The 112,908-nt window shown below is 35.0% G+C and overlaps 16 protein-coding genes and 1 long non-coding RNA gene across 27 annotated transcripts; 9 read left to right on the forward strand and 8 right to left on the reverse strand.

The window, feature by feature from the left end:
* Positions 1-284: 284 nt before the first annotated feature.
* Positions 285-5,130, reverse strand: LOC108216728 (uncharacterized). 2 transcript variants are annotated; one of them, XM_064091813.1, is made up of 7 exons: positions 4,997-5,130; positions 3,762-3,949; positions 3,544-3,667; positions 3,308-3,419; positions 1,971-2,007; positions 1,512-1,818; positions 285-603 (listed from the first exon to the last, which is right to left on the reverse strand). In XM_064091813.1, exons 2-7 carry the CDS (start codon positions 3,942-3,944, stop codon positions 521-523), a joined length of 846 nt encoding a protein of 281 aa, XP_063947883.1. In that variant the 5' UTR covers positions 3,945-3,949; positions 4,997-5,130; the 3' UTR covers positions 285-520. The 2 variants fall into 2 exon arrangements, with proteins under 2 accessions (XP_063947883.1, XP_063947882.1); XM_064091812.1 differs by lacking the exon at positions 4,997-5,130 and having other exon boundaries at positions 3,762-4,170.
* Positions 5,131-6,716: 1,586 nt separating this feature from the next.
* LOC108215594 (probable cinnamyl alcohol dehydrogenase 1) lies at positions 6,717-9,887 on the forward strand. The gene is made up of 8 exons (XM_017388100.2): positions 6,717-6,854; positions 7,217-7,316; positions 7,601-7,714; positions 7,798-8,028; positions 8,371-8,656; positions 8,723-8,873; positions 8,963-9,182; positions 9,581-9,887. Exons 2-7 carry the CDS (start codon positions 7,222-7,224, stop codon positions 9,157-9,159), a joined length of 1,074 nt encoding a protein of 357 aa, XP_017243589.1. The 5' UTR covers positions 6,717-6,854; positions 7,217-7,221; the 3' UTR covers positions 9,160-9,182; positions 9,581-9,887.
* A 5,086-nt stretch (positions 9,888-14,973) lies between these two features.
* On the forward strand, positions 14,974-20,892 carry LOC108219221 (probable pectin methyltransferase QUA2). Its single transcript, XM_017392545.2, has 9 exons — positions 14,974-15,236; positions 15,722-16,443; positions 16,522-16,654; positions 17,406-17,646; positions 18,144-18,369; positions 18,487-18,662; positions 18,939-19,248; positions 19,930-20,068; positions 20,313-20,892. Exons 2-9 carry the CDS (start codon positions 15,731-15,733, stop codon positions 20,469-20,471), a joined length of 2,097 nt encoding a protein of 698 aa, XP_017248034.1. The 5' UTR covers positions 14,974-15,236; positions 15,722-15,730; the 3' UTR covers positions 20,472-20,892.
* A 620-nt stretch (positions 20,893-21,512) lies between these two features.
* On the reverse strand, positions 21,513-34,730 carry LOC108218702 (probable UDP-N-acetylglucosamine--peptide N-acetylglucosaminyltransferase SPINDLY). 3 transcript variants are annotated; one of them, XR_010291170.1, is made up of 18 exons: positions 34,451-34,728; positions 33,542-33,955; positions 31,959-32,120; positions 31,640-31,815; positions 31,432-31,507; positions 30,072-30,200; positions 29,757-29,876; positions 29,598-29,666; positions 29,432-29,513; positions 28,283-28,377; positions 27,484-27,548; positions 26,627-26,825; positions 26,218-26,412; positions 25,807-25,901; positions 25,579-25,725; positions 25,265-25,482; positions 23,559-23,686; positions 21,513-22,238 (listed from the first exon to the last, which is right to left on the reverse strand). XR_010291170.1 is itself a non-coding variant. In XM_017391774.2 (18 exons), exons 2-18 carry the CDS (start codon positions 33,953-33,955, stop codon positions 21,817-21,819), a joined length of 2,781 nt encoding a protein of 926 aa, XP_017247263.1. In that variant the 5' UTR covers positions 34,451-34,730; the 3' UTR covers positions 21,513-21,816. The 3 variants fall into 3 exon arrangements, 2 of the variants coding, with proteins under 2 accessions (XP_017247263.1, XP_017247264.1); XM_017391774.2 differs by having other exon boundaries at positions 25,590-25,725; positions 34,451-34,730; XM_017391775.2 differs by having other exon boundaries at positions 25,590-25,725; positions 33,542-33,965; positions 34,451-34,573.
* An 806-nt stretch (positions 34,731-35,536) lies between these two features.
* On the reverse strand, positions 35,537-38,740 carry LOC108216698 (protein NOI4). 3 transcript variants are annotated; one of them, XM_017389530.2, is made up of 4 exons: positions 38,600-38,672; positions 37,808-37,923; positions 37,146-37,328; positions 35,537-35,837 (listed from the first exon to the last, which is right to left on the reverse strand). In XM_017389530.2, the coding sequence occupies exons 2-4, from the start codon at positions 37,868-37,870 to the stop codon at positions 35,793-35,795; spliced, it is 291 nt and encodes a 96-aa protein (XP_017245019.1). In that variant the 5' UTR covers positions 37,871-37,923; positions 38,600-38,672; the 3' UTR covers positions 35,537-35,792. The 3 variants fall into 3 exon arrangements, with proteins under 3 accessions (XP_017245019.1, XP_017245020.1, XP_017245018.1); XM_017389531.2 differs by lacking the exon at positions 37,808-37,923 and having other exon boundaries at positions 38,600-38,740; XM_017389529.2 differs by lacking the exon at positions 38,600-38,672 and having other exon boundaries at positions 37,808-38,579.
* Positions 38,741-41,970: 3,230 nt separating this feature from the next.
* On the reverse strand, positions 41,971-43,460 carry LOC108217834 (uncharacterized). Its single transcript, XR_010291585.1, has 2 exons — positions 42,592-43,460; positions 41,971-42,353 (listed from the first exon to the last, which is right to left on the reverse strand). It is a non-coding gene; the product is annotated as an uncharacterized LOC108217834 (long non-coding RNA).
* Positions 43,461-46,059: 2,599 nt separating this feature from the next.
* On the forward strand, positions 46,060-52,602 carry LOC108218730 (phytochrome C). 3 transcript variants are annotated; one of them, XM_017391813.2, is made up of 6 exons: positions 46,060-46,302; positions 46,697-46,790; positions 46,872-49,265; positions 49,702-50,518; positions 50,962-51,258; positions 52,119-52,602. In XM_017391813.2, exons 3-6 carry the CDS (start codon positions 47,225-47,227, stop codon positions 52,372-52,374), a joined length of 3,411 nt encoding a protein of 1,136 aa, XP_017247302.1. In that variant the 5' UTR covers positions 46,060-46,302; positions 46,697-46,790; positions 46,872-47,224; the 3' UTR covers positions 52,375-52,602. The 3 variants fall into 3 exon arrangements, with proteins under 3 accessions (XP_017247302.1, XP_017247303.1, XP_063947381.1); XM_017391814.2 differs by lacking the exon at positions 46,697-46,790; XM_064091311.1 differs by lacking the exon at positions 46,060-46,302 and having other exon boundaries at positions 46,309-49,265.
* A 3,793-nt stretch (positions 52,603-56,395) lies between these two features.
* LOC108219506 (putative protein FAR1-RELATED SEQUENCE 10) lies at positions 56,396-62,198 on the forward strand. 2 transcript variants are annotated; one of them, XM_017392985.2, is made up of 8 exons: positions 56,396-56,564; positions 56,731-57,827; positions 57,918-58,361; positions 58,447-59,125; positions 59,331-59,372; positions 59,819-59,884; positions 61,505-61,787; positions 61,901-62,198. In XM_017392985.2, the coding sequence occupies exons 2-4, from the start codon at positions 56,799-56,801 to the stop codon at positions 59,050-59,052; spliced, it is 2,079 nt and encodes a 692-aa protein (XP_017248474.1). In that variant the 5' UTR covers positions 56,396-56,564; positions 56,731-56,798; the 3' UTR covers positions 59,053-59,125; positions 59,331-59,372; positions 59,819-59,884; positions 61,505-61,787; positions 61,901-62,198. The 2 variants fall into 2 exon arrangements, with proteins under 2 accessions (XP_017248474.1, XP_017248476.1); XM_017392987.2 differs by lacking the exon at positions 59,331-59,372.
* Positions 61,053-61,766, reverse strand: LOC108217536 (uncharacterized). The gene has a single exon (XM_017390364.1). The coding sequence runs from the start codon at positions 61,764-61,766 to the stop codon at positions 61,053-61,055; it is 714 nt and encodes a 237-aa protein (XP_017245853.1).
* Positions 62,199-63,229: 1,031 nt separating the features above from the next.
* LOC108217537 (omega-hydroxypalmitate O-feruloyl transferase) lies at positions 63,230-65,456 on the reverse strand. The gene is made up of 2 exons (XM_017390365.2): positions 64,504-65,456; positions 63,230-64,179 (listed from the first exon to the last, which is right to left on the reverse strand). Exons 1-2 carry the CDS (start codon positions 64,957-64,959, stop codon positions 63,322-63,324), a joined length of 1,314 nt encoding a protein of 437 aa, XP_017245854.1. The 5' UTR covers positions 64,960-65,456; the 3' UTR covers positions 63,230-63,321.
* Positions 65,457-66,308: 852 nt separating this feature from the next.
* Positions 66,309-68,170, forward strand: LOC108219477 (desmethyl-deoxy-podophyllotoxin synthase-like). The gene is made up of 2 exons (XM_017392950.2): positions 66,309-67,325; positions 67,426-68,170. Exons 1-2 carry the CDS (start codon positions 66,438-66,440, stop codon positions 68,035-68,037), a joined length of 1,500 nt encoding a protein of 499 aa, XP_017248439.1. The 5' UTR covers positions 66,309-66,437; the 3' UTR covers positions 68,038-68,170.
* A 687-nt stretch (positions 68,171-68,857) lies between these two features.
* LOC108217538 (receptor-like protein 7) lies at positions 68,858-71,626 on the forward strand. The gene has a single exon (XM_017390366.1). It carries the CDS (start codon positions 68,858-68,860, stop codon positions 71,624-71,626), a length of 2,769 nt encoding a protein of 922 aa, XP_017245855.1.
* A 4,422-nt stretch (positions 71,627-76,048) lies between these two features.
* On the forward strand, positions 76,049-78,808 carry LOC108218211 (receptor-like protein 7). The gene has a single exon (XM_017391127.2). The coding sequence runs from the start codon at positions 76,049-76,051 to the stop codon at positions 78,806-78,808; it is 2,760 nt and encodes a 919-aa protein (XP_017246616.2).
* Positions 78,809-82,146: 3,338 nt separating this feature from the next.
* LOC108217539 (receptor-like protein 7) lies at positions 82,147-85,522 on the forward strand. The gene has a single exon (XM_017390368.2). The coding sequence runs from the start codon at positions 82,408-82,410 to the stop codon at positions 85,312-85,314; it is 2,907 nt and encodes a 968-aa protein (XP_017245857.2). The 5' UTR covers positions 82,147-82,407; the 3' UTR covers positions 85,315-85,522.
* Positions 85,523-88,427: 2,905 nt separating this feature from the next.
* LOC108217540 (VQ motif-containing protein 9) lies at positions 88,428-89,624 on the forward strand. The gene has a single exon (XM_017390369.2). The coding sequence runs from the start codon at positions 88,545-88,547 to the stop codon at positions 89,328-89,330; it is 786 nt and encodes a 261-aa protein (XP_017245858.1). The 5' UTR covers positions 88,428-88,544; the 3' UTR covers positions 89,331-89,624.
* A 3,788-nt stretch (positions 89,625-93,412) lies between these two features.
* LOC108219534 (thylakoid lumenal 29 kDa protein, chloroplastic) lies at positions 93,413-104,445 on the reverse strand. The gene is made up of 11 exons (XM_017393028.2): positions 104,227-104,445; positions 103,937-104,035; positions 103,691-103,775; positions 103,566-103,600; positions 103,411-103,476; positions 103,290-103,330; positions 102,913-103,043; positions 101,919-102,025; positions 95,417-95,554; positions 94,001-94,135; positions 93,413-93,779 (listed from the first exon to the last, which is right to left on the reverse strand). Exons 1-11 carry the CDS (start codon positions 104,305-104,307, stop codon positions 93,669-93,671), a joined length of 1,029 nt encoding a protein of 342 aa, XP_017248517.1. The 5' UTR covers positions 104,308-104,445; the 3' UTR covers positions 93,413-93,668.
* A 461-nt stretch (positions 104,446-104,906) lies between these two features.
* On the reverse strand, positions 104,907-111,311 carry LOC108219586 (O-fucosyltransferase 7). 3 transcript variants are annotated; one of them, XM_064091369.1, is made up of 12 exons: positions 110,978-111,311; positions 110,496-110,594; positions 110,236-110,344; positions 110,086-110,153; positions 108,398-108,486; positions 108,094-108,274; positions 107,752-107,880; positions 107,538-107,671; positions 107,199-107,412; positions 106,484-106,668; positions 106,312-106,407; positions 104,907-105,437 (listed from the first exon to the last, which is right to left on the reverse strand). In XM_064091369.1, the coding sequence occupies exons 3-12, from the start codon at positions 110,255-110,257 to the stop codon at positions 105,293-105,295; spliced, it is 1,263 nt and encodes a 420-aa protein (XP_063947439.1). In that variant the 5' UTR covers positions 110,258-110,344; positions 110,496-110,594; positions 110,978-111,311; the 3' UTR covers positions 104,907-105,292. The 3 variants fall into 3 exon arrangements, with proteins under 3 accessions (XP_063947439.1, XP_063947437.1, XP_063947438.1); XM_064091367.1 differs by having other exon boundaries at positions 110,236-110,335; positions 110,978-111,281; XM_064091368.1 differs by lacking the exon at positions 110,496-110,594 and having other exon boundaries at positions 105,285-105,437; positions 110,236-110,335; positions 110,978-111,281.
* Between the last annotated feature and the right edge of the window lie 1,597 nt (positions 111,312-112,908).

Consider the following 112,908-nt stretch of genomic DNA (forward strand, 5'->3'; position numbering starts at 1 on the left):
CACTATTTATTGAGACGAAGATCCAGTCTTTCTGCCAGCCTTTGGCATGCATGTCTACTGGACCACCCCACCGGCCACCATTACAATTTACAACTACCAAAATTATCAGCCACACTATTTATTTGATATATTTATTAATAAAAAAAACCCTTTTTATTTAAATACTACCTTCTTATTTGATTTTATAATTAAAAATATGAAAAATATTATTGATTCTGATCCGAACTCCTGATTCTATAATTATTTCTTTTCTAATTTTTTAAATAAAATTATACAATCAAATATTAACTGATGATAAATTAATTAATTTTTTTATTTTACGGTCAAAATATTTAAAATTGTACGTCGAAAGTTAAATTTCAACTAAAAAAAGGAGGGGTAGGGTAAAGAGCAACAGGTGACAACCATTTTGGATGAGGAAAACAATAAGGAATGAATGTTGAAGAAAAACTGATATGTCAGGAATGTGGATTAGGAATGGTGTGACTGGGAGAGGTAGCTTCTTCTTCATTGGCAATGATCATGTATTTGGACTCTCCGAAATAACCACTTCTGCACCACCTTCTGTTTCATCGCTTGAGGTATGTTGCGTAGTCCGTGGATCTGAAACAACTATCATAGTTTAGAAAATGTTGCATGGCATTCAAATATATGACTCAGACTCAAACTCTCGACATCTCGTAAATCATAACCAACATGGACAAAATTTCGGAATAATGAAATTTCTAATCCATTTTTCGACTCATAAATGGGCTTTTAAGCTAAGGGATCAAGTGCCTGTTTGGCTGACATTACTTATGCCTTTTTTTATAGGAAGCCGACCCATTTGTGTAAAATGTCAGAAACACTTATAAAAAATTAAGAATGCTAACTTTTGTTTCAGAATTTCTACTTCACCTTCCCAAACAATTTAATCACTTATAAGTCTAAATTAACTTTTCACTTTTAATCGATTTCTTTATTTTAAATAAGAAACATTTTTTTAAGTTTAGCCGAACGGTACCCAAATAGGCCTTGCTGACTAGATTGGTTATAAACAAGAGGGCCATGGACTATACAGGTCACATGAGCAGAGCATAAGCAAGACAGCTCATAGCACATGTTTAGCCCTTATCAACAACTGTCTCCCCACTTCCTCTAACAATTTTTCTTTTTAACCAGCTGAATCTATTACTTTACTCTACTAGTATCACGTAACATAAAGATCCTCAGCAAATAATAGCATTAACATTATCATTTAACCTGAGGACTACAATTGCAGGACAGCATGTGCTAATGTTCACAGTCCACTGCTTGCAGTGCTCAGAATATGTCCTCAAGACCACTAACTGCTGACCTTACATATTAACATGGCCCACTGATCCGGTGGCGGAATCTGGATTCTAAAATAGTCGACTAAATAAATCGATCCTAATTTTTGAATGTCTTGGCCACTTTTTTTTTTGCATGCATTTCAGGGCAGGGGAAATAAATTTATTTTGAGACGAAGAGAGAATGCGAGAAAAATGTACCTGGACTAGGAGGGGGGAACGGGTGCTGGGGTGGTTGAAGTAGAAGAGGGGCCGGAGGATAGCTAGGGAAAGAGGGCAATTCCTGTTGCTGCTGGTGGTGCTGCATTTGTGTAAGCTGAGGATAGTAAGGATAAGACTGTGGTGGGGGAATTCTCTGAGAACCTGAATAAAATGTTCCCCTTGTAGCGTGCATCGGGTATCCATAATAATAGGGTGAGCTTATTGCTGATGGAGATGACACTCCCACTCCATATGCCTGTTGATAATATTGTGCCTGCTGCTGCTGAACTTGCGGATTGTACATGCCCTGCAATTACCTAAGCTTTCAGTAATAATTCTCATCGCTTAATTTTCTGGCGTCGTAAATATGTATTTTATTTAAATATTGTAGACAAAATGTTCGCGATGGACCACTTATTATGTGGAAAGATAGATCGATCCAGAGAGGAGGGAACTAACTTGGTGGTAGCCGTAATCAGAAGGGTAGGGTCCGAACCTGCAAATCCATACATATGGCAATGTAAGATTTTTCTTAATGATCCCGTCTTCACTTAACAGGGGACAAACAATAAACAACTTATCTATATTTCAACATAGACATTCTAATGACAACTGTCACTGTCAGTCCAGCTTGTAATGCCGAGCTGTTACTTAGAATTTCTAGTAATGATAATAATACTCATTCTATCTAAGAAATACGAACAATTATTGTGGAAATTGTCGATAAAAGGTCTGTATAAAATCAAGGAAAATATACTATATACCAGTGTCAGAGTGTCATATGGTCAGGGTCAAACTATGGTGTGGATGATTTATTAATAGAGAAGAACACGAAGATTGCCAGATTGGTTTAAAAACACAGAACTGCACTCTGCACATATATAATGCCCATAGTGCAGATAAATGACAAGATAGTGTTCTCGATCTTGTTATTTCTGATGATGAAGTTTGGAGTTCTGCAGATTACTGATGTTAAAATAATACTAGCAAAACTGTGGGAGGGATATACCAGTGACTTATAAGTCGTTGCCAGATATGCACGTTCGTAAGTCTGGTAAGTTTCGGAGTAGTGGTAAAAAACACAACCTAACTCCACAACTGTTGCAAAAAATTCAAGCCAGCTTTGATGGAGTATAAATTTATAGTACTAATTTCAAAATATTATCAAGACTATTAAAATAAATTACAACACTTTGTACAAACAAACGCGCTTACTGAATTCTCATCTGCCAGTGTCCAAACTGCATTAATAAGAATTAACAGACTTTAAATTTCTTAAATATCAACCAAGATGCTAGCTATCATCCATGATAATTAATGTGCTTTAACATTTTACCAGACGGTCGATCAATCCAACACCTAATTATACCTATTTATTATAAAACTCAAATGACATGCAAAAGGGGACGGAGTCGCTGAGGTTCAAAGAGCATGTTTGTCTCAGCAAGTTAGGGATTTAAAGTTGTTGCTGACTTTAAGTTGAAAACTGTTTGTTTGTATAATAATTCAGAAACCGACTTAAATTCAGGAACAAGCCAAAAATTGACTCAAATTCTCGAATCCTCAATACTACCATTAAAAAAAGAGGTAATCACGCAAAGTAATTGCATATCGTTGACAACCGGATATTTCCAGTCATTCTGCATAGTTCTCAAATATGATCAGTAGTGCCAGAGACATCTCCCTATCAGTATTTATCATTGACAGAATGGTAATAGTAATAACAAAAACTATTCACATACAAAGAAGAGATTTATATAACTGAAAAAATATTTATAAATGAAGAAGGCACTTACCCGTAAGGTGGATAAATGACAGGTGGTGGTGGGGGTACTGGTGGAGCTAATGCCACTCCCGGCACTCCACTATAGGATGATGATGATGATGATGGTCCATCTTGTGTTCTTCCTGCACTACAATTTTCTCAGTAACATTTCTTCATTAACTAGAATATACTATCTCTTCTGTAAACACGTTCGGTGAACAAAAATTTGAGAGGGAGGGAGTAGTATTGGAGTAAAATTGCACAAACCTCGAGGCGTGGAAGGTCTAGGCCGGCCAAGGGAAGCAATATTGCAATTTGCTTTTCTTCCATCAATCACAGGGTTCGGTTCTGCACAAGATCTCCTAGCTGATTCAGCATCGCGGAAAGTTACCTGTAATCTCAACATTATTGTCTGTCATTAAAATTATGAGTTGGTAAACTTATTAAAATTCTTAGTAATGACAATTGACAATACATTAACTTACAAATCCATATCCTTTAGATTTTCCTGTAATTTTATCAGTGATGATAACCGCTTCAAGAATTTCCCCGAATTGCTCAAAATATTCTTGCAGTACATTTGTAGGCGTCTCCCAAGCAAGTCCGCCAACAAACACTTTGGTAAACGTAGTGTCCCCGAAAGGTGATCGATAATGCTGGTACGCCATCGCATCTATTCAAGAATCAGACAGATGCATTCGCTTGACAAACATAAGTACATCATGTGAACTGACTACAGAAGCAATTGCAACAATGTGAAATCTATACGAGGTGTTTTGTAGGAGTTTTAGAACGGGAAATTTGGAAAAAGAAAGGGAGAAAGTCGAATCCGACAGCTGCAAACTATGATTTGCTGTAAGCGAGAAGGAGGGATTGAGTGGCCTTTTTTGTATAAACGAATGACAGCTAGCTAGCTCCTTGCCTGCATGAATAGCTTAACTGACAGGGGTGTTTTTGGTATTAAAATTCTTTTCTTTATTTATTCTTTATACAAATGGATGGCCTTAATTAATTCCAACAACAAACTTTTCTAACTAAAAACTTACAAATTTTAGCTCGGCAGCTGTTGTGAGACTGTGGGCCGTTTGGGTGGGCTTAAAATAAGTGCTTCTGGCTTAAAATAAAAAAAAGTGAAGTAGAAGTTAGAAGCAAGTTAAGACCTATAAGTGATTAAAGTGTTTGGAAAATAAGTAGAAGTCCTAAAACAAAAGCTAGCATTCTCAACTCTTTTTAAGTGCTTTTGAACTTTTTACACAAACGGGTCAAGAAAAACAGAAGCTGGATTCTCGGAAAAAAAAAAAAAACTTAAATGTAGTAGCCAAACAGGCACTGTGTAAGTACGCAATACAAATTTAAGGCGATCATGACAGTATTCTTCAAGATTAGTCGAGTTATACCACACATAATAGTTCCGTATATAACAAAAAGGATATAGTGGAACTCTTACAACTTCGAGATTGGTCGAATTACACTGCACATAATAGTTTTGAAACTCGGTATAACACAAAGAATAGAGTGAAACTCTTACGATTTCGAGATTAGTCGAATCACAGTTAAACTAGTTCTGAAACTCTGTACACTATCTGGTACACTATTTGATACATAAGTCGTTCGATTTTGAGACGATACCGTGGCAAAAACATGTTCATTAGGAAACCTCAACCAGTTGAAGCATATTTGATCAGCCAGAGTGATAGTTATTATGTCTAAGGTGTCATACCTGTCTGATTTGCATTAATAAATCCACCCGCTCTCCAATCAGTTGCTAAACAATAATCTTCCTCCTCATGCTTGGTTGTCTTCTTGGTCTTTTCTCCTTTGTTTCCTCTGGCTTCTGCTTAGATCTTAAATACCCTTCTAAATTATTACTAGTAACTTTAGTCCTGTATGAAAATTAGCATGAATTAGTTTCTTGCTAACGGATTGAAATAATTAGTTCGACTAGCCGATTGCATGGGTTCAATTGAACCGTCTGTGGAGCACCATCTTCAAAGTGTTAGAATAAAATGACGATTGAAAATACCAGTTACGACGTCCGTTTTTAAAATAGAGGTCGTTTGACTTTTTGACACATATTTTAAAGTCTTTGACCGCATAATTAAAATTATTATTTTTGAAATTTTCTTTTTTTTGAAAAAAAATATATGATTATAATTTTATTAAAAAAAACAGTCAAAAGACTTAAAAGTGTGTATAAAAGTTAATGGACTTATATTTCAAAACGAAGGGAGTATGATCATATGGTATCGACTAAAATGATCAATATATTTTAAAAATAAAATATCATTATTACGATTTTTTAATAGTTCGATCGATATTGAACATCAACAGGTTTGCTAGAATTTTAACCCCAAAAATGTCTTTTTAGAATTGATGGCTTTTTACATATTTCTATAAATTTTATTTAATCATGATATTTTTGAACGACTTTCCAGGTCTAGAACATCTATGATCATACAAAATCTTTATTTAAAAATAGTTCAAAAATATTAAAAAAAAAATATATGGAGAATATGTGAAAAATTTAGTGAACAATCCTCTTAACTAAGAAGTTAGCTATCTCGTAATATTTTTTAGGGGGCTGTTTGGGAATCGGAAGTAATTTCTGCTTCTGCCTTCTGCTTTTCTTGACCCGCTTGTGTAAAGAAGTAGAAGCACTTTTAAGAGCTTCCCTCTCACAGTTTCTGTTTCTTTTCCATACACTTTATTAACTTACTTACTTCTCAATTCTACTCCACTTTTTTATTTTAAGCATGGAATCACTTTTTTTAAATTTGGCCAAACGGCCCCCTATATTTGTGGAATATTTTCACACATCATTTCTTAACATATTAAAATAATATATTTCATTTGAAATTTAAAATTATCGAATATATTGTTAAAATATAGTCAAATCGTTATTGCTAGCCATTACAATCTAATCATGTATAACAAATTTTATATATTTCTCTGGCTCATTTTAATAATTTCAAATTTTTACACGTATTTTAAGATACTGAAAAATCAAAATTATCATTTTTATAAAGTTTATTTCAAAATTTAGAATCTAAACTTAATTTGATATGCCAATTAAATATTTTTATTGAATGGAACTATAATTTTTTTATACCTTAATTTTAATTTCGTATAGTCAGTATTTTATATTTTTATAAAATGTATTTATTTAATCATAAAATGCATTATTAATTATTATTTGTTTGAAATTTGGTTCTGTTGGTAAGGGAAATCGATATTTCAACAGAGCGTTGGACAGATTAAATTACATAAAAATAGTATGAGAGTTCAAATTCGATTTTAATGCTTGATCAAAAGAAATGGTACTATTTGACATAAAATTCGTTTTCAAATACTGGAACGGTCAAATAAATTGATTACGGTAAGAAAAGATAAATTATTTTAATGATAAAATAAATTGACGGTAATCTATCATATTTGACTAAATCCAATATTAAATAGTAAATACTCACCAGAAACCTGAATTCGAGTTTGCTTTGAGGACTGAACTGGGGGAGGCCGTAAAGACCAAAACATAAGACATTCGACAAGTACTCTCATCTCAGCTTCTGTCTGAATCTCCGGTAAGAAATCAAAAATTCATATATTATTACACATTCTAGTTTTGATATTGTCGAGGTTAGCATGATTTTGTCTGTGTCTGTTTATGAGAGCGTAATAAATTTGGAAAATATAGATTAATAATTAATCCTGAAATTAATGATTAATCTGTAAGATGTGTTGAGCTTAATTATATGGTTATTGATACAAGTATTATTTCCGGAGGGAGACTCTTGGTAATTATTGATAATATTGTGATAAGATTAACAACTTGTTTGTGGAGTGGATAGAGTTTTATTGGAATGATTTGTAAAGCTAACATGTTTAGTATCTCTTAATCACGTTGTAATAACTAATAACTAGCTTGTTGTTTTCGATGAAGCAGATAGAATGGCTACGACAGGTTATGTGGATGATGAGAATTGCCTTGGATATGCAGCTAGGGATCCTTCGGGATTCTTATCGCCTTACAAGTTCAACCGCAGGTTTTAAATTTGTGTGTCGTGTTTAGCGATGATAGTCTAATTACCTAAAGATTGACATTCTAATTGTAAAGATTTGTAGAATGCTCGATTATAATCATGCATCTATGTGATGATATTGAAACATTTTACCAGGCCTTGATATTTGATCCGCAGTTCTTACCTGATTGTTAATAAATATGTATCAAATGAAAAAAATCACTTTATTTTTGTTGTTTAGTAGGGTTTTCACTTTTCAGATGGTTATTTAAGCGTTTAAGCAAATAGAATATTCATTATTTGAACAGGGCAGTGGGGAATTGCGATGTATCATTGAAAATTACACACTGTGGTGTTTGTTATGCGGATGTCATGTGGACAAGAAATATGTCTAAACATTCAAAGTATCCACTTGTTCCTGGGTATGAGACTTGATTATGTTCAATAAAGAATTTTGGTGGTTGTGTGTTCTTTACTAATGGATCTTAGTTTTAATTTTTGCTAGCCATGAGATAGTTGGAATTGTAAGAGAAGTTGGTTCCGGTGTCCAACGTTTCAAAGTTGGTGACTGTGTTGGAGTTGGAACATATGTGAACTCCTGCAGAGACTGCGAGTACTGTGACGACGGCTTAGAAGTTCACTGCTCTAAGGGTTCTGTCTTCACATTTGATGGTATCGATCATGATGGTACCATCACTAAAGGAGGGTATTCCACCCATATAGTTGTCCATGAAAGGTGATTGTAAAATATATCCCCAATTTCAATGTCTATGTTTTATCTTGAGTTGTTGAGGTCAAGTTCAGATTATTTTCATGTTCTATACAGGTGTTATTGTTTGCATTAGATTTTCTATATATATAGCATGTCTACTTTTAGGACACTTCACGATACTTAAGAATATATAGAATAAAATGAATCAACGTGTATCATATGTCCGCTGAAAATGGGTTTGTAAGGAACTAATTGAAAATTGATCTTATACCCCAGAACTTTGTTATATTAAAGTCTGCTTTCCTTTGGAAGTCATGAGTTAAAAGGAAACTGGTTATATGTAGTCTGTATTATTGTATTGTGCAGGTACTGTTTTAGGATACCTGAGAACTACCCTCCGGCATCAGCAGCGCCTTTGCTGTGTGCTGGTATAACTGTTTACACTCCCATGATTCGCCATAACATGAATAAGCCTGGTAAGTCTCTAGGGGTGATAGGACTAGGTGGATTAGGTCATTTGGCCGTCAAATTTGGGAAAGCTTTTGGGATGATTGTAACAGTATTCAGCACAAGTTTATCCAAAAAGGAGGAAGCTTTAAATCTTCTTGGTGCTGACAATTTCGTGTTATCTTCCAATGAAAAGGAGATGAAGGTAAGCGATCATCAGCTTGGCGATTATAAGTGTTACAGTTTTAATTTGGGATTAATCTTATTGCAGGGTCTGCTTAATTCACTAGACTTTATAATTAACACTGCATCCGGAGATATTCCTTTCGATCAGTACTTATCTCTTCTCAAGACAGGGGGTGTCCTTTCCTTAGTGGGTTTCCCTAGCGAAGTTAAATTTGTTCCAGCAAGTCTTAATCTAGGTATGTTGTGTATACTTAATTTTCATCCTTCAAAATTTTCCATGCATTGCATTTGGTGGACTTTGTCTAATTTGGGGTTACTCTTGTAGGCATGAAAACCATTTCTGGGAGTCTCACCGGTGGTACAAAACAGACGCAAGAAATGCTGGATTTCTGTGCTGCCAAAGGAATTCACCCAAATATAGAATCTATTCCGATTCAAGATATAAATGACGCGCTTGAGAGGTTGATAAACAGGGATGTGAAGTACCGATTTGTGATTGATATCGAGAACTCCCTCAAGTGACACGGTGGTAGAAAAAAATCAAGGTGTCCTTTCAAACTTCCATCACCAACTGATTAATTCTCTTTTGTGTTTGTGGTGCATCAGCCATCAGCTCCCATTCAAAAAGTTCAAATTAGACATTTAGCTGTCCTCATTTGCATATAGGAGCACAACATTTCTCAGACCGTTTTATATTGCTGTTAATTACAAATTTTTAGGTAGTATTCTTACTTGAACAGTCACAAATCTATATATCATGTGAACTTTATACACCAATTGTAAACCACATTAAAGTTAGTTAATGCTTAGCTCATTATGCTTTATCTATTTTATTTTCATTGTTGTTATGTTTGTGATATTTTTTGCATTAAAAGAACAGTTCTGTATTTTATTTATAAGTTGTTGAGATGATGATTGTACTTGCTTTCATCTGCCTTTTCAGAGAGTGATGTATTACATGCCCTGGATCGAAGCAGCATTCTCAGTTCTCCTGATCTTCAGTTCTCCGATGACTCTTGCCAGTCTCCAAACTCCCTTTGATATGATATTTTTCTACATAATAATCTATGAAGTTTATGCTTAGTTAGACAGATGGTTTTATTTTCATGACGATAAAAAGCATACAGAGTACTAAGCGTGTAAAGAAAAATCCTAGTGTGTTCTATTGCCAGAATAAAATAATTAAAAATCGGGATTACAATAATGAATATGTATTTTCTTTGGAAATAAATAAAATGAAGCTATAGGTTCATGGATTGTTGTGCTCCATGGTTGATCAATTACTATTTATTATTTCAAATTTCAAATATCAATACATTCTTTTTTGTCTTCGTTTTTATTAAGACCTGAGAAGCTGATGGCAAAGATAAAGATTCTGTGACGTTCCTATAAATCATTTGAAGTGCTATTGGTCAATTGTTTTCTAATAAAAATGTCTATTTTGTCAATCAATCGCCATTGGTTTCGGAACAAAATCAAGCAAACCAAAAACAAAAATTGTATAAGAACGATTCTCATGTTGTGATTTAGCTCGACTGCTAATACACAATCACACCTTCTCGTTCATTTTTATGATTTTCTGCAGTAACTTAGTTTCGATGTTTCGTTATGTTCTTGTGATGTATTCTTTTCTGTTTGTTTTGTTAGTTCTTGCTATCTGCTCCATGTTCTTGTATTCGGTTATTTATGAATTTACAAATGAGTATCTGTTCTATTCGGTTATACACGACTTTGGCGCCCTTGTCGTTTCCCCGAAACTCAAAAACACAGAAAAATTTAACATTAAAGATGAAATTTTTCTGAAGCAGACCGACACACATTGTTAGATTCATGTGGTCACTCAAATTTAGTTCATGTCATTCATAGACCATAGTTGTGGTTCATGTGATTGCTCAAATTTTTTCAGTAGCACACCGACACATTTGTTTTGTTTTCTGGATATAAAACAAGTGTTTGATTGATAAGTTCTGAAAAACTGACATTGTATGCGTATTTATTTTCGTTTGTCTTTTCAGACCGAAAGGATAATAGTTAGATGATAATCAAAATTTGGTTAATATTTTTGAAGCATGGGCTTGGGCTGTGCAAATCTGTTTTTTGAGCTAAAACCCAGCTGCCCAGTACAGGCAGCACACAGGCTCCTTCCCTCATATTAGATTATTATTACTCGTATGTTTCTTTGATTTTGGGCACGTGTTTTTAAGTTTTTGATCGAGTAGTTAAAAATATTATTTTTTAAATTTTTTTTTTCAAAATAAAAATATACAGTATAATTAAGATTTTAATTCACAAAAAAAAGCAATTAAAAATAATAATTTTTACTATACAGTCAACTCACTAAAGATATGTGCCAAAAGTCAAAACGTCAAATAATAAAAAAATAGAAGGAGTAGTATTTTTGAAGTTTTTTTTTTGAAATAAACTATTTTTGAAGTTTTAGATTGATCTTCGTTAGAAAAAAAAAATAGGCCTGTGTTACGATGATGTCATACAAGTTTATAGGAGTAAAAATTGTTAAGAGGGGTCTGATTCAGAAATTGTGAACATGCCTATTTTAAAAATACTCCCTCTATCCCTCTCATTTGTTTACAGTTACTATTTTGGGATGTCCCTCTCATTTCTTTACATTACCATAAATAGTAAATTTTTCTCATCATTACACCCACTATCTTCCCCCACTATCTCATATTTAACAATAAAAACTACTATTACACCCACTACTTTCCTCCACTATCTCAAATCTATTATTAAATATTGATAGGTCCCACCACTTTACCCACTTTTCATCTAACTTTACTCATTTTTCATACATTGCCTTGGTCTCCGTGTCCCCCTCCAATGTAAACAATTGAGGGGACGGAGGGAGTAGTATTTTTAAGAGTTTATATAATCATCAATAAACTGTAAAATTTATTTAATAAGAAACTGTATTACAATAAACTGTAAACTTCAATCTAAAAGTTTTAAATTGTTAAGAGGCCTGTATAAACTGCGGATTTAAATATTTGTTCACAATTTCTGAATCAGACCCCTCTTAAAAAGTCTTAAGCTAGATAATTGATTTACATACTAATGAGACGCACATGGTCAACTCAAGATTACAGCAAATAACACGGTACCATAAAAATGATACACCGACAAGGGAACGCGGCTCTCTGGACCCCACGCTTCGAATAAATTTATAATATTTCTTTAATAAAACACGAATTTCAAGTTATATTTGCATGTACCTTCAAAAAAAAAAAAAAAAGTTATATTTGCATGTGACCTATATTTTTTAATTCCGAATATTAACATGTCAATTAAAGGATTAAGAAATTGGAGCAACCAATCAAACAACATACTCCCTCTGTTTTTTTTTATATGACGCTTTGACTTTTGACACACATTTTTAAGTGTTTTGACTGGGTAGTTAAAAATATTATTTTTAAATTTTTTTTTTTCTGAATAAAAATTTTGATTATATATTATTATTCAGAAAAAGAAAATTCAAAAAATAATATTTTTAACTACCCGGTCAAAGCACTTAAAAGTGTGTGCCAAAAGTCAAAGCGTCATATAAAAAAAAACAGAGGGAGTATTAGACTACAATAATAGTACAATATGAAATTATCGATACATCTAAGATTTCATTTTCCAAGATAGGCTATTGCTTTGGATTTATTCTATTAAATATAATATTTATATTATCGCATTTGGATTTGAGACAAGACGAGCAAGAGGTTAAAAACTTGCTATTTAGTATTTACCCAGACATCCGATCGCGTATGCTTTGAATTATTGGAGCTGGAGCTACCCTAGAGTTTGCATATTAAATTTTTTATTACATAAATTATACTCCTAATAATATATTATTATATCTATCGATAAGTTAAACAAATCATATGGCTATGCAAGTTGATCCATCGGTTCTCGATAAAATGGGAAGAAATAAAAAAATTAGGCAAGTACAAATACACTTCATCCGTTTTTATATAGTTGATGTCTGGTTTTATGAAATAAATATTACAGTGTATTGATTATATGATTTAGAATTATTATTTTAAAATGTATCCAATTAAATATATAGGATTTAAATATTTGTTCACAATTTTTTGTAATAACAATTGTAAATTTGTTATGAGTAATTCTAAAAGTGTTTATCAAAATATCACATGTAAACTATATTAAAATAAAGAGTGTCTTTTTGTACAATAATTTTTGAAAGAATACATGTCTTTTTGTAACTAATCGATTGACTCGTTGATTCAGGATTCATCTAAAATTTAACGGAAATCTTTTCTATAAATTAAAAAATTTCATCAAATTAGAGTATAATTATTAAATCGGTAAGATATATTTTAAAAATTAATCAAAAATTGATTAAAAATCTTTCGATCAATCAACCATTTTGAGGACACCACCCTATATTTGTGTCGACTTTGTTGCCAAGTGATCTCAATTCAACAACCCCAGATCGACACTCAGCATTCTCATGTTTACACGCTACCAAGTTGGGAAAAACTAAAAAGTGGTGGAAGCAGCAAGCCAGAATGAGAATGTATGAACGAGTGAGACCCGAATGGTACATCTGTGACCTGTCTACAAGTTTGATACCACAAGTCTTTTCGAGACTTTGGAATTTTGCAATTTGCTGCGAGACCGACTAAAATAAGTGTTGTTTTTTTTATCACATTTATTGACAGGGGTGGGGATGGAGTGTCAATCCACTCTCTCCTCTTTATGACGGTGGTGCCGATCTTCAATCTTCATTAATACTGTAAATCTATAGGTCCGTATCTATATCATCGAGAGCCTGAACTTTAACAAAATCACTTGTTATTTTTTTTTTTTCCTTTTGTTATAAAACTTTCATGTCAGGGAATTGTATCGAAATAAATAGACTTTATTTATTTAACAAATTTATGTGTTTTGAATAAGTATTCGTTGTAATAAATCTAAAAATGATCCACAATCAATTTCTTATTCAAAACCGAATTCAAAATCCAAAGTCTGTTTGACGATGGAGAAGGTCGGTAATTGAAAAATGTCTATTTATGTAATAAGCAGAAAACTGACTTAAAATCAGAAATAAATCATAACCTGACTTAAAATCAAAAGTTGGTTTGAAATATTTTTTTCAATGACTTAATTTGTTTTATTTTAATTTTTCTGATAGAAAATACTTATAATTCATAAATTATTCGTAATTTACTTTGATTTTCATAATTATTATATTTTTAAAAATTCATAAATTACCAATAAGTCAAAATGATTTAAATGGTGATTAAATAAACACAATTTGTCTTTAAAAAAAAAACACAATTTGAATGAACACCAATTACGTTGCGTGCGTATGGGTTAATAAAATCCGGCAAATTCGGCGGAGTGAACGTTAATATATTATTTCTAAAACGATGTAGAATTAAATTCTTCTGTCTCTTCTTCACGGATCGATCCACACGTTCTATCATCCTCTGTTACATTATTGTCTTATTTGCGAGAAGAGTCGAAAACAGTAGCAGAGAATGTGATTCAAGTCTTTATCTTGTATTTGGACCAAACATAAGCAGTGCTAATAATCCTAATTAAGTACCAAGTTTAACTCCATTATTAGTGTTTTTGCAATAATTATGATTTTAATCTACGATTCGAGTCGGTGGAGTACAAACCTCAATATCTCAGGTGGATTAGTAACAGAATTAGGTTACTTTTTACTCATTTTGATTTCAGATTAGTCGACTTATATGTTGACAAATTCGTCAACAGTAAATTGAATTTAGTTTTGTTATTAATAATTTATTAAAAAGAATTATGAAAATAAAATCAGGATAGGTAATACTCTTCATTAGTCGGTGGGCATAATTTTTCGCTTTAAATTTTGAATATTGATAATAGAGAATTAGTGTTTAAATTTTTTACCCGCTTTGATTTAAGTCGACTTATCCTCTATCCGTCTTTTTTTTAATTATATAATTTTGATTTTATCAAATTGATCAGAATTTGATTGAATTCTTTACATATCACATAATTGAGAAAATATTAAAAAAATTATATTATTTTCGCATACATAAAAGTCAATTTCTGAATAATATTAAAATAAAATTATCATTTAATCAAAAAATATGAAAGAATTAAGATAATAAATCTTTTATTCTAGATTAATTAGATTTGTTTTAAGTTCGATTTGGAATTTTTTTTTAATTAATTTAAGTCAGACACAACCTTAATTAATTAGAGTCAAACCCAACCAACTCATGAACCAGTTCCAAAAGATTTGCTAGGCCACTACACAACTGTAACTCAACACATACATACATTTGTATGTATATATACACATGATCTTACTACTAAGTTGTTGTTCACGAGTAGGCTCCTCATCCTGTGCTTCCATTAGATCCCCATTATTACTGTTTTTTATATTTATTATTATTTTTTCTCTCTATACCCAGACAGCTCAAAATCTTGATTTTCAAACGTGGTCTTGTTTGTTTGTTGCAAGAAAGTGATAAAGATTGAAACCTTAAGGAGCCCATGAATTTTTCAAGAAAATGATGATGTTTTCTTGATAATTCTGTTGCAAAATAGGCTTGATTTCAGGGCTTTAGCCTCATTCTAAGGTACCCTCTAACTGGATTTATTTATTTATTTTTGTTCTTAAAAATTTTTATTGGGTCTTGATTATATGTGTAATGTATGCACTTTTTTGATTGTTTTAAGTACTTTTGGGATTGGGTTTATCTGGGGTTTTGATGATCATCATTAGTAGTAAAGGGTTTTTGTGTTCTTTGAATTATGGTGAGTTTAAGTTAGATTCTTAGACTAGAATTTACTGTTTTTGATATTAAAAGACTTATCTATCTACTTTATGGGCATTAAATTGGATCAGTTTGCTCTGGTCTAATTCATACATTTATGGTTTTTTAGGATCTGCACTTGCTTTTTTGATTGTTTGGATGTTACTAGTATATTTTTATTTTCGTTAAATATAGCAGGATATTTGATTGCGGATCTTGGTTTGGCAAATTGCATCATTTGTTTTGTGGTAATGCTTATGCTTTTCTCATTAGAGGTTATTCCATGATTGGTCTTCGTGGGCTTATAGGTTGGAAAAATGTCGAGGCCACTTCATCGGGGTGTATCTGGTGGAGGGAGATTATCTGGGAGCATGGATGACTTGTGGACTGATTCTCAGATGAAAGACAAGACAGAAAAAGATGACATTGACAAAATTCGTTCTTATCGATCTTTTTTATCTCTGATACTTCCTTTTGGTTTTCTTTTTCAAGATAATTTACCTACCAAAAACAGTGTAGGTGAGAATGGTCTTATATCTGATCAGTTCAGTCCTGCAAGTACAAGAAAACGCCATAAATTGATTATGCTTTTTCTCAAGATAAGTTTAGCCTTAATTATAGTACTTGCTATTACTGGATCATTTTGGTGGACAATTTCTATTAGTACATCGTCAAGAGGTCAGATATTTCATGGATATAGACGACTACAGGAACAACTTGTGTCGGACTTGTTGGAAATTGGAGAGCTCTCTAGTGGTAGTGCTAGATTTCAAGATTTGGAATTCTGTTCTGACGAGTCAGAAAACTATGTTCCCTGTTTCAATAGTTCCATGAATCTTGAGTTGGGTTTTTCAAAAGGTGAAGAGAATGATCGGCATTGTGGACCATCATCGCAACAAAACTGCTTGGTGCTTCCTCCAGCCAATTACAAAATTCCACTTAGGTGGCCTACCGGACAAGACGTCATCTGGGTCTCAAATGTTCAGATTACTGCACAGGAGGTACTTTCATCTGGAAGTTTGACAAAAAGGTAAACAGATACTTAATTTGTACTATCATGGGGATATATATTACTTACTAGATTAACGTCAACTTAATATGACTGCAGGATGATGATGTTAGAGGAAGATCAGATCTCCTTTCGATCTGCATCTCCGATGTTCGATGGTGTCGAAGACTACTCTCATCAAATTGCTGAAATGATCGGACTTAGAAATGAATCCAACTTTATACAAGCTGGGGTAAGTTAACCGAGTCTACTTTTCAAGTTCTACAGCTCACTCCTTGCTTATTCATACGAATTTTTCTTCTACCTATTATTAGTTGATCAGTTGTTTCAATTATGCATACTTAGCTTGTCAGTTATCAAACTTTGCGGGAGGGATAATTTTCTATCAATGTATCGATGTCTTAATAGTGTATATCACAAATTGCCAGAACATTGGGACACTGCTACATTCTGCAATGTGTGAATCACATTGAAACTTGTGGAGGAGATCCGATCTTCCATTAAACAGTTTCCTAAATGCTGCATACTTATCAGTTAAACTTTTACAGAAAGATCTCTAAAATGTTCTATCTCTTTTTCTGTACTTGGGGTTTCATGATTTTAGTTATGTCTATTTCTAGTGGTAGAGTACTAAATTAAAAAATGATTTCCAACGATGATAAAAAAAGGATTTTATGCCAATGACACACATAAAGATTTATAAGTGGGCCGTCACTCTATTTTTGCGCCACAAATTGGAACAAATTATTAAGTGATGTAATTGAAAATAAATGATCATACACTTGTCTCATTTCAAAAATTAAATGACACGCCTTTGATTTTGTCTAATTTATTGTTTATCTTCTGATTTGGGCGATAGTCTTGATTTTGTCTAATTTATTGTTTATCTTCGGAGTTGGGCGATAATCATTTTTCATTCTGAATTTTCGTGCATGTGTTGATGGATCTTCACAGTTGTATCATATGTATTCCATGGTTATCAGGTTAGAACTATCCTGGACATAGGATGTGGTTATGGTAGTTTTGGAGCACATCTCTTCTCAAAACAGTTATTAACCATGTGCCTTGCGGAGTTTGAGGCTTCAGGCAGTCAGGTTCAACTAACTCTAGAAAGAGGCCTTCCAGCAATGCTTGGGTCTTTAAATTCGAAGCAGTTTCCATATCCGTCACTCTCTTTTGACATGATACATTGTGCTCGATGTGGCGTTAACTGGGACCAGAAAGGTATACATAACATACAACGTAACATATAAACATAATAACCAGTACTGCCGCATATAAACATTGCATTGTGAGAATTGTAATTACATAACAGACGAGAAAGTTGCTGGAAAGCCATAGAAAAACTAAAATAGATCTTTTTGCTACCCCTACAACAAAAGTATAGGAAATTAGTATATTCTCTAGTTTGTTGTTACTGATTTAAACAGTAGCAAAATACAGTTACATATATTTTAAGTTTTAATTATATTTGTTCCCTATAAACTGTTCTCTCATCTTTATAATATTTTCCCTTCTAATTAAATGAAAATGAAGAATAATATGGTTTTGGACATCTGTGGTATATTCTTTCTCTAATAAGAAACGGGTTTCAATCTATGGAGTCCTATAAAATAGCTAGTATGATTCAAAGTAGTGTCATGCCATTTGTATGTAGCATAAAGATACAAGACACTATAATATAGTTTTGTGCATGACACTGTCATTTGTATGTGGTACAGATGGTATCCTTCTGATTGAAGTTGATCGAGTCCTGCGTCCTGGTGGATACTTCGTATGGACTTCACCAGTCACTAATACACAGGGATTTCTTCGTAATAAAGAGAATGAAAAGCGCTGGAATATTGTCCGCACTTTTGCTTCGGGTCTTTGCTGGGAAATGTTATCACAACAAGAGGAAACTGCTGTATGGAAAAAGACTAGCTCGAAGAAATGTTATGCTTCTAGGTGAGGCTAACTTTATGCATAGTCTTTTCATATCATGTTTATATCTAGCTTATGACTTCATGAATAATGAGTTGCAAGGTGGTGAAAATGTGTCTGATTAAACGGCTTTGTTTCTAGGAAATCTGGTTCCGGCCCTCCTCTATGTAGCAAGCGCCATGATATCGAAACTCCTTATTACGGTCTACTTCAAACATGCATAGGGGGGACGCAAAGCCGTAGATGGGTTTCCATCATAGATAGAGCGCCTTGGCCTGCTAGGTCTAATTTGAATTCCAAAGAAATTCAAATTTATGGTAATTACCTCTTTTTGTTTTTCAAATTTATGTGTTTTGTTCTTTGTCTTTATTATTATTTAGTATATGCGATCATGTTACACTTTATGCGTATAAATAACTCTTTTTGTTTGAAACTCCGTAAGTTATAGATTTTCATGAATTATTGAAGTATAATATATGATACTGCATCACGGCAGAAACTGATAGCTAATTAGCTACACACAAGTTAGACAGAATGAGTACCTTAATGAATCTATGATGTTTCTTTCATTGATAGTTTCTTTGACTTTTCAGGTCTGGGTCTACATCCAGAGGATATTGCTGAGGATACCTTAAATTGGAATTCTGCAGTCAAGAACTTTTGGTCTCTACTTTCGCCCTTGATATTTTCAGATCACCCCAAGAGACCTGGTGATGAAGATCCTTCTCCACCGTATAACATGGTCAGGAATGTTTTAGACATGAATGCTCGTTTTGGTGGCTTTAATTCTGCTCTGTTGGAAGCAGGAAAATCTGTCTGGGTTATGAATGTAGTGCCAACAACCGGGCCCAACTCCCTTCCTCTAATCCTTGACAGAGGATTTGTTGGCGTACAGCATGACTGGTAAGTTGAAGTTAATATCTCTGTATACTTTGTACCAAGTTACTTTGTCTGTCTTTTTGGGTAATTTATTCTTATCATCCTTTGTGTTCGGAAACTATCCGATAAATGTTAATTCTTTCCAACATGAAATAGGAACTGTTAGTATTATTGCCATGAGATGTATCTTACTTGAACCTGAATATACGTATGCTGATATAAATTGTTAATGCTCTAATGACTTGAATCAGAAAAAGGTTGAAAATTTGCCTTCATGATGGAATATCTTTGTAAGATTTGCACTTATGGATAACTTGTGACCTTCTCTGCTCATCCTTAGACTAGAAGTCAAGCGCTTTACTTGATTGAATTAGTGGTAGTGCTACAGAGTTTTTTGTGATTTGAATTAGAGGTCGGAGTATTGTTTGCAGTCAAAATCCCTATGCTGACAATGAGATCACCCTTCTTTTGCTTTCCTGAAAAGTTATGAATATGTAACACTGCTTAATTACTTAGTGGGATGCATATTAAGTAGAACGTAAAGAAAAAAAAAGAAGAAAATATAATGCATATCACATATATTAAGATTAAGATATTATTATAGATTTAGATCCTATACAATCTTTTGATTGAAATGAATTTTATATATGTGCGTCTTTTCATAGTGAAATGTGATTTGAACCATCAAAACCATTTCTGTTATAGGTGTGAAGCTTTTCCAACTTACCCGAGGACCTATGATATGGTCCATGCCGAAGGACTCTTATCACTTGAAACTGGCCAGAAAAGAAGATGCTCCATGCAAGATTTGTTCTCTGAGATTGATCGTTTACTTAGACCAGAGGTATCATCAGTTTACTCTCGTGATAAATCATATCTTTAATGTGTTCATAATTGCATTTTGATGATAACAATATCTAGTGCGCATCTCAACTTCTTGTATACGCAGTATCCGGATGCACAAGCATCCAAGTATCTTTACATATATCTGTGTATACCAATATGGCTATGCTCAAATATTTTGGAGTAGGAGCTTTTGTTTATGAACCCCCCATTATACATTTGCTAACATTCCTGACTTGTTCCAGGGATGGGTAATTTTACGTGACACAACTTTACTAATTGAATCAGCAAGATCACTCGCGCCACTCCTAAAATGGGAAGCTCGGGTTGTTGAGATTGAGAGTAGCAGTGATGAGAGACTCCTTGTTTGTCAGAAACCTTTCTTCAAGAGAGTAGCAAATTAAAGTGTACATCTGAACAAAGCCCGAAAATGTTAGATGAAACTCGTATAAGTTTGTATGGATAAAAAAGTCAGTACAGTTCCACCCGTATTGGGTGCGGAATAGAAAGTTTTGAAATAAAAGCCAAAAGAGACCGAAGGTGGGTTCATCTGCTAGAACCGACACGCCTATGGAGCCGTAAGGTGTACATAGGACCATGTAATTACACGATCGAAGCACAGGGCATCGCAACAAAGTATAGGACTACACTTTTACATTTTCCTGGTGATCTATCTTTATAAATTATACAGCCACATTATGATTAGACTCTGAAGGTTACAGAATAAGCAAATACATTTTACTTGTAGGATATCTTGTCAACAGGTACTAAAACATTCTTTCATTCCTTATCATTTGTTTTGCCAAGGCATTTTTATTTTTATTCCACTTCAATATTTATATTATTTCACTTGATTTTTATTGGCCTAGTTCGACCATAACATACATTCGTTGCCTTAATTTATATTACCTCAGTCCCTCTGAATTGTATATATTGGGGGACGTGGACGTGACACGCGCTTTGATGTTCCTGTAAAGTATAGTTTTATAATTTATTCGAAGATTTTTTTCTGAAAAAGAAAATTTTAAAATTAATTATAAAACTATATTTATAGGAGTATTAAAATGCACACTGAACGGTTAAAAAAAAGTATATGAATGCCGTTACTGAAATTCGATTGATAAGCCCCAAAATAAACTCTTTAAACTAGTACTAGTGCAATGATTCTTATTCTTATCCTGCAGCAGTGTTCTGAAAATCACCCATCAATCCTTCCAAAAAAAATCACCAATTTATTGATTACACTCCAATTTGGCTAAATATCCTGAATTTATCTAAAATACTCTGATAAATATCATATAAATCCTAAACAGCTAGATCAATCAATTAGTTTTGATTCTCAATTTCTACAAGCATGCACCGTATTTGATAACAAAACTAACTTTCTTTGCAAAATTCACAAGTAAAACGGTGAAGAGACTGATCTTTGGAATCACAAAAAAGGCTGGTGTATAAAACGGATCCTTGTATATATATAACAAACCATCTGTCTTGGACTATAAGGGAAAGAGATGCAACACGAAAAATCCAATCCCGTATATATTACTTGGTGAAAACACCCAACTCTTTTCCTACCAGATTAATTGGAGATTTGAAGTATAACCAGCCCTCTTTCCCATAAAAAATGAACCTAATAAGAGGTGGTTGCCACCATATTCAAACGCCAGCATATATTACAAGCTTGAATAACTGAGAACAATACCCTACTTACTTAACATGTGAACCTTAAAATTACACAGACCTCACATATTAGGTTGGTAGACTTATTGCATTTTGTTCACTAGCGGAAGGCTTTAGTAAAGAGGGGCCTGTATTAAATCCATTTGCCATGGTAGGCTCGGGAGAAGAACCTTTGGAGATTGTGAACTTTGTTGATTCTGATAATACTTCGACTGCAGACTCCTTGGAAGCAATTTGTTCCTGAGGCGCCTGCTGCTGCAAAAGCTCCATTCGCTTTAAATATGGCACATCACCCTTGCAATACCTGCTCCACATATTCCTGTATGCCGACTCTAAACCACTGCAAAATTTAGCTCCATCACAGAGAGGGGAGTTGGCCATCAGATCTCGCAGACCCAGTCTCAGATTTGAGAGAGCCGCAACATCGGAGGCCAACTGCAGTGCCAGTTCGACATATTCATCTTCAGTTCTTGCAACCAGATGTCCTAGTCCTAGAATGAGCCAATCATGTAATCAAATGATTTTCTACATAGATCTAACTGGAAAAATTGACCATAACATGTAACATAGACCTACTATGTTTTGACGAAACCAAAAACATGGCAAAGAACATTGGAAGTCAATTAAGCCCAACACTTATTCTTTTACAATTCCCTCTCCAGTGAAGCTCAGATGCACCAGCATGCACAATTTGTGCTCCATTAAACTATTTTTTTACACACTCTATATTCTAGATAAACTTCAGTATTTCAGCACTTGAAATATAAGACTATAATCAGCAGATATATGCATAAAGGAATAAAGTCACATATATGTCTTTCCAGAGTATATATTACCACAGGTCCACAGGGAAATGCAGCTGTTTATACCACAGAAATTCACACCTTTTTAAAGTTATAGTTCTCAGAATATTTTCTAATTTTCTCTTAATTATTGTCTGATTGTATCATGTCGCCCAACCAACATTAGGGGCAGTTAGTATTGCCCCTAATATCGATTTGAAAAGACTTTTGACATGAAGCAACAATTTGCCAAAAAACACAAGTATTTGGTAGGTTTTGATTTAAAAAAATGATATAAGAGTTAGGACATATTGTTTACAAATAATAATAAAGCTTACCCACAAGTAAATAAGTAAATAAATACACTAGTTAAAAAACATTCATATAAAATTAATAAAAATAGTTACCAAAATGAAGCATGAATAAACAACAGTAATAAAGCACATCAAAAGGTAATTACATACATAAACGACATTAGCAAGGAAACCATAATATATAAGTAAACGGAATCAATGTACACAAATTGTTCAAGAAAATATATAATAGTTAAAAAAGAAAAAAGAAAAAAGAATGCACATGGTTACAGCATTAAAATTTAAAACTTTGTAAATAACCTACATTTTAAGGATTAATTGACTATCAGCCATTCATGAGCTATATAGCTTTCAAGCTTTTACAGCTATTAAAAGAGTAGTACATTCCAGCCACAAAGAACGGCACCTCAATGCTGCGAACTATAGTAAGTAAATTTATACTATAATCTGCATCTGAATTCAAACTATTTCAAATTTTAGTTTCTATAATTAATTGGAACTAAGCTTTGGCATCCTTTTTGACATTTACTTGATGGAATCTTGGATTTAAGAGAAAATTGGCTGCATTCTTATGCAGAGCAATTTCTAATATTGGGCATGGTACACACATTATACATGCAAGGTTGAATTGAGAATCAACATGAGTTTGAAATTAATTATCAAGCATTTGTGAACTAATAAGAAGTCGTAACTAAATAAGTATATACTTTCATACCGACTGCATTGAGGAGACTCACGCCAACATTGTTGGCATGTACTGAACCTCCCATAGTGACACAAGGAACTCCCATGTACAAAGATTCACAGGTAGTTGTGGTTCCCGCATATGGAAAAGTATCCAAGCTATAAAACAACACAAACAGTAGACAGGTCCTCAGAAATACATGTATAGTTAAGTTATACAAAATTTAAAAGTACACGAAGCATGCTCTCAGAAAGGGAGGCAAAAGAAATATCTGCAAGTATATAGATGCATACAATATGATTAAACATGTTCATAATCTGCAGCAAATTGATCCATATGCATCACAACTAACTTCAGTGCAAAGAAGATCTCTATTATTTATTTATATTTTAGGTAAATCAAATCAGCCTTTTGTACGTGTTTCCCCCATGTCAGTACATATCTGAAACATAATTTGTGATTCTGAATCATAATGTTATAAATGTTATTTGGTTAATTTTGCATATCATATGGTGAATTCTGCTTCTATGCTATGTTGCCTGAACTCGGAATCGGGTAGGGGAGTTGGGCACAACACACACAAGTGTTAGACTCAGCAGTCTCAAAATTGGGGACATGATACTGATACAGTATTTATAATGAAGAATTATAATGTTATACAAAATTATTTATTTAATTATGCATATCAAATGGTGAAATGTGCTTATGTGTTATGTTGCCTGACCTCAGAATCGGGTACGGAAGTTGGGCACGACACATACAAGTGTTAGGCTCAGCAGTCTCAAAATTGGGGACAAGGGACGTCCTATTTATGGACACAAGCCATTAGAGCAAGTCCAAGAGATACCTTATATGATGTCCTAAGTCATAATTTAGGGCATTTAATAGAAAAACTTAATCCAACAATGTCCTAGTGATGCCTTATATCACTAGGACAAGCTCTTCATGCCTTATTTTTGAGGCACGTCTTTGCTTGCCCTATCCTAGATTTTATAGTAAAGTATTACACACATTCTCTTTCTCTCTCTTCTTTATATTGTTCTTTAATGATGAAAGGAAACTTTTAAGAATAAAATATTAAATATGTAATGAGGATAAGGCACATTGTTGGAGTTGAAGTTAGCTAAGTATGTCCTAAATCACTAGGACACATTATATTTAAGGCCTCAACTAGCACACTCTTGGACTTGCTCTTATGGCACAACATAATATATCTAATATAAATTAAATAGTATATGACACAGAATATCTATAGTTGCATCATAGGTTCATGTTATTCATGGTCTTCTAGTTGATCAAAGTTCCCAACTTTAAGCCAAAGCCCAAAGGTAAGTGTTGTTTCGCTGTGTCTTAACTCTTGACGCAGGTATGGCAGCTTAAATGGAAGAGTCATAGTAACACAGCTTATGTGACAAGTTTTCCCCATCCTAGTATGTCAGAATGCAGAGATTGAATCCTAGTTAATTTAGGCATCAAAGCCGGCCAGTCCTTTGATAATGGATCCATAGGTGTGCATAAATTATCTTCCTGTTTTATATTTCATATTTTCACGGCAGGGATAGAGTGGATTTTGTTTCTAATTTTTCACACGCTCCAAATCAATCATTCACCAAAATTCAAAAAAACTGACACAGAGAATGAATAGGCAAATGTCATGGATAACTGAATATTACTGTTATGTATATGATAGGTGCACTAAAAATTATAAGGATAATATATATATATTGGTAACGTACCTGATATCCATAAGAGCATAGGCTTGCATATGATCATGATTGAAGAGGATGAGAGGCAAAAGGTCAACTCGCAGTGATTCCAATCCTAATTGCTCCAAGGTCGAAAGAAATCTCTGTCTCACATTATCACAACAAAAAGGCTTACACTTCACAACAAGACGTGAATTTGGAACCGCGCATAGAATTCTTGCCCAAACTTGCAATACTTTGGGTGTTATCTGATAGCAAAAGATATGTTATAATCAAATACATATCCTACACAATAGTTTTAAGTGCGACAAAAACCTGGTACTATTAACAGTGTTCATTCCAACCTGATTTGTACCTTTGCTAGATTGTTAAAGCTTCCAAATGTGATGAATCCATTGGAAAGAGCAGGAGTCTGAGTCAGGGGTCCAGCTTCAGGAGACGGTGTATAACAAAGAAAGCATTCTGGTAACCGGACCAACTCTTCCACATGCCTGTTGTTATGAGATGAATTTCATCATATACCCGCATTGCGGCACAAAATTAGAAGGGAAAGATACATAGAGAACACCTACATCTGTTTCGTATTAGGAGGATCAGCCAGCGGATCAGATATTCTGTAATCTATGGTCGGCAAACCAGTTGTATTTGGGTATCCAATCCAGGTAACCTGTGAAGCAAGTCAGAGGTTGTAAGAAAATATAATTTATGAAATTGATAGATGAACTAAATCACGTTAAAACATCAGTAAGTTTGAATTGTTTTGCATAGGTTCAACAAAAAGTGAATGTTAAATCATGAGCAAGTCTTTCATTTCTAGAGCAGAAGAGAAGTATCTTGTTATTGTATTCGATTATAAAATTTGCTCAGAAAAAAAAAAGGAAAGAAAGAAATGCTAGATACTTGACATTTCCCTAGAATTATACTCTTTCATTATATGAAAATTTGACTGCTCAAAAAGCATAGTAGGTATATCCTTCGCATACCTGAACAGGTGCAGGTTTGCAAGCCAACATTCCCAACTTATTATTTGCAGTGTGACCAGTTAATTCTACCAAGATGTCAACCTTGTCTTCTCTAACCATGCTTGCGACTTTCTTCTCATCAATCCCGTAGATATCTCTCCATATCCCTCCCTTCCTCAAGACTCTGTCTCTAAATCTATTGGTTTTCGCATCAGCCTGCACCCTCGTAGATAAAAGAATGACATTATATTTGCAATATTGGCCACTATTTTCAACAAGCCACACAAATGAAACAAAAAAATATATAAATCACAACATGTAATGTTTCTTAAACTCCAGACAAAGAAGCATTTAGATAACCATGATGTGTACTTGCAAATTCCAAAACAAGTGATATGTAAGTATACATATCTATATTTTTAATTAATACCTTCACAACTGCTGAATAAACAACCACCTTGTAGTTGGCATAGTCATGAAAAATAAGGGGAACCTCGATAAAATATGATACAGAATGAGTAAAATAATCTGGAGATACATATCCAATAACAAGTGGCCTTTCTGGATCTTTGGGGTTATCCCAAGATGTATACTGCTGATATAACTTCATGAAACGCCTACCCCAATCTCTGCAGCAAGCACATGAACACAGATAAGAAAGTGCAAAAGCTCAAGACCAAAAATAGATGCTCGTACCGATAGAATTAGGAAGAGAATTTCATAATACAGTAAAATGGCGGTCTTATTAGCTGAGTTTCCACTCGACCAATAATTACCTCGTTCTCACAAATAGTATTCTAGAGTTTATGTTTCATTAGAGGAGTCCCTAACTAGCACAACTCTTAAAAGCTTAAACATCTACTCTTTGGAACGGAATTCTGTACCATCTATGTAATACGTTACTAAATGAACATCTACATTAAATATGTTCCAAATCCTTATATTTTTTTTGTTTAGAGTATTCTCTAAATTGAAATGATTAACCCAATTCTATGTGTTGATTCTGTTGAATGTTAACATCAAGCCTTGAAAATTCGAGGACTAGTACATAAAAAAGAATAACTTCTGGGGAAAAAAGCGTCAAATACTCGAAGGGAAACTACCCTGTCCCGTATTCAGAAGTAAATTACCATATTTTGTTAGAAACCTCTTATGGCTAGAAACTTTTATAATTGTGAAAATTATAAGTCAAAATGAAAATGTCACGTTCAGAAGGTAAACTCTTGATGGCTAGAACTCATATACGCTGACATTTAAAGTGCAAGAAAAGAGAGATTGTGTTTTAACCTGTGAGCTTCAAAGAGTTTATCATCAGTTCCCTCATGTATGTAGTTCATTGCAAGTAATCGATTCTGCATAAAAACAGACGGCAAATTCTAACATAAGAAACCACAAAAAGTGTCCTTAAAATCATGAAAACAGCATAAGCCATAATGCTATGAGGAGCTTGTTTGTCTTCTCTTAATTCTGTTGGTTTACTTAACTACAGTCTACACCAGCCTGAACAAACTCCCAAGGAGAGGGGAACATTTAATGAAAAGGTAGATTACGTTGTCAAAATTTGGGTGGTACTTATTTAATTAAGTTGTGAAATTTATGTAAGCATGTTTGTGACATGAACGAGTAGTTATCCATTTTACAATCTTCTCGTGATTTAGAAGAACCTCCGGACTAACTTACAAACACAACAATAGTTACCCTCCAAATATCATCCCAAATTTGTGAGTACTCCACATACTCTTCATTTTGTGTCGAGTACCCATGTCGGACACTCGACACTCGGACATGGGTATGGACACTCAGACACTTATTTTAGGCCAAAAACATGTAACAATTCAAATTATTGCCGAGTTCGACACTCGGACACGTATCCATGTTGGACACTTTTAGCCGAGTCATCTAGTGGTCGCAAATATGGGTAATGCTTATCTGATGCATTCTTATGATATAATTGGGTATATAATAAGAAGTGGTAGCTAATGTCTGAGTGCAGAGAAAACATAAAAACGTTTGTGCCAAATACTTAAAAGGATGCTCATGACCTATATGTACAACTACATAAATAGCAACTAGCACATTGCAATACCTGCCCTGCATTACGAGAATCAGGATCTATCTTAAGGCACTGCTCGTAAGCTTCAATAGCCAAAGTTATATCACCAGCATCTCTATACAGCACCCCTGCATGCGCCAAAAAATTAAAATGACAATGACTGAAGTATCATAATTCACAAGTCACTGCTAGAAGGTAATTGTTTGCTTATTGCACAGTACTAACAAACAACATCACTGCCACTTTTGGGAAAAAAAAGTAGACAGTGCATATGTAATGGAAACTTTTAACATTAAGAAATAAATAAACCAATTTCCTCTTAAATCCAACAGTCATGTCCTTGTATAAGTTTAAAAAATGAAATCCCTGCATAAATTCACAAGTCACCGCTAGAAGGTAATTGTTTGCTTATTGCACAGCATTAACAAATACAATGACAGCCCCTTTTGGGTGATATTGGACTCCCTGCATAAATTCACAAGTCATCGCTAGAAGGTAATTGTTTGCTTATCGCACAGTACTAACAAACACAATGACTGCTACTTTTGGGTGACTAAACACATACAACTATACAAGTAGACGATAGATAGGTAAGCGAAACTTCTAAATATTAAGGAAAAAAAAAAAAAAGAAACCATTTTACACTTAAATCCACCAAAGTAATGTCCTTGGCAAAGTTAAGAAAATGGAATCTCTCTTCCAATTATTTTAAGCAAAAGATAACGATATTGTGAAACAGCCTAAATAAAACAATTTGTATAGACAGATTTACTCCACAGTTGACTACAGAAGGCAATTACAGAATGAATACAACTGAATAACAGATATCTATACGCAATACTAAACCTGTTAATATGTATTCTAGTTAAGTATTTGCATCACAAAATTTCATGAAAGTAAAAACATTCTTCAAAAGGGGACCAACACTAAATTAGTCTCTATTAATGACCCATGATAACTTTTGTTTGATGGTTTAAACTTAACCTGTCACGTGTACTATTTAATAATATTATCAATCAATCTTAAACAGTACCAGTCATTATATTTTTAGGTCAGTACTCATTACAGTTCCTCATCTTCAATTGTTGCAAAGCTATAAAAGGACTACAAGCTAGATACAAGACAGCAACATATGCACCATTATACAAGATGCTCATAAAGAGAAGAAAAAAGAATAAAGACCTAAGTTATTATAAGCTTCCGCATATGTTGGGTTCGCAACAATAGCTTTTTCTATCATGCTCGCAGCAGCATCCATTTTACCCTGCACAAAATCAATGCTATCACCGACATTTTCGATACATGGTCATTCACAAATCAAGATGCATGTAAAGAGTCCACTACTGACCTGGACAGTAAAAACTACCCCAAGATTATTTAATGATTGAGAAAAGTTCGGCTTGATTGATAATGCCAGCTACAAGTTAAAGTACAGTACAACAAAGATTATTGCATCCACATAAAAAGATAAGATAATTACAAATTCAACCATAGGCATAAGAGTTACCTGATAACATTCGACAGCTTTATCAAGATTGTCACGGTCTTTATATATGACACCTAAATTGTTGCATGCCTCCGCACAGTGAGGGTTAAAGTGGAAAGCAAGTTCGTAGAACACAATTGCCTACAAAGATAAGATATAGTTAAGACCAAAAGTAATATCCGACTTGGAAAAACTAAAATAAGCACACTGGATACAGAAAAAGAAATTGAGAAAACTCATACAAGAACATTTTATTATAGAAAGACATCACAAAAAAAATTAAATTCAGCTTTATGTTGCAAAATAATGAAAAATAGTTCAGTTCTCATCACGTACCATGTCGAACTTCAACATTTCACCATATGCAACCCCTAGATTGTACATGGCATCGGCATAATGCCAGTTATAGTACAGAGCTTTTTTGTAATATGCCACGCCTTGGTTAATATCGCCCTCTAATTTTACCTGAACGAAAGTATCAAGAGTTCCTATCAATTTCATATGACTAACAAAGCAGATATAAATGTCTGAACAAATTTATATAATTAACTCTTTGTAGTTACTTAATTTCAACATAACGAATTGAATTTAAGCCAGAAAATCAGGTTTTTACAGGGTACCTAACATCGTTACATATATGGATTGATTGACACACATTAAGTAACGTAAAGAAGAAAAATTACTTGCCATATCCATGAAGAACCACAGGTAATCATAAAAATAATATTTATAATATTAATACAAGTAAACTCAAAAACAAGCACACGGACACACATGAAGGGAGATGAAAAATGGAAAGTGATGGCAGGAGTGTGCCTATAATATTAGACGTTTCTAAGGACTCTCAACTCTCACTCTCTACTGCACATCGATTTAATAAATTTACTTTCAAGAATCGAAGGGAATGTGATGCAACTGATTTTAAATTTGGTAATGTCTAAACACTATGGTGTAAGCGGGCTGAACCAACCCATGTATACTACACCTTCGTTGTTGATCCAAACCAATCTAAGCATAAGTTGCAGGGACCATACCGGCTTACCCATGACAGGGAGACCCATTTGCCAAGACTCAGTCAATGAGTTGTCCACACTCTAGATCTAAAAGCAAGGAAATTAAATATATTTCCCTCTCCATGCTCCACAAAGATCATACACTGACCATATTATCCGGATTAAGACTAAAAGTTGTGATTATTATTGGTCCCAATATAATCATAAGAGGTAAATGAAGTCTTGAATATACTACTCTTTTTTTAAAAACTGTGTGCGAGTGCACGACCCTACTAACAGTAGAGAAACAATGCAATTGAAAAAGGTGAATGATCCATGAACTTACAAAAGAGCAGCTAATCTGCTAACGTCCAGAAACACATATCTAGGAGCTGTCTGTAAGACTATATCAAAACTTACTTCTATATAATACACACTGTTTAAATTGCACACTATTATTCAATTCAGTATTGCGCTAATCTAGCTTTGGCAAATTCCTTCAAAAGATTATTTCATTATTAATTCTGTAAAATACATGCACAGCCACAACTTGCACACTACAGTTCCATTAATTGGCATAATATAATGTGCGCACTTGCTCAGAGTCAAAGATTAGTTTTAAGGATGTGTAAGGTTTGGTAAGCTAAAGGATAATAAATCCACATAATCTCGCTCTTCAATTTTAAAAAATTAATGGAAACAACCTTTGTCCCTAAATCTGTCAAAGCAATGGCCATATTATTTTTTGCAATCTCAAAGTTTGGAGAAACAGCCAGACACCTGCATAGTTAACAGCAAAAGAATTGATTACCAGCAGAAATATAACATTTAACCAAAACGAGTACTTACTTGGAATTGTCATATATAATCAAAAGAAAAGGATTTTCAATTAGATGCTAACAAGCAGGAAACCTCTCATAACAAGTGATAGCAGACTCCAACTCTCCACGATTCTTATAGATAACCCCCATATTGCAATATGCTTCCGCATACATGGGCCTTTCCAGTGCAGCTTTCTCGTAAAAATTAAGTGCCATGTCATACTGCATCATCTCGGAATAAACAACTCCAAGATTATAATATGCAGGCTGCATTATAAATCAATCCATCAGAATACAACTTTTCATTCCGTAGTGCATCAGAATACAACCTTTCATTCCATAGTATGAAGGGGGCTTTTTTTTTTTCCTCTGCACCATGATACAGAAGATATTAAACGATAAAAACTTACTGCATAATGTTGATCAATCTTGATAGCTTCATAATACTTTTGGATACCCTCCTGGGTGTTGCCAGCAAGCTTTAGGCTGGTACCAAGATCTGTTAGCACTACTGCTAAGCACTCTGCTGCAGGTTTGTAGCCAGAATCTGCTTTCAAAGCCTTCTCATACGACTGAATCAAAGAAAAGTACAATACTACTATACATGAACTTCAGAAGTACATTTGAAAGCATGACTATATTGTTAACTAAATTATCAGCAGCTCCAAACATCAAAGAATTAGGAAAAATTAAAATTTGCAAATATATCATGAACAGGGTAGTACATGAGGCCAACCATTATAAGTATCTTATTAGGATCCAGTTGCAATGTAAGTTGTTTACAAACAAAGATTCCATCAACTTGTACCAACCAAAGACAATGTATGTATGTATGTATGTATGTATGTATGTATGTATAGAAATAGCACAAAACACAAGTTCTGTTTTGCTAGCTCAACCAAATTCTTCCATCGTGCAAGTAGTCAATGACTTGATCCCACCCTTGTCATTATCAACTATCTCTTAGAGTCTTGCCTATTTTTTTTTTTTTTTTTTTGACGAAAGAGTCTTGCCTATTTAATAAAGCATATTACACATCTTATTAGTGAACTTCAAAAAATATTGCCTTGCATATCTTCGTGCCATTATGGCACTTCAGATAATACTCATGTATTTCTTTGGCAAGCAACAACTTTCACTTGCATCTTCAAAGATGAATCTTACTCACTGGTAGTTTACGTATTGTGTAGGGCTACTAAAAGGTCCAGTGTGTTAGGACTGCAGTATCAGTCCAACAGTAATAACTATTGCAAGGGTAACTGAGTCATTTCAACAATAGTTAAGTTGGTACTTACATGGGTCGTATAAATACAAGTAGTGGATGTAGTTTTCAAATTATGATTTGAATTATACGAGAATGCAGTGCAAACCAATCTGTCTTATGGATCCCAACTGATTTTTCTCTCTAACAAAATATCTTTTTCTACATGTTTCTCTAATTTTACTTGCATATTAATGTTCATAATTCCTTTTTAGTAGTGTTTTCTACCATTAAAACTTATGCCTGTGATGATATGTCATATCCAATGAATAAGAGCAAAAAAGCATATTAGAAGTCATTTATGGACCTTATTCCTTCCCAAACTCTCTACAAAGAAATTGTTGCAGTGCATTCTTAAATCATTTTAAACTTAGGTTGTTGCAAGATGAAGTGTCTGGTTTCAATATGAAAGATCCAGTTAATTCAGTACCCCAAACCCATGTCTGTTCGGTCAACACGAGAGGGCAAATTGAAAAGTCTGGGTAACAAGGTGAGTGGTCACTGAGAAATTAATGATCTGATATCACATCTCACTGGTATTATTGACTACAATTAATTTCATTGTGAATAGAAATACAATCGAACTGAAGAAAATTACACAGTTTGGATACTTATCAAGGAAACTCCACTAATGCACAAAAAATGGATATTAACAAACCAACATCAGGACTTCACATTACGATAATTTTTACAACAACTCCACCCTAAACAGTACGAGTGCTAGAAGCATACCTCAGCAGCCTCGACCAGTCGACCTTCGTCTTTGTACAAAATCCCACAATGAGTGAGGGCACAAGAATTTTCTGGATCCAGCTTAATAGCTTCCGAAAAACTCTCGAAAGCAGGCCTTAACATATTTTGCGCCTGCAGGCAAATTCCTTTGCCAATATAGGCTTCAACATTTCCACCATCTTTTTCCACAATGCTCTCATAAATGGCAAGTGCATCAACAAATTTATTCCTAGAGCGAAGAATGTTGGCATAAGAGAGTGCATCCTTGCCATCAAAAGCATTTTCAACAGGACTGGTGCAACCCCGGGTGGTTTCTTTGGCAGCGGGAGACAGTTTCCCTTCTTGCAAGTACCCATTATCCCCAATAACTTCCTTCTCTTTGCCACTACCAACATCCTGCTCTGTCCACGCCATCTGTTTGGCACTAGAAATTCAATATCACTGATCACAGTAAAAAAAAGTCGAGCAATTTAAAGATATCAAAAGAAAAAAAATAAAACAACCCCACGAAAGTGTTCAATCTTGCCTACAATTCAAATTCAAATAACTGGAATAGCGAAATATACCTAACACTGACAACTTTATAACCGAATGTAAAATATTGCAAGAACAGTTTCGAATCGAAAACGAATTTACACAATGTAGTTGTAACAATCAAACAGTCAAATTAATAACAATAGCAACTATTAAAAACAGTTACAATCACAAAAACCCTAATAGAGACATGTAATAAAAAAACACAAATTAAAGTACAATTGTACATATGAATGAACTAACTGAAACAAACATAAAGCAGTCAATTAGGTTATTACAAACAAAAGAAATTAGAGCACGAGAAAGTGGTAATAAAATTGAAGCACGTAATCAGACAGAAATACGAGGTAGTAGCAAGTAGAAGTAGTTTATTACCGTGTCAATAGAGGCGTGTAATGAAAGCGAGATTTATGTGTGTGTTTGTGAGAGGGAAGGGGTTTGGGAGAGAGGGAAATATGAAAAAAGGGGGGAGAGGCGGTGACGCTCTCTCTCTCTCTCTCTCTCTCGAATTAGAATCTCTCTCTCTCTCGCTGTCTCTCTCTGTGAGTCTCGCTAGATTTTAAGCAGGGTTTGATGGTGTGGTTGTGTAAAATTGAAGAGTGGGGTCCAGGAGTGCTTTCCCGTTGTCTCCCCTTTCGCGTTTTGATTGCGCTACCGTGTGCTGTGCTAGCCCCCACTGGTATTAATTAAAGTATTCAGTGCTGCTATTTACCTTTTTACCCCTGCTTTTGTTATATATTACCGTTACCGCCTATATTTTCTTGGCGTAATTCAAGACGAGGCTTTCGACTTTCGAGCTCGTGCGTTGAAATCGTATGTTATTATAACAATTATAACAATTTTTTTTAAAGATTCATTGAATTTGAGTTTATTTATAACTATAATAAAATTTTCTTAAATTTTACTTTTATTATATAGTTTAGGTTTAATTGAACTAAATTTGCTACGAGCTAATTGACTTTAAATGATTTATTATGGCTTGAGAATTAAGCTTGAATTTTCATCTTATTTTATTGAATGAACAATTCAATTCGACTCGTTTAGATCAAAACTCGAATTCGGAAAACTAATGCATCGTTTAGATCATCGATATTGAGCAGAATTTGATTTTAATTTCTGGTGTGCCTAGTTTTGAAACTTAAGAAGAAAGCAGCGTATAGTGGTGCAAGTAATGGAACTATGATATGATTTCCATTACACATAAATAAAAATGTTTCTGACTTTTTCTTGTGGGAGACTTGCGCTTCAATATCCACCACTCTTGAATCTTAAAATTCAATGACACGATTATTTTATTTTTTTTGTTTAACAGAAATGTATGCAGACACGGTTTTATAAATATTCAAACTGGATTTGATTGTCGCCTAATTGTATCAGCAATTTCAATCTTAAGGCTTCATGCTCTTGCAAGCCAAAGATATCACAACATTGACGAGCACATGAATAGGAGACAATGGCATCTAAACAAGACCGGGTCGAACCACTTATTTGCATACACACTGTTAACAGCCAACAACGAGGGAAGCCATTAAAGAAAACAACCAAAACCAATTTCAAGAGCAAACCATCACCATATAATTATCTAGATCAAGCCTACAACGTTGGCTAAATTTCAACAAAATGATCTCCAGGATGACCCATCACAGCTTCACTGGAGCTCCAGTCTTCTTGAATACATTATGCGGTAAGCAAGATTGAGCAAATCTCACAGCCAACGTCAAGATTCTGCAGATGCAGATTGCACACAGCAAAACCACTTTTTCTGCAAATAAGCAATGTGGAGAATATCAGAAATTCAGATTGAAGCTGGGTGTATCAAGCTTGTGCAGTTGTGCCTAGCAATTCGGGTAGCATCCATGATTCTTATTCACATCTTCAAGTATCCACAACGCACGTGAATAGTGATTGAGAAAACCACTACAACTCACCTTACAACAACAGAATCATAATTGCTCAAGTCCTTACAGGATGAACCAAGCAGAGAACTTGAGAAGAAATCTTTTATACTTGGAAAAAAGAAGAAAACGGACATGTTGAAAGCAAATTTTGAAATATTTAGCATAGCATAACGACACTCTTAATGCCCCAATTATATAGTCATAAATTAGGGCTGGCAATTTCGGGTTTCGGGTCGGGGTCGGGTCGGGTTGACAGTCGCGGGTCAAAAATTTTACCCAACCCGAACCCGACCCGAAATTTTAATGGGTCAGAATACCCAAACCGGACAGATATATAATATTAAGAGAAAACGAACCAAGGCCTTCCACTCATGGATATGGAGCTTTTTGGAGTTAATTTGCCTTTGCGGAATATAAGCTAGTAAAAGCCTTGCTACTTTAGTGAATTTGCGGTAGTATCTGGATAGTAGTGTGGCTTTTTAATATATTTTTTTCATCCCTTATCTTTAACTAACTCAAAGTCATACATATTTAGTTCTTTACACACATATTAGCCTTCTTACATGATAAAATGCACGCGTACATTACAAGTCTATATGCATCATTAATCACATATAAATATTTATTTGTATAATGTAACAATATAATTTTTTTTATAATGATATAATAATCCTAAATATTTATTACATACAACTGTCTCTATATGTATCCATATAATTCTATGCCATTTTAGACTTTTCAGCTCACCGATAACTTTAGGACAAAAACTTCATTAAGAAACAGCTCACAGTTACAGGCCACAATTACTAGTGTCAAACTGTCAAATAGTCTTAGATACATTTAGTGAATATATGTCATGTTTGAGAACTCTACAGCAGTGCTTAACTTTAATTTATTTATTTATAGTAGGCAAGCTTTTAAGTTACAGATTTTGTATCTGTTATAAAGAGATTCCTGGGTGAGCGATCTTGAGGGACTTGAATTAGTCAGACTCACACCTGAAAGTTTTGGTTGCCTAAATCCCCTTAAAAATTGGAGAAAACAATACATATCCTGAATCTGACAAAATAATTCCATCACCGATAAGCATATAAGTGTAATTACATAAAAGGTGAAGGATGGAAGCATGTTAAAGTTTGATAATAGCAGTCCGAGAAGAGTTTGCATCTTACAGGCTGAGGCTTCCCAAGCATTGTTTTATGTTCGAATTTTGAGCCATCTTGTGGTGGTGAGTCAGTCTTTCCGCCTGTTCTTTTCTCATCCCTCGCTTTTTCAAAGATCACTGTGAATCCATCAGCTGATGTTGGGTCGTTGACATCCCATTCACCAAACTTGGGCAATGCTAGACCTTTATCCTAAAAGAAGCAGAAGTGCATGTAACATTCTATCTTCCATCTCAGAAAAGGGACATATAATGTGTACAAGGATGTTATATACTTTGATAGAAGACATCGCTCTATTTCAGTAGTCAATTCCATTATAAAACAGTAAAAACAACATGTTTTCAGTTATAACAATATTAAAAATCATATTTCGTATAGCAAAGAACTAGTCATCTAAGTTTAACTTTCTAATTTCTACACAAGACACCACCACAAGGGGAGAAAACCTATGTTCTGCACAACAGAGATATAGAGAGTACGAAGTGCAATAAAAGCATTTTGTCAAACTCTTGTAAATATAGGTCACAGACTCAAAGCAATCACGAGAAGATACTCAATTTATCAGCTGCTAAGCTGTAATCTAAATTCAAACTTTGTTTACTCTATGTTCAGTCCCACTAAAGTCTAAAGAGGCAAAAAAATTTCAAAGTACGGCAAAGAGAGAACTTCACCTGGAAAAAAACAGTGTGCACTACATTTAGATAGTCCCCGGCAGCAATTTCAATTGCAGGCATACAATTTGGAGGGTGTAAAATATACGTGTCACAGCATGCTTAACATTGAAATCCTGTAATTCTCATATGAAGTTAACAATTCTAAAGTATGTTCAATATAAAAATAAATTACCCCCTCAGTCTCAAAGATATTCTTTTAAGTTATTGTTCTTGTTAGAATATAAGATGATCCTGTTAAGTGACCAATTCTCCTAAAACCTCGATGTGTTAGGAGAAGGGTTTATCATGATCATATTATATTCTAACAATTCTACTTGGACAAGAATGATATTGGCAAATTATATTTCTTATTACAAATCGATATTATATCCAATCCAGTAATGTCCATTGATAAAAGAAAGATATGACAAGCTATATATTGCATCCTCAGTCAGAACTCAAAAACCCCGCGTCAATTAATCAATACTTGGAAAAATTAAACAAGAAATCGACTTATAACATACATAAACCTCATATAGAAAAACAATAATCCATATCAACCACAATGAGTAAGGCAAGTTAGAATACAAAAAGACCTTCAATCAAACACACAACAAAAACCCACATAACAACAAAGTTAAAAAAGAAGTACACAGAGCCTTAAGGGTTACTTAAGACACTATAAACTGATGAAATTAAGGTACTTAAGTACACAATACACAAAGCCATGTCATGTAAGAACTGCTGCTATAATCAACTGTAAATACAGACATAGACACATATGTAGAGTGAGAGAGTTAAGATTATTACCGCCATGAAAACGCGTGATTATGTAAGAAAATGAAATCCCTCTTCTTGCTTGGCTATATGCCAGTAAAAAATATATAATTTATTATTTAAAGTGATGGAAAACAAAAAGGGCTCGGGTGTATCGAGCATAGATGGCTAGTAAAGCCCATGTTATGGCCCAGATGATTTCTTGGTGTGAATCTTGACCCTCTTTATTTTTTAATTTTTTTCACTCTGTAAATAAAATTTTAGCAGCGTATTTAATAAAGAAAATTTTGAATTAAGATATAGATAATATCTTAATTGAAATTATTACAGAATCGATCAAATGCATTTGCAATATTTGTATAGTTTAACTAATTCCATCATTTTAGTGATATCTTTTTAAAAAATTATAACAAAATTTACAACATCTAGTTAATATATTAAAATAATATTTTATATGTATAATAATTTAAATAAATATATTAAACATAATTAATGTACAATATTAATTATTTTTATATCACTAAAATTAATAATTTTTATATCGATATACCACTTAATCCTTTATGCTCTTAATTCAAAAGCTATGATTTGACATTTTCTGGTTATAACTATGTTTTTGAGATAAAATTAAATCAATCGATTGCTATGAAATCAATTAGTGCTATCAACTTTTGTAATCTTTCAATATAATTTCTATATCATATAAAAATCACAGTCCAACTCAAGATTTTTTTTACATATATAAGCACAGTTCAACTCGGAATTATATAATTATAATTAAAAATAACTTCCACACATAATATTTAATACTCCCCATAAATTAAAAATTAAATTTCAATTAAGAATTTTTTATAATTAAAAATTAATAATCATCCCATCATAATATTTTAACTTTCTAAATTTTATCTTTTATAGATTTTTCTCTGTATAAAAATAAGATCGCTTTTTTTCTCATCCACAGCCTTATTAAAGATGACTGTGAATCGCTCTCATTCACCAAATTTGCAGGGTTTCTTCAAGGTTTCGAGCCAATCTCTCACTTGTGAGAGACCGGTTTGCTTGTCATCGGCTTCTTACAGTCAATTTGAACTTCACGGTTCAAACAAAAAAATATAAACAATTTTAATTTGGAATTCCATCAAAATTCCAATTTAAATGTCGATTTTAAATTTGGATTTTTTGTCCTGACACAATTAAAATATGATTTTCTATTATTAGATTAACACTTTGTTTCAAAAAAATAAAAAATTACCAACCCGACTGGTTCAACTCGGCAGGAATCAATTTTTCCTATGCACATCCAACAATTTGAACACTTCAAAATCTAAACTGACACTGTCGGCAAAGTTACTTGTTCTACTTGATAATCATGCAGTAACGTCCGCAAGCCTTCAATTCCTCGTTGCCTATGCATGTAAATTTGTCTGCATGCACTATCCATGCAAACAGATCACTCTGCTGCATTCACTTTGATTCTCCAGCTGCCACATACCCTGCTATGTGTCACCTTTCGGTTTCGATATACATCAAATTATCAAATAAATACAAGCTCTGAGGAGAATTGGCAGTCATATTAGACCTTCTCTTCATTGCCTTCCCCTCTTCTCTGTCTATTAATTTTCAGATTTTCCGAGTCCAGCAAGATGTCTGCAGAGAGACTAATGATCCTCGTGATTTTTGTGATCGTGTCTGGCATAAATTGCACGCGGACTCAGGAGAAGATTCACGGAGAAGGTATTTGTCAGTTTCCAGAGAATTGCACCCTGCCTCAGGTTCCGCCCCCTTCCACAGAGCAGCCTTATGGTATTCCACCACCAAAACCTCAGCCAACAGTGTACCCTCCGTATAGTACTGCTGCGACTCCACCTCCACCTCCACCTGCACCGGCTTATCCAGCAGTTAGCCCCCCACCCCCGACGCCTCCTGCTGTTGAAGGCCAGTACAGCAGCCCCTCTGATTCGATTCCCCCTCCGAATCCCTACACTTACTTGAACGATACGATGGATTCTGCTGATGCACCACTCTCTGCCTTGCCTCTATTTGGATCTACAACTGTTTTTCACATCCTGTTCCTTTTTGCATATTATGCTTAAATGTTTATTTTCTGTCTGGTTTAATTTTGTGTACTTCGTGGTTTCGAGTCTGTTGTTCTGCACTTTTCTTTACCTAAATTTGTATCAGTTAAACTTCTTGTTAAATGTTGAACTTAGGATCCAGTGCTTCTCTTGTAATTGTTCCCTTGGATTAATCCAAGGTTTGTTGTATTCAGAGATTGCTGCCTGTAATTTAAGTTTTATGGTTCATGTTATAAGTAATTTGTTTTCGATCTTATCCAATAATGCTAACTCCTTGATTATGTGATATTGATCATATTTTAGATTTATTATACACTGGAAAAATTATAAGGATCTGCATCTGCTAATGGAGAACTATTTTTAGTTATTAAACAAAAATAATAATGAATGATAAAGATTAAAGAAGAAAAAGGAGAATTTGCCTGTACTGGTATCCAATGTTATGTAAGGGCAAAGTTACAACACTATGATTAAAACAAAGGAAAGGCCATTAACATGTCTCATGTCTTGATTTTGTCCTAAACTTACAAGGATCTAAAATAGAAAAAAAAAATGTAATTTGCAGATTTACAGTAAGACTTGATTAGGCACACAGACAAGTACACCATCATGCTTCTATTTTAAACCTTGAACACTTGATGGAACCCATGGTTATGTCGATTTCGATCAAATTGTCTTCTTCATTGAACTCTGCAAAAAGTTCTTTAAGGTAATGCTGCTCAAAATTATCATTTGGTAGCAAGGCTGGAACTTTCTGCTGGAAACAAGCTTTATCTTCATCTTTTGGACATGGTAAATGTTGTTCTCCTGTGAGTGCTATTTCAATCAAGCTCTCCTCATCTGATATTGAACCATCTGAGAAATCTTGGCTCCGACTGGAACAAGGCCACTCGACATCAGATTCATCACTTGTGGATAATTGATCAGTGCTTTCAGTTTCTGAATACATATCTACAGACTTATTGGCCAAGGTTCCTTGAATCTGATCCATTTCACTTACTTCTGGAACTTCTTCCTTGTTCTGTGTTACAATAATAGGATCATTTTCAGGATGTAGTTTCAGTACTTCTTGACGAGAGCTGATTGCAATTTCATCTTGCAGAGTATTCACAACAAGAACTGGATGTTTCTGAAAGAATAACATGAGGAGAACAATTGACAATATCGAAACTATAAATCCATAACCATATAAGATACCACAGGTTATGAAAAGTACGACTAGAGCAGCATACAATGGTCTTGATCTTCTTAGAGAACACAGAGGGGAAGTCATTTGAAACTTGAACTATAAGTGTCGAGAAATATATTGTAATTAGCCAAGGAAAATGGTTCAGGAGAAAAGAAAAAGATGGCAAACTTTCTTCATGTAAGTACCAAATGGAAGTGGAAAGACTATAAGTACGTATTGTAAAGGAATGAAGGAAAGAAAATGAACGACAAGAATCTTGGATTGAATCTGGCTAATCTTGGACTGAGCTGATACTGATCTGGCCTCGCAAATACGAAGGAACAAGTAAAATAGAATTAGTACATGTAGTTGTGCTTGCACTGGGAGCAAATTGCAGGCTTGTTTCTTGAATCACAGGCTCAAAACTCTCTGTTCTCTATCCACTAAACACTGAGTTGAGTCTTTTGATAAGTGGCACCAACCAGGTGGTCCTCCTCTGCATCTAATTCTCTTGAAAACTCGAAAACTCCAATTATAATTTCTTCTGCATCAATTCTACAGTGTCAGCTTGGAAATGTGGGAAGCCATGTGCAGATCTCTGAGATCAGATCACACATGCTACATACCCTCCATTTTATATAGTGAAAGACTAAACCATCCAAATATTAGAAAACAAAGATAAACACTAAGCTGACATATCTATAATTCTGTTTTATGTTCTTTATTCTTATAAAGATCTGCACTTCCAAGAAAACCATTATCACAATATCTCAAAGCCATACCTGAAAAATTCATCACAGATATCCAAAAGATTATATGCACAGCCACCCTCTCCCTGACCCCATATTTGTTAGCACTCAAATTCGAATAAACTTCACCTATTAAACTCACTAGCTCAAGTGCTCAACTCTTTTTCTTTAAGTAACTTTCTTTTCCTATTTTATATGCCACTCACACTCACTTAACTTCCTTCGCTATTGGAGAAGAAAATTCGGCTCGACTTCAGGAAAAACAATCCGAATTTTAAATAGTCAAAACCTCGACTGGACTCAAGTCATCTAATGTCCTAAACACCGACTTACAAAAGGTTGATCATTATGTTACCATATCCTTTGAAGTGTGACAATTTGGCCTAATCTATTGAGAAAAAAATACACCAGCAACCATTATCATTACAATAATGTTATAGCAATAATTAAGGTGGTCAGATTCTGATTAGAAAATATAATCCCATTTAGCAGTGTTTAATTAAAAGAAATCATGCTTTATCTTTGTCTGGTACCTTGAATGATGGCTTTATCCATGCTCTAGACATATCAAAAGTTAAGCTGTCCCTCATTCTGTATATACACCCATTCTCCACGACCTCCACTATACAATGTACATACATTTTCTTCAGTGTTCAAGAAGGCATGGCATCATTTTTGTCCTTCTGGATTCCTGAAAGCCAAATGTCATTAGTAAGTAATTTCATGTAAAATGAGAAAATAAAACATTTAATTGATATCATTAAGTCTGTTAAATTAGCATGCAGATCCACATACACTACTCATACATATAGTTAAATTGATTTGGATTTGTCTAGAGTTCTAGGAGGATACAGTTTTAAAACACAGCAGCATCTACTCAACGGATACTATGTTTCTCACACGAATATACTCCAACTGACACTCCAGTGATCAGAACCTCGGAGTTCTGTCAGATAGGACTGACACCTTGCGGAGACGCTATACTTCAGGAACTATTAGGATATAATATGATCCTCGTAACGAAGATTAGTCATTTAACATGGTATCAGAGCTCAGTCTCATGTGAGACTCGAGTTCGACTCCATGCAACTCTCAATATTCTCATATATAATTATGAACACCAAGGCAAAGTTATATGTTCTAGAGATTGGCACAGATGGGTGCCCGTGATGCAAAAATGGACTTTTCAGCGGAGGAAATATTAGAATAGAATATGATCCACGTAAAAATGGACTTTCTAGTATTTTTGACAAATTAAAATAGAAGTTGTATACAAGATTTCAATAATCTTGTTCCCGGAGAAGAAATCTCAATTTAAGAAACAAAAAACATATTAAGATATTAAGTAGGCACTAGCCGCTAACATTGGCCTGGGGTAAATTTGTCTCCTGGCTCAGGGAAAAAACTTTACCATCGAGAACTGCCCATCCAGGGTGCCCTGGAGGCACTATGCTTGATGACAATGAGATTTAATGGCCATATGCTTGCTCAAATTTGTAGGGCTATCACCAGAAGAATGGGTCATTCTAACCCTGCACTTTTTTTTTTTTTAATCTCAGTGCCGCCTTTTTTCCAAATTCCATACCTGACCGGCTTTCTGGTTTTATAAGGCGTCTCAAATTTGTAAGGCTATCACCGGAAGAATGAGAGTATTTGTTTTTTTTTTAAAGAATGAGTATATGTTTTATTTAATTTATTTTTTTTCAATAAATTTTCTCTTCAAAAAAAGATTTAATTCTTTTAATTAAATTTGATTTTTTTTCTAAATCTAAGTCATCAAAATGTACGTTTTATTTTTTCCTCATTCAAATGGAGCTTATCGGATTTGAAAGTTAATCGTCTATTTTATGATTTCGACTATCAAATCTATATTTTTTATTTGTTTCAATTTAGTTTTATTTCGGTTTTCAGCTTATATTTTCATGTTGTTTTTTCTTTTTGCTGAAAGGTTAATCTTCATTTTTTATTATAAAAAGATATTGATTTAATAATAAAATTTTGTATGTAATCGCAGTTTTGATCAATATCTCAAACGATAATTTCATTGGGTCATGATGAAAAGGGTATCATTAAATTAACGAGAATACATGAAAATTATAGTTTACTGTTTTTTCGACTCGATTACCGGAATAAATGTCGTATAATCTTTTATTATTAGAGTAACATCTTTGTTTGATGAGAAAAGAATGAGTAATCTTATATAAAATAATAGACACAAAATTGTAAATAATGATAATAATTTCGCCGAAGCACTATTATATCGAGACATGATAAAAAAAAAAGGGCCGGTAATCCAAAATTATTGGCTCAAGTCTAAAGACTTGGGCCGTTCATTATCCTGAATAGCGGTCCAAACAGTCATTACCCATATTTACTTATTACTTGGGCCAGGCTATTACATGTAGACTTGTCAATTGACCCATCACAGGACATAATCTTGGACAGTGAGTCCAATATTCAAATTACAGACCAGAAAGTGTGAACTCTTGCAAGAAAAACATACTAGTACAAAAAATGTTTATGCCCGGTGCATCCTAAATTATATATATTATTTTTCCTAATAATAATATTGGCTATATATTTTATTTAACTTTTATAAAATAAGAATCATTATGGTTTATATAAAAATAAATTATGTCACTTTTTAAAAGGGTTAATTATCAAGTTAGTCACTGAACTAGGCTTAATGTATCAAGTTAGTCACTGAACTCAAAAATGGTATCAACATGGTCACTAGAGTCACCATAAATATCAAACAAGTACCTTGAAACATGAATTTAAGTGGTAAAAATATTATTTATATAGTTTTACACATTATTTTTAAATGTTACCACAACCAACTAAAAGGTTATGACTTCTAGTATTTAAAATAATATATTTATTTATTATTTATGTTTTATTTTATAGTCATTTTTTGTTTTAATTAAAAATAAATAATAAATTAACTTGATAAAATTTAAATATATTATCATAAATATTAGAAGTCATAACCTTTTACTTACTTTTGGTAACATTCAAAAATAATGTGTAAAACTTTATAAATAATATTTTTACTGTTTGAACTTATATTTCAAGGTACTTGTTTGATATTTGTGGCCACTTCAGTGACCATCTTGATACCGTTTTGAGTTCAGTGACCAATTTGATACATTAAGCCCACTTCAGTGACCAATTAGATAATTAACCCCTTTTTAAAATATATTTGATCATATAATTAAAATTTATATTTCAAAGTTAATAATTTTAATTCTTTCAAGCAAAAATATATTATTGCTATTGTAGTTTATAAAAAATAGAATACGTGTTTAAAGAAAACTGAGGGAGTATTTATTTTTATTTTTTTGACAGAAAAACTGAGGGAGTATTATTTCTACTGAAATCTGAAATCCTAGAAAAAAAAAAGTAGTTTACTTTAACAAAGCGCCAAACTTATTGTCTGTTTTTAAGACTTATCAAGAAACCATACTAACAACGTCCATGTCAAACAATAAATATTTAGTACTGCGCTTGAATTTTCATCCTCATTAACACACAATTATACAGACATAACCAAATCAAAACGATGGGGGAGTCTCAGAGTCTTCTATTCCCATCAATCAAAATAAGCACTTAAATTTGCCTAACTGTTTTCACATAAGTACTAGTACTTTATTTTCCTAATTTATTTGATTGTTAATTTCCAAGAACATTATTTTAAGTCATCTTCACTTGTTCACGTGCTGCAGAATCATATCGTCTCAGCTGGTTAGTGCCACCCATCCCTCTCTGTACTCGTGTGTTTTGCTCCAACTAGCTGCTACTTTAGTTCAATTCTTGCATTTTGTGTATTTTTTTGGTGATTTAGGCTACTTTTTTTCATGGGAATTCTTGAAATTGAAGATTTTGGCTGAGTTGGTGTGAATTATTTGTCATAGTGTGAGAGAGTTTGTTGATTTTGGTTGTTTTGTGTAATGGGTGGCTAAAGATTCTTGCTTTGTGAGATTTTGATGATCTGTTTGGATTGTATTTGATGTGTTGTTGGAATCTAGGCTACTTTTCTTACATGGGGTTTCTTGAAATTAAAGAATTTAGCTGAGTCGGTGTGAATTATTTGTGATAGTGTGAAAAGTTTGTTAATTTTGATTGTTTTGTGTAATAGGTGTCTAAAGATTCTTGGTTCTTGAGATTTTGATGATCTATTGTTCTGTATTGGATATGTTATTGGAATTTTGAAGTAAAAAACAACCGTTAAGGTATCTTCTTGAAAAATTCCGGACCCTTTTTCTTTTGTTTAGTGGGTTTTTTTGTTGTCTGAGAATGGAATCATTTTGCAGGTGGGTGTATATTTATCTTCCTTTATATTAGCCCCCTTTATTGTTCTTGTGGGCACTGGATCAGATTTTTTGATATCTTATATTAGGTTTGGATTGGGGCAGCCGATATCGCTTTCTTTTTCTTATCCTCTTTTTTGATTCTGTAAGACTAGTTTTAGCTGAAATCATCTTGGTGTATTTTATGAATCATGTGGTGGGAGTCACTAGTTTGAGATATTTGTAAGATAGTTTTACAAAAGGTTGTTGCTATACAAGATTCGAGTTTGTGTGGGGTGTAGTAGATGAGAGAATGCGTTGGGGTAAAAAGTCATTGAGAAAAGATATTTTGAAATTGTAGAGGGTCGGGGTGAGAAATGTCTTCCAAATCGGCAACTAGTTGTTCTGAGAGTAGTTCAGTTGCTCGACCAAATCGTAGCAATCGTTTGAATTCTCAAACTCCAATTGATGCTCAGCTAGATGTAGAATTTGAAAATGCGGAAAAGTTGTTTGATTACTCTACTTCTGTTGATCTTAATGCATCCGCTTCCACTAGCAATGTTCCTACATCGACCGTGTCAACCTACCTTCGGAAGATGCAAAGAGGGAGTCTTGTACAGTCCTTTGGTTGCATGATTGCAATTGATGATCAAAAGTTGACAGTTCTTGCTTACAGTGAAAATGCTGCAGAAATGTTGGACTTAGCACCACATGCTGTTCCTAGCATGGAGCAGCAAGAGGCTTTGACTTTTGGGACGGATGTGCGGTCTCTATTTGAATCCTCAAGTGCTGCCGCTATACAGAAAGCATCCAATTTCGCCGAAGTTAATTTACTCAATCCGGTTATGGTTCAGTCCAAACACTCCGGAAAGCAATTCTATGCCATTTTACATAGAATTGATGTGGGATTAGTCATAGATTTGGAGCCGGTAGATCCGTCTGACACGCCAGTGACAACTGCTGGATCATTAGTATCTTATAAACTTGCGGCAAAAGCAATTTCAAGGCTGCAATCTTTGCCAAGCGGGAATATATCATTATTATGTGATGTGCTGGTTCGGGAGGTGAGTGATTTGACAGGCTATGACCGTGTGATGGTGTACAAGTTTCACGATGATGAGCATGGGGAGGTTGTTGCTGAGTCCCGCAGGCCAGAGTTGGAACCCTATCTTGGCTTGCATTATCCAGCTACAGATATACCACAAGCTTCAAGATTTCTCTTCATGAAAAATAAGGTTAGGATGATATGTGATTGTTTGTCTCTTCCTGTTAAAGTTGTTCAAGACAAGAGATTGAAGCAGCCATTGAGTCTTTCTGCATCCACACTAAGATTTCCTCACGGGTGTCATGCCCAATACATGGCAAATATGGGTTCTATTGCGTCTCTCGTTATGTCTGTTACGATCAATGAAGACTGTGATGACACTGGAAGTGATCAGCAAAAGGGAAGAAAATTGTGGGGTTTGGTTGTTTGCCATCATACCAGCCCTAGGTTTGTTGCATTCCCGTTGAGGTATGCTTGCGAGTTCTTGCTTCAAGTCTTTGGTGTTCAGATCAGCAAAGAAGTGGAGTTGGCTGCTCAACTAAGGGAGAAAGATATCTTGCAAACACAAACCGTGCTTTGTAGCATGCTTTTAAGAGATGCTCCAGTTGGAATTATGGCTCAATCACCTAATGTGATGGATCTTGTCAAGTGTGATGGAGCTGCACTTTTATATAAAAACAAAATTTGGTCACTTGGGATCACTCCTACTGAGGCACAGATCAATGATATAGCTGGATGGCTTCTTGAATACCATAAGGAAACTACAGGCTTAAGTACTGACAGCCTCTTAGAGGCTGGTTATCCAGGTGCTTCTAGTCTTGGCGATGCTGTGTGCGGAATGGCTGCTACACAAATTACTTCGAAGGATTTTCTGTTTTGGTTCAGGTCCCATACAGCAAAAAAAATCCAGTGGGGTGGTGCAAAACATGATCCTGGTGATAGCGATGATACAAGAAGAATGCACCCAAGGTCATCATTTAATGCCTATCTTGAGGTGGTTAAAAACCGCAGCCTTCCCTGGGAAGATGTAGAGATGGATGCAATCCATTCTTTACAATGCATATTGAGAGAATCATTGCAGGATGAGACTGCAGACGATTCTAAAATGATTGTGGATATTCCATCAGCCGATACTAGCATGCAAGGGGTGAGTGAGCTACATATCTTAGCCAGTGAAATGGTCCGTCTTATTGAGACGGCTTCAGCTCCAATCTTTGCAGTTGATCACTCTGGTGCTGTCAATGGGTGGAATACAAAAGTAGCTGAGCTGACTGGGTTGGACGTGCAACAAGCCATTGGCATGCAATTGACTGATATTGTTGCAGCAGATTCTACTGAAGCAGTGAAAAATGTTCTCGTATCAGCTTTACAAGGTAGTGTTCTCTGCTTGTGTTTGTCTCAGTTCTAAACATTGTAGAAGATAATATTTATTATTTAACTTGTGACAGTATGCTTGAAATCAAGACGGCTTAGTTAATATAAGCTTATTGTCATGTTGAATATTATTTATTTTATTAGTATCAGTTTCTTGGTTAGTCAAAATTTTAGTAAAAGATTAACAGTTAGTGTGCCACAATGTTATCTTTTCTTCCAAGTGCTGTTCCTAGTAAGGTGCATATCAAAAAGCTTCGGCGTCGTTTAGCTCAATCTCCTATAATGTGTCTATATTACTTATTTTCAGTCAAACTAGGGTTATGTAGCTAAGAAATTTAAGGCTCAGGCAACTCCATAGAGATCTTTCAATTAGTTTCTTTATGTTTTCAGAATATCTGTGCAAGATTTCCCTCTGATCTGAAAATACAATGGCAGGCAGTGAGGAGAGGAATCTTGAAATCAAACTTCAAAGATTTGGGCCCCAAGTAGATAATGATGTGATTATCTTGGTTGTAAATGCTTGTTGTAGTAAAGACATGAAGGGAAATATTGTAGGAGTTTGCTTTCTTGGACAAGATGTTACTGGTAACAAATTGATTATGGACAAATATGCAAAAATCCAAGGTGACTATGTGGATATTGTGCGGAGCCCTTGTGGCCTTATTCCCCCGATATTTATGATGGATGATTCTGGTCGCTGTTTAGAGTGGAGTCGTACAATGCAAAATTTGACAGGTTTGAAAAGAGAGGAAGCCGTCGACAGGATGCTTCTTGGGGAAGTTTTCACTGTTAATAATTATGGTTGTCGTGTCAAAGACGAAGACACACTAACCAAGCTAAAAATATTCCTCAGTGGTGTAACTGCGGACCAGGTTGCAGATAAATTGTTGTTCAGGTTTTATAATCAGCAGGGTAATGAAATAGAAGCATTACTTACCGCAAACAAAAGGACTGATGCTGAAGGGAGAGTAACTGGTGTTCTGTGCTTTTTGCATGTTGCAAGTCCAGAACTTCAGTATGCGATGCAGGTCCAAAAAATATCGGAACAAGTTGCAGCAAATAGCCTTAAACGATTAACTTATATTCGTCATGAAATCAGAAATCCTTTAAATGGTGTCAAGTGCATTCAGAATCTGATGGGCGCTTCTAATTTAACCCAGGATCAGAGTGCACTTCTGAGGATGAGTATATTGTGCCAGAACCAGTTATCCACGATTATTGATGATACAGATATTGGGAGTATCGAAGAATGGTATGCTTAGCAATTCTATAGTAATTCGCCATGCTTGTTGAAATAATAATAATTATTAGTTGTCTTTGACAGACCTAGTTGGTGCCGAGGGTGCACCATTGCGTGCCCTAAAATCATGGGGCACCCCAAAAATATAGTTGTCTAAGTTTTGTTTTATTAGGAACCTTCATAGTTCATATACATTTTTTAGGACTTACAGATACATGTCTTATTGATGTTAAGCTCTAATTGCCTAGGAAAGAGAAGAAAAAGGGGTTTTGCTAGGATACAAGTCAAAGGTTTCAAAAAAAAAAATCCCCTTAATATGTATTACTTAGCAAAAATTCAAGTACAAATTGGGCCCCTCGACAATTTCAAAGTTTTGGTGTCCACCACTGGTAGTAGTAATTAGGTGCAGACAACTACCTGTACTAATTTTGATTCATATCAAAACTATTTTTCAGTTACAAGGAATTGGGCTCGACAGAATTCAATCTCAAGGATGTACTGGATGTTGTTATAAATCAAGTTATGATACTGAGTCGTGAGCGAGAGGTCCGGATCACATGTGATGCACCCGCTGAAGTAGCATCCATGTATTTGTATGGAGATAATGCAAGGCTTCAGCAAGTACTCTCAGAATTCTTAACAAAAGCTCTTATTTTTACTCCTGCATTCGAAGGATCAACAGTTCTACTGAGACTAATTCCGAAAAAGAGACGTATTGGGTCCAAAATACAGATTGTCCATCTGGAATTTCGGTATTTCCCTCGTATTTTCTTTTAACTTTTCTGATCAGTTATTCTTTTTCGTATTTCATGTTTTATATATTCTCGTTAGCAAGAAGCAGTATTGAATTGCACAAGAAAATGGTTAGACAAACTCCCTTGAAACAGACCAAAATTTAGTGCCTTCCAGATTGCAATCTGGCCTTATTGTCGATAGATTTGGCTAAAGTTTTTTAACAAAATAATAAAATTTCTCACGACTTTTAATGACAATTATCTAAAGGCTTAATGCACGTTATTTGTGTTTTCAAATTTTTGTGCTTAATGCAGCAGCAGTTGCATTTTCTGACCGGAATGAGTGTGCAACGCAATTAGGTGCTCTGATCTAGATGACAAGCCAACTTCATTTAGATCGTTATGTATAGTCAGACTGATTAATAAAGTTAAGTTACTGGAGCAGCATAATGATTTATGGGCAAGGGTTTGTTGTGTCATGCACACATATTTTAATAGTCTGCAAAAATAGTACCTAATCATCTTGGATAGGAGTTGGATCAATATGCAACACTCTAGATATCGTGTACAACTTAAGGAATGTTAGCCGATGATTTACAGCAATTTGCTAGAGTGACCTTGCTAATGACTTTTAGCGATCTGCCTGCAGTTATTTCTTTATGGGTTCCCTCCTCATCAGTATTTTCATTTTTTTTTAAGATTGTGCTTTCTCAATTGTGAAGATCATTATGAAATTGCATGCTCACTGTATGTTCTCCCAGTGCTACTAATTGTAATGTTTCGTATAGATTAACCCTCGATGCTTATTATACTTGTCCTTGTACTGTTATATATTACTTTTGTACCAGAATCTGATCAAATATTATTATACTTGGCAGGATTATGCAGCCTGCTCCAGGTATACCAGAAGCTTTAATACAGGAGATGTTTCATCATAGCAAAAATTCATCGAGGGAAGGTCTCGGTCTGTATATAAACCATAAGCTGGTAAAGATCATGAATGGAACTGTGCAGTATCTCCGAGAGGCAGATAGGTCATCTTTTATCATTCTTTTAGAATTTCCATTAGCTAAAACAGCTCAAGGAGATATGAAAGCACCGGTTAGCAAGAAAGCGAAAAAGCAAATGACATAGTCGGGCTTTACAAACGGAGGGATGATTCAAGTCTGATTCAGTATTCTTGTACAGAAACTTGGATGGAAATTTTTCTTGATTCACATGAAACAAGTCGAATCATAAGTAGGGAGGCAAAGGAAAACTATTGACCAACAGTGTACCACGTATTTTGTCTTTGAATAACTTATTATGAGCTGAATTCTGCAATTGGATATTTTGTTAATGTATTAAAATTTTCATGTTTCACCAGCATATTATGCTTTTCTTATCTTCCCAGCAAAAAAATGGCAAAAAAATGGAATGAGATATGATCCGATCCAATCTGATCCGATCCTTTTCTAGATTTTTATGGGATCGTGAACAAAAATTAAATTTTTTCCGGGACTTTTAGGCCTACCCTTCTTACTCCTTTATTTTATATTTATTAACATATGAATTAAAATATAGTAAAAAGTGACTCTTTATACTCCTTTATTTTATATTATATTATTATATGAATTAAAATAAAGGAAAACTTGATGGATTCAGCTCCGAAACTAAGGGGGGTCGTATATAATATTTTGTAATCATGATTAATCGGAATAAAAACAGGGAAAAGAAAAATAATATTCATATTATATAATTTTTTACCGTTTCACAACATAAATAAGTCATGTCAACTTTGATTAGAATGTTGGATACCAAAATAATAACACAGAAAACAAAAAATTAATATTCAGATTATGTAATTTTTTACCGTTGCACGACATTATGTAATTATGTAAAATTAAGGACAAAAATTTAAGAGAGTCCTGCATGCAACACTTTTTTTTTTTTGAAAGATTGGGCAGATCGTCGTGGTGTATATGGCAATGTAAGCATTTGTCCAAAAATAAGTCTTTTTTTTAAAATTGAGTTATGCTATCTCATTGACAAAGACTTATTTCTTTAAAACAGATATATTGTTATATTGGTGGTGTTCACTTGACGGTGATGATAACATACATTTGCCAAACTTTTAGGAGGGGATCCATTGTTGAAATTATATCCCAATTCTTTGAAACTTTTTCCGGGTGGTGATCCTGTACTTGATGAAGATTTAATTTGGTCATCACCTGCACTCACCAACCATATTCTAATTCAGAAGTCTGGGTCTAATGCTTTCTGTCAGTCAAATGTAACACAAGTAACACTTATGAAAATCCGTAATTAGTTAAATCGTGAATACAATTTGACAAAGGTATGACCAAAAATCTTAGCATATAAATTTATTATTTTATTAAGGTTATTTTCCATTGGGAATCTTATATATCATACTGTCCATGTGTTGTCAAGTGACTGGATGACCTGCTAGAACGGTTCCCTTATGAAATAGTGTATACAAGGCTCCTCAAAGTACGTATATACGTTACTGATAATGCCGAAGATGCTGACATAGATGAATGGGTCGGTTTTGTCAAGTCACGTATACCAGGGTTGATACTATTGGTGAATTTTTAGAATTATACCAAGCATGTAAAGTTTTTTTTTCATTTTATAAAAACTAGACATCTATTTTTTCATCTCTCCATTGTACTCTATTTAAAAAAATAATTTCTGTAATTTGTTATTATTTGATACACAGTTAGAATCTAATGTGACCCGAGTGGTTTTGTATTTTGAGATCTTCCTCCTAGCTGCAGAATGAACAACAAAAGTGTCATTTGTGCATGACACATGATATAGGCTAATAAGTTATTAGAAATATTTGTATAGCTTTTTACTCGTAAGTCAATCGAGAGTGTTTGATTATTTAAATTTATAAATTTAAATTATTAAAATAAAAAAGATTTTAATAAAGTTTATTGCATATTAAAAATTCAAGAACTTAATAATATATTTGAAAATTATTGTCATCGAGAGAAATTTAAATAATTACAATATTAACAAATATCATCATTCATTATTAACTGACCGATTATCTGGTGTGCAGGGCACATACTAGCAACTATTTTTTTTAAGATGAAGGAATTTTATTAAAATCTCATTAATAATCACGATCTATTTCACAAAAATCATGATCAATGTAGCACTAGAATGACTCATTAAGTTATTATCTAGATTTCGTTGTTTTTGTCTAGATATCTATCGAGATATTATAACAAATGATGCCAAGAAATCTTTAAACGTTTTTTATTAATTTCTATAAGGTCAGACGACATTAAAACAATAAAATGGTGAGGAAATTAAATTTTTGTAACGTTAGTCGTTAGAGGGTGGTCAAAGTAATTATCACTTCATATCTTGTTTACGAAAGAGATTACAGTAGTGTGCAGCTATAATAGTTCTCAAATCCTCTTCAAAAGCGAAATTCGTGTTTTTGTTGCATGTGTTTTTTTTTGAGAAAGAGCATATGACAATTTTTTTTGACACACGGGACATATTTGTGATTTTTGTTTGAATACGATTCTCAAATTACCGATCCTCGATCGGTACTATGCCGTAAATCGATACGGACTACTAGGGTCGTAAATCAATGTGGACTATCGGGTATCTCGGCTCATATCCGGCTCCAAAATATGATACATGTCTTATATCCGTTTTGAAAACGATCCAAATCTGACGGAAAAATTAAAATGTACCCGCTCAGATTCGATCTCATATAATTTTTCATGATAAGATCCTACCCGAATAACCGAATATGATCCACAGTTCATGTTCGATTCAAACTCATATACATATTACTATATTTTAACACTGTCATATTTGCAAGCAAATAGTCATCATTTTATAAAATTTTATTATCTTATCTAAGTTTATATCTTCATAAAATATGATTTATTTAATGTGATCATGCTTATTATCTTCATATATATTTAATAAATGATATATACCAATATAACTATAAGTTTTAATTTAAAATTATTATACTTTATAATATTATGTTTACTTAGACTAAATTATAATTATTTGAACAACTGAAATAATAATGATATTTAATATTAGTGGATCATATCCGGCTCATATTCGATGGATCATAAACTACCCGATTAAAAAATAGAAAATCCGATACTGGATTATATGCTGTTCAGATTTGAACCTCAAATACCCGAGATCGGTTTATATCCGAATAAAACGATTCCTGACCCAAATCTGGACAAACTAAAAATAATATGATCCGGTACTTGAGCAGAGGGGTACCCTGGATCACCCGGATCATTCTACTGCCATAATCGGTACTTCCTCTGTCCCATTCATTTTCTTTCTGGGACGTCCCGCCAATTGTATACATTACAAGAATAATAACCTTTAATAATATAAAACATTATTAAACCAACTACTTTCTTCTATCATCTCCATTTTATAATAATAATATAAACACTATTACACCTATTACATTCCTCCACTATCTTAAATATATTATTAAATAAACGGTTTGTCTAGTGTGCTAAGCGCGGAAATTTTTGTATTTGGGAGATTTTGATTGGGGTGGTTGGTGTATTTGCAGGGGGGTCCACCATTATCAATAGGGAGGAACCAATCAAAATGATCTAAGCACAAAATTTTCCGCGCTTAGCATGTGCCCATGGGCACACCATTGAAAAACCGTTAAATAAAAGCGGGTCTCACAACTATACTCACTTTTCATATAACTTTACTCATTTTTTATACTTTTTCTTGGTCTCCGTGTCCCAACTATTTGCATACAAATTATTGGGAAGGAGTGAGTAATATTTTCTTAATCCCATATAATACGAATTATTTTTCATTTTTAGATATTCAAAAAATTGGAACCTTTCATTTATGAAAGTTATTTAAGATTTATTAAAGTCACATATTCATAAATTATTTTTTATTTAATATTCTTTTTATATGATCAAAATTAAATTTAATAATGTTTCGTTTCCATAGTATTTTTTCAAATTCATCGCAGAGACCTTTTGTAGTCGTGTGTAATTGCTATTGAATACGTATAATTTTCACGAAAAATATGATAACGGGGTGTCTAAGATATCGAAAATTACTTGCTTTAAATTTAAATGGAACTAAAAAACTATAATTAAGTGAAATCAGCAGAGACCTAATTTATTTTTGTAAGTGGAATCGGGTCGAAAAGGGGTTCTTGCAGGGTTTAACACCTCTCTCTCTCTCTCTCTCTCTCTCTCTCTCTCTCTCTCTCTCTCTCTCTCGTGTTTATAGATGTAATAATTATGTTTGAATTCATCGCCATCTGTAATGTCCACTCTCAGGTATGTAATCACTCAATTAATTTCATGAATTTTTATCAGAATTAATTAAGTGATTTCATTTGGGATAATCAATTTAATTCGTTATTGTTAGATTACTATCTCTTATAGCTACTGTGTTCTATTAAGTAATCTTAGAAATTAATTATTACATATGCTATTTTGTCAGAGATGTGGCTCTTATAAACCCTAGCTAGATGTTGAAGTTGTAGCGAATTGTGTGAATTCGAATCGAAGATGACGTCGAAACCGTTGAGTAATGTTTGGATTAGGCGGCAGCAGTGTCCGTGTGGAGATTGGAAGTGTTATATTAAGAATGAGGGTGATGATCATGGTGAAAATGGGGCTAAATCGGATAAGAATGAGAAAGGGTTAGTGGTGCAATCGCCCGATGTTGTTTATATGCCGTATGTGGGGCAGGTTTTTATAACGGACGATGAGGCGTTTGAGTATTATAGCGGTTTTGCTCGTAAGAACGGGTTTTCGATAAGGAAAGCGCGGTCGACTGAGAGTCAGAATTTGGGGGTGTATAGGAGGGATTATGTGTGTTATAGGTCGGGGTTTAATCAGCCGAGGAAGAAGGCGAATGTGGAACACCCGAGGGATAGGAAGTCGGTGCGGTGTGGGTGTGATGCGAAATTGTACTTGACAAAGGAAGTTGTGGATGGTGTGACGCAGTGGTATGTGTCTCAGTTTAGTAATATTCATAACCATGAGTTGTTGGAGGATGATCAAGTTCGTTTACTTCCGGCTTATAGGAAAATACAGGAGGCTGATCAGGAACGTATTCTTTTGCTGTCGAAAGCTGGATTTCCTGTTAATAGGATAGTGAAGGTGTTGGAGCTGGAAAAGGGTGTTCAACCAGGACAATTACCCTTTATTGAAAAAGATGTTCGCAATTTTGTTAGGACATGTAAAAAAACAGTTGAAGAAAACGATGTTCTACTTGCTGAGAAAAGAGAAAATGATATGTTTGAATTTATAGATGCTTGCAAGGCTACATCACTGAAGGATGAGGGATTTGTGTATAATTTTTCGACAGATGAAAATGGAAAAGTTGAAAACATTGCATGGGCATATGGCCAGTCAATTCGTGCATTTTCGGTGTTTGGAGATGTAGTTACTTTTGATACTACATATCACTCCATCACCTATAATTTGCTTTTAGGGGTCTGGTTTGGTATTGATAATAACGGCAAACCTGTTATTTTTGGGTGTGTTCTGTTACAAGATGAAACCTCTCGGTCATTTTCTTGGGCAATAGAGGTTTGTAATGCAAACTCATGTAATTATTTTGCACACACACATATATATTGTGCACACCTCTTCTAATTATCTTCTGAGTACTTTTGACAGGTATTTGTGCAATTTATGCAAGGAATTCGTCCACAGACCATTGTTACTGATATAGACTTGGGGCTCAAAGATGCTATATCTTCTGAGTTACCAAGTTCTAAACATGTCATGTGTGTGTGGCATATTATGTGCAAGTTATCTAGCTGGTTCTCTGTGCCCCTCTCAGTGCAATATGCAGAGTTCAAATCAGAGTTTGATATGCTGTGTCATCTCGAGAACATAGAGGATTTCGAACAGCAGTGGAATAATGTGGTTGCTCATTATGGACTTTGTTCTGATAAACACATTGCACTTCTATTCTCTTATCGAGCATTCTGGTCATATCCCTACATTAGAGGTCACTTTCTTGGTCGTATGTTGACGGCTGAGTACTATAAGCTAGTGGATACATTCTTGAAGAGTATTTTGAGCAAGCAATCATGCTTGCAGATATTCTTTGAACAGGTTTATTGGTACACATTATCTTCTATAGTTATCTCTTCTAGACATCTTTGATGTATAATCTGAATATTATATGAAACTTTTGCAGATTGGAATTGCTGCCAACATTGTAAATCAAAATAAAGGGAAGATTTTGTGTATGCCTACTAAGACATGCTTGCCTATCGAAGAACATGCAAGAGGTCTTCTCACACCTTACTCCTTCAGTTTCTTGCAGCACGAAATTGTGCTGTCCATGCAGTATGCGATAACAGAAATGGCTAATGGTACATATCTTGTGAGACACTACAAGAAATTGGAAGGAGAGTGTCTTCTAATTTGTAATTCAGAAGATGATCTTGTTAATTGTTCCTGTAAGGAATTTGAACACTCAGGCAGCCTATGCAGGCACGTTCTTCGACTACTAATAGTAAAGAATTGCTTTCAGATTCCTGATAGATATTTTCCTATCCGGTGGCGGCTTGAGAGTGCCTTAGTTCCTTTGGATGATCAAGTAACTCAAGGCATCAGCAATGAAAATTCTCAAGCATTTCAGTCTCTTACCGAAGCTCTATTTTCAGAGTCATTGATTTCTAAGGATCGGTTCTCTTATGTTCATAAAGAACTTACACAACTACTTGATCATGTCCGTGATATGCCTATCCCTGATGAAGTTCCCTTGAATTTGGCCCCTAACAATGCCGCTGACTATTAGGTGTGACATATGTAAATGGGGCCGATGTGACTTTATTTTGCATTTCATCTGGCTCCTGATCTTACTGAACAAGGTATTAACATACATCAAATATTGTTGCAAAGATGCGTAAGATATTGTTGTTTTATAATTGACAAAATCAGTCCATACATCAACTATTTGCAAGTCATAGAGGCTGTGAATAAATATTCTTTGTCATTTTGGTGTATGCAGTATATGTTGAATGCTTGACTTATGTTTTCTCATTTACACATTTCCTTTGTTTCTTTATGCTTCAGTTTCTTTCAGCCATCGCAATATTTGGGAAATTTTATGCACAGGTGCATCCTCTCTTGTTTTTGGACGTGTTTCATTGTAATTCTTGCATGTTTACTTGGTACAAATGTGTTGTCTCTTTGTCAGAAAATCAAGTGCTAGTTGCTAGTTTTATTTTTGGTTGAAACTTTCCTTGTCTCATCTACTGCTCTCTAGCACAATTTTGGTCTTAATTTATTGAAAATGCATCGGACTTTATTGAATACCACATCAAGCAAGTAGGTAGATACTGAGTATCAACACAATAGATACTGAATTCATAGTTCATACTTAAATCTGAGCTGATCATAGAGGCTTTAGTCTTTAGATACCTTTTTCTTTTCTGATGCATTATATGATCACTGCAAAAATTTCATGCCTATTCAATAATTTTATCCTCAAATATGATGATATCTTCACCTCTAAGTTTCTAGATGTTTGTTTCTATTATATCTCTAATACGAATCTACAGGATTCATGCAGCAAAGCAGTCTCTCTACGGTTTCTGACCGAGAAGTAATGTTCGTTTATTAAATATGTAAGTATATCATCCTTTTGTCAAAATAAATAAGATATTGTAAGCTTTTAGATTTATCTTAATTGCTAATGTATCTCATCTATGAGTCTCTGGTATCATTAGTATAATTTTACTAAAAGCGCCAAATGCAAGGCTAGAGTCTTTTACATTCCTTTCACCTACAGCATGCATTAGTATATATCACTCAGTTTCTGTTACCGCTTTCCTTAATCATCTGTTTTTAAATTTTGAATTGAAATGAATTCCGAGAGACTGCAGTCTCTGAGAAAGAACTTGGCATTTTTGTAGTTGGGTTCAAATCATGCTTCCTGAATTTATTGAAAGTCTAGTTACAAATATGAAATATGATACACTAGTATCCGTGTGAGTGTTTTTTATATATGTATCAAATACTTTCACTGACTTGGTTGATGGTAAAATTGAATATGCTTATAAAAGTTTGGCATGTTTATTTTGTTTTCTTTCAATAGTATAATCTTGACGCCATAAATTTTGTAACTAGCATTCTAGCAACCCGTAAGTCTCATAACATTACAAAAGGAACCAGTACTACAAAAACTTAAACACTACTACAAAAAGTTACCCCTCCTAGAAGGAAATATCTCCGGCTTATGGTCAAAACAGCGTGTTTTTGTCTCATTTTCGAGCGAGTGAGAGAACTGAAGTGCTAGTATTTGGGGTTTAGAACTGAAGTGCTAGGGTTTGGGGTTTAGAACTGAAGTGAAAGGGTTTTCTTTTGTATTCTGCATATATGGAAGAGTAGGGGTCAACAGAATGGATAAATGCGAAATAATTTGTTTCGGATATTGAACCTGTGAATTATGGAATTTTTTAAATTTTATTTTATTTAGAGAAGTAGAAAATAAACATTAGTTATTGAAGTGATCGAGACTAATGAATAAAATATTAATTGTTTTTTTTGAATATTTTGATTTAATTTTACAAGAAATGCTTCAAACTAATTAAAAAAGAGGGAAAAATCCAATTATTAGGAAAATATTGGAAATAAGTTAACATTCACCACAAAAATAGTGGGTACGATTACTTGGGTGTGCATGAATTTTAATTCAAATTTGACTCGTTAATTCTTGATTAATTTTTCAAGTAATTCTACTAACTAATTAGAGCTAGGAACAGTAGCACAAAGACCATTTACTGAATCCTGATACTAAACCATTATAAGTTGCCGATCCTCAAATGTGATGTCATGTTTCATCTTCCTTATAAAATCCTCACATTTCTTGTTTAATTCCTCTACGCTCAGCAACCCTTCATTTTCTTCTTCGCATTCTCTGATATTAAATATCTGCTGCTCTTCTAATTCCTTTACCGTCTTACGGAGCTCGTCACCTTCACTTTTGACTCCATAGTGTGCCGTCAAAGTCACATTGTGGTCACTTTCCACTCCTGTCATATCATTATATTTTTCAATAGTTTTTGTAATCTCAGTCTCAGTTTCTACTAACAACGCTATGTTAGATGTAAGTGATTTGTTGCAATACTTCTCAACGTTTTCATCGTCATCCTTGTTTCTACATGCTTCTTCAGGAATGTTGTTCTCGTTATCTTTGTTTCGAAATGCTTCATCATGAGTATTTTTCTTGTCATTCTTGTTTCCAGATCTTTCCATACCAGGAGCAGACAAGCCAGAGGTTTTGATGATTACAAGGATCACCCCATTACAGAGGAGGAAAACGTAGTTTCTCTCAGTGGAGAAGCTAAAGAGTTTGCTTGAAAATGTGGAAAGAAATAAATGAAGTAGCAGCGACAGTGAAATCAGGAAAGGGAACACCAAGAGTGATAGTAGAATCCGAATGGCATTCTTCGAGAAGAAGATTTTGTTAACCAGACTCAAAACTGGAATCTGGAGTTGAAAATTCATTTCTCCAACAAAGAAGAAAAGGTAAGCGGAAACTTAGAAAGAGTTGTTGTATGCGAAATATACATGAAAAGACATGATAGCTACTACTTATATAGAATCTTGAGGAATATGAGTTTGCTTGACTTTTACTGCAGTGTTGGTAAATAAAAGAGAAGACACTAAAAGGGAGCCAACCAACCAACCTCTAAATGAGTAATTATAGCTGATATGGAGATGGACTGGCTAACTTGTGCAGAAGGGCGACGTAGCCTTTTGGTATCTTATCTGAACCTCTATGCACGTTTCGTATTACGGCCTCTGTTCTGAGGGAGACGGCTAGAATTTAATGAAAGCAATTTTATCCTTGTTTTGTGATTTTTTCCCCAACCAGAACACCGAATTTGGCTATTAATGAGCAGCACTTCATTAAATTATAGACATCATTCATGAGTAGTACTAGTTGTCTGCTAATCGAATCTCAGTCGATTTCACGAAAATATTAGGAATACATATTTTTACTTTCAGTTCTAAAGAATTAATATTTACCTTTTGATGATGAGACTCATGTTTTACTTTCACGGTTATGTGATATTTTACAAGTTTATATTAATATTTTGGTCCATTAAAATATGTTTACGTAAATGATGATATGTACAAAATATTCATATGATATAGACAAATTGATTGAATTTTTATCGAAAAGAACATTTGAACAGAAATATAAATTGAATGTTTTTGACAAAAAACTTGAATATTAGACCCCAAAAAAAAAAATCCATATAGCACTAGGTAAAATCGTAAATGCGCTGTAATCTTTTGAACGTAATTTTGAAAATAAGTTTGATTTCGATCGTATTTTTAACAGTAAATGACAAAGTGGAGTGGTGACTGTAGTTTCCCAAATTTTACAAAATGTTGGTTGTTTCCCAAATTTTACAAAATGTTGGCTGAAGTTCAAAAACTACATATCGGTGGCTGGAGTTGACTTCCGCGTTTTAATAAGATGGATGCCGTCAAGGTCCGTTAAATTTCCTCCGTTAAGTCTAAAAAAAAAAAAAACAGCAAAGGTAAAATATAGTAAAATAGGTGTTGTATACACAGTAAACCACTCCCTCACGCAGTCATGCTCTTTCCCCTTTTGCCGTCCCTCTTCTATAGCTCTATAATCTTTCAATTTTCCATAACAAACAAATTCTCACCCACGATTTTTTTATTTTTTTTAATTTAACGGAGGAAATTTAACGGATCATGATGGCAGCCATCTTATTAAAAGCCGGAGGTAAAGTCCAGCCACCAATCTGTAGTTTTTAAACTCCAGCCAATATTTTGTAAAATTTGAGAAACTACCATCACTTTGTCATTTACTCTATTTTTAATAATAAATTTGAAAGTACGAGTTTTTTCATAAATTTACGATTTTTACATTTCTTCATCCGAAATTCATCCTCTCAGTCTCGGTATTTCCATGTTCTATGGAGAATGTATCGCACACAAATTAAATATTATTAAAAAAAAGTAAATAATGGATACATATTGAAATTTAAGGTGACCACCTGAATTTCACTAGGCTCCCCACTTAAACGTGTATGAATTCTTGGAATGATTTCATGGCAGTGACCGGCAAACCTATGAGAACTGTAGTTCCCGTTTTTGCCTTGCCAGCACCTGAAAAGAAAAACGCAACTTCTTTTTCCGGCAAGGTTACGCAGCCAGACTGCGTCGGTTCTCCCCACCCGAAGTCCATGGCCCTGAACGCAAGTCTTGTCCACGAAGAAACTAACAGAGTTGTCGAATAATCCAACTTTTCTTTAGTTATTTCGAGATAATCGATCTCGGACCTAATGAACTCATCATCCACATTGTTTATGGTATTCTGCACAAGCTGCGCTGCGTGAGATAATGGCTTCTCCATCAAATCCCCTGCATTGCAGACACAACATGTTAGGACTATTACGTTCCCGAAATAGTCCTTAGGCAATGGAGGGTTTTTCAGCTTTGATCTCCCGTCCACCACTAGCAAAAGCTTGGCTTGTTGTTGTTGTTGTGTGTTATAGGCTCTGCATTTTGCGCGCCAGATCAAGGCGGTGAGGGCCACGAATGTGGTGCAGCTGGTGATGGTTCCGTCTTGCATGATGGTTTTCTTGAGCCTAGTAAGTTTTTTCTGATCAAATTCGAATAATTTGTAGACTACTTCGCCTTGTGAAGGCTGTGTGGAAATGCAGTTGGTTTCGAGGAGCTGGTCGTGAGGGTGGCTGATGATCGGAGGTTTTCTTGATCTGAGAGCTGATCTGTCGAGGTATGGTAACGTTGTCGGAGATATGCCTCTTGCTGCTTCGCTCCATGCGTTAACAAACTGCATTGCTGATATCCCGTCTGCCATGCAGTGATTCAGGGCCATCCCCATTACAAATCCTCCACACTTGAACCTTGTCACCTGTATGAAATCAATTATTATACCTTGTTCAGGCAAAAAAAATTTATTATACCTTGTCACAGAATTTTCGAAACATTCCTGATTCGACAATACCTCTTTGTCTGGGCTTAAAACCAGGACTTGAGCCATTTTCGACTTTAAACTGAAATGTCCGTTTGTGTAATTAGTCAGAAGTCGGCTTAAAGTCAGAAATAAGCCAGAAACTGACCTAAAGTCATTAGTAAGTCAAAATTATCCACACAGAAATTTTAAACTCACAACTTATCACAACTTATCACATTAAGTCATAAGTCATAATTTTAAACTCAGTCAAACGACCTCTACCTGTGCAGTTAGTAAGGGCATCTGGAGCATGTTCTCAGCAGCAGGATCCATATAAACAAGCCTGCTCAACACTGCAGGATCAGGGATCGTGATATCTCCCAACACCTCAAGATCACAATCCGCCACAGCTTCAACAAACGGCACACCTCTGTTTGTGCATTTCACGACAAGCTTCCCCTCACTACTGACTGTCAACTCTCCTGCAAGCGGGTAAAAATGAACCAAAACCTTTGCCAGAGCCTCCCTTATAACGCGCCCAACGCCTTCCATACTCTTCTTATCATCATCTCGCCTTTTATAACAAAACACTGTCCGAACCACTGGAGAAAAGTACTGATCCAGGTTCGTCAGCTGGAGTTCTTGAACATTAGTACTCGTCTTAGCTTCCGGCTGAACTATTACTGCTTCTGCTCGTGTAATCATAAAACCACCATCATTAACACATACTTCTCCCATTGAAAATCCCGCGCTGATAAATCACCTGCTAACGCAGAGACACTCGAAGACTTATTGTTGAGTTTATAGAGCTGTGGATGCCATATTCTATATAGTAGCAGATAACAATGTCTTCTCCGTCAAGCTGTTTTTAAGTAAATTAAATAAACAGTTAGTCCAAGAAACGTCTGGGCATAATAAGACGATTCGAATCCAAATTGTTCGTCAATGTTTTGCACTTTAGACGCGATTATCTAGCTCGTAGGGATAAAATTAACGGCCTGATGCTAAATGTACTTGGTTGGTAACGTCGAACGTGTGATAAACTTATGATTTCTAGGCCTGGAGAATTGTAAGTTTGTAACTTGTATTTTCTCTGTTGGTTAGATGTTTGTGCCGCAACTTTCAATTCTACAATGACGCGGCAGAACAATAAAGATCCATATAAGACTGTCAACTGAGTGGAATCCGATGGAAGAGAGCTGCAGAAGCAAAACAAGATATGGAAATGCATGTTTCTCCGCATATAAAACAAATAAAAATATTTAAATTGTTAGAATATAATATGATCCTCGTAAACCCTTCTCGCACCTGCATTTTGAGTTTTTGAGAGAATTGGTCACTTAATATGATAGCTGAGCGGGTAAACCCTTTTTGCTACACCTGCCCTTGAGTTTTCGGAAGAATTGGTCACTTAATAAGTTAATATGGTATCTAAGCAGTCTCCTAATATTCTTGAAGGCAAGTACTCCGCGTCTGTGGACGTCCTTTCGATTGAGGGAGAATTAGTCACTTAACATGATATCAGAGCGCGAGTTCGACTCCCTGTGACCCCCAATATTTTCGAAGGCAAGTTTAAGCTTCAAAGATGGGTGTTCATGTTCCACTCTCGACAGATAAATGGGCTTCAGGCTTTCAAGTGAGGGAGAGAGAATGTTTGAATATAATATGATCCCGATAAACCGTTCTCATTTAAAGATTTATGAAATCTCCTTTTTCATGCAGATTTTCGATCTTCTCTTAGCTCTCCAGTCTCCTCTATTTCTTTTCCCTTATTGTTTACGAATTTATATGAAGGATGTAGATCACTGAAGGTGACAATCAGACGAAGCCAAGCCCCCAGGGGACTGAAAACTTCCCAGCACTTGGAAATCTACTACAACTAAGCTGCAACTTCGCAAAATTAAATGTCGAAAGCAGCTGCAGAGGTGACGAGCCGGATATACTATACGTATTTTATTTTGTTTATAATCATGTGCAGGCTGGTCGTTACGGACATGTTCGAATCTCAGTACTACAAAAGGATCAGACGGAAGAGAAGAGCAAAAAGCAAACAAATAAAACAAAGTCATATGTTTCTCCGCATTAAGAACAAACCTGAACATAAGATTCGCATCAAATGCACCCTTGCAAAAGCAGGCTAGTGATAAACAAATAGTATCAGAGCTATAATAAGTTCAAAAGAATCTTCAAGCCTCGTATTTTCGTCATACTTTCTCATGGAGTTCCAACTTCTCTTTGCTCTCATCTCTGCTTCTCTGCTGTTCTTGTATACGATTAAGAAGCACTTAAGCAACTCGAAAGGTGCACAATTCAGGCCAAAATTGCCTCCAGGGCCGAGGAAGGTGCCCGTAATTGGGAACTTACTACAACTAAGGGGTGCATTGCCTCATCACTCTTTGAGGGCCTTGGCTGGAATTTATGGACCTGTAATGCACCTACAGCTTGGCGAGATTTCAGCTGTTATAATCTCGTCTGCAGAAGCAGCTAAAGAGGTCATGAAGACTCATGACATCGCCTTCTCAAATAGGCCCGAGCTTCTTGCTTCCAGGATTCTGTTTTACAACTGCACGGGGATTATATCTGCTAACTATGGCGATTACTGGAGAATGCTGCGGAAAATTTGCTTATCTGAGCTCTTGAGTGCTAAGAGAGTCCAGTCATTTGGCTTTATAAGAGAGGAGGAAGTAGGGCAGCTTATTCGATCAGTTTCTTTATCTGGAAAATCTGCTATTAATATGACCGAGAAGTTCTTCTCTATGACAAATACTATAGTGTCGAGAGCAGCATTTGGTCACAAGTGCAAGCATCAGCAAGATTTCATTCAGATGATGAAGGAAATATCGACGTTAGCTTCAGGATTTATGTTTCCTGATATATTTCCTTCACTGAAGTTTCTTCATCCGATTAGTAATGCAAAAGCTGCATTGGAGAAGATCCATAAGAGACTAGATGGTATTCTTGAGAATATAATCAATGAACATAGAGCTGACAGGAGCACTGGTAAAGTAGCCGAGGAAGATCTGGTTGATGTCCTGCTAAAACTTCAAGAAAGCAGTGACCTTGAAGTTCCGATCACAACTGAGAACATCAAGGCCATCATTTTGGTATATTTTCCTCTTTTTTAATCTGAGATTACCTGCTTAAAATAGTTGAACTAAATTTATATGTGATTGAGCTGGGATTTTTTTTTTTTTCGGACATCAGGATATTTTCCTTGCTGGGACAGAGACTTCATCAACGACCTTAGATTGGGCAATGGCAGAAATAATGAAAAATCCGAAAGTAATGCATCAAGCGCAAGCTGAAGTTAGACAGGTCTGTCAAGGAGATAACAAATTTCAGGACAAGAACATTGAAAAGTTGCAGTATCTTAAGCTGATAATCAAAGAAACTCTAAGGCTGCATCCACCTGGACCATTGTTACTCCCAAGAGAATCACGGGAAAAATGTCAGATCAATGGATACGAGATACCCATCAAAACCAAAGTCATTGTGAATGCATGGGCTATAGGCAGGGATCAAGATCATTGGACTAATCCTGAGTCGTTCACACCAGAGAGGTTTTATGGATCTTCAAGAGATTTCAGAGGTGCTGATTTTGAGTTGATTCCATTTGGTGCTGGTAGAAGGGCCTGTCCAGGGATATCATTTGGAATCGCGAATATTGAACTTCCACTAGCCCAACTTCTGTATCAATTCAACTGGGAAGTTGCTGACGGAGTTAAGCCAGAAGAACTCGACATGTCAGAGGGGTTCGGAACAGCTGTCAGGAGACAAAATGAGTTGAACTTAATTGCCACCCCCTTTATTCCTTGAAATTCTTAACTTGTAGACTCACCATAAGGTTATCATCTTATTTATGTCAGTTGCAATGCTCAAGATGCTACTGTTGTTCTTAACCTTGTTAAATTTGATAAAATTTCATACTATCATGCCAAAAAATTTCATACTACCGTGTCAAAAAATTTCGTAAAGTATTTAATAAAATTTCATACTATTGTGCCAGAAAATGCATCCAATCCACGGATACATACTGACGACTTAAGAGCAAGTTCAACAATGTCTCTAAATACGGAATCACTGTTCAAGCCCTATTTAACTCATCTTATGCATCTTTTCCTTTCTTGTGAATAAGATATATTATCATTGTAATAATAGGACAAGTGGATAAGGCATATCATTTGGAGTTGATGCATGTATATGGCATCCCAAGGCATCCACTTGTTCAATCATTTCACTGATTTTCTTTCTGGTACCTGGTTTCACATATATATTCATTTAATACTATCAACTTGGTAGAAGCAAATTCTGCGGTGATATCATATAGTGCATAATTCACATACCATCAAAAATGAAGTTTCTGCGAACCCTCTGTCGACTTTCTGACCCCTTGACGGCTGCTTACTAGAAAACAAGTTCTGCAGTGATGCACATATAAGAGATCACTTGCCTTAGTTGCCATAGTTCATAGCAGTCATAAGAGAATTTAATGCACTGTACTATTATGGTGACATTATCTTGGTATATCGTCTCCATACTGCATCCTCTCTTTATACTATGCATTTTTCAATCTAGATTAGTCGGTAGTACAGAATCATATTCTTCCATGCAGCCGCTTTGCCATGTCGAGGAGAGAATGGCCTTGTTGCGGTTCAGAGAAGGGTTTGAAATCCTTAAAACAGCCTCTCATAGGCCTTCTGCTTATCCAAAAATTCTATCGTGGAAGCTCCAAGGGGACGGGAGTGCTGATTGCTGCTCGTGGGAAGGAGTCTATTGTGATCAACAGACAGGTCATGTCGACGGTCTTGACCTTAGTAGCAGTTTTCTCTATGGTTCCATAGACTCTGAAAGCAGCCTGTTTAGCCTTTCTTACTTGCGCAGCTTAAATCTTGCTGACAATCATTTTAATTACTCATTGATTCCATCCAAAATAGCTTCTCTTTCTAGGCTTTCATATCTTAACCTCTCATCTTCTGTATTTTCTGGCCAGATTCCGTCAGAAATCTTGAAATTGTCCAACTTGACCTCCCTTGATCTATCTTTTAATGTTGATTTCTCATCCCAGGAAAATCTTTTGAAACTCGAGACACATGATCTACGAAGCCTTGCTGGAAACTTGACACACTTGAGAGAACTTAACCTCAGTATGGTCAACATTTCATCTGCGATACCTGATTCACTGACCAGCTTACTCTTTTTGTCAGCTCTTGGGCTCAGAAAGTGTGGGTTATATGGTGAAATTCCTATTGGCATCTTCCTGCTGCCAGACTTGCGAATTCTTGATGTTGGGAAGAATCGTAAACTCAGGGGCCATGTGCCTGAAATTGTTGATTCCAGTCTAAAGCTTGAAGAATTAAGACTGGATTACACAGATATCTCCGGCAAGCTACCAGACTCCATAATGAAACTCAAATCTTTAAGGATTCTGGATATCAACTACTGCCTTTTTTCAGGTTTCATTCCAGCCACAATCAGTAACATGACCACACTTACCACACTGGACTTGAGCAGAAATTATATTTCAGGCAAGGTTCCATCCCTTGCAAGCATGTCACAACTCTCTTACTTGTCACTTGCTCACAATAATTTCACCGGAAAGATATCAACATCCTTTGCAAATCTTACCAGTCTAACTCATTTAGATCTTGGTAATAATAAATTTTCAGGGATTGTCCCATCTTGGTTTATGAACCTAACTCATTTAACACATCTTGACCTCTCTTACAATACACTGCAGGGATCAGTTCCAACATCATTGTCACAGATTGAAAATCTTGAATATCTCAATCTTTTTCATGCTAATCTCAGTGGCATTGTCGAAGTAGATATATTTCTTAGATTAAAAAAGTTAACTCATCTCAAACTTTCGCAAAACTATTTTTCTGTTGTAGAAAATAACCAAACCAATATTACTCTTCCGCAATTCAAGTACTTGGCTTTGAGTGGATGCAAAATAAAGAAGTTCCCACATTTTCTAAGGTTTCAAGATGAACTAGAAGATTTGTTCCTTGATTCAAATCAAATTGAAGGTCTTATACCAGAATGGATTTGGAACAAAAGCAGAGGAAGCATGGATTCGATATGGCTTGGAGGAAACCAACTAACAGGATTTGACAATAATCCAGCTGTTCTTCCATGGACTCGTTTACGTTTACTGGATTTAGAAGATAACATGATGCAAGGTTCTCTCCCAGTTCCTCCAGCATCGACCCTAACTTATTTTGCATCAGATAATAGAATGACAGGGGAAATCTCGCCTTTGATCTGCAATGCAAAATCTCTCATTCTGTTACAATTGAGCTACAACAACTTGGTCGGCGAGATTCCTTCATGTCTAGGAAACTTCAGCAATGATTTGATGATATTGAATCTAAAAGCGAACAACTTTAGAGGGGTCATACCTGAAATGAGTCCAAAACTGAAGAAGGTGGATTTAAGTGAAAATCAATTCCAGGGAAAAGTACCAAGATCATTAGCAAACTGCACCTTGCTTGAAGTTCTTGATCTGGGAGACAATCAAATAGATGATTCATTCCCTTTATGGCTTGGAACTCTTCCAGAACTGCAGGTCCTAATCTTGCGATCCAACCTGTTCCATGGAACAATAGAGAATCATACCACCAATTCAGAGTTTCCAAAGTTGCGAATCATCGACCTCTATAACAATTCTTTTGCAGGAGATTTGCCACTGGAACACTTCAAGAACTGTGATGCCATGAAATTCAAGGTAGACAAGCTGGAATATATGAACGTCATACTCCTCCCTCTAATTGGGGGTTGGACACTCTATGAAAACTACGGTATTACAGTCACAAACAAAGGCAATACGTTATCTTATCAGAAGGTTTCTAACCTGATTACATTTGTTGATCTCTCTAGCAACAAATTCGCAGGAAACATTCCAGACTCCATTGGAAGCTTTTCCGATCTTCAGTCCCTCAATCTTTCCAACAATTTTCTCAGTGGTTCTATCCCAAAATTCACAGAAAACCTCACTGCTCTGGAGTCATTTGACATTTCTAGAAACAATCTCACAGGTAAGATCCCTCCACAGCTAGCAGGTCTAGGATTCCTTGCATATTTCGACGTATCTTTTAACCGTCTAACTGGACCGATACCACAAGGGAAACAGTTTGATTTATTTCAGAACGACTCCTACAAAGGAAACATGGCATTATGCGGACCACCTCTATCCAAAAAGTGTGGAAAACAGGCACCACTGTCACCACCGTTAATCTCTCAAGAAGACGATGATTCTAATTCCTTCTTGAATGTGGTTGGTGTGATTATTGCGTCCATTGGATTTGGAAGTGGACTAATAGGTGGAATTATATATGGGGACAAGTTAGCAACCAAGTGCTACATGTATATAACTATTCGCTTCTTGTCAAAGTATATGAAATAGATTACTGCAGGTTTCTTGTGCACAATAAATATGTTCTTCTATGCCAGTCAGTCATCTATCGAGTCTAAACTCTGATACCATGTTAAGTGACCAGTTCTCCCGAAACCTCGAGGTGTTGGGAGGAGGGCTTATCCGGATCATATAATATTCCAAAAGGGCTGTTGAGTGTTGAGTCATTTGGCTTAATAAGAGAGGAAGAGGTAGGGCAACTTATTCAGACAATTTCTTTATCTTGTGAATCTAGTATTAATATAGCCGATAAATTCTTCCCTATGACAAATTACACTTTAGAGCAAGCATCAGCAAGATTTTATTCGTTTCGATGAAAAAAATATCGAAGTTGGGATTTATGTTACCTGATATATTTCCTTTGTCGAAGTTTCTCCATTTGATTACTATTTACTAATACAAATGCTGCACCGGAGAAGATCCATAGAAGAACTGAGTGTTCTTGACAGGGGATGTCATGATTTGAAACGCAATTCGATAAGAATGACCGTTGACCGGATATGGATTTAGGTCTTTTAACGGGAAACATATCCGCTTAACATATATACTCCCTCCATTTCAAAATAATAGTCGACTTTGTGCACGTAGTTTAAGGTGTGTAAAAAAAACATGCTTCTATATATTATTTTTGAATTTTTATTTTTCTGAATAAAAGTTTAACATCCCTATTTTTATTAAAAAAAGAAAATTTGAGAAATAATATTTAGAAATATGTTTTTTATGCACCTCAAAATACGTGCAAAAAGTCAAAGCGACTATTATTTTGGAATAGAGGGAGTATTTATTTGGTAGTTTAATATTAACTTTTTGATAATTAGATGTATCAAAATATATTTTTAAATATATTGAATATATGAGATGAATTTAAATTAAAATATTTAAATATAGTAAAATTAGAATAGAATAGCTGCTAAAATCGATTTTAAATTATAAAAACCAGTAAACTAGCTCAAATAGCGAATTTTTGATACTTCGACTGATAAATAGTTTTTTTTTAAATATAAACAAATGATATCTGAAATCCCATCTGAATCCCATATATTTTTATATGAACAGATTGGATATGAATCAATATATCTATTATCTATTATTATATATCTAATACAACAACTTTGAGTAAATTAATTCAATATGACTAATATACCCTTGACTTATTACACATATTTTAATATATATAAAGGTTATTATTGACTTTTAACACTAACGTATTTATTATACATTAATGTCTAAGCGATGTATTTATTATACATTAATGTCTAAGCATTAATATACATTAATTATAACATGAACGAATTATTTTAATATTATACATATAAATAACATATATCATTTTTAAAATTTTAAATTTTGCACACAAATTTTGTAAATTTTAATATTCTACCTGATTTTTGACTTATTAATCTAATTTTGACTAATTAATCATCGATTTAATCGATTTCACCATATCGTATTAAAAATTCGCCTGGTTATCGATTATTTGGTTAATCGGTCGATTTTTAGAATATTTAATTATTGTGATTTAATAAAATTATATATGATTTAATAAAATTATATATATGATTTTTTAACTGTACGATAAAGACTCTGATTCGACAAGAATCTTATTTGTTTTTTTTTCAAATTTTCAATAATTTTAGGTGAATGATAATTTAATTATATAATAAAATTTTAAATAGTGTATATTTTTTTATGTTTATATTTTAATAAATATCATCATAGCGAGGATATATGTACATTTAGACATCAAGATAATATCTATACTATTATATACTTATATATAATAAGGGTAAGGGAGATAATTTGGTCGCATGGTTCTCTGGTCCAAAAGCTTATCAGATCTTATATTGAACAAATAAGCATCGTTAGATTGGAACAAAATTAAATTCTGTTCTAGAAGGCAACTGATATCTACTTGCATGTTTATAATTTCTTTTCTGAATCCAAAATAAATTCTGTCTTTCACATGTATATGTTTTTTTTTAATCCTAAATAAATATTTCCTACCAGTTTTATTCGTAGAATCATATAAATCTCACCGTCACAATTTTTTTATAATATATTTTAAAATTAATAAGCCGGATTTATGTGAGAAACAAATACAAAAACTTTTTCTTAATCCAAAATAGATTCTACCTTCTTATTGCATATTTATGATTCCTTTTCTTAATTCAAAACAAATTATGTTTATCAATTTTAATTTAGAACCATATAAATTTTATGAAAAATATTTAAATCACATTATAATAATTTTAATATAAAATACATTTATTAATATAATCTAATGGGAGTTGGCATAACGTATTCCACTCAAAACTTAAGCCTATGACAATTTTCTACAATTTAATATAAAATACATTTATTAATATAATCTAATGGCTGTGACGATGCGGTTTATATGATTCTACAATTAAAATTTGTAAGAAATATTTATTTTGAATTAAAAAAAACCAAAAACACATGAAAGACAAAATTTGTTTTGGATTCAGAAAAAAATTATTAACATGCAAGTAGATATCAGTTTTCTTATAGAACATAATTTAATTTTGTTCTAATTTAACGGTGCTTATTTGTTCAACATACGATCCAACGGATGATAAGCTTTTGGACCACAGGACCATGCGACCAAATTATCTCCCTTACGCTTATTATATATAAGTATATAATAACATGTTATAGTATATTTTTTTATTATCTATTAACCAAAACATTAAATTTAGGTTAGTATGATGGGTCGGTATTTGGTTTCATGCATCTCTTTAAATTATAATATGTTTTATATGATATTATTAATTATTAATAACGAGATATTAAAAGGTTGATTGGTTAGTTTGGATCTGAGTTTATAGGCCTCCTTAAACTATAACATGTAAAAAAAATATTTTAACATTCTCATTAAAATATATATGTTCGACCTAATTTTAATTAGTAATTTGACGGACTTAACTATGAAGAATTTATCCAATTGTTAAATAAAATATTTATTTAACCAAATTATTCTATCATAATTTTATTTTTACAATAAAATTAGATAAATTAAAAATATATACAATTAAATAATAAATATGTTAACCGCCCGTGCATTGCCCGGGTTATAAGCTAGTGACTTATAATACGAGTACATATGAAATTTAAATTATTTTTATAATATAAATAATCTCAATTATTTTAAAAATAAATAAAAAATATAATAATATATCAAAAAAATAATTTAAAGCAACCCGTGTAAGAAGCTAGTTTAAATAAAGCCCTAATCCTATATAATTAAATGAATATAATAAACATATTTAATGAACATACCACTTGGTTCTGGTACAAGGGCCTAACCAGGCATATCATTTGGAATCGCAAATAGTGAACTTCCATCAGCTCAAATTCTGTATCAGTTCAACTGAAACTCTCTGACGGAATTATGCCAGAAGAACTCTGACATGTCAGAGCGATTCAGAAGAGCTGTCAGGATACAAAATCGAACTAAATGGGAACCCCCTTCATTCCTAGATATCACCTAGTAAAGTACTTGTTTTCTAAGCTAATAAACTCGCATAATGCTATCGTCCAATGTATGTCAGTGGCAACGCTTAAGATGCTACCGCTGTTTTTCCACCTTGTTCAAATTAACTTGCTTATCATGTAATATGGTCTGCAACATTAGTCATTACTGGTATCTACTATGTACTAAGTTACTCTGCTTTCTGCAAAATATAAATGAAGCGATCACTAGAATCCTAAATTTTTTCAGTTTGTTAAAATAATGATTTTGGCTGGATCTGCAAAGGGGCAGGGTTGTTAACTGTCATTTTCCAGTCTGTAATCAGTTTCCTCATAACAGCAAATTTTCCTCGTCAAATCTATTCGCTATATTCATTTCTCGTGCCTGGTTTCATATTGTTTAACATTATTAGTTAGGTAGAATAAGAGCTAGTAGGAAAATCATATAGTATAAAAAACAAAAGTTTCTGGCTCACACACAATTCAGCTTTGGTTATCATTTAGTATGGCTACCTTTGTTGAATCTGACCCTTCCAGTCTTCCACTACCACCTCTTCTTTCTTACAACTTGTTGAATTTCAGTTCCCATCGGATTTGCTCTTAATGTAATGTATAATGTAATAACATCTAATAAAAGACAAGTCTTTCCTTATTTAAAGGGGTTTTTATGTACATTTTTGTTGATCCTCATGGAGGCACATATCTAGCTTACAGAAATTTATATAACCTGCGTTATTGTCATAGTTCATATCAGTCATAAGAAAATTTTAGGCACTGTACCGTTTGGGTATTATGGTGTCAATGTCTTCGTATATTGTTTGCATACTGCATCCTCTCTTCATACTATGCATTTTTCATTCTAGTTTAGTCGGAAGTACAGAATCAGATTCTTCCATGCAACCACTTTGCCATGTCGAGGAGAGAATGGCATTGTTACGGTTCAAACAGGGGTTTGAAATCCTGAAAACAGCGTCTCGTATGCCTTCTGCTTATCCAAAGATTCTATCATGGAAGTCCCAAGGAGAAGGGAGTACGGATTGCTGCTCGTGGGAAGGAGTCTATTGCGATCAAGAGACAGGTCATGTTGATGGTCTTGACCTTAGTAGCAGTTTTCTCTATGGTTCCATTGATTCTGAAAGCAGCCTGTTTCGCCTTTCTTACTTGCGCAGCTTAAATCTTGCTGACAATCATTTTAATTACTCCTTGATTCCATTCAAAATAGCTTCTTTTTCCAGACTTTCACATCTTAATCTTTCATCTTCTGTATTTTCTGGCCAGATTCCATCAGAGATCTTGAAATTGTCCAACTTGACCTCTCTTGATCTATCTTTTAATGTAAATTTTTCATCCCTGGAGAATCTTTTGAAACTTGAGACACCTGATCTAAGAAGCCTTGCTGGAAACTTGACAAACTTGAAGGTACTTGACCTCAGTATGGTGAACATTTCATCTGCAGTACCTGATTTGATGACAAAATTATTCTTTCTGTCAACTCTTGGGCTCAGAAAGTGTGGGTTATATGGTGAAATTCCGATTGAAATCTTCCAGCTGCAAAACTTATTAATTCTTGATGTTGGGAGGAATCGGGAACTCAGGGGTCATGTGCCTGAAATTTTTGATTCCAGCCTAAAGCTTGAAGAATTAAGACTTGACTACACAGATATCTCCGGCAAGCTACCAGACTCCATAATGAAACTCAAATCTTTAAGGATTCTGGATATCCACTACTGCCTTTTTTCAGGTTTTATTCCAGCTACAGTCAGTAACATGACCACACTTACGACACTGGATTTGAGCAGGAATTATTTTTCTGGCAAGGTTCCACCCCTTGCAAGCATGTCACAACTCTCTTACCTGTCACTTGCTCATAATAATTTCACCGGAAAGATATCAGCATCCTTTGCAAATCTTACCAGTCTAACTTATTTAGATCTTAGTAATAATAGATTTTCAGGGGTCATCCCGTCTTGGCTTGTGAACCTAACTCATTTAACACATCTTGACCTCTCTTACAATCCAATGAAGGGATCAATTCCAACATCATGGTCACAGATTGAAAATCTTGAATATCTTAACCTTTTTCATGCTAATCTCAGTGGCATTGTAGAAGCAGATATATTTCTTTGCTTAAAAAAACTAACTGTTCTTCAACTTTCGCAGAACAATCTTTTTTTAGTAGACAATAACAGAACCAACATTACTCTTCCACAATTCAAATACTTGTCTATAAGTAATTGCGGAATGAAGGAGTTCCCATATTTCCTCCGGTTTCAAGATGAACTAGAGGATCTGTTCTTTGACTCGAATGAAATTGAAGGCCTGATACCAGAATGGATTTGGAACAAAAGCAGGGGTAGCATGGATTCACTATGGCTTGGAGGAAACCAACTTACAGGATTTGACAATAATCCAAGTGTTCTGCCATGGACTCGTTTACGTTTACTGGATTTAGGAGATAACATGATGCAAGGTTCCCTCCCAGCATCGACCCTAACTTATTATGCATCAGATAATATTTTGACAGGGGAAATCTCGCCTTTGATCTGCAATGCAAAATCTCTCATTCTGCTACAATTGAGCTACAACTACTTGGGCGGCGAGATTCCTTCATGTCTAGGAAACTTCAGCAATGATTTGATGATACTGAATCTAAAAGCGAACAACTTTAGTGGGGTCATACCTGAAATGAGTCCAAAACTGAAGAAGGTGGATTTAAGTCAAAATCAATTCCAGGGAAAATTACCAAGATCATTAGCAAACTGCACCTTGCTTGAAGTTCTTGATCTGGGAGACAATCAAATAGAAGATTCATTCCCTTTATGGCTTGGAACTCTTCCAGAACTGCAGGTCCTCATCTTGCGATCCAACCTGTTCCATGGAACAATAGAGAATCATACCACCAATTCAGAGTTTCCAAAGTTGCGAATCATCGACCTTTATAACAATTCTTTTGGAGGAGATTTGCCACTTGAACACTTCAAGAACTGTGATGCCATGAAATTCGAGGTAGACAAGCTGGAATATATGGACGTCATACTCCTCCCTCTAATTGGCGGTTGGACACTCTATGAAAACTACGGTATTACAGTCACAAACAAAGGCAATACGTTATCTTATCAGAAGGTTTCTAACCTGATTACATTTGTTGATCTCTCTAGCAACAAATTCACTGGGAAAATTCCAGACAGCATTGAAAGCTTTAGGAATCTACAGTCCCTCAATCTTTCCAACAATTTTCTCAGTGGTTCTATCCCAAAATTCACAGCAAACCTCACTGCTCTGGAGTCATTTGACATTTCTAGAAACAATCTCACAGGTAAGATCCCTCCACAGTTAGCAGGTCTAGGATTCCTTGCATATTTTGACGTGTCTTTTAACCGTCTAACTGGACCGATACCACAAGGGAAACAGTTTGATTTATTTCAGAATGACTCTTACAAAGGAGACATGGCATTATGCGGACCACCTCTATCCAGAAAGTGTGGAAAACAGGCACCATTGTCACCACCGTTAATCTCTGAAGAAGACGATGATTCTGATTCGTTCTGGAATGTGGTTGGTGTGATTATTGCATCCATTGGATTTGGAAGTGGACTGATAGGGGGAATTATATACGGGGACAAGCTAGCAACCAAGTGCTGCATGTATATAACTATTCGCTTCTTGTCAAAGTTTGTGAAATAGACCAAATGAAAGGATGATCAACCTGGATGTTTTGTTGTCATTTATCTATGTATTATTAAGTTCTTTCCGAAAGAGCTATGGATTATTCGAATTTCATGTAACTAAAGCTCCTGTCATTTATGCAATAGTATATATCTTGAAAATTATGTATATAGTTTTGTTATTTGTGAAGTTGGAGAAAATTTAGTGAAGGTGTTGAGTTCAGAGATTTGATTTTACTAATGATTGAATACATATTTTTTGTCCTTTCACTTGATGCCTGCATCATAATTTTACAGTTAACTTAGCAGGGTCTCTCCCACAGAGCTTAACTTTTATACTAGCATTTTGGTTGTTAATGTGATTCAACTTGTGTTTTCTTTAAATTACATATACTAGCCTTTAAGGGCGGGTATATAATTCATAATTTATTAATTATAATTTAAATCTTAACACTATTTTATTAGTATTTTAGTATTAATGAATTGGATTTAATTAAATTATATTAACCAACGTATTATATCTTCCAGCGGAAATTTAGCTTTCACAATTTATTATCTATCTATAAATATTTTTCTGATATTAATATGTGACAGTTTATTATTCAATTAATTTTAAATCAAAATTTTCATATTTCATATATCTTCATATGTTACGTAATGTTTCGTGTTTGTAATGAAATAGAACATGTTAGAGTTAAATTTCGAGTAGAATACGTTATAATCAAAAAGTAGCGTTTATAATTATTTATATGTATTTTAGACAAAAAATATTCAAAATTGTATATTTATAATTAGTTATACATTTATCTATAAGCATTTTTTTAATATTAACTAATTATAAATTATATTTAAAAAGATATTAATATACATAAGGAGTGTTTTTAGTATATGAAACTGTTTAATAGATATCTACATGTTGTAGACTTTTAGTTTTAGAGGAGAGTACCAAACCAAGAGACTACCAAACCAAAAATTTGTACGACTACAAATTATACCCATGTTGGCTTTTTATAGTATATATATATATATACTAGCCTTTAACCCGTGCGAAGCACGGGCGGATATATAGTTCGTAATTTATTATTTATAATTTAAAATTCAACATCATTTTATCAGTATTTTAGTATTAATAGATTGAATTTTAATCCGAAGTTAGTACACGTAGATTTAAAAATAAAAAAATAAAAAAATTAAAATCTTTTCCAAACATAGCCGATCGTGTAATACATTTGAAAGATTCAGTAAATCAATCGAACTTCAACGTAATTTTTTAATCTTAATTTTTTTGACAACAATAACTTTTAAGATTAGAGTTAGAAAGGGTTATGTAATGGTTCGTGTTTATATTGAGATAGAACACGTTAAAGTTAAAAAGAGTTATATGAATGTTCTTGTTAAAAGTAGATATTCAAAATTGTATATTTATAATTCTATTTATAACATCATTATAATATTTATAATGAAATATTATATGATAATGGATTGTTATGAGTGTTTTTAGTATTTGAAACTGTTTAACAATATAATACTAATAGACTCCACATTTGTAGACTTGTAGTACCAAAAGGAGACTACCAAACCAAAAAATATAACTAAAACCTTGGACTACAAATTATACCCATGTTGGCTTATTATAGTATAGTATAGATGAAATGTCTTTTACAACTTATTGCTTCTTAAGGTGATTACCGGGGAATGAATTTAAGGTAGATTGGAAATAATTTCACAAACTATTTTTCAATTTTTTTATATAAGTTTATTTATTTTTTTTAATTTTTTTTTAAAAAAGAGAAGTTAAAAGGTAAATAATACTAATTTTTTTACATCTTAAAATATGTGAAAAAAATCAAAATGACTATTCTTTTCACGAAATATATAAAAAGTTTATGTTTAAATTTGCATATTAAGTGGTCATAAAATAAAAATGTTCACCAGAATGGGACATATGACTAACAGTATGAATCAAGCCACCAAAGGTTTATTTGAAGTCACTGATTTCACAATAGTGCTTCTAAATGCTAATCAACTTTTGAGAAAGTATTTTAATATGACTTTATAGTTTATACAATGTTTTTATACAATGTATATTAATCAGTGTTGTAAAAAGCGGGAATCAGACTTAATCGGTGAAGTCACGGAACATGGATTAATCGGTGATTAATTGAATTGATCGGGGATTAATCGGATTAATCAATTCGGCGAGCTACGGAACAAGTATTAATCGGTGACTAATCGTGATTAATCACCGACTTTTAGAACAGAGATTTTAATATGACTTTACTTCCATCGCCTATGTATAAATTTATACTGCAGATCATTTTGCATCAGAGGTTAACGTCATTATTATGATTTTTGTTTATAATCTTTGATTTGATTTGGATCCAGCAAGGGTTGCTCAAAATGTCAGTTTCAGTGTGAAATCAAATTCCTCAGAGGAGCAAAGTTTCTTCGTCAACTGAAGTCAATTCTGTGGGATCTAAAGGATGCCTGAAGTCACTACTTTTCTTGCTCGTACTTAGTTTCAGATATTATTAGTTAGGTAAAAGAAAATCCAGTAGGAATATCATATAGTACATATCATAATAACGAAGTTTCTGGCTCAATTTAATTTTGCTATCTTACCGAGTAAGACTTTTACTACAAGAAGAAGAAAGAAATTAAAACGTAAGTACCTGAAAATACCATGGCCCATGTATAATTTATATTGCAGATCATTTTCAGTCTGAAATCATTTTGCTCACAGGAGCAACTTTTCTTCGTCAATTGAAGTCATTTCTTTAGGATATTAAGGATGCCAGATGTCACTAGTTTTCTTTCTCGTACGTGCACCTGGTTTGAACTGTTTCTTTAATATTATTGATTAGGTAGATATATACTTTCCCAAAAACTGAAAAGGGTCACTAGAAGAAAATCTAGCAGGGATAGCATATATATTAATCTAACAGAGACTGATTGACATATGGACAATGAAGTTTTTGGCTTCTTCAGCAATTGTCACAAATCAACATTGATATTATAAGAAGTTAGATGTACTGGAAAATACCTGAGAAGAACAATGCAATATTAATATCTTAGCATACTGGAGCAATCCATTCCAGAAAATTTTGTAAAAAGATAAGAGCATCGAGAAAAATTCATACAACCCTATTGAAATAATGCAAAGAGTAGTAATAGTCGTAGTTGTACAGGGTTAGAGGATTCATTCGTAGCCTAGTGGCAATCAGCAAAAATTCCCCCCCCCCCCCCCCCCCCCCCAATGTGACAAAATTCGAAACCTTACCAACCTCTCAGTTCCCTCTGTAGGATGTAGAAAAACTGTATATGAACATAAGAACTAACAGCTCAACTAGTAAAGCTAAGAAATGTTTATTTAGCAGCCTGGCAGGGATCCTAGTCATCTATACAGTTCAAGTCTTTCTTTATACATTCAACTAGTTTTTTAAGTATATTTCGTAGACTCTCATGCAGTCATGCATGCACATACCTAACTTAAAGAATAAATGAAGCATATTTATATATTTGTTGGCTATATATAGTTGTATATAAGATAAACTGACCTAGTTGTCATAGTTCATATCAGTGATAAGCAAAATATATGCACTGTACCATATTAGTATTATGGTTTCATTAGCTTCATATATTATTTCCATACTGCATCATCTCTTTCTACTATGCATTTTTCTTTCTAGATTAGTTGGTAGTACAAGTTCATATCCTTCCATGGAGCCGCTTTGCCATGCGGAGGAGAGAATGGCCTTGTTGCGGTTCAGAGAAGGGTTTGAAATCCTGAAAACAGCCTCTCATGGGCCTTCTGCTTATCCAAAGATTCAATCATGGAAGCTCCAAGGAGACGGGAGTACGGATTGCTGCTCGTGGGATGGAGTCTACTGCGACCAACAGACAGGTCATGTCGATAGTCTTGACCTTAGTAGCAGTTTTCTCTATGGTTCCATTGATTCTGAAAGCAGCCTATTTAGCCTTTCCCACTTACACAGCTTAAATCTTGCTGACAATCATTTTAATTACTCCTTCATTCCATCCAAAATAGCTTCTCTTTCCAGACTTTTACATCTTAATCTTTCGTCTTCTGTATTTTCTGGCCAGATTCCATCAGAGATCTTGAAATTGTCCAACTTGACCTCTCTTGATCTGTCTTTTAATGTAAATTTCTCATCCCTGGAGAATCTTTTGAAACTTGAGACACCTGATCTAAGAAGCCTTGCTGGAAACTTGACAAACTTGGAGGTACTTGACCTCAGTATGGTGAACATTTCATCTGCAATACCTGATTTGATGACAAAATTATTTTTTTTGTCAACTCTTGGGCTCAGAAAGTGTGGGTTATATGGTGAAATTCCGATTGGCATCTTCCAGCTGCCAAGCTTACTAATTCTTGATGTAGGGAGGAACCGGAAACTCAGGGGTCATGTGCCTGAAATTGTTAGTTCCAGTCTAAAGCTTGAGGAATTAAGACTTGACTACACAGATATCTCCGGCAAGCTACCAGACTCCATAATGAAACTCAAATCTCTAAGGATTCTGGATATCAACTACTGCCTTTTCTCAGGTTTCATTCCAGCCACAGTCAGTAACATGACCACACTTACCACACTGGACTTGAGCAGAAATTATTTTTCAGGCAAGGTTCCACCCCTTGCAAGCATGTCACAACTCTCTTACCTGTCACTGGCTAACAATAATTTCACCGGAAAGATATCAGCATCCTTTGCAAATCTTACTAGTCTAACTTATTTAGATCTTAGTACTAATAAATTTTCAGGGATTGTCCCATTGTGGCTTATGAACCTAACTTATTTAACACACCTTGACCTTTCTTTCAATCAATTAATGCATGGATCAGTTCCAAAATCATTGTCACAGCTTCAAAATCTTGAATATCTCAGTCTTTCTCATGCTAATCTCAGTGGCACTATAGAAGAAGATATATTTCTCAGCTTGAAAAAACTAACTTACCTCCAACTTTCGCACAACACTCTTTCTTTAGTAGATAATAACAAAACCAATACCACTCTTCCACAATTCAAGTACTTGGCTTTAAGTGAATGCAACACGAGAAAGTTCCCAAGTTTCCTACAGTTTCAAGATGAACTAGAAGATCTGTTCCTTGATTTGAATCAAATTGAAGGACTTATACCAGAATGGATTTGGAACAAAAGCAGAGAAAGCATGAATTCGGTATGGCTTGGAGGAAACCAACTAACAGGATTTGACCATAATCCTGGAGTCTTGCCGTGGACTCGTTTACGTGTATTGGACTTAAGTGATAACATGATGGAAGGTCCTCCACCAGTTCTCCCAGCATCAACCCTAGCTTTTTTTGCATCAGGAAATAGAATGACAGGGGAAATCTCGCCTTTGATCTGCAATGCGAAAACTCTCATTGTATTAGAAATGAGTAACAACAACTTGGTTGGCGAGATTCCCTCATGTCTAGGAAACTCTAGCCATGATTTGATGATACTGAATCTAAAAGGGAACCACTTTAAAGGAATCATACCTGAAATGAGTTCAGAAGGACTAACGATGTTGGATTTAAGTCAAAATCAATTACAGGGGAAAGTACCAAGATCATTAGCAAACTGCACCTTGCTTCAAGTTCTTGATCTAGGAGACAATCAAATAGATGACTCATTCCCTTTATGGCTTGGAACTCTTCCAGAACTGCAGGTCCTAATTTTGCGATCCAACATGTTCCATGGTACAATAGAGAATCATACAACCAATTCAGAGTTTCCAAAGTTGCGAATCATCGACCTCTATAACAATTCTTTTGCAGGAGATTTGCCACTTGAACACTTCAAGAATTGTGATGCCATGAAATTCAAGGTAGACAAGCTGGCATATATGGATGTCATAGTCCTGCCTTCGATTGCAGGTTGGATACTCTCAGTAGACTACACTATGACAATCACAAACAAAGGTGTCAAGTTATTGTATGAGAAGGTCTCAAACCTGATTACGTTTGTTGATCTCTCCAGCAACAAATTCACTGGAAAAATTCCAGACTCCATGGAAAGCTTTAAGAATCTTCACTTCCTCAATCTTTCCAACAATGTCCTCAATGGTGCTATCCCCCCATCCACAGGAAACCTCACTGCCCTGGAGTCATTTGACATTTCCAAAAACATTCTCACAGGTGAAATTCCTCCACAGTTAGCAGGTCTAGGATTCCTTGCAATATTTAATGTGTCTTTTAACCATCTAACTGGACCCATACCGCAAGGGAAACAATTTAGTTCATTTCAGAACGACTCCTACAAAGGAAACATGGCATTGTGTGGATCACCTCTATCCAGAAAGTGTGGAGAACAGCCAACACCTTCACCGCCATTAAGCTCTGAAGAAGACAGTGATTCTGATCCGTTCTTGAACGTGGTTGATGTGATTATATTGTCCATTGGATTTGGAAGCGGGCTAGTAGTTGGAATCGTGTATGGGGACAAACTAGCAACAAAGTGCTGCAAGTATGTATCTATTTGCTTCTTTTCAAAGTTACTTAAATAGACCAAGTGAAAGTAAAGCCAATGGATGATCAACCTGTATCAAACTTGTTTCATAGCATTCCAAGCTACATCTTCTTGAAATTAACATGAAACAGTCATCTTAACAGCATTGCTAGGTTCGCTGTTTTGATGTCACTCATTCATGTATGTATTAGTAAGTTCTTTTATGAAGCGTTGTTTGAATTTAATGCAACTGAAGCATCTATTATACTATAGTATATATTTGCAAAAATTTTTGTTAGAGAATTAGAGTTCATACCTTTTTATACTTTGAGTTGATATGAATCTATCAGGGAACATTTTGTGTGATTAAAACTTAAAATTATAGACTCAGTCCCTTAAGCTTTCTCACATTTACTACTTAAAAACCTAAAACAGACAGTAGAAACTAACGATAGGCGCTGAACATAAATGTGGTCATCTGTGATCTGTCCTTCCATGAAGATGATTAATTTAAATCTTCGTATGGTTCAGTGATGTAAAAAAATTCTCTCTTCTTAAGTTCTAAGTTGTTGGCTGCCTGCTAGTCTGCTAACTTCTTATTCAGATTAAGAACTACCGTGAAAGAACAAAATATCACTACACATGCTTGAAGTAAAATAGAAGAATATCGACAGAAAAATAACAGCCTGGTTTGCAAAATTCCTTGGAGTTGAGAAAACTTCAGAATGAATTAATGATACTGAATCTAGAAAGGGAATAACTTTAGAGGGACCATACCTGAAGATGGCGGTTTTGAGTCAAAATCAGTGCCAGGGAAAATCACCGAGATCATTAGGAAACTGCACATTTCTTCAAGTTATTAATCTGGGAGATGATCATATTGATTTTTCAATTCTCCTTAAGGCCACAGGTCTAAATCTTGCCACCCAACAACTTCCACTGATCAGACTAAGAGTTTTTCAAGTTGCGAACCAGCAACCTGTGTAACAGTTAATTTGCAGCAGACTTTCCATTAGAGCATTTCAATAAATTTGATGCCCCGGAATTCAGGGCAGAAAAACTGACAGACACGAACCTCGTACTACTGCTCTTCTATTGGTGGTTAAACATTCCCAGAAAACCACATTATGACGCTTTTTTTTCCAGGCCATATCCCTGAAAGGATGAAAAGTGCTTTCGTTGTTGTAGAATAAGTATTTAATTTAATTCGGAATCATAGTAGCGGGATCCATTTTTTGGGGAATCCGAGTCAAAGCAATAACAAAAAGATTTCTTCCTAGTTTCCGTTAGTAAATCTGTGCCCAGTATAACACAGCTGTTAGTAAATCTGTAGCACAACACAGCTGTTATTAAGACAAGGGTTTAACACTTCCGATCATAGATGAAACAAGACTTAGCTGGGATGACCGTTGAGGATTAGAAGTACACTCAACCAGGAATTAAATTTTATTCTCATTTTAAAAAAAAAAACCAGGAATTAATTGAAATTTGAAACAATTAATTGGATCGTTAGCATTAATTTAATATAGTAATATGTTAAATTATATAATTATTTTATATAATATAGGTTTATAACTAGTTGAGAAGCCACGCGTTGCAGCGGCCTCTATAAATTATATTAAGGACTCAACTTTAATATTTGTAAAATAAAATAAATTTGCAACGTCTTATAAAAATTATATTGATAATTCAAAACTAATATTTATAGAATTAAATAAATTTTATATTATAATATTTCCAAAAATATAGTCATAGTCTTAGAAAGAAAAGTAAGCCTTTTTCGTAAAAGTTAACAACAACAAACATGTCCGATGAACAAAACAAATATTATAAAAGAATGACAACAAACATATATTACTAACAATTAATTTATTAACCTTGTCATCCATGCCTTTTTCGGTATCAAAATAATTGAAAAGAAGTTTTGAATTCTGATTTGATATTTATTAAGGTAGACATTTTTTATTTTTGATATATTGAAAAAAGGTAGTTTTGAAACTTTTTTTCAATATATCCGAAACTAAAAAAAGTAATTTTTATTTTTGATATTTTTAAAATCAGATCATAATTTGAAATTTTCTTCCAATAATTTTGATACTAAAAAAGGTAGTTCTGAAACTTGCTTCCAATATATCCGAAACTAAAAAAAGCAGTTCTAATTTTTGATATTTTTCATCCAAAAATTCAAAAAAATTAAAAAAATAGAACGGAGCTGTCTGAGAGGCGCCACCTACACGCCCCTCGCTTCTCCTTTATAAAAGTATATTGATTTATATAAGTATATTGATGATTGATAATTTTATAAAATCAAAATATCACAAAATAAGTATTATCATATATATAACATACAATAGCTTATAATCGTGCCATGAAACTTCTTTGTTATTTCTATATATAATCTTAAACATTTTATATATTTTCAATAATCTAAGTTTTTCAATAAAAAATTATAATAAAATATAATATATCATAAAATATTTCTATTTAGATTTAATATTTAGGTTGGTGGGCTCCATTATCATAATTTGAAACACTAATGTTCCGACCTCCAATATGAGGTGTTAACACTATATTATATAGCATTTAGCGTTTGTTAACTACATTATGTAGCGTTATGTACTTTTGTTAGGGTTAAATAAAACAGAACACTACATCATGTATAATTAAACAAGCAAACGTTAAATTGTATTAGGATTAAAAAAAACAGAACGTTACATAATTAGGATTAAAAGAACATAACGCTGCACGTTATAGCATTCCGTTATGATTAAAAGAACATAACGGTGTACAATCTAACTTTTTTCCCAAAATTGAAAATATTAAATTATTTGACATTAATAAAAGAAATTGGGACTTTTTTTCCAACTTTATTATTGTGAATATTATTTTTGTGTTTTGTAACATCCAGTACCTTTTCTCCAAAATTTATAGCGTCGAACAATCAAATTTCAATTTAGCAATTCAGATTATAGTTTGATTTAAAAAAATAAATGAAGAAACCTGAATGCTATAAAAAATCATATATTCAATTATTATTATTATACTATTTTAGAGACAAAACTCATTTTAGAAAAAACTATTTTACAAAAAGGTGAAAAACTAGATAAAATATTTTAATGTATAAAATAATAATAAAACTCCTGCATATGACACAAGATTTACGCTTACAGTAAAGTTGGTATATATCCGCAAACCCTTCTTTTCTAGAGAAAAGTATTCGAAGAGTCACTGACTAAATGGCTATATAAACACAGATCTATACTTACACAGATATTTTTTATAATCGAAATGGAAAAAGCTTCTCTTACAGCAACTGAATCTTCTTCTACTACAACTACTGGTAACAACAACAATAGTAGTGGTAAGAGAGATAGAGATCAGTTCCTCAAACATGTCAACAAGCTCTCTCATAAAATTTCTAAGCCTAAAAAGACCACTATGTTTGATAATAATTACAACTCTGCCACTCTTAATGAGATGATTGAGGAGAAGGGCGTGGAGCGATCTCAGCCGTTGGTTCAGCCGCTGGTTATGAGTCAGACTCAATCGCAGCCGTTGAATCTGCACCAGCCGCAGCAGCAGCATCAGCCGCCGGTTTATAATATTAATAAGAGTGATTTTCGCGACGTGGTTCAGCAGCTGACCGGTTCGCCGGCTCACGAGCGGTTCAATACGCCGCCGCCGATTCAAGCGCCGAAGCCGACGAGTTCGCGGCTGCAGAAGATCCGGCCGCCGCCGTTGCCGCAAATCAACGCGCCGCCGCCGATGAACCCTAGCTTTCTCCGGCAGCCGTTGTCGCCGCTTCCTCCGTTTCCGTCGGTTCACACCGCCGCGGAGTCGCCGATCTCGGCGTACATGCGGTACATTCAAAACGCGAACTTTCCGTCGCCACGGTGGAATAACTTCGCTGCGCCGCCTCTGCCGCCTGAGAATATAGCGCCGGCGTCGTCAATCCAATTCCCGACGCCTTCGTCGTCTTATGGCTGTATACCGTCTCCGAAATCGCCGTATCCTTCGCCGCTAGGGTTTCCTCTTTCGCCTTCAGTTTCGAGCCCGAGATGGAAAGGGAATTGAGAGATTGCGTAGTTTGATGGTAAGGCTTGTAGGAGGTTATAAAATGATATAGAATTATCAATTATGTTTGTTTGTTTTTTGTAAATTTTATCAGGGATTTTAAGTATATTTGGTTGCTCTATAGTTTTAATTAGTGTTTTGTATATCGAAAATCGACTTTGGAAACAGAAGTTTAGATGTGGTTTAGCATTTTCGGTTTGATAGTGTTGTTTATGATAGTTTCAAACTTGTGTTTTGGTGGATGTAATTCGACTGTCCTTTGGTATAAAGTTATTGCCTTATTCTTGCTCTTGATATCGTTAGTTCTATGAAGTGGTATAATTGTATATATATTTGCTTGAATTGGTTTTCATCGAATTTGATAATCTTGGTTCAGTATTTGTTCAAGGGTTTGTTTGGCCTCAGAAGTGATTGGTTTCGAAGTTGATTGATTATATGCTGTAGTTGTGGTTCATTTTGTTATTTTTGCGTCAATGTGATAATTTAGTCTACAAGTGACTACTTGTTCGATCAAACAAGGCAAATGTTGGTATTGAACTTATAATTCTCATGTTTTTTCGGGTTTTAATTGGGGTTTATACTTTCTTGTTGATTTTAGCTGGCTGTCTGTATTTTAAGGTAGATGTGTGTTTACGTATAGCTATCATGATATAAATCTCCATGAAGAACTACTTGCATATTCTTAAGAAGTAGAATTTGATGGTTTATTTGTTTTTTGAGGTTCTATCGATTTTAAGTTTCGGAGACCTTAAACTTTTTAATATTAGGTTTTTAACTTTAGTTCATAGGTTTTTGTTTCTTAGGTTGTTGGGCAGCTGAAAATTCTCATATTTAATTTTTGTTGACTGAGTCCACAGTTTCCCCTGGCCTTTCCTTTTGCTGTTGGAGTGAAATTAGTAGATAGAGGTGCAATTCAGTTTTATCTATATAACCGAAAACAATTTGATGTTGCCAAGAATTGCTTGCCGCAGTTGAGGGTGCTGGGTCTGTAGAGTTCTGTGGTTTTATTGCGATTTTAGTTCAGTTATACCACATTGTTCCCCTCATAATTACATAGTGAGTTCTCCTTTATTGCGATTTTAGATCAGTTATACCACATTGTTCCCCTCATAATTATGTAGTGACTTTTCTTCGCGTCTTTTCTATTGTCCACATAATGTCCAGTTTCAACACTGGACACAGTCGAGAGGCAGAAACCATATAAACTCATTCCTGCCATGTACTTTGAATGTGAGTTTATCGTCTACTTCCAAGATTTGTCCGAGTTTTTTTCTTGTGCTCATTCCTGCCATGTACTTTGAATGTGAGTTTATTTCGAGTTTGCTTGTGTACATATCTAGCATGCATCTTTACCATTTGTTTAGGTTTGTGCAGTATCTCTGATTATATCCCACTTGTTCTGTGGAATCCATGCCTCTTGTTTGAATATTTTTACAATGTCTGTTGTCTCTATGCTGTGAACCAATTGCTGGGACGATTTGGACCAATGTGGTCCTCTAGCGGCCAATTGTTTTTTTCTTGGTGTAATCACATAATCATGAATATTATCTTTTGTTTCATGATTAGGATGTTAAGCACCGTTCTTGTCTGATATTGGTTACTTGGACTATTTTAGTTGGGTCTGTTACTTAGCAACCGCGTGTTAGATAAGGGTTATCACTGTACGGGGGCCATTAGATTTATATTTCAGGGGCTCAGATCCAATCTTGGGGTTTTAATGTATCCGTGGTTATTTTCCGCAGAAACTCTCAATCCGCGGTTATTTTCCGCGGAAGGGAGTTTTCTCTATCCGCGGTTATTTATAGCGGATACATTAAAATCTCAAATTGGATCTGGGTCTTTGAAATATAAATCTAACGGCCCCGTACAGTGTGTTAGATAACTTTTATCTAACACGCGGTTGTCAGGGAACATGACCCATTTTAGTTTGGAGTTTAAAAAAAAGGTTTTTATTGGTGTTGGTGAGTGAGACATGGATGGGGTCTCAATCCTACAGACCAAAAAATTGTTGACCCAATTAGTGTTTTGAAAGGAGTTTGGTGGATGATTATAACACATTTTTTGGTAAGTGCAGGGCAGTGCGGCTTTTAATATGTCGGCTTGTCTTTATCTTTAGTTTACTGGCTTTGCCCTCTTTCTTTTTTATCATCGGTCTTTCTAATGTGTGCCCAAAGGCACACAATAATCACTAAATTTTATAAAAATGGCTTATTCTAATTGGTGGAGTTGATGTAAATGCAGGGGGGCCATTATCATTTATTACTCATCCACCAATCAAAAGGAATTATTTTTATTGGAGTTAGGGACTATTGTGTGCCCTTGGGCACCATAGAAAATCCCTTTTATCATATGCTCGGGAGATCGATGTCCCGGATATCAATTTTTGAAAAATGTTCTTAAATAGTATTATTTTAATACGTTATGTTAACCTGTGCTAGGAAATTTAATACTCAGAACGTAACTGTTTGGGTGGGTTTTAAACGCTAATTAAAATTGGTTTTTAACTCAAAACGTAATTTTGGGTTTTGATAAAGAAAAATAAGAAAATTACATGATTGTAGTATTTTGGATCCATGCCTCTTGATTGAAAAAGTAGACGAATATCATTTACACAATTGCTTTCCACTCTTGTTTATTTTCTCTTCAACCATTTGTTCGATAAAAAAAACTCAAGCATCGTGTCGAGGTTTAAGAATTCTCCTCTAGGCACGACAGCACCCTTTTTCAAAAGGAGATAAAATAGAAGTTGGTCGAGTGAAGTGTATCCCCCTATTAAACTGGACTAACTGAACGTATGTTATTCCGCTCTTCATCTCGAATATTCTTGTCAAGCCTTCGTTGTTTTATCTCGAAAATTCTTGTCAGATATTCGATACCATACATTTATACGTATGTATGAATACTCATACACTTATCTAAAATCAAATATATATAAAATTTTCAAAATCTTACACTTGTACACGTATTAATATTGGACCACTTATAGCCGAGTGTATGTAACATAAAAGTGAACTGACTTGACAAATTCCGACAAAATCTTTATTTTGTGGACATTGGCTATGCTTTATAGATTTCTTATTTATTAAAAATTCTTGATCAATTTCAAAAAAGATTTTATCAATTTTTCAATTAATCGATTTTGTGGACGGGAACCGGTTTAATGAGTGTTGCGTCGAAAATAAATTACCTCGCGGAAGTAAACAGAGTGAACTCGAATCATATTGACCTAAAACTCAGCATCCCTCCATTGCGTACATTACTAGTGAATCTAGAGATCCCCGATAAATAATGTTTCGTTTAAAGTGGAAAGATGATGATGTGATGAACAGGACTTGCCTGCTATTTTCATATGAAACGTCACGAAATGGTAACATCGGAGTTTGTAACTTGTGAAGAGTTTTTTCGATAATAGTGCATGTCAGGCTCGCTTTTCCCATTTACAGACCACATTTCCCTTGCCAAAAATGATGTAAATACTGGTGAATGATCAGTCCACATCATAATTTTCAAATATTAACCAACTACTCCAAAATACAGCATATACTCACTCTTGGTGCGTATCGTATAATAAGGTCAGGAAAGTCGGGAATCAGACTTAGGTGGTGTTTGACAGACAAATATAAGCCGACTTCTGGATTTATAAGTTATAAGCACTTATTTGTACTGTTTGTGTCAAAAATCGAGAAGCACTTAAAAAAAGTTAGTATTACTAGCTTTTGTTTCAGGACTTCTGCTTATTTACCAAACAGTTTAATCATTTATAAGTCGACTTCTACTTCACCTTTTTTATTTTAAGCAAAAAACACTTATTTTAAACTCACCCAAACGGCCCCTTAATTATTGGTATCACCGAATAAGATTAGTCATAACTTAATTAGATTGATCGGGGTTAATGAACAATTAATTAAATAGTGGAGGAATTAATCAGTTCAGTAAGTTACGAATGAGTTAATCATAATTAATTATGATTAACCACCAATTTTATCGATCTATCAGTTCAATACGTCTGACATATCTATTGTTCAGAGTCTCTGACAGCAAAATGCAGATGTTGAACAAGACATATAATCAACAGCTATCCAGAAGGAAAGTTTAGTGTTGTATTTCTTCAAATTAAATAAAAAAACAGCACAATTGGGAAGAAGGAAATGCAGATACATTTCACATATATACTTATAGTATTAAGATATCAGTGGTACTTGTCATTTGTCAATACAAAAAATTCACTTGACTATGTTCCATGAGTACGATTTACGACTGAAAACTCTACCATTGGGGATGAACTCTGTGTTTCTCCGCGGAATTCACCATATGTCTGAAGTAGCAGTTGTGTTCTTTTTACAGTTTGAGTTTGGTCAGATCAAGTTTCCTGACAGGATATGTATATGCTTCGAAGTTGATTTGTTGGCCCAAGCAACTCATTTTTGTAAGAGCAGTGATCAAATCAACCTGAGTAGCAACAAATTAGGAGAAGAGTTGGCAGCATGCTATATACAACTCGATATCGTCAATAGAGAAATGAGTAATTAAATAGAGAAATTAAAACAAGAGTTTCTCCATGCAGGTGGTTGTTCTCTTAGCTAGTTCGGACCTCATATTTTGCAGTTAAATTCTTAAAACAACGAATCCAAAGAGTTGTGAGCTGAGAAGGGCGATGAGTTTGGTGTTACCTGATAGTCTGTCTCAGACACTGTCTCTCTGCTACGTTGATATTTCTGCACCCATGGCAATACATCTTTATCTGTGGCAAGTAATGCCTCAGTTGCTATTTGATCGGGACCCAAAAATGCAGACATCACTGCTAGCTGCACAAAAAGAGTTGGAGAAAAATGTTGGATGAGAGACTCTAAATCGTTGGATACATTATTAATTTACAATGTCTAACTCATTTTCAATTAAATAGATTTAACCAACTACAAGATGCTGTGATCTCATACTTTCAGATTGGGTTAATAGGCAAAAAGATCATCAAACTGATGACCAACTTGCAATTGGGTCACTGAACTCAAAAAGTTTGCAAACTACAATGTCTAACTCATTTTCAATTAAATAGATTTAACCAACTACAAGATGCTGTGATCTCATACTTTCAGATCGGGTTAATAGGCAAAAAGATCATCAAACTGATGACCAACTTGCAATTGGGTCACTGAACTCAAAAAGTTTGCAAACGGATCACAGAATTGGATTTAACTTGCAGTCAACTCACTGAACTAATAAAAATTTGCATTTAGGTCACTGCGCCGTTAAATATTAGTTGACTTTAACAGAATCCGTTAAAAAAAATAAAAAAATTGAAAAAAAATATTAAAATTTGATTTTTTAAAAACTCGGTTTTGAAAATTTAAAACTTCAAAAACATCTGGAAATTTGGAAAAAAGTCTAAATTTTTTTTAACTTCAAAAATTTAAGTATATTTTTTGAATTTCCAGATTTTTTCGATTTTTAAATTTTTTTTTCAAAATTTTTAGATTTTTTTCGAAGTTTTTACATTTTTCATATTTTTTTAAAAACATTCCATATTTTTTAAAGTTTTTTCAAAATTTTCAGATTTTTTTAAGTTTTAAGAATATTTTTATGAAAATCGAATTTTTATATTTTTTTCAAATTTTTTTATTATTTTTTAACGGATTCCGTTAAAGTCAACTCATACTTAACAGCACAGTGACCTAAATGCAAATTTTTATTAGTTTAATAAGTTGATTGCAAGTTAAATTTAGTTCTGTGATCCGTTTGCAAACTTTTTGACTTCAATGACCCAACTGCAAGTTGGCCAAGAGTTCAGTGATGTTTTTGCCTATTAACCCCTTTCAGATTATATGACTTCTGATTTCAGGCTAATTATTTGGTGACACGCCCCACTTGGAAAACTAACAGTTGCGAGGTACTCCATGTAACTTATAACTGCATTTACTTAACAGCCCAAATAAATGGTGATCTACTCTAATCAGAACATCTGGCTATACCTCATAAAACCTGAGACAATAACTGAATGCTGAAGTGAAACAAGATCCTAGTTAAATTTCAGATTTGTTCACGTAATGGAAGCACCTGACGGGGAGTAAAGCTAATGGCAGAGAATTTACCTGGCGGGGAGTAAAGCCAATGGCAGAGAATTTATCTTTCATTTCTTGAACACTTGCTTTCTCCCATTCGGGAACTCTTCCTTCAGGATCTGGCTCTTGGGTATCCAACCTCCCGAAATTTCTATCAAAAAGTCCCCACTGTGGGTGGGAGATACAATTGTAAGCTTTTAATGCAGACAGTAGAAATGTTTAAGAATGTTACGAAAATTAAAAAATTTAGTAAACAGGACACAGAACATGTGTAAGCAGTCTATAGTTGGGACTTGGCAAGCATCAGAATATTCAATTGCTGGATACACCAGCTCAATATATTAAGTTTCCAGATTGTCAATATGCATACAAAATGATCCAAATGATAAACTTATTAGGGAACTTTTGCTGTGTTAGTGGGTGGATAGGTACTTGTGCTGTTGGAGTCGAGAGGCTCCGAAATGTTTTAGAATGTTCATATTAGTGAAACAGTATTTAACAAGCAACAACCAACATGCAATCCAATTTCTCCATCAAAACTAGCGCGAGAGTTGCAATAATTTAGCAAAACTCCAAATATTTAAGAATTCAAAGGCTTTATTAACCAAACCCCACCATATTACCCAGTATATCCGCTCAGGGAGAAGGGTCTGGGAAAATTTAACTTGGTTGATAATGACAAATGTAAATATCATCAAATTCTGGTCGCTTCACTGGGGTAAATGTCGATAACAACTTCTAGTATCAGCAATCTTGATGGCTTTGCACCAATAAAATACAGTTATTGTAAAGCTGTTTCATAATATATAGCTTTAAGTAGGAAAACGTGTAACCAAAACAAATATTATCAAATTATATGCAAGTTTGTCCAACTTTAAAAGAATAATGAATGATTGTGCTAAGGACCCTGTGGCACCACCAGCCCAGATAATGTATCACAGGCGGCCCAAGGAGAAGAGGGTCAATGCAGAGGCCCAGAGCAAGACAGAAAGAGCATAATAATAGTATTATAATTATGCAACAGTTTATTATATTAGAATGTGAGGGTAAAATAGACTTTATGCTAAGGCATGACTATACATGTGAAGATTCAGGGCTGAGGGTTGTTTATCGAAATATTAGTATTGTGTTGGGTTTTGGGAGAGGCCACCTCTCGAATAGTGGTTGTTATCTTTTCAGTTGTAATCGAATCATACTATTTCCTTCTGCTGTGTTAAGTTGTTTTGCAATTTAGTGTGCTTGGTGTGGATCTGAGTAGTGTTCTCTAGCAAAGTGGTATCAGAGCGCTTCGATCTACTGTCGCCATGGGTGCACCTCCATCTAATCAATACCGTATCGAACAGCTGGAACAAGGGCTTGTTGACCTCCGCGCCGCCATGGCGGAGCAAGTTTCGGTCGCTGTCAACAGTGCGGCTCGTACGATGCAGAGCTCTCTCATCGACCACTTGACCTTGTCGATTGAGCAATCGATGCAACGTTTGGAGGCTCGAGTCGCGAGATCTAAGGACGAACAAGACAAGTTTCAGGCGGAGATCCGTTCGTCGTTATCGGCTTTGAAACAATCTGATTCAGCTCTCATCCATGGCTCCAATTCAAACTCGGGTCCAGGAGTGGGTAATGGATCGGGTCGTTCGGAGGGATCGGGTGTTGGTTCAGGTAGAGGCGGGTCGGGTCGACCCGGTGACCAGGTCGGGGGCAATTGGCGGGTTAAGAAACTGGATCTACCGGTATTTACTGGGACTAACCCCGACGGCTGGATATTGAGAGCTGAACGTTATTTTCATTTTTACCGCCTGGGAGAAGAGGAGGTGTTGGAGGCTGCCGTAGTCTCTTTAGACGGCGATGCGTTACTCTGGTATCAGTGGGAGAATGGGCGTCGCCCCATTCGCAACTGGGCAGAATTGAAGGGCATGTTGCTTCGACAATTTCGCTCCACCTCTACGGGAAGTTTGCAAGAACAGTGGCTGCATCATCATCAGACGGCGGATGTCCTGGATTACAGACGCCGGTTTATCGAATTAATGGCACCTTTGACAGGAGTGCCAGAGGACATTGCTTTAGCCCAATTTCTAAATGGCTTAAAGCCAGAGCTGAAGTCTGAGGTTCGTGTTTTGGGTCCTCTGACACTGGACCACGCCATGGAATTAGCAGTCAAGGTGGAGGAAAAGATCAAACATATCAGTGCTAAGCGCGTTTCTGTAAGTGCTTTTTCCCCTCACACCTCTACACCCTCATATTCTACGCTCAATAAGTCTCAAACTGCACATTCTTCTGTTAGTATACCATCTGTTGTTAGTGGTTTGCCTGCTATGTCTTCTGCCTCTAGCCCAGGCACTCCTAATGCAGGTCGAGGGTCATCAACCAAATCTGGGGGTGAGTTTCGCAGACTGAGCGAAGCAGAGTTGCAAGGAAAACGGGAGAGGGGCGAATGTTTTCGTTGTAATGAGAAATGGTCAGTGGGACACCGTTGTAAGAAGAGTGAACTTAGTGTCATCCTTTTACAGGAAGATCAGGAGGAGGACAAGAATGCTCAGGAGGATCACCAAAACACTGAGTTAGTGGGGGAAGATTGTGTTGATGAGGGGGCACCTACTGTTAAATCTTCTGTTTCTTTGAATTCGGTGATTGGGATCTCAAACCCGAAGACTCTTAAATTGGTGGGGGAAATCAAGGGTAAACAAGTGGTACCAGGTGATGATAGATCCGGGTGCAACCCATAACTTCATCTCCACCATGACAGTGCAGAAGTTGGGCCTTACAATAGTCACAACTGAGGGTTTTGGCGTTTCATTGGGCAATGGGGACACGGTGGTAGGCGAAGGAGTGTGTAAGTCAGTAGTGCTCGAGTTGCCAGCACTCACGATAGTCGAAGATTTTCTTCCTCTTTCTCTCGGCAATTCGGATGTCATTCTGGGGGTTCAATGGCTAGAAAAATTGGGCACGGTGTCCACTAATTGGAAAACCCACACTCTGAAATTCAGGTTAGGGGATCAGAATGTGACTCTGAAAGGGGATCCCGCCCTGGGACGTTCTTTAATCTCGCTAAAAGCTCTGTTAAAGACCATTAAGCGAGAGGACCAAGGGTTTTTGGTGGAGTTCAATTCATTAGCTGGGTCTGCTTCCCCACCACCTGACCAGTGTGAGCCAGTGGTACCTCCATTCCTCCAACAAACACTTCAACAATACAAGGCTGTATTCGAAATGCCAGCAGGTCTTCCTCCATCAAGAGGCCATGAACATGCTATCATCCTCAAAGATGGGACTGACCCAGTAAGTGTTCGACCATATAGGTACTCGCAAGCTCAGAAAGATGAGATTGAGTCTTTAATTCGCGACATGCTTAAGGCTGGTATTGTTCAAGTCTCTAATAGTCCGTTCTCTAGCCCAGTGATTTTAGTCAAGAAGAAAAATGGCTCCTGGAGATTCTGCGTTGATTATCGTGCCTTGAACAAGGTCACTGTAGCAGATAAATTCCCGATACCGGTCATTGATGAGCTTCTAGACGAGCTACATAGAGCGTGTATTTTTTCGAAATTGGACCTCAAATCTGGGTACCACCAGATCAGAGTACGAGCTGAGGATGTGCCGAAAACAGCCTTTCGGACACATGAGGGCCACTACGAGTTTTTAGTTATGCCCTTCGGGCTTATGAATGCCCCAGCGACATTTCAGGCTCTTATGAACACTGTTTTTAAGCCGTTTCTACGTCGCTTTGTACTGGTATTCTTTGATGACATATTGGTCTATAGCACCAGTCCGGAGGAACATCAACAGCACCTATCTCAAGTACTCACCACACTGCAGAATCATAATCTCTATGCTAATTGGAGTAAATGTGAGTTTGGGCAGGCTAAACTTGCTTATTTGGGGCACATAGTATCGGGACAGGGGGTGTCCGTTGATGACAGCAAGATTCAGGCCATGATCTCTTGGCCCCAACCTCAAAATCTAAAGGACCTGCGTTCCTTCCTGGGCTTGACAGGTTACTACCGTCGATTCATTGCTGGTTATGCATCTATAGCGCAGCCTCTCACAGATCAAATGAAAAAGGATCAGTTTGGGTGGTCTGAGCAGGCTACGGCTGCTTTTACAGCCTTGAAAGAAGCTTTAGCTACGGCTCCAATCCTGGCCATGCCAGATTTTAAACAGGGGTTCATAGTGGAGACTGACGCCTCTGGTTTCGGGTTGGGCGCAGTTTTGCAGCAGGATGGGCATCCAATTGCTTATTTCAGCAAGGTTTTGGGGCCTCGGGCACGCCTTAAATCGATATACGAGAAGGAACTCATGGCCATTGTCCTAGCAGTTCTTAAGTGGCGCCATTATCTATTGGGCCGTCGGTTTGTGGTACGCACCGACCAGCAGAGCTTGAAATTTTTGATGGAACAAAGGGAGGTTGGTCCGGAATACCAGAAGTGGGTAAGCAAGTTGATGGGCTACGATTTTGAAATTCAATATCGCACAGGAGCCTCCAATCGTGTGGCGGATGCCCTGTCTAGACAGGGAACTGTAAAAGGTGAGTTGGGCACTTGCATCACTATGTCTGGACCTCAGTGGGGAGATATACAAAATCTGATTCAAGACGACCCTTTCATGAAGAAAATTCGGGGTGATCTTGAAGCCGGACGTGCTGTGTCCGAGGGCTATAGCCTCGATCAGGGGGTGGTTAAATATAAAGGGCGTGTCGTCATTCCCAACAATGGCTCATTGGTAGATCAGTTGTTACATGCTTACCATGATTCTCCGCTAGGAGGACACTCAGGAGAACTTAAGACATACCAACGATTGGCGTCGTGTTGGTTCTGGCCTGGAATGAGAAAAACCGTTGCCACCTATATAAGAAAGTGTGTGGTCTGTCAGCAGGCCAAGGCCCAGACTTTAAAGCCTGCAGGGCTACTGAATCCTCTACCGATTCCGGCGACGGTGTGGGATGAAATCTCGATGGACTTCGTTGAAGGGTTGCCAAGCTCAAACGGAATGAATTCTATATTAGTGGTGGTAGACCGTCTCACTAAGTATGCACACTTTATTCCCCTCAAGCACCCCTTCACTGCTTCCAGTATCGCAGCAGTGTTTGTCAAGGAGGTTGCGCGATTACATGGGTTTCCCACAACCATTGTCTCTGATCGCGATAAAATATTCCTCAGTTTATTTTGGCGAGAGCTTTTTAAGCTACAAGGCACTAAGTTGCTCCACAGCACAGCATACCATCCGCAAACGGACGGTCAAACTGAGGTAGTGAACAAATGCATAGAGACTTTTCTGAGATGCTTCATCACGGGCAAAGCAAAAACTTGGGCCTCTTGGGTACCATGGGCTGAATTCTGGTACAACACCTCTTACCATGCTTCAACAGGCTACACTCCATTCAAAGCTCTGTATGGCCGCGATCCTCCCCCTTTGGTTAAGTTTATACCGGGCAGTACTTCTGTTTCTAGCCTCGAGGATCAACTGCAGGAGCGAGACGCCATATTAGATGACCTCAAGGTCCAACTGTTGAGGGCCCAGCAGCGTATGAAGTTCCAAGAAGATGCATCTCGTCGAGATTTGGAATTCCAAGTAGGGGACTATGTCTATCTGAAATTACAACCATACCGTCAGCAGTCCCTGGTTAGACGCACATGTGCCAAACTGGCTGCGCGCTATTATGGACCATTCCAAGTGGAACAGCGTATAGGAAAGGTGGCATACAAATTACTATTACCAGCAACCTCTCAGATCCATCCTGTTTTCCATGTGTCTCAGTTGAGGAAGGCAGAAGGCACCATACCAGCACAACCTACTGTCCCAAGCAATATCACTAGTAATATGGAGTGGGAGGGGAACCCGGAGAAAGTTTTGGGTGTTCGCCAGATTCAGGGGTCTACTGTGGGTGGAGGAGAAGTGCTTATCAAGTGGGAGGGGTTGTCCGAAGTTGAAGCTACCTGGGAAGAATTTGATTACCTCAACCAAATGTTTCCTTCGTTCCACCTTGAGGACAAGGTGTCGGTTTGGGCGGCGGGTAATGCTAAGGACCCTGTGGCACCACCAGCCCAGATAATGTATCACAGGCGGCCCAAGGAGAAGAGGGCCAATGCAGAGGCCCAGAGCAAGACAGAAAGAGCATAATAATAGTATTATAATTATGCAACAGTTTATTATATTAGAATGTGAGGGTAAAATAGATTTTATGCTAAGGCATGACTATACATGTGAAGATTCAGGGCTGAGGGTTGTTTATCGAAATATTAGTATTGTGTTGGGTTTTGGGAGAGGCCACCTCTCGAATAGTGGTTGTTATCTTTTCAGTTGTAATCGAATCATACTATTTCCTTCTGCTGTGTTAAGTTGTTTTGCAATTTAGTGTGCTTGGTGTGGATCTGAGTAGTGTTCTCTAGCAGATTGATGATATAAATAATTGCAAACTATTTTTGCTATATGAGTTAATTAAATAATCTTGAAAGAATTTATACATATATGAATGAGTTTGAGCCTTTGAAAAAGCTAAACCGTGACATGTATAATGAAGTTGAACATATATCTTAACAGGACTAACCTGGCCACTTGAACCAAATGCACCGTATAATGTGGTCCCTTTTTCTTCATTCCCGCCACACTTTCTTATAGCAGAAGCCAGAAAGCTAGATTTCATGGCGCTTTGTGCTACATTAATGACATACAGATATAAATAATTGCATATCAGGTTTGTTCTTCTGTTTCTCAGACTTTGTAAAGACTATAAAGCCGAACATATCTTCTTGTACTTTCTGTTTTTGGGGAGGAGGGCTAGGGGGTTGAATATGTCTTAAATTAATAAGAGCATTAACATTTTATGTATGCAGAGTCAGGTTTTAGCTTGCAGAAAACAATCCCTTAAAGTAACACCTGCTTAAATGTCAAAACAAAAAATCATGCTCAGCCATTTGGGAGAATAAAGACCGAAATAAAATTAAACAATAAAAACAATTTTGAAGTAGGTTCCAACACAAATTCCAAATTCATGCTCCTAGTTAAAAGAGAGGGAACCCTTCCAAATTTCCAATAGTCAGATAAACATAAGCCAGAAACTAAACAACTTGATCGCAAAGGTCATTACCAGGTTCACAAAGAACTTGGGAGTCACAATGAGTTCAGGAAACATCAAAAGACTAGTGATGAAACTAATTATTTTACTCTTTATTGAGTAGTTGAGCAACAATAGCATTTTACCAGGTGCTTAATACAGAAAATTGGATTTGAATATTTACTGGCAGTAATCTTGGAACATATGTCGATTTTTTGGATGCCAGCTTTCCCTTTTAAAAAATAGCAGTTAGCTAGCTCTAACTCATTCTATAAATGTTTCATTTGAGAAAGAACCTGCCGTTCTGATCTGTAATTTGTAAATTGTAGTCTAATTTTTCCAATTCTAAATTAATGTCTTTTCAAGATCAAATTCTTGTCCAAAAAAATTATCAAAAAATATGAATAGAAAGGCATTCGAAAATGAGTGGCGGGTTGGCATATAGATTGGAATAACAACATAAACTAGATACTCAATCCTGCCTTACCTCCAAGTTGAATGAGATCTGAATATGAGATGGGTCCACCCTTGGAGTATGAATCAATTTCCTTTTTTGCTTCCTCCAATAAACCCAGAGCACCAGAAAGGCCCTTATTTTCTGGTCTGTTAATTTCTGAGCTTCATACCATAAGAAATTTGTAAAAGGCAATTAAGGTTACTGCGATAAACAAGCAGAAAGACAAACACTGGCAATAAAGGTGAAATGAATATATAGAGATTGAATATGGTGGACTAAAGACAGCCCTTCAACTGATATGAGTGCAGTATGATTTTTTGATAGAAATAACAGCATTGCCTCTTTGAAACAACTACACTAACATGCAGTGAAAGGAATATGAGAAGGTTAGGGTACTCGTGCAATACCTGAAGCGTATCGATCCATTTGGACCCCCAGTTTTTGTAGCCTACAAACTTAAATAAAATTACTTCAAATTTCTTTTTCATATATAAACTTGGGATAGAACTAGCAACAATTTGTCTCAACCTTGTCAAACGTCATAATGTCATTAAGTGCCAAAGTCAATATGGAGGGAACAAGATCCGGATTCGCCTGTGATTTGATAAGGATGATGTTAAATTGTGCAATTGCATGATAGAAGTGTGGTAAACTTGATATTAGATATGAATTCGAACTGATACCTTTATAGATGTATAGAGGGTTGTCTTAATTTTTGCTGCCGATAAAAGATATTAACTTACATATTAGAGACAAAACACAAGTTGAAGCAATAAATATAACATATCTCACATGAAAGAGTGTTTACACTGAAAATCTGAACGCTGTCCACGCTGTATCAGATCAGCAGCATTAGCTGCTTCAACGTATGAGCTTGAGCTTGTTAATAATTCCTGTAATGACCCGCCAAAGAAAAATTAAAAAATTTCCACTATCACGTCATATTCTAATGTTCTAGCGAGTAAAATGAGTATGCACAAAAGGGCTGTTGTTCTAGCTGTATTGCTCCCACCCCCCTTGTACACAAAACAATAATTAAGCGTAATGATCTCACCATTCCCATGGCAAGCCCAAGGCCCTGAACAACATCTCTTCGACGAAAGCCATGCTCCTCAATGGCCACATTTTCTTGAAATTTACAACGAATTGTACCCTGTTCATTCCGTAAATGAACTTCTTGTAAGTGATTCAAGATTCCACATACATTTCCAATATCTTGATTCAAGACATGTAATAAACATGATCATATGACTCAAGCATATTCAGAATCACATAGAACATTATTACTAATAATAAAAGATAAACAACTTGGCCAAAGAAAAAACAGTGAGAAAAGAAGCTTACAGGAGGGAGAATGGGCGCAGTGGCTGAAGAAGAAGCCGCTGGAATCAAAGGGAGAGTAGAGAGGAATGAGACAAACCCCATTGCCAGGAGCTTCTTCTTGCAGAGGGAGGAGAAACAGGGGATGTGTGAGTTGAGCTCCTCTGCCAAGTCTGTGGGGTTTCACTTTCAACTATGTGTGGATTGTGAGTTTTTGTTATCCTCCTATCTTTTTTTTCTTTCTCAAGATTTTGTGGGCATAGGTGTCATCTATACACTCTTCTTTTAGATTTTCTATTCAATTTTTTTTTCCTTTTCACCAATTCGTTTAACGTCGCTTATGTATTATTGTAGAAATCGGAAATTGAAAGTAGTCGGTTGACCCGTCAATTTAGGATTTATTTTTTGATAAACCAGAAAATTTTAGTCAAATCATAATATAATCGATGAATCGGTGAAATATTTTTTTTAAAATAATCAGAAAATGATGGGAAATTTTCAATAAAATCAAAGTTTTTTAGAACACTGGTTACATGATTTATTTCTGTTAAGTGAAGAAGTGGAAAGAAAAGTAATTAATAAATCAAGGAAACTTAAAAAATCCCATTGTTTGATAAATAACGGAATGGACTCATCAAAATACCGAAATGGACAAGAGTTCTCCGGATTCTGGACCGAAGATAGGCCATTGCTATCCTTGTAACTACAACAAATAAATTTTTTATTGGAAATCGAAGTCCCAAAAATTGAGGAATTGATCCTACATCAGCACCAAGACTAATCTTCTATGCTATTCTACACTTTCCCTTAACCTATGTAAACTCCGCAGAAGTTGGATAAGAATTGTCTGAACCGTGGCAGAAGTTCAGTAGAACGACAGCCATGGTCTAGCTCGTCGGCTTTGTCCATCTTTCTACATATCTACATGTATAGTTGTAACATATTTCACAGCATACAACAGTGATATGTTTGTGGAGGCAGCAGCTTCTCAGACTTCCATAATAATTTAATAACCGACAGCAGCTCACCTCCAGAGAGTCCTTTTTTTAAGGGGAATCCAGAGGGATCATTTTGTTACCCCGTGATCTAACTAATAAGTGAGGGAACTATTTACAGCATCCCTGTGACATAAACAATCTGGTAAAGGGTTCACATAGAAGGGCTCTTCTGTACGAAACCTCTCCGTGCCCTTTGTTCCTGAAATTGGCCCTTTTCTTTTCCTAGGAGAACCCTGCCTGCACAAACAGCACCAACAAGAAGGGTAAAAATATTTAGTTAATTATTCTATCCCAAGTATGCTCATAGTCATTAGTAGATACAAACAGTTAATAATGCTTATGTGCTAAAAATATAAACTTAAAAAAAAAATGCATGCTCTTCTTTACCACCAAAATTTCTGGTAATATCCAAAACAATTAGCAGGGTGGTCATAGAACAATGACATGTTCTGATATGCTAAGAAATAAGCATGCTTATGCATTTCATAAACAAAATGCACCAATTGCATACATAGATATGAAAGTAAGGTTTCCTTTGAAAGGAGGGGTTCATCGAGTAAATTAAAAAAATTATTAAATAATAACTGACATCTTTTAAGTGATGTAGTAAGACCTCATATGATATAGGCTATAGCCCATCTTTCTGTTGCTAGGAGTCATTGGAACCAAATATTTACGGACCAGGTCCCCCTTACCAGGTCAGGCCACGGAAAAAAGGGTATTCTACTATTCTTCAACACTGAAAGTTCAGGCACTTAACTTAAAGATTAACATGAAGACCAGAGAATTAGAAAGTAAGTCTTAGTTATCCACCCGAAAAATCCATCAAGAGACCAGAGCATCAATCATTTCACCTGATCTCCGCACTTCGGTCTCAATAAGAACTTGCTAAAGGAAAAAAAAAATTGCATGGCAGTAAACAAAACAATCAGCATGACCTTGGCCATCCAATAGACACTTTGTAGATCCTTAAATGGACATCCGAAAGAATGGCATTAGTGCCAGAACATATTATCCAGCTGACCAAATAGTAGCATATTGATATCCATTTAACTATAAACACGATTAAAGTAGGGCACAGGCCCATGTTGAGAAGCTCCTATGAACATACCTTCCTTTGTGTGCCTCAATGACACGATCAAACAGATTTCTGCCTTCTTTCATAGTTCCCCGCTCAACTTTGTCAAAAAGACGAACAAGCAATCTCCTAATGTAGAAGAATTAACTATAAGGACGATTTTCATACAGGTTTCCGTAACATATAATTGTTCAAAATATCTTGCCTGTCCGGAGAAATAGTTTTCCTGTGTCCCAGGAAGCGCCGATGGCCTTCAACTGCCATTGCCATGTTTCCAGAGTATGAAGGTATAAAAACATCACTCTCGACAGCTACAATGAAATCTAGTGCTGCCATTTGAGACGCATGATTATAAAAAGGTTCAAGATCGTCAACTGTTGCCAATTTTTCCTACAAAAGAGTTGCCAAAGAAATGAATGAGTTTGAAGTACTAAAGGGGAAATATTAATAGCCTACATTAGGTGCTGGCCCAATACACCACGATTTGATATTTACAACTCAAAAAATTGGCCTTTTCGCCACTTTGGTAAGGTGCATGACATGAGATAGAATATCGAGGATTCAGACATCATTGTCAAGATTGATCAACGATTTTAGACAAATATATAAATTTGAAAGTAAACAGGAAGAACATCGACAGCCAAAAGAAACAGAAAGATATCAAGGATTCAGGCATGGCCCAAGGCAAAAGCTCATAGGTTCAGTATCCTCGGTCAATTATGACAACAAGGTAATGGTTTTGAATCCTTACTGTTCACGACCCTCCCCTAGTCTTTAGAAGAAAAAAAAGTTATTCTGGAAAAACACTATATGCTACTGACTACCACACATATACAGACAAGGAAGAATAAAGGAACACAACTTATCACTAGAGTGCATAATTAACTAACTAAAGATAACTCTAAACTGTACTCAAATACCTTGTTAATTAAAAATGGATAGCGTGATCGCAGATCAGCCATACGAGTTTCACCCCCATATATATCCCCCGCAGCTATATATATAGGGGTGTGTGACGGGAACCCAAGAGCAGTAAGGAACATTCCAACTTCTTTGGGAGTTAAAGGACAATAACCTTTGGCTCTGCGTTCAGTGGAATCAATGTCTTTCACCTTCCAGTATGCAGTGTTTTCCCTACAAATACAGAACACACATACTAGTAAATGTCATTTGCAGTAATATAAGTAATAGAACGCTATTGGTGAATTTAGCACCAACCATTATCGAGCATGCCCTAGAAAATAATATTCATATTGTACCTTATCATGCGTAATTCTTCAGCTTCTTCTGGGGATAAATCATGAGTGCATCCACTAAAAGCAAGCATGTCTTTTTCATAACGTAAATGTAGAGCAATGTAAGGGCCATATGATCTCATACGATCTACTAATAGCTGAAAATTCAAAGAATAACACTTAATATTGCAGAGTCTCTCTACTAAGTAATATAATGATAGTTCATGAAAGATTTTACTTTTCCCATAGCTTCGATGTGGGGTGCAAAGCGCAGGGCTCTATAACAAGTCCGGCAACGGAGCTTCTGAATATCTGGAGGAAGATGATTATTTGCTAGTCGGGAATCGGATTTAGCTGCTCGAATAACCTAACATATGCGCATCATCTTAATTAGTTTCAACTAAAAACTTTTCACTTCAAACATTGAGGGGTAAAATGAAACAATATATTTCTGCCACAATTTACACTGTATCACCTGCTGGGTAATATATGGGCGGTCTCAAGCCAAGAGAAAGCATGTATAACACAATTGACCTCGACCCTCTAAGAAACGATACAATACAACAATTTGGTCATATACCTTATATTCTCCCCACATGCTCGCTATCTCATCCTGATAGTAATCAACACCAGACCAACTTCTGAAGTGCTTGACTGCTCTAGTAGCATTTGATAAATCTTTGGGAAGCTTTTTAACTATTTTAACATCGTTAGCCAAAGTATTGATAAAGTAATCTTCATCAAAGACATCAGAAAAGTTGCTGCAGATCAAACATATAATATAAACATTACAGTACGCACTTAGCACACATTTTTACATGGAATAGGTCTAACAAAATACATTGAATGGATGGAAAAAGCAACAATAAACAAAGCAATAGTACCTCGAGTCATGCCAAAATGAACGTTTATCAAGTTCGGGAATCACAAGGGTAGCATTTATGATACGAGCAACAGCGACCATATCACATATCTGCAAGTCAAGAGTGAGATTATTCTTTAGTTTGTATAGTTGCATACCTGCATCTTAAGTAATAACATGACTAAGGTATAACTCTTTATAATAGAAAATGTGCCACAAAATCACAATGTATGTAGACTAATTTAATAGAAGTATTAACATGTATGATAGGATGGGAAATACATGTAACTAGTCTCTTCATGCGGAGCAGTGAAGATAATCCAATACATCAGAATAAACCAAAGTTGATATTATGTCCGGACAGAAATTAAACAGTTGAACAAAAAGAAGTTCGGCTGGATGGTTATAACCTGTAGCATTGCCCATCACCGAAACTGGATTGACATATAAAGGGATATAGATTTAGATCTCATCACATTTAAACTGAAGTAAATATGTAGATAAAATATGAAAATTATGAATTTTCCATACTTGCACCAACTATTGTTCACATTTAATTTAAAGGGGCTTTGGACATAAAATGTAATAAACAGGACAAAGGCCACAAAACCAGTTTTTCATTTGGATGTAACACAAATACCAGTTCTGAGATGGATGGCCATGTCTATAACTTGATTACACATTCCAGAACGGGTATTGTGGATACGCAATTGATGATGGGGTATCTAGTGTTATTCTTTCTTGATCTTCTGGTGGATAAGCCTTCTGGGTGTGCACATATCGTATACGCATCTTCGAAAAGCGTATTGTAATATGTACATATTGGATGGATCTGGACAAGAGAGGGTATGAATTTGAAGTCAAATTGTAGAAGACTCAAAGTTTATTAACAAGAAAATTGTATTGGGTGCTACTGTTAAGTGTGTCAATGAAGAATCACTGCCAGTGTCGTCATGGATGCACTTTAAAGAGGTGAAAGAAACTGCAAGTACGTTGGAGTTTTAAAGAAATGAAGGATACACATTCTTTGATCGTGTATATGACGGGCATATATGGCCAAAACTTTCAAATATGGTAAAATGGGTAATTATTAGTAAAAATATTTGTCATTATTCTAATAAATAAATAGACGGGATTAAACATGCTTAACGCACACAACTGAAATCCATAAAAATGAGTTTCAAGATGTTTATAAAGTAGAATTTCCATTTTGCAGTCCCACATAATATACAACTAATTATGAAATTGTTCTACTTATATTGATAGACTTAAACTTCAAAGTAAAATAACAATGCAATATAAGAGCATCATCAGTTCTCAGTAAGAACATGGATACAATATACTTGAAATTAAAAACAATTAGTATCTCAAGGAAACCATCTAATTACTAAGGGAGTTCTAGTTCTTAAATCTGTGATTCTCTTTCACTCTTAGAACAGAGAGAGAATTCCTGATTTCTATTCATACCTAGACAAGGTCTTCGGTCCATAAGAACGAGTTCAGTTTTGTTTTGGTTAACAATTGTAATAATAGTTAATAAATAGAGTAGCTTGATGATTAGTTTGCATACCACATACTCTAGTTCTCACCACTGATAAGCAATCCAAAAAATCAATAGGAATTATTGAATTTACAACAGTAAATAGTTGTGGGGCAACAAAGATACTAAGTCAATTTTTAACATGAATTAGACAGAGAGAATGTACAAACCCCAGCGCGCATCTGGTTAAGCCCTCCATTTGCATGTACAAGCAGGTAGCCTCGAGGCTCTCCATATGCTGAAGCCATCACAGTAATCATAAAACACAACATAATTGAAGGAAAATTATGCAGAACTTGAAGCAATAAAAAAAATCTTACAAGTATAATTAGAACTCGGCATAACACATGGAACAAAGTCTCGATTTGAAGGCTGTTTCCACAGCTTTCCAGTATCCAACGATCCCCTTGCACCATCCAACTGTCAAGTCTAAGGGAGTGAAAACATGAAAGATGCATGACTACTTCGTAGAAACTGTGCATACCCTATATCTACTAGACTTAAATTACAGCATGCTAAATTTCGTCAACCAATTTCTATGACAGCAATAGATAAAAACAAACATAGAAAACAGGTAAACCTTGTTTTTATGTATAGGGGCTTCCAACAAATGTGGTGGCGCAAGGCTCCGAGTCCATATTTGCTCTTTGCTTAGCCTCTGGTATTCAATATCATGTTGCTACAAGATACAATAAAGCTCTCAGTTTTCGAAATCCAAACAACATTCTGAAGTCTGAACCATCCCTTACATTCGCCTCACACACTCTCTTCCAAAACAAGAAAAACTCTCACCATCAATAAAACCACACAATACAAAACGGCCAATATCATTCCAAACACAAAACAACCTAAAAATCCAAAATTTAAAATCAAGAAACCAAATTTGACAAAAACCAATCATGGGTCTATCCAATTACGACAAAATCACAGATCTAATTATCTAAACATCTTTCAATCAGCATACAAAACCACAGAAAAACAAATTCTTGCAAATTAAAAATTCCCCAAAAAACACAAAACCTAAAAAAAAAAATTGCAAAAGAATCAGAGAAAGAGCCTCACATTGGGGAGCTTGTAAAACTCAAGAAAGGCAGGAACTTGAGAATGAGGAAAAACATGAACATGGGCAGAAAACAAAGCCACCAAAGAGATCACACAAATTGCAAAACTCAAGAACTTTCTCAACAATCCCAACTTTCTCCCCCACCTCTTCTTCTGCATTTCTTTATAAGTCTCTCTCTGTATCTATCTTGTATGTATAATACCCTTCAAGATGATCACAAAACCCCCATCAAATCTTGATGTAAAGCAGTTCTTGTTTCTGGGTTTTCTTGGTTCCTTTGTGTATGTATAGAACTGCAGATGTATGTATATTTTTGTTTTAAATATTTCGTTTTTTATGGAAATATTAGATAAACTAAACTAAGGGAGATTTGGGCATGATAAATCTTGAAGATTTTGTAAAGTGATCATTGGTTTTCTATAATTCTATTATTCTATGTCAAATTGTGAATTGACTAAAATAAGTTATGATTTGATCTGAGCTTTTAATGTGAAAAGAATATATTAGCGTCAATGTATTATTATACTTTAGTAACTTGCTCACTTGGCTAATAATTTCTAATTGTAGTTTCAATACTTAAATCCAGTTGTTATTTATTTGATATCTAAATAAACTGAGTGTTTCTGTTTATATACTACCTTTGTTTTTTAATATATGGCGTTTGATTTTTTGGCACACACTTTAAGTGCTTTAACTGGGTAGTTAAATAAAACATTTTTGAAATTTTCTTTTTCTGAATAAAAATATGTAATCAAAATTTTAATTCAAAAAAAATCAATTAAAATAATAATTTTTACTATCCGGTCAATCCATCTAAAAGTACGTGCCAAAGTCAAAAGTGACATATAAAAAAAATAGAGGGATTATAATTCAGTAAAATTTCATTTGAATACACCCTTTTTATAAATTCGCAGTATAATCTTGATCAGTCGGATTTATAATTTAATATATTTTATTAGATAATTTTATTTCATATTTTCTTTATTTTAAAATAATAATTGTTTTAATTTTTTGTGCGTTATTTTGAAGTGTAAAAGGACTATATATTTTTTCTATTTCTTATTTTTCTAATAAAAATATAGATCTTAAATATTTATTCAAAAAATTTAAAAAAGAATAAGATATACATCTTTTATAATAAACAAATCAAATTGATTATTATTTTGAAATAGGTGAAATATTACGATAATCCATAAATGAATAACTCGTGGAGATGACAAGGGAAAGTGACCATTCTCTGCTCGGGAACATTTTTCTACCTTCTTCTTTCCCGGTCTTTTTTTCATATTGAGTTATAAAAATATAAATTTATATTATTATTTCAGATATTAATACTTCCATTATCACAATCCCAATAATAGAAATTTAACACAATAAGTTATATCATTGAAAAAATAATTTGGTAAAAACAAAATATTTAATTCAAAGTAGGCCTTTACTTGAACTTGTCCGTGAATGTTACCGTTTGAGACTCGAATTTTGATCTGACCTCAGACTTATTTTCAAACAAACCGATATTTCATATGGTACTTTTATTACCAGTATTATTCAAGAGTGGGTGATGAATCTAGATTAAATTGACCTGATTTACTGCACGTTTTCTTAGGTTTCAATAGCCATGCTTGGTGGAGCTCCACACTTTGAATCATAGTTAACGCCTTAACGGGAATCAAAATCTCTAACCCATACGTGGGTGATATGATGGTAATAATGTTTAAATTAATAATTTTTTCTATAAAGTGAGAATGATGATGGATAAGTCATTTCTTTAGCATTTTCAGAATACTCATTCTCATATTTTTATTTCCGATTATCATTCCAACCTATCATCGTCCTGGTCCTCAAGCTCACAGCCTTGGAAGAAAAAAGGCCATGGCCTTCACTCAGATGAATCATCTCTTCACCAATACGGTCCCAGTCTCCCAGAGTC

Source organism: Daucus carota, chromosome 4 (assembly GCF_001625215.2).
Source record: "Daucus carota subsp. sativus chromosome 4, DH1 v3.0, whole genome shotgun sequence".
Classification (NCBI taxonomy): domain Eukaryota; kingdom Viridiplantae; phylum Streptophyta; class Magnoliopsida; order Apiales; family Apiaceae; genus Daucus; species Daucus carota.

Bases quoted from the DNA above. Each gene is read 5' to 3' on its own strand.
- LOC108218730 (XM_017391813.2), top strand. From the start codon at position 47,225: ATGTCTTCCAAATCGGCAACTAGTTGTTCTGAGAGTAGTTCAGTTGCT. The intron at 49,266-49,701 runs GTAGTGTTCTCT...ATACAATGGCAG, and splicing joins TCTCGTATCAGCTTTACAAG to GCAGTGAGGAGAGGAATCTT. The intron at 50,519-50,961 runs GTATGCTTAGCA...ACTATTTTTCAG, and splicing joins ATTGGGAGTATCGAAGAATG to TTACAAGGAATTGGGCTCGA.
- LOC108217538 (XM_017390366.1), top strand. From the start codon at position 68,858: ATGGCCTTGTTGCGGTTCAGAGAAGGGTTTGAAATCCTTAAAACAGCC.
- LOC108218211 (XM_017391127.2), top strand. From the start codon at position 76,049: ATGGCATTGTTACGGTTCAAACAGGGGTTTGAAATCCTGAAAACAGCG.
- LOC108216728 (XM_064091813.1), bottom strand. From the start codon at position 3,944: ATGGCGTACCAGCATTATCGATCACCTTTCGGGGACACTACGTTTACC. The intron at 3,668-3,761 runs GTAAGTTAATGT...TTGAGATTACAG, and splicing joins AATCTAAAGGATATGGATTT to GTAACTTTCCGCGATGCTGA. The intron at 2,008-3,307 runs GTAAGTGCCTTC...ATGGATTTGCAG, and splicing joins GTCATTTATCCACCTTACGG to GTTCGGACCCTACCCTTCTG.
- LOC108219586 (XM_064091367.1), bottom strand. From the start codon at position 111,136: ATGCAGAAGAAGAGGTGGGGGAGAAAGTTGGGATTGTTGAGAAAGTTC. The intron at 110,595-110,977 runs GTGAGGCTCTTT...TGTATCTTGTAG, and splicing joins AGTTTTACAAGCTCCCCAAT to CAACATGATATTGAATACCA. The intron at 106,669-107,198 runs GTATTTGAGTAC...ACTCTTTTGTAG, and splicing joins ATCCATTTTTAATTAACAAG to GAAAAATTGGCAACAGTTGA.
- LOC108217540 (XM_017390369.2), top strand. From the start codon at position 88,545: ATGGAAAAAGCTTCTCTTACAGCAACTGAATCTTCTTCTACTACAACT.
- LOC108219221 (XM_017392545.2), top strand. From the start codon at position 15,731: ATGTCGAGGCCACTTCATCGGGGTGTATCTGGTGGAGGGAGATTATCT. The intron at 16,655-17,405 runs GTAAGTTAACCG...CATGGTTATCAG, and splicing joins CCAACTTTATACAAGCTGGG to GTTAGAACTATCCTGGACAT. The intron at 18,370-18,486 runs GTGAGGCTAACT...CTTTGTTTCTAG, and splicing joins AAGAAATGTTATGCTTCTAG to GAAATCTGGTTCCGGCCCTC.
- LOC108217539 (XM_017390368.2), top strand. From the start codon at position 82,408: ATGGTTTCATTAGCTTCATATATTATTTCCATACTGCATCATCTCTTT.
- LOC108219506 (XM_017392985.2), top strand. From the start codon at position 56,799: ATGACGTCGAAACCGTTGAGTAATGTTTGGATTAGGCGGCAGCAGTGT. The intron at 57,828-57,917 runs GTTTGTAATGCA...TACTTTTGACAG, and splicing joins CATTTTCTTGGGCAATAGAG to GTATTTGTGCAATTTATGCA. The intron at 58,362-58,446 runs GTTTATTGGTAC...AAACTTTTGCAG, and splicing joins TGCAGATATTCTTTGAACAG to ATTGGAATTGCTGCCAACAT.
- LOC108217536 (XM_017390364.1), bottom strand. From the start codon at position 61,766: ATGAATTTTCAACTCCAGATTCCAGTTTTGAGTCTGGTTAACAAAATC.
- LOC108217537 (XM_017390365.2), bottom strand. From the start codon at position 64,959: ATGGGAGAAGTATGTGTTAATGATGGTGGTTTTATGATTACACGAGCA. The intron at 64,180-64,503 runs GTAGAGGTCGTT...GATTTCATACAG, and splicing joins TGCCCTTACTAACTGCACAG to GTGACAAGGTTCAAGTGTGG.
- LOC108215594 (XM_017388100.2), top strand. From the start codon at position 7,222: ATGGCTACGACAGGTTATGTGGATGATGAGAATTGCCTTGGATATGCA. The intron at 7,715-7,797 runs GTATGAGACTTG...AATTTTTGCTAG, and splicing joins AAGTATCCACTTGTTCCTGG to CCATGAGATAGTTGGAATTG. The intron at 8,874-8,962 runs GTATGTTGTGTA...TTACTCTTGTAG, and splicing joins TCCAGCAAGTCTTAATCTAG to GCATGAAAACCATTTCTGGG.
- LOC108218702 (XM_017391774.2), bottom strand. From the start codon at position 33,955: ATGGCGTGGACAGAGCAGGATGTTGGTAGTGGCAAAGAGAAGGAAGTT. The intron at 32,121-33,541 runs GTATGCTTCTAG...TCTTTGATTCAG, and splicing joins GACTGGTCGAGGCTGCTGAG to TCGTATGAGAAGGCTTTGAA. The intron at 26,826-27,483 runs GTTAAAACACAA...TGCTTGCTGCAG, and splicing joins AAACTCTTTGAAGCTCACAG to AGATTGGGGTAGGCGTTTCA.
- LOC108219534 (XM_017393028.2), bottom strand. From the start codon at position 104,307: ATGGGGTTTGTCTCATTCCTCTCTACTCTCCCTTTGATTCCAGCGGCT. The intron at 103,044-103,289 runs GTATTGCACGAG...TATGGTATGAAG, and splicing joins AATGGATCGATACGCTTCAG to CTCAGAAATTAACAGACCAG. The intron at 93,780-94,000 runs GTAACACCAAAC...GTTGCTACTCAG, and splicing joins TGTCTGAGACAGACTATCAG to GTTGATTTGATCACTGCTCT.
- LOC108216698 (XM_017389530.2), bottom strand. From the start codon at position 37,870: ATGCCTGCAATTGAAATTGCTGCCGGGGACTATCTAAATGTAGTGCAC. The intron at 37,329-37,807 runs GTGAAGTTCTCT...TGCTTCTTTTAG, and splicing joins TGCACACTGTTTTTTTCCAG to GATAAAGGTCTAGCATTGCC. The intron at 35,838-37,145 runs GTAAGATGCAAA...GCTTATTTGCAG, and splicing joins TGCTTGGGAAGCCTCAGCCT to AAAAAGTGGTTTTGCTGTGT.
- LOC108219477 (XM_017392950.2), top strand. From the start codon at position 66,438: ATGGAGTTCCAACTTCTCTTTGCTCTCATCTCTGCTTCTCTGCTGTTC. The intron at 67,326-67,425 runs GTATATTTTCCT...TTCGGACATCAG, and splicing joins ACATCAAGGCCATCATTTTG to GATATTTTCCTTGCTGGGAC.